This window comes from Homo sapiens, chromosome 1 (genome assembly GCF_000001405.40).
Source record: "Homo sapiens chromosome 1, GRCh38.p14 Primary Assembly".
Taxonomy (NCBI): domain Eukaryota; kingdom Metazoa; phylum Chordata; class Mammalia; order Primates; family Hominidae; genus Homo; species Homo sapiens.
The window spans coordinates 192,283,700-192,427,878 of record NC_000001.11 but is presented as its reverse complement, the minus strand read 5'-3'; the positions used below and the strand labels follow the sequence as shown (position 1 = coordinate 192,427,878).

Sequence of the window (144,179 nt, the reverse complement as noted above, 5' to 3'; positions counted from 1 at the left end):
AATTTGTTGAGTCTTATTTTGTAGCCTAACATATGGTCTACACTGGAGAATATTCCATGTGCTGATAAGATGATTGTGTATTCCACAGATGTTGGATAAAATGTTCCATAGATGTCTGTTAGACCCATTTGGCCTAAAGTGCAATTTAAATCCAATATTTCTTTGTTAATTTTCTATCTTGATGAGCTGTCTAATTCTGAGACTGGGGTGTTGAAGTCCCCAAATATTATTGTATCAGAGCCTATTTCTCCCATTAGCTCTAATATTTGTTACATATACATATACTAATATATACTTATATTACTTATATATAACTTATATATACTTATATTACTAATATATACTTATGTTATATACTATATACTAGTATACTTACATATACTAATATATGTATATGTAACAAATATATTTGTATATTTTGTGTGGGCACCAGTGTTGAATGTATATATTTAGAATTGTTATATCTTCTTGCTGAATTGATCACTTTAATATTATGTAATGATATTCCTTGTTACTTTTTACTGTTTGACTTAAAAACTGTTTTATCTAGGTATAGCTACTTTTGTATATACATATAGCTGTTTCTGCATATACTTCTATATTTCTGTGTATGTGTCTTTACAGGTAAAGGAAGTTTTGTGTAGGCAGCATATAATTGGTTGGTATTTTTTTCTCTTTTCAGCCAGTCTATCTTTTAAGTTGAAAATTTAATCAGTTTACATTCAAGGTTATTATAGATAGGTGAGAACTTATTCTTGTCACTTTGTTAATTGTTTTCTTGTTGTTTTTAAAAAATCCTTCGATAGACAATAACAGAAAAAATGGAACAATCATTGTGGTTTGATCATTTTGTAGTATTGACATTTGAGTCTTTTCCTGATTTGTGTATTTGTTCTACCACTGAGATTTATATTTTTGTGTGTTATCAGGATGGTGGATATTTACCTTTCCTTTTCAGGTGTAGTACTTCCTTAAATATTTCTTGTAGGGCTGGTTGAGAGGTGATGAATTCCCTCAGTTTTTGCTTGTCTGGGAAAGACTTTATTTCTCCTTCATGTATGAAGGATAGCTTTTCTGGGTGTAGTGTTCTTGGCTGGCAGTTTTTTGTCTTTCAGCACATTGACTATATCATCCATTCTCTTGTGGCCTGTAAAATTTCTCCTGAGACATCTGCCATTGGTCTAATGAGACTTCCATCATAAGTGACCAGATGCTTTTCTCTTGCAGTTTTTAGAATTATCTCTCATTTCTGAGTTTTTACAGTTTACTTTTATGTGGAGAATAATGTTTTGGGCTGTATCTATCTTTTGGGTAGCTGTGAAGAAGACCTTTTTGGGTTGCATTTATTTGGAAATTGATGAGCTTCCTGTATCTGGATGTCTAAAACTTTTGCTAGAGTTGGGAAGTTTTCAGCTAGTTTTTAAAAATATTTTTTAACTTTGGGCTTCTCTTCACATTTTGGAACACCCCAAATTCAAATATTTGGTTTCTTAACATGTCCCATATGTCACTTATGCTTTGTTTGTTCTTTTTTATTCTTTATTCTTTAATTCTTTCTTCTGCTTGATATAGTCTATTGTTGAAGCTGTCAAATAAATTTTTAAAAATTTCATTTATTGAATTATTTAATTTGAGAATTCCTGTAACGGTTCTTTTTTTTTTTTTTTCTTTTTTTTCCTGAGATAGGGTCTCTCTCTGTTGCCCCAGCTGGAGTGGAGTGGCGCAATCTTGGCCCACTGCAACCTCTGCCTCCTGGGTTCAAGCAATTCTCCTGCCTCAGACTCCCAAGTAGCTGGGATTACAGGCATGCACGACCAGGCTCAGCTAATTTTTGTATTTTTAGTAGAGACAAAGTTTCACCATGTTGGCCAGGATGGTCTAAAACCCCTGACCTCAGGTGATCCACCCACCTTGGGCTCCCAAAGTGCTAGGATTACAAGCATGATCCACCATGCCTGGCCTGTTTGGTTCTTTATTATGATATCTGCCTCTTGGGTGAATTTCTCATTTATACCCTCAATTTTTTTTTTTTTATTTCTTTGCATTATTTATCTCTGTCCTCTTGTATCTCACCAAACTTCTTTAATATCATTATCTTGAATTCTTTTTGTGGCATTTTAAATATTTCTTTTCCATTGTAATCTGTTGCTGGAGAATTATTGTGTTCCTTCAGAGGTGTTTTGCCTTTTTATGTTTCTTGTGTCCTTTATTGATACCTGCACATTTGGTGTAACAACTGCTTCTTCCTATTATTTGAATTGGCTTTCATAAGGGAAGGTTTTTCCTGAAGATGTATCTATGATATTGGTTGGGTAGAGCATTTTAGCTTTGATTCTGTCTGTGTGCAGAATTGTAGTCTTTGTATGATTTCTTCAGCTGCAAACAGCATTAGTGGTATCTGTTATTTTCTCAGTGGATTTTGCTATGGTTGTTAGTGGAGGCTGTGGTGAGGTTTTCCTTGGGACAAGGATGCCAGGTGGTTCAGTCTTTGGGTCTCAGTGGTGGCAGTGGCAGGCTGAGTGTTCCTGTCTTTGTGCTGTTGCACAGCATATGCATGTAGCAGTATTAATGATTCCAAGCTGGCCAATTCTTGGGCCTTCAGGTAGCTTGCTTAGGAACTGTCAGTGGCAGTGGTAGGCCAAGTAGATGGTCAGGTTTTCAGGCCCCTGGGCAGTATGTGAGATGTGATCAATAGCCATAGCAGTGGAGGGAAAACCCTTTGGCTCCTAGATGGCACATGCTTACGTTAACATTGGCTGCAACAGTCTGGGTAGGCCAGTCCCTAGTGGTGCATGGATGTGAGTACTGGCTGTGATAATAGTGGTCATCAAGGTGGGTCCATCCCTAGGTACCCGGGAGGAGTGCACAGATGCCAATAGTGGTGGACAGGGCAGGTTAATCCCCAGGCCCCTGGGTGGTGTGCTCAGGCACTGAGGATGTTGGTGCCAGAAGTGGCAGACCTGTCTTCAGGATCCCCATTGGTGCATACAAGTGCAGGCTGTGTTTGGTAGAGTGAGGTGATTCTCAAATGTCCTGGTAGAGTGTTCAGGTGGCAGTAGCATCAGCGTGTGATCAGGGAGAGCCCATCCTCAGGACACATGCAAGTGTATTGTGGTCCTGCTGCTGGGGGGTTGACAGCATTCATGTTAGTGGCAGTAGCGACAGGTAGTAGTGGCAGTATCATACTTTGGGGAGCATGCACTTTAGCTCCCAGCAGCAGCATCAGTGACTGTGGGCATGGAGAGCCTGTCCTAAGGGTGAGTGCAAGTGCACTTCAGCCCTCCTGTTGGTGAAGATGGGTTGCTGTCAGTGGCAGTGGCCACAGGCAGGCAGGTTTCAAGCTCTGGGGAGCACATATTTTGACTCCATTCATTCTGGGGGCAGCCTCATGGTTTGCCGCGCTATCTATTCTCTGTGTGTGTTAAAGTGCTGGGGACCCCATTGCTCTGCTGGGTCCAATAGGCCTTGCTCCACTACAATCCTCCAGGTATATATGACTGGATGTCAGTGGGGCTTCAGGGGCATAGAGATTCAGAGGCTATTGGGCTCTGGGGCAGGATGCAGTCTGGTGGGGGCCGGGTTCTCAAATTGGCACTGTGCTGCAGCTGCTTAGGACTTGGGGTGTGTATGGGACCCAGTTTGAACTCCTTTCCTGGAGGAATGTTATTGTGCGGTCTCCAGGAAGCTCCTTATAGTAGCCTCATGACCCACAACGGTTGAGGGCAGTAGTCCATGGTGGGAATGTGGACCACTGGGGATTACTTACCTAGCCTTTCTCCATGCTGGAGAAACTCTCTGGGTTCCCAGCCCATCCCAGCTGAGCTGACTGCCTTGCTTCTCTCTCCTTTTGTGCCTCAGGTATTTCCTGTCATTTTTTCATTAAATTCCCAGTGATCTCTTAGATGCTTTATTCAATGTGTGAGTATTTATTTACTATTGTGGTTCTTTGTAGAGGAGGCAGGTCCTGAATGCCTCTAGTCAGCCATCTTGAAGTGCCTTCTCATATTCAACTTACGTTTGTCTATTGTAACTCAATACAAATAGGGTTTAAAAAATCACCTCCACCAACACCTTGATTGCAGCCTTGTGAGACCTAGGTGGAGGATCCAGAAAATATGGTCATTGAACTTCTAATCCGTGGAAACTGTGAAATAAGAGGTTTGTGTTGTTTTGAGCCACTATATTTGTGGCAACAGAAAACTAAAATATCAGTAAATTATTCCTTCAGTAAAATATCAGTAAATTATCACTCTGTTTTAATTCTCTGCATAATACTTATATCCATAAATATTTTATTTATCTACATATTACTTTTTATTTGTTTCTCATTACCAGAATGGAAGCAACATGAAGACAGTTATCTTGACTTTATTATGTAAAGTTTTATTTCCTTTATGTAGATCAGTGTTGACTGACATGAATAAATGCGGAAAAAAAAAAAAGGGAAAATGCTACTCGTATCCTTCTCTGTACTTACACCTTTCCCAGAGTTTACCTCTACTGATATTCTGGTATGTACCTCCCATTTCTAATTTTATTTATTCATGTATACATACAAAAATATATACTTAAAACATTTTATGAGATTTTTCTTTATGTCTTGATCATTGACTTTCCATTTAACACCAAAATATTTAGAAATATTTCGTGTCTTAGAAATATTCCAGATATTCCATGTCACCTCACATCAGCTTAATTCTGTCTTTTAATTATGGGGTAACACTGCATAGTATGGATGCACCATAACTTACTTAACATTTCATTACAACAGGTAGTTTTTATTTTTTTAAACAAAATCACTGTTTTAAAACAGTTACACGATTTCTCTTTACATATATTTTCATGTAAATATATCCATATTTGTGTATAGTAGATCCTAGAAATGGAATTTCTAGAGTAAAGGTTGTGTGCATTTTATTTTAATCAGTTTTTCTTACCTGAACTGTTTCAATAATTTATTAAGAGATCATGCCATCTTCACATCTTCCCCACTCCTCTATTCCACAGACATTTTAGTGTTACACTAACATATCTCTGACCATGCAATCAATAACCTTTCTAAAACTTTCAGTGTTTTCTTATAGTCTACCTAATAACATCCCAACTCCTTGGTTTGGCATTCATCGCTGCTACCTTAATTTCCTAACCTTCCAGCCTCGTATTTAACTCTCTACCTCACATGTTTTGTTAGTGAGCAAATGGGAAAATTTATTCTCCAAACATTCCTGGCGATTTGTCTTCTACGTATCTCATTCTTATTCTTCCCTCCTGTAGAATTCGATTCTTTTCTTACTCGCTATTGCCCCTGCCCTGCCAAGCAGCTCAAGTGCTGTCTTTTCTAATGAAAGATTTCTTGGATTTTCTAGTCTTTGATAATGCTTTTATATCTGTAAATTTCTCATCTGTTTATGAACATTTTACAAATATAACCCATAATCCTCAAAACAACCCCTTGAAATAGCTATTAGTTTGCAGACAAGCAAACTGAGGTTGGATAATTTAAATCAGTGGTCTCCAACCTTTTTGGCAGCAGGGACTGGTTTTGTGGGGGAACCCTGGTTTCAATCATTTACCTAAAGCCACACTTTTAATTTTTAGTGACAGGACTGTAATGCCAACCTTCTAATTCTAACTCCAGCGCATAGTCCACTGTACAATGGCTGCCTCTCCTTTCTTCTGAATCCCTGTAATTCCGCACTTGTACCAGTCTAGTCTTTGGGGCTTATTCAATTCTATTATACATTTTAAACATTGTTCTTCTTATGCCATGGTTCTTTCTGTACTGTAAGCTCCTTGAAGTCAGGCAACTTCTCTTAATTTAACTTAAAAAATTTCCCACAACGTCTTAATTTCTCAGTTATGCTTCACTGGTGAGTGAAGAGGATTCAATTACATATTCATTGTATTTAATGGGAAAAGTCATATTTATGTAGAAAATATAATGAGTCTAGTTAAGGCAAGCTCCTTTCAGGGTCGTGAGCTCAGCTTTACATATGGCCAGCATCTGTGATGCACAGTGTAACCTAGCACTGTCCTTCATGTCCAGGGTCTATGTTCATTAAGTTCTCAGGTACTTATGCATGTGGCTTAACCACTGTTTCTACCAACCAGTTTACAAGTGTCATATGTATTCCATTTCTAAATAATGCCTAATTATCAGTAATCAATCTAAGGAACTCAGTAGAGTTCTTAGCCATGCTGAGACTTTGCATCACTTCCAGCAGATTGAAGGTCAAATTCTCTCTCCATTCCCGTGCCAGAGGTTTTTCTTGGGACAAGCTAGGGCTAGGTCATTCCTGGCTGCCTGGGTTTCTCCTTCTGTTTTAAATGAGAACCAACAACTATCTTGTTTACAAATAAATCTGTGAAACCACCCATGCGTACTCAGGGACAGAACCACTGATGAAAATGAAAACTGAAGATGATGTTTATATATTTGCTTGCATACATATTTTAAATATTGATTTTCTTCATTCTCTTAAGAATTCTTGACACCTAAAATGTAATTAATTCTCCCTCAGTACCATGCTATCAGGATGAATAATCTGATAAGAAAACTGATTCTAAGTAAAATTAAGTAATCAGCTAATTACTGCTTACATCTAGACCAATATGTTTTCTGTCTTTCCAGTCCCCAGTGCTCTGCTTGATAATTAGATGAAATACATTGCTGGAGACCAAGACCAGGTTTCAAAGGTCAGGGCATATTAAAAATTGTCAGACATGTCCCTCTTTTTATCTAAAGGCAACATATGATTTTAAGCCTTCCTCCTGGTGATTTTAATTATTTTATTTTAAGTACAGAAGTAGTTTTGCAAAAATCAAAAAAAGTTTAATAATAGTGAAAATGTCCATTGGTCCACTTTTATTTCCATGAATATGTCTTTCCAGGTGTGTATGTGTGTGTGTGCAGATGTTTAAAATACACTCATGCTAACTCACTATTTTGCAAATTATTACTATTTTTCATGCCAGAATATATAATGGATCCTTTCTGTGTTAATACATAGCCTCCATCTTCCAGATGCCTCAGGCTTCAGGCTGACTTTTTTGCAAAACTTCCTCAGCAAGACTTGCCTTGTTTATATTTATTATATGTTCTTGTCCAACCATCTGGGAAGAGTGTGGACAAAGGTGAAGCAGTGCATGTGGCGATATCTGCTTTACCTGCAGCTCCCTGGTGAAGCATCACGCATTGTCCTTTGACCCATGTTGTATGAGTGCAAAATGATATTTCCTTGTGATAGACTTATCACCTTAATATTAGAACATAAGCTGGAAAACAAACTAGAGCATTTTTCTTTTTAATTAACGATCACTGAGTCATACCAGCCTCTGAATGCTTCTCTGGTGATTTGAAAGAAAACCTCATTAGCTTGTCTCTGTATTTTCATTTTATAACAATAACTAGTGGTTTTTTACCAGCTTATATATTTTTAAAGCCACATATATAAATATAATCAAATTAATTAGAACATTTAACAAATCTTCTGGGTTGATGCTCATTTAACATATTCAAGTATTCTTCTTGTTTTTTTTTTTTTTTTTTGAGGTGGAGTCTCGCTCTGTCACCCAGGCTGGAGTGCAGTGGCATGATCTTGGCTCACTGCAACCTCAGCCTACTGGGTTCAAGTAATTCTCCTGCCTCAGCCTCCCAAGTAGCTGGGACTACAGGCGTGCACCACCATGCCTGGCTAGTTTTTTGTATTTTTAGTAGAGATGGGGTTTCACCATGCTGACCAGGCTGGTCTTGAACTCCTGACCTCGTGATCCTCCCGCCTTGGCCTCCCAAAGTGCTGGGATTACAGGTGTGAGCCACTGCACCTGGCCCATAAATAATATTAAAATTTCCTCTCCACTTGACTAATCAAGATGTGAAGATTTTTCTTTTCCTTCATATCTCCCTACCTACATATGTATATACACATAGATACTTATGTACATAAGTCATTGCTTCTTCAAATTAAATAAAATTTTCTCATGACAGCCTCCTTAAGGTGTAGAATAGAGAGAAAATAATAACATATTCTAGTATGGGTTGAGAGAAATAAAAATGTCTTATAATTCAAATACATATTTCAAATTAAATGGGAAAAGGTCTTTCTGATGTGTTCATTTTCATTTATGTTTTGTCAATTTACCTTTTCTGAAATACAATTTTATATATCCAGGATATAACTTTGTTATAACATTTTTTTGAAGGTCCCTCATGGCTAGTTTTGGAAGATGCTCTGCCTTTCTAAGAAGGAACAGAAATACCTCCCAGATGCAGAACTCATTCATACCCTGAGAAAAGGGAATAAAAAAATTCTCTACGTCTGTTACATTTCACATTGAATACTGCTCAGCTTCAAACCTGAACAACCAATATGATTTCTCTAGAAATATTTAATTCCTCTTGTTATCCAAGTTAGTGAGTCTGGTTAGAATAAATGTTTCTTCTCAAATTGGATAATGGCTTATATCTTTGGGATCCACAAAGACGAAGCCATTTCTCCCAGAAGGTCACACAATAAATATTATATATCTTAACATTCATATTTGAAGGTATTTTATTATTCATGTGTCTGTTTTGATGATTAGTTCTGATTTTCAACTTTCCTTTTCAAAAGCTTGCAAGAAAATACTTGTCCTTGAGCTTGGGGATCAGCAAATATTTTCTGTAAAAGGCCAGATATTAAATATTTTAGGCTTTGTGGACCAGGTGGTTTCTGCTGCTAGCACTTAACTCTGCTTCTGTGGTGGGAAGTAGCTGTAGACAATAAGTAAACAAATGGGCATGACTGTGTTCCAATAAAACTTTATTTACAAACACAGGTGGTTGGTCAGATTTGGTCCACAGGTCTTAGTTTCCTGATACCTGCTTTAGCTCAGTGTTATTTATAGCACCTGGTTCATGGAATGTCTATTACCAGTCTAGAATGTGATAAGGAGCTTTTTCCAGAATGTAAATCTGTATAGTGTTTCTTTCATTGAGGAAGTCTTGCAATATATGTGAAAATGTGAAAAATATGACAGTTGAACTAAATACTTCTTCATGACTATGTAGGTTGATTTATATTCTGCCTCAAGCTCCTTGTGTCTCCATGTACTGCGAAAAGATTTTTTTGGCCAGCACTGGTCCCTGGAGGACACTGAGTAGCACTGCTCAAGCTTATTTTTCTGTATATCCATCTCTGAAAATGTTGCAATTCATGATTAAGTTAAATTTAAACTTTTTCTTCCCCAAATAGAGAATAATTCTTCTACTACTTATTTTGTTGCTGTGGTTGGAACTATAGCTCTGCTGAAGGGCAGAAACAGGAGTTGTGCCAGCCATCCCTTCTTTAGCAGCTGTGGAAGCGCTGTGTCTCCATTTCCTTCATTGAGCTGATATTCATGCTGTATTTGTCTTTAAGGACAACAAATGTTGAATCTTTAACTTTTATAGTAAATTGCTCATTAAAGGAGATAGTTATTGAGAGATAATTTTAACTTTTTATGTCAAATAATAGCAAAAAGGATATTTAGAGAAAACTTATGCACATTTGCCAATTGCTCTGTTTATTTATATCAAAACCAGAATTAAAGATGTTATGATACGTTGCCATTATAAGCACATGTGAAAAGTGTTTCCCTTCACAGTCTAGGTAATTTGGGGGAGTGCTGATCAGTGGATGCATAATATTTGAACAAATATGCAATTCAATACCTACAATTTAAAACTGCTTCTGTGAATGTATTTCCAGCATTCCCAGTCTTCCCAAAACAGTAACAGCCATGAAGATGAGGTTTTCAGTGCATGAAATTAGGAGATGATATTCTTTCTTTCTTCAGTTCTTATCTATATGTGATAGAATTTCCAACGTCTGAAAGCCTGAACCAACTGGTGTTTTTCTGTGCTGCGTAATCTTTCTTAATCATTTAAGCTTAAAATGGCTATACACACTGGCCATTTGGTTTGGAATTGTCTCCATTTTTTTAACCTATCAAATGACAATTTAAAGTAACTATATTGCTTAACATGTCAAATGTGTAACCATTTTGAATTTTTTTACAATTATAATTAATGAATAATTTGTGGGATGTGATGATTTCCTACTGAAAACAAATAATTTTATGACATATACTGCATTTTTTGTTTATGCTTTTAAAGAACTTAGCAATATTCAAAATATGTAGGATTTCTTCTTTGAGCAATACAACACCTTTCCTTGTCACACAAATCACTCAGAGTATATTGCAAGTCTTGGCTTCATGTGGATTTCAGAGATGTGAGAGAAAGTATCACAAAAGATAAAGCATGGTTTGGTAGAACCATATATTCATTCCTTCATTAAGCATTTATTGGGCCATTATTCAGTGTTCAGAATTTCTGCTTAAAGCACTTGAAAATAACAATTGAGTTTGATAGGACTTCATAAATGTGCTTTATAATTTATATTTAGGTTTTCATAGCTTTTATCAATTTAGTCACATACAAGCAGAGATGTTTGATCATATTCTATTTCCTGGCTTCAACGTTTCAAGCCTCTCCAGGGCAGAAATGAAAGATTATGAGTGTGCTACATTTCTATAGCTCTTTCATTTCTACCCCAACCCTAGCTTACTTTCATGTCTACAATAAAAATTTTGATCCAGATCGGATTTATGTGAACATTAGTTTTTTCAGATTGACCTACCTTGTGACTGAATTTTGCAATGAAACCTTATCAGGTTGTTATACACCATTGCAACTGGGCACCTTAAAATTAGATGGAAGAAACAGAATATGTTACCAAAGGATGGGCTGACTGGGTAAAAAGTGGGTTTTACGTTGTTTCATATTTTTTGAGCATATAAACCACTTTAAAAGTTTGCAAGTCTATAAAGCATTAGCTCTAGATATTTCAAATGTGTTCAGGTTAGAAAGTGCAGTGAAAAATATAAAACATCATGTGAAGGAAATTCTGATATGCTATTATATTAAGGAAAGTAGATGGAAGTTCAGGAACATGTTGGAAAGAAATCAAGATAACTAGATTTTCTTGTTTTAACTTCCCTACCAACTGGTTGTTACATGAAGGATAAGTGATCTTTGTGTCATGGATGTCTACAGACGTATTATCAGAATTTGTCATCAGTTAGTGTTGTCACTCCAAACTGTTTCTCAATTTTGAAGAAAGTCAAAGAAACAGTGTTTTACTCAGTTCATCCAAAATAAATAAATGTGCAATATCTGTAGGGGAAATTTGGAAGTGAAAATAGCTCACACAGTCTCCATAACTCTATTGAAAAGTGGTATGCATATTGACTAAAATAGCTGGGTTGCTTGGGTTGAAATTTAAACTCAGCCATTTACCGAGTGACATTGATGAGGCTTCATCAACTCCCCATGCTTTAATATCCTCCTCTGTAGTTTTAAGGACACTGACTTCATACTTTTGTTGTATTTAATAAATGTAAGTGCGTGGCAGAGTTTCCGGAACAAAGTAGGCACACAATAAATGTTACTTCTCATTATTTATCAATGCAATCATTAGCATCACTGTAGTTACATTTGAACTCATTTTGGAGTGAACCCTGGAGTCCAGGGTTCTAGATTGAACAACACTGCTCTAAACTCATAAACTTACAGAACTGAATTTTAATTTAGAAATATAATTTAAATCAATAAAACAGGATTTATAAAATAATATTCTCCTTGTTTATTAAAGTTATAAACTTTTAGGCATTTTACACATGTGGTTAATTAAAAACTGTTTGCCCCATTTTATTTTTATTTTTATTTTTTTATTTTATTATTATTATACTTTAAGTTTTAGGGTACATGTGCACAACGTGCATGTTTGTTACATATGTATACATGTGCCATGTTGGTGTGCTGCACCCATTAACTCGTCATTTAGCATTAGGTATATCTCCTAATGCTATCCCTCCCACCTCCTCCCACCCCACAACAGTCCCCGGTGTGTGATGTTCCCCTTCCTGTGTCCATGTGTTCTCATTGACTTTCTACACTGAGTTGACAAAGAAAAGTTAGGGTATGAGCCTTATTTGCTGAGGAATACACAGAAGACGACTTTCTATCCAAGGCTGACCACAGACTGAAAGCTAAATTGTTCTTTTGATATTGATATTATTTTATCCAAAAGTCACTTTTATTCTTAATTTCTAGCAGTGCTGTTTTGCTTCTCTTTCCTCTTCTTCTTCCTCTTGTTCTTCTTATACTGACAGATATAAGTTAAATTTTGCTGTGCTACAGACAAGGATGGTACATTTGGACTATGTATCTAAGTGCATGGAAGAGTAGAGACGTTTCTGAATTATTTATAGTCATCCATACTATATAAAATACTCTGAGTAAATAGGATTATGTATAAAAGAGTGCATAATCTATTATGATGTTTTATAATATATTAAAATTATTCTAAATTATAGACTGCACCATGTGATATACTTCCACAAAATATAATTCTAGTAACAAACACATTTAGTTTATTGTTTCACTTGTGAATGTTGGTTTTACCTGGGAAATTCTGCTTTAAAAGTAAAACAGGTCTTACCTAGTGAAGCGTCTTATCTAAATGTTGTTTGAAACCCTTTGTGTTCTATAATAACATGACATAAAACAATGTGAATTTAAACAGCTGTTTGGCTTTTCTGCGTTTAGTTTTGAACCATGTAGACATGTGTTATCAAGCTTCAAAAGTTTACTTGACATTATCATATAATAGCATATCATTGGCATGAAATGTTTTATATATAAATCGCATCATTTTACATTTTATTTAAATGTGTAGGTTTGCCAAGGGCCACACTGTCACTTCCTTTTACTAAAATAGAGTGCCTTAAAAATTGCTGTCACAATTACACTCTTCAAGGTCCTATAGAAAGCTCTGGATTTCAAAAAGTTAAATTCTGACACTTTCTTCCAGTGATAAAAAAAAAACCAGTCTCTCTTAAGCAAGGCATATTTATAGGATATCATAGAAATTCAAATTTTTTAATTGAAAAATTATGATTATAGAAAATATTATTATAACTATTTTTAATTAATGCTTATTGTATTTTTTAAATTATACTTTAAGTTCTGGATTATATGTGCAGGATGTGCAGGTGTGTTACATAGGTATACACGTGCCATGGTGGTTTGCTGCACCCACCAACCGGTCATCTACATTAGGTATTTCTCCTAATGCTATCCCTCCCCTAGCCCCCCACCCCCTGACAGGCCCCAGTGTGTGATGTTCCCCTCCCTGTGTCCATGTGTCCTCATTGTTCAACTCCCACTTGTGAGTGAGAATATGTGGTGTCTGGTTTTCTGTTCTTGTGTTAGTTTGCTGAGAATGATGGTTTCCAGTGTCATCCATGTCCCTGCAAAGGATATGAACTCATCCTTTTTATGGCTGCATAGTATTCCTTGGTGTATATGTGCCACATTTTCTTAATCCAGTCTATCATTGATGGACATTGCCTAGTGGAGGTTCTAAATTTCATCTTTAAGAACTTTGTACTTTTTCTTCTTTACACATTTATAGAATTTTTTTAGCTTTCTGACATTGTTGATAAGGAAAAATACCAAAATAAACATAAAAAATGAATTACTAAATAGTTATCAGTTGAGAAATACTTAATTTTAATAGCAAAAATATATATATAATATATATATTTTTATTATACTTTAAGTTCTAGGGTACATGTGCACAATGTGCAGGTTTGTTACATATGTATACATGTGCCATGTTGGTGTGCTGCACCCATTAACTCGTCATTTACATTAGGTATATCTCCTAATGCTATCCCTCCCCCCTCCCACCACCCCACAACAAGCCCCAGTATGTGATGTTCCCCACCCTGTGTCCAAGTGTTCTCATTGTTCAGTTCCCACCTATGAGTGAGAACATGCGGTGTTTGGTTTTCTGTCCTTGCGATACTTTGCTCAGAATGATGGTTTCCAGCTTCATCCATGTCCCTACAAAGGACATGAACTCATCCTTTTTTATGGCTGCATAGTAGTCCATGGTGTATATGTGCCACATTTTCTTAATCCAGTCTATCATTGTTGGACATTTGGGTTGGTTCCAAGTCTTTGCTATTATGAGTAGTGCTGCAGTAAACATATGTGTACATGTGTCTTTATAGCAGCATGATTTATATTCCTTTGGATATATACCCAGTAATGGGATGGCTGGGTCAAATGGTATTTCTAGTTCTAGATCCCTGAGGAATCGCCACACTGTCTTCCACAATGGTTGAACTAGTTTACAGTCCCACCAACAGTGTAAAAGTGTTCCTATTTCTCCACATCCTCTCCAGCACCTGTTTTTTCCTGACCTTTAAATGATCGCCATTCTAACTGGTGTGAGATGGTATCTCATTGTGGTTTTGATTTGCATTTCTCTGATGGCCAGTGATGATGAGCATTTTTTCACGTGTCTGTTGGCTGCATAAATGTCTTCTTTTGAGAAGTGTCTGTTCATATCCTTCACCCACTTGTTAATGGGTTTTTTTTTTTCTTGTAAATTTGTTTGAGTTCTTTGCAGATTCTGGATATTAGCCCTTTGTCAGATGAGTAGATTGCAAAAATTTTCTCCCGTTCTGTAGGTTGCCTGTTCACTCTGATGGTAGTTTCTTTTGCTGTGCAGAAGCTCTTTTTGCTTAGATCCCATTTGTCAATTTTGGCTTTTATTGCCATTGCTTTTGGTGTTTTAGACATGAAGTCCTTGCCCATGCCTATGTCCTGAATGGTATTGCCTAGGTTTTCTTGTAGGGTTTTTATGGTTTTAGGTTTATCATTTAAGTCTTTAATCCATCTTGAATTAATTTTTGTATAAGGTGTAAGGAAAGGAACCAGTTTCAGCTTTCTACATATGGCTAGCCAGTTTTTGCAGTACCATTTGTTAAACAGGGAATCCTTTCCCCATTTCTTGTTTTTGTCAGGTTTGCCAAAGATCAGATAGTTGTAGATGTGTGGTATTATTTCTGAGGGCTCTGTTCTGTTCCATTGGTCTGTATCTCTGTTTTGGTACCAGTACCATGCTGTTTTGGTTACTGTAGCCTTGTAGTATAGTTTGAAGTCAGGTAACGTGATGCCTCCAGCTTTGCTCTTTTGGCTCATCACATCAAAAAGCATATCCACCATGATCAAGTGGGCTTCATCCCTGGGATGCAAGGCTGGTTCAACGTACCCAAATCAATAAACGTAATCCAGCATATAAACAGAACCAAAGACAAAAACCATATGATTATCTCAATAGATGCAGAAAAGGCCTTTGACAAAATTCAACAGCTCTTCATGCTAAAAACTCTCAATAAATTAGGTATTGATGGGACGTATCTCAAAATAATTAGAGCTATTTAATGACAAACCCACAGCCAATATCATACTGAATGGGCAAAAACTGGAAGCATTCCCTTTGAAAACTGGCACAAGACAAGGATGCCCTCTCTCACCACTCCTATTCAACATAGTGTTGGAAGTTCTGGCCAGGGCAATCAGGCAGGAGAAAGAAATAAAGGGTATTCAATTAGGAAAAGAGGAAGTCACATTGTCCCTGTTTGCAGATGACATGATTGTATATCTAGAAAACCCCATCGTCTCAGCCCAAAATCTCTTTAAGCTGATAAGCAATTTCAGCAAAGTCTCAGGATACAAAATCATTGTGCAAAAATCACAAGCATTCTTATACACCAATAACAGACAAACAGAGAGCCAAATCGTGAGTGAACTCCCATTCACAATTGCTTCAAAGAGAATAAAATACCTAGGAATCCAACTTACAAGGGATGCGAAGGACCTCTTCAAGGAGAACTACAAACCACTGCTCAATGAAATAAAAGAGGATACAAACAAATGGAAGAACATTCCATGCTCATGGATAGGAAGAATCAGTATCGTGAAAATTGCCATAATGCCCAAGGTAATTTATAGATTCATTGCTATCCCCATCAAGCTACCAATGACTTTCTTCACAGAATTGGAAAAAACTACTTTAAAGTTCATATGGAACCCAAAAAGAGCCCGCATTGCCAAGTCAATACTTAGCAAAAATATTTTATTCTTACATTTATGGCATGCAATTTATTTCATAATAGATTTATTTGGAAAACTCAGAATGTTTCTTTCTTTATTCTATGATAGTGTTTTTTCATTTACTTATAGTTTGTTTCAGTTAAGGTCGAAGAAAATAGAAATCATATCATAATGTAAATAGCAAATTGGTGTAGATTATATAGGGAGTTTCCATACTGAAATTTATGAGAACTTTAGAATTTTAGATTTATTGGGTTTTGATCAATGAATGTGATTTTTTTATTTATAAAATGATCGTTTATGCCATATTTAGAAATATATTTGTACCTGTGAGTTTTCCTGTATTTGAATCATGTCAGAAACACTTACATAGAAACTCCTTTATAAGAGTTCAACAAACCAGATTCTCACAATTGATTGTTATTGTAATTGAATATTTCACTTAATTTTTCTGTACATATTCTTGACAAGATGGTGCAGAGATGTAATAATTCATATTTGTTTTTTAAACAATACTGGAAAATATATGGTAACAGGAATTTGTCAATTTCTTCATCGTATTATTTATAAACAACACATTTATAATTATTTGAAATCTGTCTAAAATAGCTAAATATTCACTTAGTTTAAGTCTCAGGGAGAAAAGAGTAATAAAAGTGAGACTCTAATATATTTTAAAGATAATGTGGTGATAGTGCCATAATAAACACCTGAAATAAAAGTACTGGTTCATATTTTGTATATTGGATTATGTATTTTAATGTTCTTGTTATCCTTACTCTTCCCCTCACCATTCAAACATCAGTAAGGGTGTTTTATGTCCACTGCCTCAAGCATACAATATTCAAAAGCACTCCTACTTTTAATTGTAAGAATAAAGGGTGTTTGCAGGAGAAAAGTGTTTATTGAATTTTGTAATCTTATTTACAAACATCAACAGCCCTAATGTGAGTGACTCAGAGCATAGGGTTTATACCAATCATAGGGAATTGGTAATGAATCTCAATAACACAAAGCACTGGATTGTCAAAGCAGACTCAAACTAGTAAGAAGTCTTACCCAATAACAAGTGTTGCTATCATGCTGAGAAGATGTAATCATGAGGTGTAGGTAAAACATGGAGAGATCTAGGACCTTCAATACAGTTACCCAGTTTGTTTCTTGTCAGTCAGAATGTGCTCTGGGTTGGCTTACTATGTGAGGCCTCTGTGTGATATTTGTGGCTGCATAAATGGCACAGGAGAGAACCATTTTTCTATGACACACTGTCATAGCAAATTATTTCAGATGGTTGTATAGCTTATGTGACATCTTCTAGAGAGCCATATGCTATAAATTCATAGGTTCCTCGTTCACTTAGTACAAACAATCTTAGACAAACTATGTATATTCTGCCAAAATCTTTTCATACATAAGAACTCTCTAGATAGATAATAGGGAGTCTCCCCATCTGCCTTGTCCGGCCTCAAGGAAGTTTATGTATCACAGAACTTGTACTTAATTATTTTCTTTCTGGGAGAAATTCATGAAGATACATTCAGCTACAGGGCAGAAAAGAGACTGGAGGAAAGGTGCATTCAGTTAACGGCTATTGGGTCTTTGGAAATAAATCCAGTGTTTGCCATATCTTTCAGCTTTGTCCAGGGAAAATGTATGACTGCAGATATCACATAAGTTTGTAGGTATCTCAGTGCTGAATATACCATGGAATAATTTTCCCACGGCACAGCCAGCAAGGTAACAAGAGTCTCTTGGAATATCAGAATCATGAATTATCAATGGTTGCATGAAGGACTTAGTGGACCTGCTTGAGGGTAGTATCATAGCTTTGCACACCCAAGCATGTTGATGAAGGGATTTTAAAAGTTAGTGTATTTACAATGAAAATGGGAAAGCAGATGTGAAGACCAGTGATCTAGAAGAGGTCTCACCATAGGAAGAAGAGGTATATTGAATGTGGACCTGTCAGCTGGATGTCATGGCAGATCAGAGACATCAGTAGCAGATGCAATAGAGGTAAAGGATGATACCTAGACGAGGAAAGATCAGCTGGCCTTGATGATGGCCAATGATGGCAGCATACATTACATGGACAAGACATCCTTGACTCAGTGCCAGGAAAACATGTGAGGCCACTTAGAATTTATATTATTTCAGGGATAGGAGAAGAAGGAGAGAGAGAGAGAGGAAACTTGGTTTGACTCATGTTTATCTTGGAAGAGGCTATATTACCTTGAGTTGGTAAGATAAATTCTTTTAGTTAAAAACGAATGTTGTAAACCAAATTGCATTCAGTTTTAGAAGTAAAAATTACATTTTTTGAAAGACTGAATTCATGACTGTGACATTCAAACATGCTGTTCACCCTTTGCATGCGTTTCATCCTTTGCCGAAGAACAAGTAAGTAATAGAGGGAAACTGAGTAAGAAAACACCTCTGCTCTTATCAGTTGTGTTACCTTGATTATGTTGCTTAATCTCACTGACTTGTAGTTTTCTTATAAAGAATAAGTATTCATACAGTTTCTCTAAAGAATAAATGTGATACTGGTGAAAATACCTAGTGTGTGGCCTGGCACATGTAGATTTCCAATAAGTGCTTGGAAAAGCATAATCTGAAGCAATTTAATGGAGTAATATTACTTCTTACCCTTTCATATGCTATTTAGCTGTTGCTTCCACACTGATGCAAACCTTCTGTGACCCATTGAGATTTTTAAGTCATCATTTTAGTTCTTCTGTTTCTGGAGTCGAAACATTCCACCATTCAAACACAAATGAATTTGCACACCTCAGTGGACATCTTTTGAAAAGGAAGACACTGGTTGACTTTTGACTGCTGCTTTAAAAAAATGCCCTGAGGAATGTCCTAAGTTTTCAATGGTTATTAGAAGTGGAAGTTTCAGTTTTGAATTAGGGAGAAAACATACCAAGTACCCCAAAGTCTCTTTGTATTAGGGTAGTCCTAGATGTAAGCAATGAACGCTTGCAGGTGCTGATCTGAAATAAGCCTTGCTATTCTAGAAGTAATCCTCTATAGCATTCATCCTTATTTTTAAAACTCTGATACTTAATTATCTGAATTTATTGTGAGATTTTTATAGACTCATTATAATTTACATGAAAAGGTGAAGGCATTTGTGATTTTTTATTTATTATTCATGTATTCATTTTATTTTATATTGTCAGTGGTTGCACTGATATTACAGGGATGTGTGCATTTTCAAGAGGCTCTGCTCACTGCAAATGTAATAAATAATACCTGCAAGCTATTTGGGAACTCTTATTCTCCCATGTGATCCAGAATGTACGGGTATAAAAGATGCAACATTTCCTCAGGACATTTTTTTAAAGCAGCAATCAAAAGTCAACCAGTGTCTTCCTTTCCAAAAGATGTCCACTGAGGTTTGCAAATTCATTTGTGTTTGAATGGTGGAATGATAGGCATGAAACTAATTACAGACCAAAGGATACCCTGCCATTCTGTCTTCTTCTGGGTACAGCACACTCTAGGAGTTTTCTGACACAGAAGCTTGAGGGGGAACATATGGCTGAGATACTCATTCTTCAATAAGTCAATACAAAACGAAGCCCAACATTTTGCCCCTAGTTTTTTGAATTTTAACAAAAAGCCTGAAGAAACAAGAGGAAGTTAAAAATATTCTACACAGAACTTTTAGAAGTGATCATGGCGGCAATCTTTAATAAAGTAATAAATATCTTGCTTGGCTTAATATTTTTAAATAAGTAATTTGGACTTTAAATTTCACAACAGCATGTAAATTATTTGGAATTTATAATTATAATAAAATCAAATGTGATTGGTAAAATAATGATATGAAGAAGCAATCTGTCATTTTCTTCCCAGGACCCATGTTCTCTTTTAGCTAAAATGAAGACCTGGTATTAAAAGATCTGTAATTTCCATTGCTGCTCACACATTTTCTGAAACTACTTCATCATTTTTTTGTTGTTGTTGATTTTACTTCTGACTTTCTCAGCACTTAACATAGATGTATGATAGCTTTATCTTTTATAACCATGCTTTTGAGACTATACTCTTGTGACACTGTGGATTAAAATGAGACTCGTTTGGAGAAAAATACTGTAAGAAAATGGACATTATATAAATAGAAAATTAAAAACAAAGTATCATCACTTGGAACCTGGAACTCCAGGTGTTCAGTGAGAAACAGCGTATCTCCTATATGACATTAGGAACTTGTTAGGAAGTCAGTGACAAATTTTGCTCTTTCTTACATTTTTATGACATTATTGAAGTCAGCAGAAACTTAATATAAGTAATAGGGTTAGAATATGACCTTTGCAATAGGTGTCGTTGTTATCTGTAGCCCCGTTCTTGTATCAGTCTCAAAGAGTGTTTTGTCAAATTCAATTTCAAATCAGAAGCTAGTTGCTTTTGCACCTGTGGGCTGAAACAAGCAGAAACAGAGGGATTTCTGTGCAGGATGCATTTTCTGGCCTAGAGCCAGTAATTACAGAGGCTGTGTTGGAGGAAGCTGAAATGCTTAGATGAAAAAATCTGAATGCTTAGATGAAAACTCCTCATAAAAGGAATGCAAGGAACATTTTCATCTAAGAAAACAGTCGAATTTTGAATTAAAAACAATTGGGAGATGGTTATGTAGTAGTTTAAAGTCATCCTAGGTGTTGTGTTATATATTATTGACGCTGGAATCAGTCATGTTGTGAAAGAGTAATACTTAAATTTGATTATATTACTCTTTTCTTTAGAAATCTAGAGATGAGAGAGATAATCTTCATTATGTTGATAACTGACATAAACTGGAATTAGAAATGAGAATACAGTTAAAATTTTTGTGGAAAGAATAGAACATATCTACATCCACAATGACCTGGGATATATTAACATTTTCCACCCACAGTAGATAGAGCCTCTCTTAAAAAATGTTTTTTATTTGGATCAGTGTGGCCAGTTCACAAGAAGTTTTCAAGTCTATCTAACATAATCAAAATAGATAAATAAACAAAACTGGTTTTCATCTATCAGAGAAATTTAAAGAAATTCAAGATGAAACCTAAAGTTTTATGAGATAAAATGTGTTGTTTATATGTAAAATGCTTAATGACATATTTTAAGTTTGATTATTAATTTAATTCAACATAAGAAGGGATTTAGTCTCAAGTTAATAAGCTGTAAACATTTATAAACAGAAGGAAAAAATGCTAAATATTTAACAATATGACAAATAAAAAAATTATGGGATTGTTTTTACCCTTCCAATAGCAAATCATGCTAGTTTAGGTTATATAAGTGAAAAACTCACTTTATATAATCTATTTGAATTCCTTAAAAGTATCTTTGGGATTCTACAAAGAACTAGAGTCCAAATTATTATATGTGTAAAACATAGATAGTTATTTTCTCAGGAAAATGGCTTAGAAGACAAAGGGCAAGGACATACTTACTTTGTATTAAGGAGACATGCCATCATTTGCATCAGTTTAAAATGGTGTCAGGTTAGTTTTATGTTTGGTAAATGGTAAAACACTATAGATTTTTTAAGCAGTTAAATATTTAATAGCTATTGACGTTAGCTCCAGAAAAGCACTGTTGATTCAGAGATGGTATTCTAAGATACTAGTACACAGTGATGCAGCAGCCAAAAGAGCTAGTGTAATTTTTGAAAACAAAGCAATAAATAGTTTACTCAGAATTTTCTTAAGGCTATACAATGCATAGAGACAGGTATAAACTTTCAGGCTCAAAATGCTGAAAATTAGAAAAACTGGATAGAAATAAAATCTAGATACATAAATTCCTTAATGTCATGAATGAAGTAAATAACTTTTTTTACAAAAAATTATCAAATGCTAGAAAAATGCACATATTTAAAATGTTATCAATAAAAAATGAACTTTTACTTGATATAGTCAACAGAATTTCATAAATCTAAAGGTTAATAGTCATAGAGAATACAGTTTAACAAAAGGAGTTAATGATTTTTGCCTTTAATCAAAGAGCCGTATATAACTTATTACAGAAGCCGTGACTAGTTGTCAAGGAGAACATCATATCCTTCCACAGTGTGGCTCTTAAGGCCCCAGAATGCAAATAAATATAAAATTCACTAGGGGCCTACATATGATAGCTTTTGTTTGGATCATTTGAAAAAGTTTCTTCAATAAATAAAATTAAGTTCAATAGAATACATTTTTATAATACATGTAGGGAGAAATCATTGAAATAAATATTGGGCAAAAATGATTAGTTTTGTTAAGTATTGAAAAAAATCCACTAAAATATTAGTGTTTATAATAAGCTAAATAGTCTCAATAGCAGAATATTGTTAAAATTATTCATTGTATTTATGCATTTTAATATTTCTATATACAATTGGACAAATTTATATACCTTTATTTATTATACATGGATATTATCTATAACTATATGCTTTAGTTTTCAGAAAACTTCAAACATTGTTACCAAATCCATTCATATATGAACATGAACACCTGACTTTTGATTAGAAAGTTGTTATGGTTTGTCTGTGACCCTTTAAGATCCAAGGAGTGATGTAGAGTCATGCATTAGCTCTCTCTTTCCCTCTGCTTTTAGAAAATGAATTATTTAGTAGCAACTTTGTGTATGTCATTAAGATTAAATCTCTGTCAAAACTGTCCTGCAGGAATTCTAAATGGTCTGGGAAAATAGCTTTGGCATTAACAACATTGCTAGCTTTTTACATTAAAAATGTTGCTTTTTTCTGACATACTACTTTGTGTATTTATGTGGGGAGGGTGTGTGTGTGTGTGTGTGTGTGTGTGTGTGTGTGTTTGGAGGGCAAAATAAAAATTAACTTAAAAGTGGGTAGACATATATTATTCCATTAGAGATATGACATCATTTTTTTGCACATGCAAGTATTAAAAGTTTTGGAGTGCCAGAGGATGAATGGGTATGATTTGTTAAAGTTGGATATATTGATAGATGATATATTTTTCTATTACATAAATTTAAATGAAGAAATGCTAAACTATGAAGTACTAAAGCCAGTAATATAGTTGTTTAAAATACCATAGGAATGGAATAAAACATATGATGAATTGGGATGTTATTTTTCTATTTCAATTTACAAAATTAGTTTAAAATAATTCTTTAATATATATCAGATGTTGAATATGATTATGGCTGAAAGACAACTACTTTTATCATGGATGCCCTGTGCTCACACACAATAAAAAGTCTTACACCCATAGCTGCTAGTAAGTTTTATTTTCTTCCAGATTTGTTGTTTCCATTCTTTAGCTCATGAAAAGAAAGAGAAAGTCTAAAAGTTACTATTCTGAATTTCTACTTGAGAATTTTTTTGTCATGATGAGAAAAGCCTTTTGATCTTCATATTCTCACAGTTATGATTACACAATGTTTTCTTCTGCATTCTACTTAGTCAACCATAATAGTAGCATACTTAGTCTTATTCAAGAAAACTGTAAAAATGTTAAATTATTTGCAAGCATTGCAGCTTTATTTAATTAAAATCTCACTTTACTCTTAGAATATTATAAGGAAATGTGAGGTGAAGGCAGTTTATAGAAATTTGGCATACTAAATATTATCAGGGAGCGGGATTTAATTCTTGATCTCATATCGCGATAAACTCACATTGACTGGGTTTCCATACTTTATTAATTACTATTCTCATGAAACAGTTTTTGTTCGGACAGAGATGTTAACCTGTGTATTAGTTATGGCATCATACCTGTTTGTGTGTCTCATTGGTGCATAATCTTTCAATTAGTTAAAATTTAGTGTATATAATTTCTTCAAATGGTCATTGTAAAATAAATAGAAGCCCACAGTGTGAGGATATTTGGATTGTGTAGATACTGTGAAGGCTTTCTATCTGAAAAGAAACTCTGTTCTGATAGTCTTATACAAACAAACCAAAGCTCATTTAATTTGTAAAATAATAGACAAGTGATAAAATTTATAATAGTAGTAGAAGTTATAATAATAGTTATCAAAATATCTTATATTTTATTAATAGTTTAATATAAATATGTATATGTATGTCTTTAGAGATATGAAGAATTTCATGATAATTAGGTCAATGTTTATTGATGACCCAGGTGTTCAGAAGGGGAGAGGAACCCAAGAACTGGTGAGCTGCACTGAACACTGCCATGAAGTTAATTTCCACTCTTAACTCTGATAGTACTGGTCTAATTTTGTTTTCTCAGTCACATTTTTATTTACCCAATGTTAAAGGGGGAAATTTTCACCCTGAATTTTTCGAGAGAGTATGTAGCCTAAGAATCAGGCTCTATAGCAGATGGGTCAAAAAAAACCAGAGGTCCCTCTGAAGGGAAAAGAAACAGACAAACAAAGAACAAACAAACAAACAAAACCAACAAACAAAACACGTGTGTGGTTGAAGTAACGGAATGAGGGATTCTGAAGGATAGGAAGCTGTAGAGTAGTTTATTATTTCTTAGGAAGAACTGTTAGGTTATGATGAAGTCGAGGGTGTGGTCATGGAAAAGGGTGAATAAGTAGAAAGGAAGTGAAGTTGTCTGGAAACAAGTAACCAAGATGATGAGAGATGTTGAAGAGCTGTAGACGTGAACACTATAGGGACCTAAGATGATGTCACGATTGAAAGAAGAAAGGACATAAGGAACAAGGATTTGAGTCTTAAGAGCCTCGAATGCCATGCTCAAGCAAGAATTATATTCAATGTCTCTCTTTGTTCTAGCTGAACACCGACTGCATTAGATACCAACCCTGACTATTTAAGTCTGTAATTTTAATGAAATATACCAATTCTTCCTCTTAAAAAAAGAATTGGACTCTATAATATTGAAAATAATATTTACATAAAAGGAAGAAAGCAAAATAATTTAAGTTATTTATTGAGGTCAAAATGAAGTGATATATTAAAGTTGCAACATAAAATGTTAATTATTTTCTTAAAAGCCTCAGTTACATTTCATGAAAAAGACATTGTAAAAATGAGAGCCTACATCAGGATTTTCCAAGTTAAAAAAAGCAACCTTAAGACAAAAGCACCTTAGAGGCTTCACTATGGAGAGAGGGATAATTCCTATAATGTCAACATGGAATTTAGACTGTAATTGCTTTGCACTTCAAACTATGTGAACAAGTCTGATAAGGAGAGGGAAGTATATCCTATAGTTTTTTCTTGATGTGATAACAATGTGTAAATGTTTTTACTGTGCTTCATTTTTTTCTGTTTAGATAAAATTAAAAAAAACAAAATTAATAAGGTTTAAAGTGGTATAGGAACATAGTTTTTTAGTTCAAATAAGAAATTCTGAGTTAATAATCTGATCCATTTTCTTACCCTCAGGTGACAAGTTAAAATAAAACCCCAAAGCCTATTCTATTTTTAGATTCTTTAAGACTATTTTGGAATTAATGTAATTTGGGGGTTACTTTTTACTCATGATTATGAAAAAAATCTAGTAAGTTCACCCTTATCAAGTAAAATCAGGCAAGAGAGCCTGGTGAAATCCTGTTTTTACAATTATCATACATTAAGTAATTATGGTTTGGGACATAATTCTTTTCAATATTCATACCTCTTTAGAACTTGTAATGCTCAGTGCTTGCTTTGAAGTTAAGAAAACTCTGGGTTCAGTTAAGATGCCTAAAAAGTACTGTGAGAGTGTTAAATCAGAACAAAATTGGTGATAAAAGGGAAAATAATAATAGGAAATATTCATTTTGTTTTGAAAGGTGCCCAGACAGTCATGTCAGGACAGCTAATATGCAATTGGTTTTGTATTCATGCTGTTCAATTACATGTGGGATCATGAAGAATTCCCACTGGCTCTGCTACATTTCTTTCCTATTACTGTTCTTATTTTAGAACTTTGGTTTCACTTTTAAAAAATGCATGAAATGCCCGCCTCAGAGCAAACTATCACACCCCATGTGTCTTCTATTGAAATAGCTGCAATTTACAGCATCTATAGATAAAGAGGTCAATTTGTTTTATATAATGTGCTATTATTCAGGAAATACCCTTGATTTTTAGATTCAGAACTTGAGGTTTCAAATATTTGCTGTTCACCTAATAGTGTACCCTGGATATATAACTGTCACCTGTTCCTGGAGTCGCTGCTGCCTTCTGGGTCCCCTGCTCATCATCTCTTGTATTCTCTTTCGCCCATCTTCTCCCCGGAATGTCAGTCCTGTCACTCCTGCATGCCACTCTTAACTACCAAGTGGATTGGAGAGAATGCCTTCCTTGTTAATGTGGAGATTCACACACTTTATAGAGAGATGCTAAATATAGATTAACACCTACATTATGCTTTCTTGTTGATATAGCAGAAGAATTAAAAATTCACAAGAGAAAATTTTCAAGAGAGAAACAAAATATGAACACTAGGCACTTGTCTGAAATGTTTTGTGTCTGGAATATTTCATATTTGCAATTTTGTTCTCTCTTCTCAGGGATCTCTTGTCACTGAGATGAGTATTCTATATAAATGTTTTGTTTGAGTTAGCTAATATAATTATTTATTTACTAATTCTTATTTTATGAAAATTTCAAAGTGACATAAGTAATTAGCACAACAAATGTGAAGCGTGCAGGTAGAGTGCACGACATATTAACTGTCTTAGCTGAAATTCTAGATCTTTCTGTGTAGCTGAAATTCTAGACCTTTCTGTGTCTTAAGTTTGTTTGTTTAATGCTAATGTATTGGTAACTACTAAAAAGCCTAACTAGTAATTGTTAAATAGTTAGTAACTGGATTTGTTCATATACATTGATCACATTCTCTGAATGTTAAAAATTCCTACAGCTAAAGGAAAAATCCAAGTAGCTATTCCACTATTATCCCATGGAAGGTGGGATGAACCCCAATACCAAATTTGGTCTGGATGTTAAGACTAATGACACCACACACACACTATGAAGGTATGTAGAGCTGTGCTACTTTCCTAAGGAGGATTTCTGGTGAAGGCAGCACAGGCTCCAAAGCTGGCCTGAGAGAAGGGACAGGCCAGGATTTTTTATTTTTATTGTACTTTGAGGGTAGGCGAGGTGAAGTTTCCCAGGTTAAGTGGGGCCTTACATAGTTGGAACTTTCTACTGTCACTAAAGGAGGGAACCCACCTGGCTTTCTTATGATCTGCCCAGATAACGGAGCAAGAGAAAAAATGGAAGAGATGGGATCTAAAGCTGTCTGAGGTCAAACACCAAAAATGGAGTCAAACTCTAAAATGACCTTTCTAAAACCAGTCCCTTGATAATGTCTCTTACCTCTGCCTGCACTGTCATCTTTAATTCTCTACCACCTTAGGCTGCTTTATTTATTGATTTTCATGGTGCAGGTCAAACCGACCAACATACAAGTGAGCCTTGGTTCATTATTTGCCTCTTCCAGCTGAAACTGTAGTCTCCCCAAAGCAAAGGTTATGCCTGTTAGTTTACTGTTGTATCCTCAGCATCCGGATACTGCGGGAAGAAAAATAGGCACATGATAATTTTTTGAAAATGTCTATCATGTTTACTAGACTATAAGCCCCATGAAGGCAAGACTATGCCAGTTTCAGCCATGGTTGATTTCAGTGACTCAGAGAGATGCTTCACACCTCAGTAAATATTGGTGGAAAGAATTCATTCTTTCAGTTACTTTAATACAGCACTTTGGCATGGCTCTCCTGTATCTTTTACTTTCAATGGAGACTAAGCTATCTTTAGTGAAATCTTGTCTCATTTAAGTTCCAAAATACAGCAAGGACATGTTAACTGAATCTTGTTAATTTTTAATTAAATCCTGTTGATTTGTTGAAAAGTTTGGGTAGAGCAGCAACTTTATCAAAAAAGTAAAAATTGGGAACTCACTTCCAATGATGAAGTGATGCTAAAATTATAAACAATTTAGGGGTATGTAAACAGGACTATTCTTTTGTTCACAGAAAGCAACAGGAAATGTCTTAATTCCTGAAAAACTAGGTGAATTTTCAATTTAAAATCAATTATATAAACTACAGGACAGCACAATCGAAGTCAGGGAAAATCTAATAAATAACCTTCTGATAGAATATGTGTGCTTATAAATAAACCCAAATCCCCTCAACATAAATGAATAAATGTATAGGTGGATAGATAGATAGAGAGATAGACAGAGAGATAAAAACAAGTAAATTAGATATTGCCATGCTTCTCAGTGTAAGCCACATGAGAATACAAAAGTTATTGCCTTAGGACTAAACAATAGTTTTTTGATTCATTAAATGTTCTGAGACTTAGGCTAGTTAATTTTAGTTCTTCTAAAACGTTCAGTTCACTCTGATTTAGTAACTGTTATTACAAAAGTGTCTAATATTCTGCAACTGTGCAATTATTTGGCTGACAAACTCCAAGATTGACTGCAATGCTGTCCCAGCCTCGAAAAAGTGGCTTAGCTCATACTCCTTCCTGGTGTCCAAACCTTAGGTTTGCTTTCATCTGCCTGCTTTTTACTAGCAAAGGAAGGTGGAGCGCTACAGCTTTTCCAGAGTAGTCTGTTGCTCAGCAACCGGGCTTGTCCTCTTAGGAAACAGGTCAGGAAAAAGGAAGAGAGATGAGGGGGTTATTAAATGTTTGTCTGCCATCTCTGATAAGGCAGATATCCTCTGAATGGAAATTGTTACAGACATATCTCCAACTCACCGGGAAACAAATTAATCTCATTAGGCAAGGGGTTAATATCTATTTGCTAGAAATACTGTTTCACCATCACCTGGTGGGAAATTTTAGTAGCTGTCAATATTATAGCATGGTAAGATAAACAGCATTATATTTGGTAAGGTCCAGAATTTTAGTATAGTATGACTATCATCTCAAGGTCAAAGAAAAATCATTCTGGAATGATAAGAAAGAATGTTTCATTTTATATAGTAGACATTATTTAGTCATTCAGGACACTTTAAATATAACAAAATCTAGGTTCTTTTTAATGACAAAAACTTACTGAAACATCTTCTATTTCTTACTTAAAAATACTGATTGATAGTATTTCTCAGGAAATATTCTAAATACAAAACTGCATTGCAGAATCATGAATACCTCTAATTACAATTTTTGAGATAGGAAAATGCTTCTTTTAAATAAAATTTTCTTTTGTATTGTTAGGACTCTGAAAACAATACCCCAAAGTATGATGCTTTGGCCTGATGAGGACTTTGAGCTGAAGGACATTGGAAGGGCCTCAGAAGTGAAGTCTCTTCCTGATTCTTTCTTGCCTTTCTTTCCCCTGCTCCCCTTCCTTCCCCAAGGAAGGCCATAGAAACTGGAAATATTACTCTCTCCTTCCTCCATCTTTCTGTGTAGGAGCTGGTCATAAAGAAATTATCTGACCTACCTTGTTTGCTGGTAGATTATAAGACCCTCATTCCAGAAGGGTCTTGCCTTATACCCGGGAGCAAGAAATGCCACACAAAGAGGCCAAGAAGAATCTGAACAGAAGGCTTTGCTGGGTTTTCTGCCTCAGTCTATTCCTTTAGCTCATACCCTTTTGTACAATCATATTTGCACAGTCCATTCTTCATCAAACCTAAGAGTAAAAATACACATTTTTCCTTCAGTCTTTGGGTCTTCATTTCAGAAGGCTTCTGCTTCGAGAAAACATTTTGAATAAATACATTTGTTATTCTTTTCTCTTGTTAATCCATCTTTTCTTACAGGAGTGTCAGCTGTGACCCCTATGATGGGTAAGGAAAGGTATCACACCTTTCTGCCCCTACAACACAACATATTCCATGATGTGAGCTTGTGTTAACTACATAGCATTTGGCAGATTTATAACCCTAAGGAATTAAAAATAAGAACAACATATGGGAAAGTAGAGACTGTGGAAAAAGGAAACTATGATTCTTTAAAAGCCCTCTCTTGATACTTCTCTTAAATCAAATTTTCTTTATGTGTACACACATACACACATCTCAGCTGGCATAATTATACACAATAAAAATCAACATTTATTTCCTATATTACTTGACTGGCACACTGTTTAAAGGAGACAATATGTTACTTCAGTTATTTTTCAGTTAAGTTCTTTTTAGTGCTGTTAGGAAAGTAGAGCTTATCAGTTTTAAGCTCAGGGTCAGAAATGAATATAAAGTTTTAGTCAAGCAAGATGAAGAAGCTCTTGAGATATGCTATATAATGTTGTAATATAGTCAAGAATAATGTATTCTACACTTAAACATTTAGGAAGGTAGATCTTATGTTGAGTTACGATAATAAAATAACAAAATAAAATAAAATGTAGGGGATAGTTAATGGAAGGTGGAGTTTCCTCACAGGGAATAGCAAAGAGTCTACCCAGGACACTGTGGGTATTTATAAATATGTCTTGATATCTCTGCCAGAATCTAAAACTAGGTCTATGCATCTCTTTGTTTACAATTCATTTATTCATTCATTTACTATTCAGCTTTTAAAAGGCTAACAAGAAATATGAATAAATTAATTTAGCAATGATTTACTGCCTTTAATCTTGTTTTCTCAGTACACAATCTATTGGCTTTGAGATTTGAAGACAGCTAAGCAATTTAAAACCAATAGAAAAATATGGAGTGAGATTCAGCCCTTTCATATTCATGATGAACTCAATATATTACAAATCCAAAAATCAACCTCCATTTTACTTTGTATTCTATAAAATGGGGTTTTAACATCATCTTACATCTTTAATGAAGTATTGGAGTGCTATATGAGATCTTACTTTTGAAATATTTTAGATCTTAGTTATAGCTAGTTATGTTATAATTAAAAATAATATTGTTCCATGACCAAAAGTTAATAATTTTACTCTTTAGGTATCACTGTATAATACACTCACATTTATATTTACATATATATTTTATGTATTTTGTAGTTTAGCTTAAGTAGTTATGATTTTTAATAATGGAAAATTTTTATCACAAACACATATTATGTGTGTTTATATCTATCTATCTGTCTGTCTATCTATCTATCTATCTGCCATGACCCTGTGGATTTAGCTCAACAGGTTATAATTGTTATACTTTTGGTTAATATCTCTATCTCTATATTTATATTTAGAACTGGAACATTTCCAGTCACGTCATTTTTACTCCTACTTTTTAGGTCTCGTACTTGCAGTAAAACCCCTGAGAATCAGAGAGCAGAGGCATTCTATCCACTTCCAAGACCATTATATGAACCCCTGTATTATTGCTTAACTTTTATCACTAAAATATAGAGGCCACATTCTACATGAGGGATGACATTCCTCATAATTCCCAAAATTTAAGACTGATTTTCCATAGGTATTTATATTTTAACATGATCTGGTTGAATTTAGCTGGGGAACAAAAATGGCAAGAATATGTTATATTATTTAGGCACAATGGACTTTTTAAAAAAATAAAAAAAAACAAGGCAAAGTCAGCTAACTTTTGCAGCGATTTTGAACCTATGGAATCTCTTGCTTTATAAGTTTGTTCACAACTGTAATAGACTAGCAGTGTATCAAACAATTTGCATTTAAACGTGATAATAAGGAAAAAGAGATTCTTTAAAATATAAAGCTCAGATCAAGAATAAATTGTACATGCAAATGTGCTGATTTATATGCAGAGGATGAATTCTAACAGTGGGGCAAGTAAAGAAATTAAGGCTAACGCTTTTCCTGAGTGCCCAGTAATGTTGAATTACAATAGAATACCTATAGAAATGAGTGTGACATCCAAGTGGTTACCAAATGAATATGTTATGCTCTGTGATGGTTCACTGAATTCTAAACGAGTTCAGAATGATGACATACCAAGAGGTGCTGAAGTACTTCAGACACACTCAGTCAAATGTGTGTGTGGTTAAATAAAAGTCCACGGAATGTTCCTTACATAAAATTAGTTTTTCCTATTCAGAGGGAAATTAGAGCAATTTATTTTTTCCTTATAGTCTCATCACAAGTAGAAGTTTAATAAACTCACTTTTGTTTTTAGAGAAACTTGCAATTTGAAAGTTACTTTGCAATGCTTTGGAACCATAATGCACTAAACTTGTGATCTTGCCTTTAGTGTGCCCTACAGCATTAAGTATGCTAACTTCTCTGTTTAATATGAAAATAAGTAGTCACCTGTATAAGTGAACTAATGGCAGGACACTCTCTGCTACCAACTGGCTTTCTAGGGTACTGGGGAATTGTGACATTTTGATTAGTTATATTATTAGTTTTTTTTTTTTTTTTACCATGTTTATATAGGAAATAGTAAATGCTGTAAAATTATATTACAATAAAATACTTATATTCTAAGTTCCTACTCCTTTTGAAAACACTGAATTTATGTTGATAGAATTAATTTCAAGGAGTAAACTTAGAGTGGTCCCTCTGAAGATGATTTCTCTGGGGTGGGATCTGTCCTCTAAGAGTAGTTCGGAGGAGCAGCTGCCTAGACCAGAGGTTCCCAGCGAGTTATAACTCCTCCTGTTCAATTACTGAAGCAGAAGACAGGGCTGAGTCAGAGAAGAAAGCAGAGAGGAGCCTGGAATGGAATCTATTTCTTGGGGCTCCTGGAGAGAAAGATAAGGACACATTTAGCAGGCAGAAAAGGGCTCTTATGTTCCTCTCATGTCTTTCACCAAGGAATCAAATCCAATAATTCATAAAATATTATGAATTCTGATTCTGCCATTTACATACTATGAAGTCTTAGGTCATATCACCTCTCTAAACTCCAGTTTTTCAAGCTGTAAAATGGGGTGAAGGTTAGATTGTTGGGCAATTGAAGATATAACAAAAACATTTGTAAAGCAAGTGGTTTGGGTATTATTGAACCAATTCATGGTTGTTGTTATTCTTATTCAGTTGGGTCTCCCAAGGATCCAGTGCTCTAGGACTTGGCTTTCCAGACTCACTGCATAGTACAAATGCCTTGAGTTGCTGTTCTTCCCATGGTTGAATCCCTCCAATGATCTTCTATGCCCCCATTTTATCCTACTCCCTATTTCATTTCCATCTGTTAGCCCACTGAGATTCTTTCCATTCTTCCTACAATCAAGTCCTTTGCCTCAGAGTCTTTACACCAGCTGTCTCTTGATCTTCAAATGGTCAAGCCCTTCTTGTGTTCTTTTTTTTATTTTTAAAAAATTATTTTACTTTAGGTTCCAGGATACATGTATAGAATGTGCAGGTTTGTTACATAGGCTGGCAAGGATGTGGAGAAAGAGGAACGCTTTTACACTGTTGGTGGGAATGTAAATTAGTTCAACCATTGTAGAAGACAGCATGGTGACTCCTCAAGCATCTAGAACCAGCAATACCAATTGACCCAGCAATCCCATTACTGGGTATATACTCAAAGGAGTATAAATCATTCTATTATAAAGGGACATGCACAGGGATGTTTATTGCAGCACTATTCACAATAGCAAAGACATGGAACCAATCCAAATGCTCATCAATGATAGACTGGATAAAGAAAATGTGGTACATATACACCATGGAATACTATGCAGCCATAGAAAGGATGAGATTATGTCCTTTGCAGGGACATGGATGAAGCTGCAAATGTTCTTAGTTTAATTATTTTACCCTCTGCTAGGTCTTCCCTGAGTAACCAATCTAATTATAAAATTATGAAAACATTTTCTATCAAATCATCCTATTTTAATTGTCTTCAAGCAATTATCATTTCTTAAAATATTCTTGTTTGCTGCATTGATTGACTCTTTTTCCCTCCAATAGAATGTAAGCTCCATGAAAGCAGGGCCTGGTTGATCTTGTTCACTTCTGTATCTGTTCTACCTGCTATGGTGATGGAACATACAAGATACTCAGTACACATTTGTTGGGATGAATACATTTCTAATGTAAGGTGGCTGTGATGTTAAATTTGCATTGTCTAAGTGTATGGAAAATTCTCTCCTCTGTGCAGACAGTAATCCCTTACCCATTTGAAGTAGGTATTTCGTTTTCTTTAGGATATTCTGAGGACATTTTGCTGTCAACTGGAAACTGAATGCTAATACTCTTCTCCTTTTTCTCCTCCTTCTCTTTCTTTTTCTTCATTTTCTCAGTGACCCATGACCAGATTTACCTTAGTATGTCATGAAACTCAACAGAAATTTCCCCATTCAGTGTTAGTGTAGAATATAAGTAGCTTGAGATTCCAGTCAACAAAGAATAAATTTTAAAATATGATGCTGTGACTTCAGGTTTCTGTGCAGGGCTCTTAACAAAAGTATTGAGCTTCATGTCTGTCCACTGAAGAAGACAGCATCATCGAATAAAAAGAGAAAAATCATTTTCAGCAGACCTTTAATATGACCTCTCTCTTTTTAAAGGGACACATGAAAGCTGTCCAAGTAAATGACACGGTCCCTTCACCAGTCATAGTCTTCAGAATGTGGTAGTGGAAATCTGCCGAAATCCTAAAACTGAATGAGGAGAGCTGTTTACCTGAAACAAGCATTTTATTTTATTCTCTGAATTTCAACTGACTAACTTCCAAGGACAACTGATTCAGATAATCACATATTATTAAATCTTCATATTGAATATAAATTAAAAAGTATCTGGTATTTGCTAATGAGCGAAAGCAATCTCCCCACTCTTTTTCCTTTTAATAAAAAGTTAGAGAGGCGCTGTATGAGTGGTCTGCCCTGAGAGCCTTCTTGCTCTCTCCATTCTGCTCTCAGCCTCCACATGATTCTTAAAGAGTTTCGCCTCCCAATGAATGATAGATACTCTGTTCTTCTTCTCTCCTGTGCTTTCTCTCCCCTGTGATCTTAAAATCCTTTTTCTCTTTGGAATGCTTCTTCCACTGCAGAGTGGAGGGATGTGATAGCTTCCAAAATTATGGAACTAGAACATTTCTGCCATAATCTACCCCTGCTTCTGTTAATAATTTTTTTTTTTTGGTTCTTGTGCTGACAGTTAAACACCTAAGAAACAGAAAGCAGACATGTTCTATCCTCTTCAAGAACTATTTTCTGACCTCTTGTGTTATCTGCTCAGTGCCCATCACTACAATATAGAGATGCCACAATGTATGTGAAGAATGGCGTTCCTCAAGACCCACCTGCTAAATAAATCACACCAAACAAGTTTAACAGTAGTAAGTTAATTTTTTCATTTTTTTAAATTTAAGATTCAAGGGGTACATGTGAAGGTTTATTACCTGGGTATACTGTGTGATGTTGAAGTTTGGGCTTCTACCGATACCATCGTCCAAGTAGTGAACATAACACCTGACAAATAGCTTTTCAACCCTTCATCCCTCTGTCCCTCCCTCCCCACTTTTTGAATTCCCAGTGTTTTTTTCCCCATCTTTGTGTCTGTGTGGACCCAGTGTTTAGTACCCACTTATTAATGAGAATATGTGCTATTTGGTTCTCTGTTTCATTGTTAATTCGCCTAGGACAATGTCCTGGAGCTGCATTCATGTTGGTACAAAGGCCATGATTTTATTCTTTTTGTAGCTGCACAGTATTCTGTGGTGTATGTGTACCACATTTTCTTATCCAATCTACCGTTAATGGGTACCTGAGTTTATTCTGTGTCTTTGCTATTGTGAATAGCGCTCTGATAAACACACAAGTGCATGTGTCCTTTTGGTAGAACTATTTATTTTCCTTTGGGTATATGACCATTAATGATATTGCTGGGTGGAATAGTAATTCTATTTTTAGTTTTCTAAGAATCTCCAAACTGCTTTCTACAGTGGCTGAACTAATTTACAATCCCACCAACAGAATCTAAGTGGTCCTTCTTTTTCTCTGCAAGCTTGCCAACATCTGTTGTTTTTTTTTGTTAATTTTTTATTAATAGCCATCCTGACTCGTGTGAGATGGTATCTCATTGTGGTTTTGATTTGCATTTGTGTTTTTGTATGTTTGTTGGCTGCTTGTATGCCTTCTTTTGAGAAGTTACTGTTCATGTCCTTTGATGGGATTATTTTAAACGGGATAATTTGTGTTTTCTTTTATTTTCTTGTTAACTTCTTTAAGAACTTTATAAATTCTGGACATTAGTCCTTTGTCAGATACATAGTTTGCAAATATTTTCTCCCATTCTGTAGGTTGTCCGTTTACTCTGTTGATTGTTTCTTTTGGTAATATATTCTACTAAAAGAAAAAAAATGAGTTGGGCGTGGTGGCATGTGCCTGTAGTCCCAGCTACTTGGGAGGCTGAGGCAGAAGTTCCTGCTTAATTAGATTCCAATTTTTTTGTTCGTTTTTGTTACATTTGCTTTTGAGGAGTTGGTCATAAATTATTTGCCTAGGCCAATATCTGGAAGAGTATTCCCTAGATTTTCTTCTAGGGCATTATAGTTTGAGGTCTTATATTTAATTCTTTAATCTGTCTAGGGTTCGTTTTTGTATGAGGTGAGAGCTATGGGTCCAGTTTCACTCACTCTCCTTCATACGGTTAGCCAGTTTCCCAGTACCATTTGTTGAATGGTGTTATTTTTGTCAACTTTGTTAAATGGTGTTGTTTATTTTTGTCAACTTTGTTAAAGATCAGTTGGTTGTATGTGTGTCTTTTTTTTTTTTTTTCAGGGGTCTGTATTCTGTTCCGTGTCTATCTATTTTTGTACCGGTGCCATGCTGCTGTGGTTAGTGTACCCTTGTAGTATAGTTTGAAGTTAGATAATGTGATGCCTCTGGCTTTATTCTTTTTACTTAAAATTGCCTTGGCTATTTGGGGTCTTGTTTGATTTTATATGAATGCTAGAATAGTTTAGAAATCAGGAAGAGAACACAGACCAAATCTGGATCCCCAGATCTACTGAAACAAAGGGCAGGGATTTGTTAAGAGCTAGGGTGGAGGAAAGTAAAAGTCATCTGTGTTTGCTAATTGACCTTACCAAGTGGAAAATAAAGTTTTCCTTATCTTTGTGATAGCAGGTAATTTTACAACTTGGAACAAGGTGCCCACCAACGTTAGGCTCCTACCCTCCCATAGAGACTGGGAGGTGAAGGCGCTATCTTCTTTGATGATTACATTTCAAAGGGATGGCTCCCAGGTCCTTGAGAAAGACATTCCTGGGTTGTAAAACTGACAAGAGGCAGCCGGGCATGGTGGCTCACGCCTGTAATCCCAGCGTTTTGGGAGGCTGTAGGCGGGCAAATCATGAGGTCAGGAAATTGAGACCATCTTGGCTAACATGGTGAAACCCCATCTCTACTAAAATACAACAACAACAAAAAAAATTAGTCGGGTGTGGTGTCATGCCCCTGTAGTCCCAGCTACCCGGGAGCCTGAGGCAGGGGAATCACATGAACCCAGGAGGCGGAGGTTGCAGTGAGCCGAGATCCCGCCACTGCACTCCAGCCTGGAGACAGAGCAAGACTCCATTTTAATAATAAATAAATAAATAAATAAATAAATAAATAAATAAATAAACAAACAAACAAACCAGACAAGAGGCTTGTAAAAACATTACCTTCTCAAAGAGGCAGAGAAAGCATTTACAATTACAAGATGTTTTCCAAGTAAATGCTCTAAGAAAAGGGAAGTCAGGGTCTAGAGTCTAAAGTCAAGTAAAGCTGAGGGGAATGTTAAGGCCCTCTTGGTCATCAAACATAAAACTAATTTCCCTTAGGACCACCTAAACTTAGGGGCACTTTACAATGAGAGATTGCTTTTATTTTTCCCATTTGCCTTGCTGACATGTCGTCCTTTTGGCTAGCTTGAAGGTTTGCCTGGCCTAATGGTATATTTATTTTCTCATCTTTGTCTCTAAAATGTCACAGAGTGTGCTTTCCTAAGTTAACAGCACAGTAAGTCATGCAGGCTCTTTGACCATCATCATGGTGTTTTTTTTTATATTAATTTGTATTCCAAAGGTATTGATTTTAATCATTTATTTTCCAGCACCAGCACTACCACTTGATGAATACTTGCATGATATTATTAGAATTTTAAAGAAGATGTAGGTGACTTTATGATAAAGTACTAGCACGGGGTAATCAAAATCAACTGTAGAAGTTCCTATGTGTGTAAATAACAGCTTGAATCACAAGATACTGTAAAACTTTAGAAGTGGAGATTTCTGTTTACCAGCAAAAGTACTTCCTCCATGAGAACCCTACACTTTAACAGACTTTATAATTCATATGCCTGTCAGCCCTGCAATTTTTTTATTATTAACTGAATCATAAAATTATTTCACATTTGTATCATTTCAAACTTTCTCATGAAATTGCTTAACAATATTAATCAATAGCAAATTGTGGGGCCAAACTTTAATTTGCAAATAGCAAATTTGCACCTTAGTTAGCAATGGCTACAATTTTAGCCAGGTAAATTTTCAAAGAACAGATGATCTAATGGCTTAGGGTCAAGTACATGAATGCTTGATAATATGTACTCACAATAGTTTACAACATTTTTATCTGAGTCATCTTTGCAAATATCAATGTGCCAATACTGATGGTACCTGGGCAATAGTTGAGGGGACATTATTGTCTTCATTTACCTGCCAAATGTTCAATCAAGATGCTCATCTTTTAGATGGCTGTGAAATCTTTTCTTTAATGTTCAGTTATTTCCAATTTTATGACCACTATTTTATTTCATAGGACATTTTAATTAAATTATTAAATCACAATAATGAGGTGTGATGTTACATTCTAATATTTAATGAAGATCTGACATGACTTGAATGGTTCTTGTGTTGTTGTTTAATTGATCGATCATGTCTCCTCAGCACAAGAGGTTACAGTTGATATACTTTTTACAATAGCAGTTATAGCAAAGAATGCAGACATTGACTTCATAAAATATATATAAAGAAAATGAACAATGTCTGCTCTGCACCAAGTTTGGTGATAAAACAGTAGAGTTCTGAACTTATGACAACTATATGGAACAATGCTTTTGTCAATCATAAGTATGTTATTTTATTCTTTTAGTTTCAATTAAAAATTTATGAAAGCTATGAAATATATTGGCATTAAGTATATTTCAAACATGAGTAGCAATAAAAGAAGATGAAAAACAGGAAATGTTACCAAATTGTTTAACGTGTAGGAAGTTTTAGATCATGGTGAATATTTAATCTGAGTGCAGCCAAATTTTTTGCCATTAGAAGTAGCTTTATTCATTGTAACTCCCTTTTACAACAAGGTTATCATTTAAAAATAAAGGATTTTATTATCTATCAGAAATACACAAGAATTTGTGGAAGCTCAGGTTAAGGTCAGGGTTAAGGTTAGCTATAGAAGGTGGCACCCCGTATTTTGCTTTTTCCTGGTGATTTGGCATTTAAAAGGACAATTAAGCAATGTCTAAATCTTACTCTTTCATGCGTGAGGTATATATACAATGGGTTTCTCAAATTCAGATATGAAGCTCCCCATCCACCTCCTCCACACCTCTTCCCCTTCCACTCTCTGTGTTCTGGAAATAATATGGAAGAGACTCTGGCTCTTCATGAGAAAATTTTAATTATTATTTTTTACACTATTTCCTTTAAAAAATGTAAGCGCATTCTGAATTATCTGGATAATTATGTTGTAACTGCATATAGTTAGGCCTTTTGGAGCCCATATCTGTTTTATTGTTATTATTATTCATTTTGGACAGTGACTCAACATAAAATTTACCATCTTAACTGTTTTTAAGAATGCATATATGGTGTTAACTATATGCATATTGGTGTGCAACAGATCTCTTGAACTTTTTCATCCTGAAAAACTAAAAATCTATACCCATTGAAAAACTCCCCTCTGATGGTTGATTTTAGGCATCAGTTCTGCTGGATTAAGGGATACCCAGATAGCTGGTAAGGCGTTAATTGTTCTCAATGCTTTGATAGGAACTGAGCTCATCTCTTTTCTGCTGAAAGGCAGGCCCAGGTGATTTGTCTTTTGGTGAGTATGAAGGGCTGCCCCAGGTGTGTCTATGAAGGTGTTTCTGGAGGAGATTGGCAATGGGGAAAATCTGCCCTCAATGTGGGCGGGTACGATCTGTCTGGGGTCCAGGATGGAACAAAAAGGTGGAGAAAGGGCAAATTCTTGCTCTCTTTTCCAGAGCCAGAATGCTCTCTCCTGCTCTTGGATTTCAGAACTCCTGACTCTGTTCTTTAGATTCTGGGACTCACAGCAGTGGCCCACTCAGGCCCTTGAGACTTTGGCTTCGGACTAAGAGACCATTGGAATCTGTAGTTCTGAGGCCTTCAGACTTGACTTGGATTGAGCCACGCTTCTGGCCTCCCCGTTTCTCCGGCTTGCAGACGGCTCATCGTGGGACTTCCCTGTTTCCATAATTGGGTGAGCCAATTCCTCTAATAAATCCCTTTTCATATATCTCTCTCTACATATAACTTATTCATTCTGTCTTTCTGAAGAAGCCTGATTAAAACATCCCCCTTTCCAATTTCCTGCCAGCACTTCCTGGCAAGCACTGTTCTACTTTCTGTTTCTACGAGTTCGAGACTATTTCAGATACTTCATATAAGTAGAATCATACAGTACAGTCATATGCCACATAACTATGTTTTAATCAATGCCACACTCTAATCTTAAGGGACCATGTTTATATATATGCCATATATATATATATATATATATATATATATATATACTCTATGTATTTTTATGTATATGTATGTAAACCATGGTCCCTTAAGATTATAATGGAGCTAAAAATGAATGCCTAGTGATGTCATAGCTGTCATAATTTTACAGTACAATGCATTACTTATATGTTTGCAGTAATGCTGATGTAAATGAACCTACTGCACTGCCAGTCACATAAAATTATAGCACATATAATTAAGTACAGTGAATAATACTGGATAAAATTAATAAATGACTATGTTACTGGCATGTATTTACTACAATATACCTTTAATGTTATTGTAGAATGTACTCCTTCTACATATAAAAAAATTAACTGTAAAACAGTGGCAGACAGGTCCTTCAGGAGGTATTCCATAAAAAAAATTAACTGTAAAACAGTGGCAGACAGGTCCTTCAGTAGATATTCCAGAAGAGGGTACTGTTATCATGGGAGATGACAGCTCCATGCGTCTTATTGCCCCAGAAGACCTTCTAGTGGAGGTGGAAGACAAGGATATGGATGATCTTGACCCTGCATAGGCCTAGGCTAATGCATGTGTTTATGTCTCAGTTTTTAACAAAAAAGTTTAAATAAATAAATTCAAAAATAAAAAAATACTTATAGAATAAAGATACACAGAAAGACAGTGTTTTTGCACTGTTGTAAAATGTATTTGTGTTTTAACGTAAGTGTTATTACAAAGGAGTCAAAAAGTTTTAAAAAATTAAAAAAAGTTTATAAAATCAAAAAGCTACAGTAATCTGTTCTTATTGAAGGAAGAAAACTATTTTAAAATCAATTTAGTGTAACCTAAGTGTACAGTGATTATAAAGTCTACAGAATGTACAGTAATATCCTAGACCTTCACATTCACTCACTGATTCACACAGAGCAGCTTCCAGTCCTGCAAACTTCATTCATGGTAAGTGCCCTACACAGTTGTACCATTTTAAATCTTTCATACTGCATTTTTACTGCACTTGTCTATGTTTAGACACACAAATACTTACCATTGTATTACATTTGCCTACAGTATTCAGTACAGTAACATGTTGTACAGGTTTGTAGCCTAGGAGCAATATGCTGTGTCATTTTGCCTAGATGTGCACTAGGCTGTAGCACTGTGTTAGTGCATTTTCACGCTGCTGATAAAGACATTCCCAAGACTGGGCAATTTAAAAAAGAAAGAGGTTTAATGGACTTACAGTTCCATGTGGCTGGGGAGGCCTCACAATCATGATGGAAAGAGAAAGCTACTTCTCACATGGCAGCAGACAAGAGAAGAGAATTTGTGCAGGGAAACTCCCCTTTTTAAAAACCGTCGGATCTCGTGGGACTTCTTCACTATCATGAGAAAAGCATGGGAAAGACCTGCCCCCACAGTTCAATTACCTCCTACCAGGTACCTCTCACAACATATGGGAATTCAAGATGAGATTTGGGTGGGGATGCCAAACTGTATCAACCACATATAATAAGTTTGTGTAAGTACTTTCACATTGTTTGCACAAAGATTACACTGCCTAATGACACATTTCTCAGAACATATTTCCATTGGTATATGATGCATGACTGTATTTTTTCTTATGTGACTGGCTACCTCACTTCCTATCAGGATTTCTTCTTTTTAAAGGTTGAATAGTATTCTGTTTTATGGATAAACCACATCTTCTCTATCTATTCCTTTGTTGATGGGCATTTAGGTTTCTTTTACTTCTGGGATTTTATAAATATTGCTGCTATAATGCAATGAACATGGGTAACATGTAAATATCTGTTTGAGATCCCTTTTTCAATTGTTTTGGATACCTGCCTAAAAGTGAAATTACTGGATCATATGGCAATGTTATTTTTAAATTTTTGAGAAATCTTCACGCTGTTTTTCATAGGGGCTGCACCATTTTATATTCCCAACAAAAGTGCACAGAGGTTTCAATTTCTCCATGTCCTTAGCAACACTTATTATTTTCTGTTTTGTTTTGTTTTGTTTGACAGTGACCATCCTAACAGTTGTCAGGTTATATCTCATTTTGTTTTGACTCACACTTCTTTAATGTAAGGGAGGTTGAGCATCTTTTCATTTGCTTGTTTGCCCTTTGTATTTTTATTTTGGGAGAAATGTCTATTTTTGTTCTTTGCCCAGTTTTAAATTAGATTTTTTTTTCTGTTGCTGTTGAGTTGTAGGAATTTCTTCCATTTTTAAAGTTGCCTTTTCACTCTGTTGTTTCTTTTGCTGAGCAGAAGATTTTTTGATATACCCACTTGTATTTTTGCTTTTCTTGCCATATACAAGAAATTGCCAAATACAAAGTCTTGAAGTTTTTATCTATTCCGTTTTCTCTTTAGAGTTTTATAATTTCAGGTCTTGTGTTTAGGTCTTTAATGTATTTTGAGTTCACTTTTGTATATGGTGTGAGGTTAGGGTCCAACTTCATTCTTTTGCATGTGGATATCTGGTTTTCTCTACACAATTTGTTAAAGAGGCCGCACCCCTTTTTTCCCCCATCATAGCTTTTGTGTAGCCTTTTCGCCTTTGTTGGAGATCATTCGACCATATGAATCAGTTTATTTCTAGTATCTCTATTTGGTTTTGTGGGTCTATATACCTGTCTTTATATCAGTAGCATACTGTTTTGATTACTATAGTTTTATAATATGTTTTAAAATCAGGAAGTATGAGGCCTCAAGCTTTTCTTTTGTTTCTCAAGATTGTTTTGGTTATTCAGGGTCCTTTGGAATTCCATATGAATTTAATGATTTGTTTTTTATTCCTGCAAAATAATGGCATTGGGATTTTGATAGAGATTTCATTGAACCTGTAGATTACTTCAGATAGTATAAATTTTTTACAAATATTAAGTCTTCTAATCCATGAACATGAAATGGCTTTCCATTTATTTGTGTCTTTAATTTTCGAGGAGCGTTTTTTAGTTTTCTGTGTACAAGTCTTTTGCTTCCTTGGTTAAGCTTATTACTAGGTATTTTATTCTTTTTGATGCTATTATAAATAAAATTATTTCTTAATTTTCTTTTTGAATTGTTTGCTAGTGTATTAAAATCACACTAATTTTTGTGTATCAATTTTACATCTGACAACTTTATTGAATACTTTTATTAGTCCTAACAATTTTCTGTTTGGGGGGGTGGAATTTTTAAAAAATATATAAATAATATAATCTGCAAACAGAAATTTTGCTTCTTCCTTTCTTATTTAGATGACTTTAATTTATTTTTCTTCCCTAATTGTTCTGATTAGGATTTCTAGCACTTGATAAGTAGAAGTGATGAGAGTGGGCATCCTTTCCTTGTTGCTGACCTTAGAGGAAAAGCTTTCAGTTTTCACCATGAGTGTGGTGTTAGGCCCTTGGCTTTTGATACATAGCCTTTACTATGTTGAGGTAATTTCCTTCTGTTTCTTGTTTCATTAGTTTTCTTTTTCTTTTTTAATTATAAAAGGGTGCCGAATTTTGTCAAATGCTTTTTCTTCATCAATTGAGATGGCATGTGATTTTTACATTTCATTCGGCTAAAGTGTTGTATTACATTGATGGATTTTTATATGTTGAAACTTGCTTGCATTCCGGGAATAATTTCCACTTGGTCATGATATATAATCCTGTTAATATGCTGTTGCATTTGGTTTATTAGTATTTTACGGAAGATTTTTTACATCAATATTCATCAGGGATTTTGGTGTGTAGTTTTCCTGTAATATCTTTGTCTGGTTTTGGTACTATGGTATTGCTGGCCTCATAAGATGAGTTCAGAAGTGTTTAATTATCTTCACATTTTTGGAAGAGATTGAAAAGAATTGGTGTTAATTTGCCTTTAAAAGTTTGGAGGAATTCTCCAGTGAAGCCACCTGATCTTCGGATTTTCTTCCTTGGGGGTTTTTTGATTACTAATTCAATTTCATTAATTATAGGTCTTTTCAGACTTTTTATTTCTTCATGATTCACTCTTGGCAGGTTGTACATTTCTAGGAATTTACCCATTTCTTCTATGTTATCCAATTTGTTGGCATAAAATTGTTATTAGTATAATCATAGTAGTCTCCTATGAACTTTTTTATTTCTGTGACACTAGTCCTAATGTCTCTTCTTTCTGTTTTTATTTGAGTCTTTTGTCTTAGATTAGATAAGGGTTTTCTGATTTTATTAATCTTTTCAAAAAAGAATTGGTTTTCCTCTTTCATCAGTGTTTGAAGTCAAGTCAAGTGAGACAGAAAAGAGTCCTTTGGGAAGCCCCTTGAAGAGCCAGAATATTGGACATACATTCCACTTTTCTCCATCCCTCCTAAGGAGGAAACCGTGAGCTGGGTACTTTCTCCCAATCACAGTGGACTTTATCAGCTTCTGTCCACAGTATTACAAGTTCTGTAGTTCTCCCATGAGCCACTAGGCTCTCTTTTGTTGTCAGCGCTCCCTGGGCTTCTAAAGTAAATGAGTTTCCCATTGAGTTGGGCAAGACAGACACCAATCTTTTGGGCAGCTTTCTGAAAAGCCAGAATGTTGGATATACTTTCCATCTTCTCTTTCCCTCCATAGAGAGATGATGAAAGTTGGGATTTTCCTCTCATCCATAAACTGTGCTCTCTTGGGGGACAGGCTGATGCAATTAAAATTAAGTCACTTTTTTTTTACCTACTTCAATGTGATTAGCCTTGGGTTTGGACTTGCCTTGGATATTACGAGGTCTTAATGGGTTTCTGAAGTTCTTAGAAAGGCTTTTCAGACTGTATATTATTGTTAAGTCTTGTTTCTATGGGTTAACAAGGCTCAGGGTTTCCTATTCTGCCATCTTGCTGATTTCACCTTCCCATATCTGGTTTTGTACTTAAGATCAAAATGGTTCCAAAGTAGAAGGTCTACAATCCCTTATCTGAAACCCCTAGGGCCAGATATTTTCCATAGCTTTAGATTTGAGAAAGGTAACATAGTACATACACTGAAAAGTATATAATTTCCCAAGGGAGGATGGGGAATCACTGAAATCAGTAGAAATAAACTTGAATCAAATCAAATTTCTACAATAACATATGTGGCTATTCAAGTAAGTGGGAAATAATGACTATAAATATACTCTTGTTAGATTGTATCAGGATTTTTTTAAATAAAAATCATTTGGATTTCAAATCATTTTGAGGTAAAGAGTGAGGATAAGTAATTGTAAACTAGTAGTGCTTTATTTTCATTGACAAATATGGCAATAATACAGTGTCCTTAATATATAAATGATATGTACATGCAGAGGTGGTGGTAATGATTTAGTGGATGTGGTTATTGATTTATTGCCTCTTAGCTCAAAATTCACCCTTTTTATCTTATTTGTGAAAATGGACCTGAGCTTTTTAGATATTTTTCCTTTGGTAGCTGGCTCTAAAGATTTGCAAATAAAGGGTGTACAGCAACTTCAGTGCCTGGATCATTGAGCACATGGCAGCTAGCAGCTTTCCCTTGATACCACCTTAGGCAGTCCTGTAGCAGAGTGTCTCTGGTCAAATGTCTCTCCATGAGTAGATTTACCTGGCATTACAAAGAATTTGTTTCTGGCAAGTTCTGCTGGTACAGTACTACAGTGATTGCTTTGTCATAAAATGAGCCACTGTTCTAGGTTCTAAATGTCGTTCCTGTGGGAACTCTCAGGAGTTCTGTCTCAACTCTAGAGGTAAGAATAGTTGCACCTTGTATTTGTTAATTTTGGATTTTTAAAGTTCTCTTTACATCTAACTAATAAATATGTTTTTACTCCAATCCAATAGTTAGTAATTCTTTATATTAAATATTTCCTGTCCAAATTGTTCAGTTTCTCGCTCCTGATCAGACTCAGACTGATATAGTAGTCTCTTCATACAAATGTTTAGCCATAGTTCAAATAGAGAAAGCTAGCAGAAAAATAGGAATTATCTATTGGATATACTAAAGTCAAAAGAGATATTACCATAGCTGCCAAAAGCACATTCACATTCTGAATTGTAATTTGACAACAGCAGACTAACTTTTTTTTTAATCATGATAAGTTAGTGATGTTAATTTAAGTTTACCTAATTTTAATATAGTTAAAATTTGGAGGGAGGTTATTTAGTATTATGGGAATTATAAAAAACAGGAATTTATTCAGGTAACATTAAAATGAAAATAATATATCCATATTGGTTATACATTCACATATTTTTCCAATTAAAATAGGTTTTTACCCATTATGAGTTAAATTCTATATCCTTCCAAACTGGTAAGTTGAGGTCCTAGCCCTCTAGGACTTCAGGATGTGAACTTATTTGGAAATAGTATTGTTGCAGATGTAACTAGTTAAGATAAAGTCATAAAAGTGGGAGGCCCCTAATGCAATATGACTTATGTTTTTATGAAAGGAGAGAATTTGGACACAGGCATGCATACGGGGAGAACATCGTGCATACAGGGAGAACATCATGCATATGTGAAGACAGCCATTTACCAGTCGGGGAAAGTAGCCTGGAACAGAGTTTCTCTTCGGAGCACTCAGAGGCAACCCTGTCAATATCTCGATTTCAGACTTCTGGCCTCTAAAACTCTGAGACAATAAATTTCTGTTGTTTAAGCCACCCAATTTGTGACACTTTGTTCCAGCAGCCCTAGAAAACTAATACAATATCTGATGAAGTTATAAAAAATATATAGTTTTATTCTCTTCTGCAACTTTGCTCAATATTCTTAAAGCTTTTATACACAATTAATTACTTAGCTGAAAAAAATTTAATGTATATCTATTTATAAACTTCATTTTCTTTCCTAACTGTTCCAAGAATTTACTTGCAATATTATTTATTGAACTAACTAGAGCTTGAAAGTATCAATTTAAAATAATCTTTATGATGTCACTTTTTTTTTTCTGCCCCCTTTTCTCTGTTTTCATGTTCATGTAATTTTAGAGAATAAAAAACCTTAGGAGCAAATTGACCATCATACAGAAACTGTTAAGGTATAGTATATATAAATGTGATATATAATTAGACTGTAATGACACTTGAATCATAAAGCATGTAAGGTAGAATGCATTGCATTCTTTATAATCATAATTAGTATAGTACTTACATAATATGCCTTTCTCTTTTTGGTCTTTTCCTTTTTTCATGCTTCCTACATGTCAAGGCATTGATGCTTCTTTCTCTATCACTTTTTTTTGGTATTACTCTTATGTAAATATATTTTTCCTGTCTCAATTGACATACATTTTTTTTTCTTGAAAGATGGTAATTATTTAATTACATTTTAGTAATTTTTTTGCCCATCATTTGTGTTCTTAGAGGTAAAGCAAAATGGAAGTCAAGAAATCAGTAATACCACCAGAAAGAAGAAAATTAGCCTCCGGATTCAATCTTTTCCTATAAATCATATTTGTTTGTTTCTATGACTAATGAATGCAGTATGGAAATTATTCACACTTCAGCAGCAACCTGGATAAAAACCCATTTTCAGAATGCTTTGAATAAGAATAAAATTCAGCATTCATTTATTTTAAATGCAAATAGTGGAATCTGAGTAGGATAAGAGTGTCAGAATGGAAGGGCGTGTTTTCAGGCATTGCAGAAAGCTGTCATGGTGACTAGGAGGCATAGCAACTTAATTATAAAAATAAATCTAAAAGAGTGAGTCAGGCACAGGTTTGCGATTTTACTCCTGTCAATGTTAGATGGAGACTATATCCTGAAAATCTCAGTTATCAGGTTCCTGAGAAAAGCATTAGAACAGGATAACAGAAAACCATACTTTTACAAAGATGGAGATATAAAATATATTTATCTGCAGGTTATTTGAGATTCCAGCAACTATTTCTGGAACATTTTCTAAATTACAGTCAAGGAGTAATGTCTTAACTGTGAAACAAAGAAAATAGATAATATGTACTTATTTGTATTATATCACATATCTTGGGTTTTATAATGATAATTTTACACTCATCTTTTCCCACGAGTGTATTTTTCTCTAGCATTTCTCTTGATTATCATAAACTTAAATAAGTAACAAAAACTAGGGCATATATTGAAATTCAGGGCAGAACATTAATTGGAAATCAATCCTAAACAATATGGCATCATTCTAAAGGTACAATATGTCCTCTCTCAGCTTGAGTGTATTAGGGTAAAGTATTACTGAGATTAGTTTGAGAAGTGTGGGGTTGAAACCCTGCTCTGGGCAAAGAAGTCCCTGTAGCCACTGCTGTGAGTTCTGTAGGGGCCAGACCCCAAGGCCCTGGTGTGCAGCAATTAAACTTAATTGGCTAGCTGGACTTCTTTGGGGGATTGTGGAGGAGCCTAATTAGCAGCAAGCAGTTGATTTTCCACCAAGGTGCTCTTTCACTTCCTCCCACATTTAGATATTGAACTGGTTGAAAGTTTAGAGGTGAATTTTCCCTCTAATGGTATGAATTTTGATGTGGAATGATCAGGTAGGAGGTTACTCTCTCCATGATGGAAACATTCATTCTAATTCTGTAACACATATGCAGTTATCTGGCGATTACCTGGAGAGTTTCATGTGTTTAGTTTGTGAAAAGTGGTTTTGTGAGTTGTTTCCCTACTCATGACTCCACCCTTCTAGAGAACAGGACCAAGGAAATAGGCAAGAGAGAGGCTACTTGATATATTTAAGGAACTGGTTACAGACATTTAGTCAAACTTTGATTTTTTTAAATTTAATGTCAACCATGTTTGTAAGCACTTTTAGAGTTTGTGACCAACTTATATATAGTTTACAGGAAGCAAACAGACACTTCCAGCTTCAGTTTGTTGTGTTTTCTGCTTCCAGATTAGACATTACAGGAGTATTTAAAATGTGTTTACTGAATATGAAGCACTGTCAAACTGCTTTGTGAAAGAAATGTTTCATGCCCTGGAGGAGCTTATCACTCATGTAGAAAGAATGTCAAAGAAATAGAATATTTTGGTCAATAGAATTTTAGATGAACATTTTATTTAACATCTGGAAGCAGAAGTTTTCTTCTTTTCCAAGGCATTTCAACACTACATACATTTATCTTTCTAAAAGAAAATTTTGATTTTGTTATTCTGTTGCTCAAACTCAACTCCTTCAAAGCTTGCTCCTTACCCTGTACACAGAATGTTAGATGTTTTTTGGAAAGCTTTATCTGAACCCTCCATCCCTGCCTAAGAACTTGATATATTCTTCCTTGAACCTTGCCCTTGTCTTTTCATAGCAAATGTGTCCTGGCCTTGTTTAATTTTCTCTGTTACTTAACTGTACTTTCCAAAGAAGCAGATATCCTACCTATCCTATGCATTTTTGTATTCCTAGAAACAAACTCACTGTGTGCCTCATCAAGTATTTAAAAAAGATTTCTGGAGTATATGTATATTAATACCTCTAACTGGTAGCACATCAGCAGGCAACAAAGCAAAACCAAAAAGAAAAGTTCTATTTCTCTTTTGTGTGGACACCTACAATCTTGATTTGTTATGTGTAGCTTGTAGAGGGGAGTGGTAGAATATCTAGGCACACCATATCTCCACATTCAGATTCAGCCATAGTAATAAGGAGATCAATGAATGCCAACAGATAAAACTAAATCATTTATTTAAATGTGGAGCTGGCTGGGCATCTCTCCTTTCTTTCCCCATATCTTTGCTTCCAAAGGTATGGAGGAAAGAAAGGAGAGATCACTATGAGTTTCCCCCATTCCTTTTCATGCCCTATCACTCTGTCTGGTAGGTTTTTAGGACCAGTTAAAGCATAACTTTTCCCTCATGTTTCATTTGAGGCTCTTCTATTCCAAACAAACACATAGGCACACACACCCAATCTTTCTCTCTTAAACTTCCCACTCCCCCACTTCATCAATACACATACCCACAGGGCTCTCTATCAGTGAATCCCTGTAATAATTTCCCTATAACGTGATCAGTGAAAGTAATACATTATTTAATCCATTGAAATAAGTTTCTACCTCTTATTTACTTTTCTATCCTTCACAGTTAGGAAACAACCTAACGGTTAGTTATTTCCTAGACTGCTTAATGGTTGAAAGGACCATTTAGATGATTGAGTAAATGGATGAGTGGATGGATGGATACATGTAGAGACTGGAGCAGTAACTCTTTTTTTCATTCATTGTCTGTCAACTTGGATTATTCTCACATTCAAACAACATATTAGGTAGGTGAGAGTAAAAACTCTGCAGGAAGAAAATAATAGCAAAATAAGCAGCAAAATAAAATACACAAAAAAACTTATTGCAAGTACTCATCCTCAATCTTAGATGTTATACATCAACGTATCAATTTACTTAAGACATTTTTGTATTTTGTGGAGATTTTTGTTGGTGTTAGAGTACAGATAGTATAAATTTTAAAATTTTAACACCAAAAAATAAAACTAATTTTAATCTGTTTTGATTATAGTTTTTCTTAAAACTTCTTACTGAAGTATATTTAGTGCATGCATAAATTATATCTGTGTACTGGATAGATCAGCAAATTGATAGGCAGCTGTCTTGTGCCACTTACAGAGGAAAAGGTATTTAATTATTTTCAAAATTTGTATAATACTAGAATTTTGTATCATCCTCAATATACACAAAATGATTTAAACAAAGGGAATTATGGCTTTGTTATACCACAGCAAACGGCTCTCAGGAATACAGCAACACAGTAAATTAAGCTGACTTTGAAGTGGGCAACCTTGCTCATCTGCAATGTTGCATAACTACGATATGGAACCACAAGTAGTGTGATACAACTAAAACTATGTATGGTAAATTTAGGATTTACAATGATGACTTCTTGTTAGAAGACAGCAAACAGTAGATTTGAGAGCAGTAAAGTTTCAGTTGAGTCATCACACTCCTGACACTTATTTTAAATGCAATCTGTTTAGCCCAAAGTATTACCAACTTTAGAAAATACACGCCTCTTTCCCAGGGCATTTCTCTTAACCATTTGTAGGCAGTCTGTTGAAGAGCTTTCAAAGAGAAAAATCTGATCTCATACAAAATAATGTACTTTAATATCTTTTCATAGAGAGTATCTTCTCTAACAAAAGTTGACTATTACCTTTTCTCTATCGATTATTACCTCCTGCTCTCAGGGAATGGCTTCCTGCAAGGTCAAATGTGCCTCTATAGTAACAATTCACACAACAAAATGTCTGAGGATTCTCTCCATGTTCCTTGAAATAAGACTAGTTATTTTCTACTCTTTGGGTGGTCGTTAGGACACAGTTCTTTACAGGCTTTTCACATCTTTGCCCATTTTGCAAGCAGAGGCACTGACTGCTTTCGTTTTGGTGCAATTTTTCGAGAATATTTGTATAGCGAACAACCTTGGAAGGAGGCATAGTGTCTTTCTCCAGAGCAGAAGATAGGCATGTTTACTGCCCACTATAAAAGATTCAGGTACTCTAAGCTTAGATTTTCTCTTTTGAAATGCAAGCTGCAGAGTTTACAAGTATCACCTGGCCCTCTGAGCATCACCCTGTGGAAACTGGGGCTTGAGGTTGCTGATTCTCTGGTTACTATTATTAGTAATACATATTACTAATAGTAATGTATATTACTATTGCTGTGAACTATAACATCTTTTTTCCAGTTCTAGGAGTCTGTATCTTCTGCTAGTATTCATGAAATCGTAGAAGGCTAACTTGTTAGCTTGAAAATAGGGTAATATATCATTCACAGTAATGAAGAATAGTAAGGTAAGATATATTAAGCACTGAGACGTAGAATTAATTATGCTTTGGTTTTAACACATACTTGTAACATATGTTCACTAACGTCTGAGTTGTTATATGGAAGTTTAGAATACTACTAGGAAGAAATGCTTCATTATAATATAGTATGTGCATTTATTCAGTGTTATAGCAAGGGTAAAATTATATTTACATAATGTATTGCATAGCTCTTGAAAGCCAGTACACTGCCTCTTTTTGTCAAAAAGTTGGTACTTAGAATTCTAAGTTTAACATTTTAATCTTGAGAGGAAAGTAATCTTAAATTAAGCATTTTGCATTAAAAATTTTTCAGATACTTCCTACATAAAGTTCTTCAATTACTTCCTTATATTTCATGTTCCTAAGAAATCATATTTTTCCTAAGCATCTATATGAAATACTCATACTTAATAAAATTTTTTTCAATTCAAATATGATTATATATTAGACGTTAGATCATTTATATATGTTTAATTAGTGCTATATTATTTCAAATTCATGAAATATTAAAAATTATAAGTTTGAGATTATTCTTTTAAAACTATTCTGAGGCTTAATTTGAACAACGATTTTAGATAACTCAAATACAGTTTTATAATGCATGTATTTCATAAAATAAAAAAATTAAATACCTAAAGATTTAAATATCTTATTTCATATTATAGATTTAATAAAGTAATTCAGCATAATCATATTGTTATTATATATTCAGAATTTTGAACTACCTGAGAAACACAAATGCAGTGGGATATAATAGTATTCTTCTTATGCAAATTTAGTACATTTTAATGTTAATTTATAATAGTTAGTGTCTGATAATTATAATGTTAATAGTGAGAAATGTGTTTGAAATTAATGAGTTATGTGTATTTCATAGGTTTTCTTTTTTCAATGCCCTGCCTTTGATAGATTAACCTGGATGTGTTATCAGGGACTAGCTATTTTTATTGTGGGAAAATGAAATTTTACTCTGAAGAATCAGTAGTTTAGTAGATTTTACTCTCAAAAAAATGCATGCATTGTGCTTTTTTCTCCCTTGATTCATCTCTGGTTTTTGTTTCCACTACTCTTTTCATATTTACTTCTTCATTTTCCTTTACTCTTCATTCCAGGTTTCTTTGCTTTTTCCTTTTAGCTTTTTACTCTTAGACATTGACTTCTTAAAGAACAGCTTCTGATTGCAACTACCCAACATCACAGTGAAAAACAATAGCAACTGGACTCCTTACTAAATATCTTTTTTTGTATAATGTAAAAGGAATAAGAAAGTGAAATAAATTCTTTGAAATATAGTTCACCAAAACTGTATGTTTGTGAATGTGCTTGTGTGTGTGCATCAATGTGATTACAAGAAATGACAGAGTAAGCTGTTTAAAGTCAAACTCACGTCCCAGCTATGCAGCTTGCTTTGGGACATTTAGCTACTTAACTCTTTTTTCACTTTGCTTTCTCATTTGTAAATTAACAAATTATCCAAAATTTGGAAATAAAGCAAGGGAAAACTGATTTTTTTTCAGTGTCACAATAAAACATTGTGCCACAGACTCACTCAGGGATTATTTTATTGGCTAGGGTAGGTGGTTGGCGAATTTTAACCCACAGGTGAAATCCAGCCCAAATCCCATGCTTGTTCATTCTTTGAGCTAAAAATAGATTTTGCATTTTAAAGAAGTTGTTAAAAAAGATAAAGAAACAAAGACAAATATGTGACAGAGACTTGAAGTACCTCACAAATATTAAAACATTTACTATCTGAGCCTTTACAGAAAACATTTGTCTACCCCTGCTCTAAAGGAATGAAGCATTGTTTGATTTAACTATGTACTGTTGATCAGGATTCAGACTCAGTGAAAGTAGATGATAACCAGTAGATTAATAAATTACAAATGATTTTTGTCTCCTGGTGAGGCAATGATTTCTGTCTGCTTTAAAAAAAAAAAAAAACAACCCAGCCAGGGACTGTGGCTCACGCCTGTAATCCCAACACTTTGGGAAGCCGAGGCAGGCGGAACACCTGAGGTCAGGAGTTCGAGACCAACCTGATGAAAACCAGTCTCTTCTAAAAGTACAAAATTTAGCTGGGTGTGGTGGCAAGCACCTTTAGGTCCCAGCTACTTGGTACGTTGAGGTAGGAGAATCACTTGAACCCAGGAGGCAGAGGTTGCAGTGAGCTGAGATCTCGCCATTGCACTCCAGCCTGGGAGTCAGAGACTCCATCTAAAAACAAAAAACAAAAAACAAAAACAAAAACAAAACAAACAAACAAAAAAACCCTAAAAGACATAATGGTATTACTCTTTAAGACATTAACCATTTTCATATATCACTTTTTAATAATATTTCAGCATCTTTTTAATTGGCCATAACTTCTTCAGTCTGATTCTCTTTTGAAAAAGCTTTACTATCCTGCTGGTTTCCTCATTAATTAAGAAAATAATCTTTTTGACATGTCTTTATTTTATATTTGTATCTGAATCATCTTTTTAACTTTTAGATATTTAAACATCAACAATAAATGGGCAGTCTACCACTTTCCTATTTAGCTATCAGCTCTTTCAGGATTTTAATACAACATGGTCTTAGACAGTAAGTGGACTTTATTTGCTCAGTCTAGATGAGCAAATTATTTATCAGTCTAGATGTTCTTTTAGAAGAACTCCAATTAAGAGCCTCTCAGGGTTATTCCATTCTCTCCAGATTTTTCAAAGACCATTTTTTAGACTAGTTTTAGGTTCACAGCAAAATTAACAAGTACAGAGATTTCTTGCATCTGTCCTCACACATGCATAACTTCTGCATTATCGGCATCCCCAACAGAGTAGTATATTTGTTACAATTAATGAACCTATATGGACACATCATTATCATCTAGAGTCTAGATTTTACATTATGATTCTCCATCTTTTTAATGATCATGTTTGTGGAATAGTGAATTCTTATTGCTAGTGCTCATCTGCTGATACCAGTAGAGTTGTAGGTTTATCAACGACAGTCATGTTTCTCTTTTTCCTCAAGCTTCTTTATGCAAATTTTAATTATTGTTGTTTCATGATTTAATTAAACAATATACAATGAGATGAAATCAGTGCAGGGGGAGATTTAATTCAATGAGGTTGAAATTGAATGCTTTGCTATGTCTTTGTTAAAGACATAACAAAGGTGAAATGCTAAATAATTGCCATGCAATTAAGTGTGGGTGAAGCAATACCAAGAGATTGGTGTGTTTGGCTGTGACCAGGCCTCTACTTGGAAGCATCTAATTTTGAAAACACATGTGCTGCATATAAAGCAAAAGTTTGCCTATCAAATGGATAGTTTTGGAAACATAAAATAAGTCATGCTATTTTGCCTCTATTTTTTATTGTTTAAACAATATCAAAATGGAAATATCAATACAGATGAATCTGTACAAATAAAATGGAAACACGGAAGATCTGCTGAATCTTCACAGCTTCTCATATTGACATGAAATTTTTTCCTATTTATCAAAGGATATTTATTTATAGAAAGAAACAATTTTAGAAGCATTTCAAAATAAATGTTTTTTAAATAAAATTTGTTCGCGTTTCATAAATAGGTTCCAGTGATGAATGAGTACATAAATAATTGAATAGACAATGTTGCTGATTGGGGTTAATTAGTTTAAAAGCCCATTCCCAGGGAGATTCTTCTCTCCTTAATCAACGCAAAGATCCAGGGTGCACTTAGTAAGGCATTCGGAAGGCATGGGGGAGAAGGTGTACCTTTTGCTCTAAATAGCTGAACTCTTCTCCTTTCTCAAGTAAAGAATTCAGGCAACTACTGTAAGATTCTGAGTGCTGACTCCACAACTAGACTGGGGTTTCATATGCTTTTTGCATGCTTTGCCCATGCTTTCTCCTTCTCTTCTTTGCATTTGTTTTCACACATCAATTTACAATTTCTCTTTGTGAAGTCTCAATTGACTCTGGTTTAACTAGTCTATGTCTTTACAATTATACATTGATACATAGTGATATGAATTACCAATATTTATATCCATGTACACTATCCTGCAATTAACATTTATGCTGTAGTTTAGTTGTATATTTTATGTGAAAATAGAATTACTTTTCTTCTGTGAAAATACTTTGAACTATGAGCTGTTATCCAAATACTGTCTTTTCAGCTTACTGTACACTTTTGAAAGACTTATAAAAATCTTTTTTTGTCTTTCCACATTGCCTACCTCAGAAGTGTTAATTCAATGAGAAATTCTTACAACTCAACTAGTCAGGCAGTAGTTATTAAATGCTTAGGCATTTATAGTCATAGTCCTTCAAACTTGAGTTAAGAAGTGTCCATTCACATGTCAGGGCTAATGACTGCATTTTAATCGTGGAATAAGAAGTATGTTTTACTTATATTTAGCCTATTTTTTAAAGTTATTGATTTAGAAAATAGATCTTCTGATTTGATTAACGCTGATTTCATTTTATGTTTTTCTGAGGCTTTAATCCTTTTTGAAATGGAGATATTATGAAATGCAACTTATATAGACTTAAAAATAGCCAGGTGATATATGCCATTAACACTTTCAAAAAACAGAAATTTAAATAGAAACAGAGTTCATTAAGTAAATATATGTGTATATTCATATATGCATGTAACCTTAGATTTTTCAACAAAGTTCTAAATTTACTTTAAGCTACTATGTAATAATACTATTTAATTTCCACTGGCTTCTACCACTTAAAAGCCATTTTCCCAGATGCAGTTTCTATATTATTTAGTTTAAAACACAGTTAAGACTCATGGATTGAAATTTCAACCAATCTTTAACCTTCTAGTGTTAGAGTTTATTTACTCTTTTAAAAGACTGCTTCTAGGTTAAAAACAAACAAACGTGCAAAGGAATCTAGAGAATCACTGGACAGCAAACAATACTTTAAAAGAAAATTTTTAGCAGGTCAGTCATAACTCCAACAGTTTAAATCTCCCTCACAGTGTTCTTGGTCTTTCACATTGGATTATGGTATGTTGTCCTAAAAGATTCATATTCAGATATTAAACGTTACTTTGAGTGATTAATAATAAATTTATTTTTTTCTACCAAGTAATAGGCATTTTCTTTGTCTTTTCCTCATAATATGTAAGAAAAAACTGTTATAACTTTGAATTCATGATTATATCTTTGGGGTAAACATGATATATTTGGAAAGTGCAATAAAAACAACAATTTAAAGGTATCATGACCAAAATATTTACTTCTTTAAAGCTAAAACTGACACTATAAAAATAAGATATTTTAACTAAAATCTGTAAGAAGTAAACACAATAATATTTAATATAATTAAAAAAATTTAACTTTTTTCTTATTAGTTTTTAAAAAGAGACAGCTATTTATTATATTTTATCTCTAAGCCATCATCATTTATAACATTAATGATCTAAATATTACAGCTTATTTTCCTAAATGCACATAAGAAATAAAAGTATTAAAACAAATAACTCAAATCATATTCATAAGGAATTAATTGCTTTAAAATCCTTATTTGTGAAAACAAATAAATTAAATTATGTTTTAAGTGAAACTTCCAGGAATAATTAAACAATCATCACCTAAGAAAACAATGTGCATTGAATAAAGCAATTTTTTTCTTAGAAATACTCATAGCTGACTTTATTCTAGATATAACAAAAATCATAAATACTCAATGGCTACCTAATAATCTGATTAAACTTCATTGGACATATATATATATATATATATATATATTTTTTTTTTTTCTTTTCCACATGTCTAGCTCTGTTTTTGCTTCTTAAACAAAAGAAAAAGAAAGGCTAATGTGATTTCTTAAAAAAAAATGCATTTTTAAGTAAATGTTATTTTCCCCACTTTCTGTTATACTTGGAAACACACTAATATATGTTCATTTATTATTAGAATTAATTATACATATTTCAACACACTCTATAAGTAGTATTTATACAGAACATATAAAAATTTCTCCACAATAGCATAGCCTAGGTAAATAAGTTATCACTTAATATTCATTCCTGTTCGTTGCCCATTAAAATGCAGTGGCAAATCTGACAAAACAATAAGAGGAAGCTAGCCTGTGTGACTCTTTATTCATATAATAGTTGATTACTGCTGTGACAACATCCCACCTTTTTCACAGTTATGAAATGAGTTCACTTTAAATTAATTGGCATCACCATGAAATAAATTACCTGGCCATGTGGTTGGGAAGCAAATCAGGCCCACATTTGATATAATTGGGGTGAAACTGTTATATAGGGATTGTGTGAGTGAAAACTAAAGATATAATTTTTACATAGGAAATAAATGTGCAGAGACTAGCGATACTGAGACCAACTTGTCTGGTTTTGTTTTTAAGGAGAATTTTCTGTTTTTAGAATAAATTTCTTAAGTTTTCTAATAATTATTTATTTATGTTAGGCATAGCCTACATGATTGGGAATATTGGCTAATTATCTTCCATATAGACAAAGAAAAGAAAGTTCAATCTAAATTTCAAGTCTAGGATAATGAACCTAAACTTTTCTTGAAATTTCAGGAAAGAAACCTAGACCATTTTCCAAAATTATGGCCCAGAATGCTACTATGGTATAAAAGGCCAGGTTGATACTAAGCTTCGTTAGAAGGGATATTGGAAAAGAAACTGAAAACACTTTTTTTCTCTCCTTTTATTATATCAATATGTGTTTTCATCAACAATATCCTGAGTACAGATAGTTGCTACACCACACAGAATTTTAAAAACTGTAGAGCAAAGTAACCAAAACAATGAAAGTGGGTAGAATGAGTTCTACATATAGACAGACTGAAGAAAAACCCAAGAAATAAAAGCAAATTTGGGAAGGTAAAGTTGGAGACAAGATTATGTTTGTAATGCCCTAAAGATTTTAGATTTTTACAATATAGTATTAGAAAAAAGTTTGATTATATCTTGAGGCAGAAATAGATCCTTTCTGGGCAAATAGAAGAAACTACATATAAACTTAAAAGAATCATTATGGATGGAATTATTAATACTTGAAATACAAATAAATTCAAAAGGATTTTAGATAAATTCGTGGATTATAGCTCCATAATTCATTGTTAAAAAGGTAAGATTAACTTAGAAATATATCATTTTACTTCTTTAGGTCTGACTAGTGGAGGGCAAGCAGAAATTTCATTAAAACACATTCTGTGGAAACTATCAGAAAGCAGAAAGCATTGTGCTTGGAAAAATCTTACAATATGAAGGTCATTTCAATTTAAATATCTTGTAATTGTATTAATGTTTTACTGCTTACCTTAGTTTTTAATGTTAGCACCTCATTTCTTAAAGTTGATAGAAACGTTTTTAGGAAATGGCATTAAACAATCATTGAATATTTAAACACATTTTCAGGAATGTTAATGTTGTTATTCATTTCTTGCAAATTAATTTTTTTTTACTTAAAATTTCATCCATAAAATTACTCATCGATAACTGATGAAATAAAATAACATATGGCATGAAAGAGAGCACGTGTGTAAGATGTACATCTGATATTTTATTAAAAATCCTGACTGATAAGTGTTCAAAAACCTGCAATTGTTTTCTTTTCTTTTATTTAATCAGAATACCTAGAATTGTCACTTAGGGCGGGAGTGAGTTGAGGAGGTAGGTATTGTTATTGAGGGTCTTTGGCTGGGATCCTATTAGAGGTCATTTAACATCCAATTTTCAACAAGACATTTTGACACCAGCCGTATTTTTTTAGGTACTATCAAGCACCTACTGTTTCTAGGTAGTGAAAGTTTAATTTGTGTCTTCTTTCACATCATTAGAGAAAACTTGAGAGGCAATCATTAAATATAAAGTCTTGCTCTATGGTAACGAGAAAGAAGTTGCAAACTGACTGTAAAGAGAAAATTGAAATACCTGATGAAAGGGATTGTGTCTGGGTATTTGAGGATTAGTTGGAGTTTAGATTCCAGACCTCAGAACAGTTCTTAATTGGAGAGAGGACTACACTGTTCTGTCAGAGTAGGGAGCCCACGTGGGAAAAGCACTGCTCTGACCAGCTTGGTCACTTACTAGCCTTGTGATCTGAGGAAATAACTGAGATTTTTTTCTTTTCATATCTAAAAGTGGGAATGTGATTTTAATTTCCAAGATTCCTTTTATCTTCAAAAGTCTATTTTTTCTCCGAGAATAATTTGAAGTTTCCCATTTAAATAGAGACTAAATTAAGGTTGGAATCTCTACAATATATGTTAAAAAGTGTAGCTATTTTCCACTAAGTGCACCTTAAGGCACATTGAATGCTTCACAACCAATTTCTATTTATGCCTTCTTTTAAAGAATTTGCAAATGTACAGGGAATATTCCATTTGAATATGTTTAAATGTTTATTTCTCATGATGAAGGGAAGACAAAATTTTGTCTATCAAATGAGTAGTTTGTGAAAACATAAAATAAGCCATGCTATTTTTCCTCCATTTTTTAATGTTCAAACAATCTAAAAGCAGAAATATCAATGCAGATAAATAAATCTGTGCAAAGAAAATGGAAACGTGGGAGATCTGTTGAATCTTTACAGCTTCTCATATTGAAATGAAATTATTCGTATTTATCACAGGATATTTACATATAGAATGAAACAATTTTAGGAACATCTCAAAATAAATGCATTTAAAAATTGTTTGGGTTTTATAAACAAGTATCAGTGCTGAAGGAGTGAATAGATACTTCCCCACAATTGAGTAGATAATGTTGCAAATTCTTAAATTTTATGACTTGCTATATACTTCATCTTATAAGGATTTATCTATGCTCCTTAGTCTTCCACTTTCTTTTATATTTCTGTTAACATAAGAAAATCAGTATTCCCCACCCTTGAGGCCTTTTCATACATAACTCATCACATTTTATATGTGATGCCATTGAATTGAGCCAAGTGATATATTTTGAAAAACTTTGGTCCATGGTGCATTCAAGACATACATATAAATGTGTATACATTCCTGTGATTTAAAAAATATAATTTGAGAGGCGTAGCAGTTTTCATAACCACATTATTAGAAATAGTTGGAAAGAAATGGCAGAAAAAAAACAGTTAAATATATTAAATGAAAGCTTGTATTTTGGTTCAGAAATTCTCTTTTTACAAAAGTGAGATTTTTTTGAATAAAGCAATGGTATTTAAAATTGTGTATATGATGCTCAAAAGTCTTTCATTCTGCCACGTGAAGATATGTATAATTCCTTACATTATAATATAATAAGAATATTCAGTTTTGGTTTAAGACTATATTGTATCTCTATAAACTTTCTTTGTACTCCCCCAGTAGGAGATTAAATAGCTGGTAAAGCAAATACATTCTAAACAACTGAGTTAGAAATTCAGGCTTGTTGTATAAAACGTTATTCATCTGTTTGGGTAAAAAATGTTTTCTAAATCCTAAAAACAAAACAAAAGACAATGCATCATGCTTGTATATTTAAAATATTGTAGCCCTGAAGTATAGTGATTAGTTAACTTTTACCTTCCTCACAAAAAAGGGAGCCATTTTTTATGATTTGGAACCTGTTGGCTATTTACCAGTTTTTTATAAATCTCTGACTTCAGAAATCGAGGGAAAGAATCCTTGGCCATGAGACAATAGATTAATTTCTGAGCCTCATCAAAGCATTTGAGTGTTGGTTCAGCAATATTCTTTGAGATGAGGTCTCTGGTACCGAAGTCAATGTTAATCTGTGGAAAATAAGGTTGCATATCATTGAATTAGTTTAATCAAAGAATGTATAGTTTATACATATATATTATTTAAAATTCTTTCTAAACACAAAGCAAATCTGATGCAAAACAGCAGAAAGTTCATGTATTCATTTTCTAGAATGCAGAATACATGCTTGGTTTAATTATTTTTCTTCCATGCTTGAGAGGGGTAGCATTGACAGGAAACAGTGGTAAAACCTTATTTTGAGATTTATTTTAAAGAAGGCAAAGTGAAAAAGCAAGCAAGATATTTTATGACTTTACATTTTTTTCACCTACCTTTTCTTTTCTAACACTTTGAACTGAGTACTTAAAATGTAATTTTCCTAGGCAGAACTGTTTCTAGAATTTATTAGGTTTGAATATACCAACTCATTCCCATTCTCCATATTTTCCTTTGTTCCTCACAACACTGCTTTTCTTTCTAATTTGTGTTTCTTTTTATTTGATAAATGGATCAAATAACATCCCCTCTTTAGTGATTCTCATCTCTCCCACAGAACATATATCTACATATAATCTCCCTGTTTCTTTATCATTACCACATATAGGCATTTCCAGCGAGTTCTAATGGAGATCTATTATATTGAAACACACCATTCACCTGCAAATATGTAAAATGCTCCAAACCTTCTTGTGGAGATACTAAGATCCTCACATATTCCAGGATATATTTTGAGAAGCAGAAAAGTTTATATCCAAATTATGTAACTTAAACTGAAAATAGTCATGAAGTTCAAAGAGCTTTTTTTTTTTTTTTGAGACGCACTTTTGCTCTTGTCGCCCAGGCTGGAGTGCAATGGCACAATCTAGGCTCACTGCAACCTTTGCCTTCCAAATTCAAGCGATTCTCCTGCCTTAGCCTCCCTAGTAGCTGGGATTACAGGTGTGCTCCACCATGCCTGGCTAATTTTTGTATTATTAGTAGTAGAGACGGGGTTTCACCATGTTGGCCAGGCTGGTCTTGAACTCCTGACCTCAGATGACCTGCCTGCCTCGGCCTCCCACAGTGCTGGGATTATAGGGATGAGCCACCGTACCTGGCCTCAAAAGAGATTTTAATCTTAAAATTAAAAGCTCACCATAGGCGGGTTCTGTATCTGTCTTATTCATCATTCTATTTTCTAGCACTTAGCAGAATACCTACCACATAATAGTAAATCAATAAATATTTGTTAAATGGAATTTAAATGTCCCTTGGAAAAATGCAGGAGATGGTAAAAATGTTAGAATTTTGGAGTATGGAACTATAAATGACAATTTATGGTGCACTAAATTGAGGTTAAACAATAGGCACAGACACCTGCAATCAAATTCCTCCTCAGCTACTTACTTGCTGTTTGCATGAGTGAAGCAGTTTCTATAATTTCCTTTAATTTTCAATTTCCATAGTGTGAAAGAGAATAGTAATAGCACCTATCTTAAAATGTTTTCAGGATTAAATGACACAAGAATACCAAACTATTTTAATATTATTATTCTAGGAAGAAAAGAATAAAAAAAGTAATTTGAAAAGAATCATCAAAAGGCCACTATTTGCTCATAGATCTTTCCTTTCCTTTGGGACTTCAGCTACTCATGATCCCAGAATATACTTCCACTTTTCTTCCTTTGATTACCTTCTTGAGTCCCTCATCAAAGTTCCAGAACAAGTGCCAAAATAATCTTAAAGGCCTGAAAATCTGGAATCAGTTGTCCATTTATTATACCAGAAGATGGTGCAGGGCAGTGGAAACACTTGGGGATCCTTTTCAAGTCTGTCCTCTAACACTTACAGCTTTGGTGACCTTGGGTGAGTTAGCTTAATATTTCTGAGTTTCTGCTTCTTCAGTGTTAAGCTGCTGATAGTTTTTGACCCAGTGATATAAGAATTAAAGCAGGATGATCCATATATTTATTATTTCACAAAAAATTTTGAGTGTCTGTTATGTACAAGATGCTGCTGTATTTGGGGAAACAAAACCAACAACTAAATAAATGTTTTAGATGTAAAGTTGAAAGATAAGAAGAAGATGGTGCTCTAAGAATCTGGGGAAAAACACTTAGGGCAGAAAAAATAAGCAAATAAACACAGAGTCCCTAATGCAAGAAAAAAATTATTAGGTTCTAAAGAGCCACTACACCTTGAGAGCCAGAGTGTAGGGTGTAAGCAAGGAATTTTTGTTATAATATTGTAAAAGGAGATCCAGGCCAGGTCTTGTAGAGTTTATGTGCTGTGTTCAGGACTTATTTTCCTGCTAGAAGCAATAGAAAGATACTGAAAGGTTTTGTGCAGTTAAGTGGCACGATAACTTATATAATGAACATATACAGTGTTTGCCTCATAGTGGGAATCAATAGTGGCTATTATCAAGATTTGTAGTGGTTTTTAAACATCTACTATAGTCTGTTTCATAAACTTATCTGGTGTTGTGGGAATATGAGAATATATGCAGCCTGTTTCTTCAATTAACTATATTGTTAAGTCTTTAACAGCATCATCTGTGATTTGTTTAACTTTATATTTCCCCTAGTGGTTAAGCAGAGGAACCTAACCTGTTTAGACACTCATCAAGGGAGTTTTTTGCTGACAGCATGGCCAAAGTGTGCCTGCCAAACAGTGCTAGCTTATTATTATTATTGTTGTTGTTGTAACTGAACACCTATAATAATTCCTCTTTTCCTACTTAAAAAGTCCAAAGCCATGATTTTGGCATTCATGGCCTTTACAATGTAATACCTACTTACACATTTCTTCTCTTTTATGTGTGCCCTGTATTCCCATCAAGCTAGACAATTCCACTTACATTTCTTGTATATTTTTACTTTTAAACATTTCTCATAATATCTCAATCAAACTGAAAGTCACTCCTTTTATCCTAAGTCTTTCACAAGTCTTTTTGTCTTTAAATTTAACTAACACCTAGCATTGAAGTTTATGTGTGGATTTTTTTTCTTTCTGATCTGTTAAGGGATTTTGCATTGCTAAGATGATATTTACATTTTGAACATCCTTTAGTATGCCTTGCACACTGTAAGAACTCAATAAATACATGTATAAGCAGTGAAAAAATGGTTCTATACTTGTTCAAAATCATGTTTAAATTTTAGAGAGAACTCTTCAATTTCAACATAATAATGCTAATTAATATTATTACTGAAATATATTAACCTTGTACTTCTGACTTATGCTCGTCATTTTTCTGATTTGCCTATTTTCCTACCAAGGAACTGCCAGCATCAGCAATTGGTAGCTAAGTGATGAGCAGGTTTACTGTTCTCAGGAGATGATCAGTAGTCTTATAAAGCTGTGTCTTGGCAATTCAGCTTAATGTCAGTGACAAAACATCACACCTCCATGTTCGTGTAAATGTAATTATATTTCTTAAAGTTGTTCAAGCTAGAAACATAGGAATTGTCTCTGACACCTGTTTTTTCTCTGATCACTTATGTTGTGTGTTTGTGCGTGTGCACATGCACATATGCGTGTAAATTCTTTTTTTTATTTTCTAATTTCACAATGGTCTTTTTCATTCTCACTCTTATTTTTCCAGCTTAGGGCTTTATAACCAACATTTTCCCTAAGTTATGGAATTTGTCATTTATCTGATACCTCTTTTTACAGTATCTTTCCCTTCTGAACACAATAAATAATATTACTAAATCAGTTTTACCAAAATATAACTTTTATCACATAAAAATTCAGCTGAAAACCCATTATTTTCTATAACATAAAAGTTAAACATCTCAGTGTGGCATTTGAGATTCTTCACACCCTGACTTTAATATGTTATTTTGAAATCAACTTCTACTTTTTCCTATTGATATGCATAAACTGGACTACTCTCTGTTCCCAAAGTGAATATTTTACCTAAAACTTTTGTTTACACTGTTTCACCATCTAAAATTCCTTTTGCCCTCATAATTATATCCTGTACAGTTTGTCTTCCACCTTTATCATTTACCTTAAGTTGAATATCCTCTGAGAAGCCTTCCTTGTTCACAGAAAGAAAGTCACTATAATTTCCTTTTTATTATATTCAATTTTGGTTTAAAAATCTCCAGAAAATTGGCCGGGCATGGTGGCTCATGCCTGTAATTCCAGCTCTTTGGGAGGCTAAGGTGGGTGGATCACCTGAAGCGAGGAGTTAAAGACCAGCCAGATCCAACATGGTGGAACCCCATCTATACTAAAAATATAAAAATTAGCCAGGCGTGGTGGTGGGTATCTGTAATCCCAGCTACTCAGGAGGCTGAGGCAGGAGAATTGCTTGAACCCAGGAGTTGGAGGTTGCAGTCAGCCGTGATCATGCCACTGCACTCCAGCCTAGGCGACAGAGCGAGACTCCGTCAAAAAAAAGGAAAATAAAATTCCGGAATTGATTTTTTAAACAGATTTGAATGCAAAAGCTTCTGATAATGTTAAGTATTCAATGTGATTATCAGAGAAAGATTTGTCACTACAGATGGATTCAATAGTTCGTGAAGTGGAATTAAGCTGTCTTTAATTTACTATCTTCTCTCTATTTCTTTTACTAATTTTTTATTCTCCACAGGTCTTTGAAAAATATAAGCAGAGCATATATATATTCTCCAAGTTCTGCCTCAAGTCTTTTCTTTCTAGACTTTTTCCTTAGTGATTTTGTCTTCTTCCATGGCAAAGTATTTTGAACAATAACATCAACTCTAAAATAATCATAAGGATATTTCAAGATGATTATTTTAACTGTAAATAATATGTTATTTTAATTAAACATTAGTACTGATGTGCTAAGTCTTCATATGTCTACTTTATGCTAAATATCACACAACCATATAAGATGGATAATATTATCCTCTTTTGGTGGCGGAGGGGAGAGTCTTAACATATTTTGGAAAGCTATCTACTTTATTTTTAGTAATTTTTTCAATTTATTTATTTAGAGTATTTATGGAGTAGGTGCTTAGGAACTGTGCTAGGATTTGAAGATAAAAGATGATTAAGGTAAAAAGTCAATCAAGAAATCAGATTTTGAAAAAGTAACCCAAAAGAAAAAAATTGCGTCCCTAAGGAAAAGCTTTCTGAAGGAAATGAAATTTTAAGCTGGTTTTTCAAGTAGTATTATGACTATGAAATATTAAAAAGGAGACTTGCACATGGAATGGTAAACTGGAGGAAGCCCTGTGGGTTTTGAGAAGAAAGATAAATCACAAAAGGCATAAAGGTGCCAAATCATGTAGGACATTGTAGATCTTGTTAAGGACTTCTTTACTTATTCTGAGGCCAACGAGGAGAATTTTAAGTCAGGGACTAATGTAACCACATGTTTGAAAAAGCATCGCTGGCTCCCATGTGGTGTAATAGCTGGCTGTGGGTGAAAGAAAGAAAAATTAGGATACCACACCAGGAGATCAGGAGGACAATTGATGGTGAATTAGGTTTGGTAACATCACAGAGAATAAAGGGAAGTGCATAGATTTCAAAGCTATTCAGAAAGTAGAATGAATGGGACTTGTGATTGAATAGTTATGAGCTAGGGCAAGGGAGAACATCTTTTTAAGAATAGCTGGATATTAGAAATAGTCTAAAGAAAGAGATGACAGAAAATGCTGATGGATTGAATATAGGGTATATGAGAAAGAGAAGAACCAAGAGATGACTACAAATTATTTAGCCAGAATAGTGGAAGAACAGAGTAGTTATTAACAGAGATAGAGAGAACTTGGGTTGGAGAAAGCTTTGGGCAGGAAATCAGGACTCAGATTTAAATTTGTTAAGTTTGAGATTCCCTTTAAAAGCCATAGAACTAGAAGAGATCATCAGGAGAGTGAGTGGAAGCAGAAAATAGATGAGGAGTGTCTCTTCTCATTATAATACATTTTGGATTATGAGTAGGAACAGGAAAAGAAATGGTGAAAGGGCAATCAGTAGGGGAGAAAGAAATCCAGTCCTAGAAGCCAATTTAAGATATTTCCATTAAGAGGGAGTCATATGTTTTGTTAAATGCCCCTAGAAGTCAATTCTGGTGATGTATGGAACTATGCTATCAAGAGTGCCTTATCTTTCCTTTTCAACTCCCTTGAAATTTTAGTAAGATAGATATATATATCTTACTAAATAATGTATATAACTTACTATGTGTATATATATATATAGAGAGAGAGAGAGAAAGTTACATATAGAGTTATATATAACTGTCTCTCTATATATAACTCTGAAATATTAAAGAGGAGACTTGCACATGGAATGGTAAACAGGAATATATATATATATATATATATACACACACACACATATAAACATATATATACATACACATAGATACATATTTCTTCCTTTAATAGAGTCACTCCTTGGGACATGTCTGTGAACTGCACTCCCAACTTGGCACTCCTCTCAAATGTGATTTTTGTTTGTATTCTACCAGAAGATACTTGGATACAGTTCTATCTCTAAAAGTAAGACAGATGAAATATTGAGTTTGAAGTATACTGAAGGTGGGACTCCATCAGGAGGTGACACTCTAGAAACTCATACTTGCCATTTGCATGTTGAAGGCACTCCTGAGTTGCTTGGAAGCTACAGAGAAGCTTAGACTTCGCTGAGCATCTCCAACTATGAACTGCAGAGTGTGGGCTGAACATTATATCAATTAACCAAAAAAAACAGTGCCACATGTATTTTATTTACTGACATAAATAGCTACTTGTATTGTTTGTATGGATACCCTTTGGTTTCAGTGACTTTCAATATTATGTTTGTGAAACATAATATTTTATTTGCTTATTTTTCAAAAGGTCATAAATTATCTTAGATTTCTGAAACCACTACACTGCCAATCTTGGAAAACAAGACACAGGATTGTGGTTCTTAGAAAATGACAGCTGAGATGTCATCACAACCATTTAGAGGCTTTTAAATCCTGTCAGTTTTGAAAAGGTCTTGACACAACTGACATTGACAACAATCCATTGCATTAAAATGACTGCTTTATGAATGATGTTTCAGGTAGTTGTGTAAAACAATTTTATTATGAAGACCCAGGATATTTTAATATGCATGTGATTTTTGTTAACTGAAAGCGATGCAAACCAAATTTATTTTCTCTACACCAGCAGTCTTAAATTCTTTTGGCTTTCAATAAATTACTTTAGCAGAAAGAATACATTTTAAAGTGTACCTGTTGGCTCTCTTGTGACCGTAATCTGTGCTTTATGTATTTTTACATAATTTGAATGAAAAGTTTTCAACTGTGCTCTCACATTCAAATTAGATAGCCTTTCCTCATTTAGAATGTATAGTGTAGCAGGAGACTGTCATTATGCAAAGGGTGTGTGCATGCATAAGTAAAACGCCTTACAAAAATGGAGCCGGCAGCATCTTAGACCTCATTCACAGCTGAGCTTAAAAATTACTATTCAAATTAAGGCCATCTATAATCATATTTTTGGTTACCTAATTCTTTTAATCACCACTAACACCTCAAGTATTACTTCATTTTGGCATCATTAAAAGCAAATGAATATCCTAAAATATATTCTCAAAGGTGGCTATTAAAGTTGAATACAACAAAGTTTGTAACATCTAGAAGGAATTCATCCCTGCATAAGACTGTATCCTTTTGTTGTCATTGGCTTTGGAGGCAGAAATACAAGGTGGGAGGTAAGATTAACACCTTAAATTGGGAAAGAGAAATGAGAGAAATATAATTCAAAACCATCCTGATTAATTAGACAAGTAGTCAAAGCAAAGATAGAACTGAATAGAAACCAGATGCTTCTCCGATTTCTGTGGTGATAAAGGAGATGACACATATGAAATCATAACGTGTACGGATGGCTAAAAATAGATATACAAAAGCTACAGCTACACTGGAGCAGCCGAAATGGAATCAGATTGACCTGTTTCCATCACCAATCCCAACATGCTAAACTAAGATCATTTTAAGTGGCACAGAGACACAGAAGTGTAAAGAACACCTGAGCCTTTTGTTTTTGAGTTGAAATGCAGAAATTATTTTTTGAAGCACAGAATGATTCTGCAGATTATTAGAAGAAATACTTCTGACACTTTTTTCCTTCTAATGTCATATTTGAATCTAGGCTTCATAGTCTAAGAAGTTACACAAATTAGAGAGAATATGAGAAGAGAAATAAAACTGTTGATAGGAAGATATATTGTATGTGACTAGATAATTTTATGCTTCTGCTTTTATCATAAACATCAAGTATCCCAGGCTATGTCATAAACACTTCAAATTAGTGGTAGATCTAGGGGAAGAAATTTGAAGCTTAAAAGTATGGGCTGAAGACCTCCCTCTCCATGGATCTTAATGACTGCAGGGCTCATCATTTTATCTCTAAGCCTCAGTTTTTCACCTTAAAATGTGAATGAATGTAATACTTCCCTAAGAGAGTGAACGTGATGACCAAATGAGATAATCCATGTAAAATCTCTGTACAGATATTATAGTTTCTTTAGCTCTCCTTTTCTCTTTCTCTCTCCCTCCCTCTTTCTGTGTCTCCCTTTCTTCTTTTGAAGGAGAGCTCTTTAAGAAGGAATGAATAAAAATGTGGAAATCATTGGGATCCAGAAGGTGCAGTTAACCTCAATTTATACTTGAACACACACAATACTAGGCTTCTTTCACTGCTGGACCAGTCTTCTAGGCACTGGCTAGTCCTTTGCTTGGCTCTTCTTCCTCTTCCTCTCCTATCCTTCTCTCTTCCCATCTTGTCTTGTTTCCCTCTATAGTCAAATTTCTGGTCAAAGCTTACCAGTTACTTCTTCGAAATACATTCCCTGATCCTCTAGACTTGGATTTTCCTGTTGCAAACTACCATCTCACCTTATATTTCCTTGTTAGGACACTCATGGAAGTTTATTATAATTATTATTTTTTATCTGGTGTCTTTCTACCAGAGTATGGGGAAGGATCTACTCAGGGACCATGACTGTCTTTTTCTTAGTTGCACCAGCATAATGCTTAGCAGATAGTAAGTATTCAAGTATTGATTAATGAACAAAAACCTAGAAAATTAACAAATAAGCAAGCACATTGTATCCAGAGATGATTCTGTAGTTGGGGGAGCACTGTTGGCTAACAGTCACTAGTAGGGCAGAAATAAGCTACTCAAAATAACATCAACATATAGAGGAAGTGGTATTTAAAAATGCAAAGAAAAAATACGAATATAAAATGCAGATTACAAATTGGCATCACAGTAATAGGATAAAATGCTTCTAGATGCCTATTTTCATGGGCTTTTCTCTGTCAACAACTCATATATCTGTTTCTTCCCCCAAGACTCAGTTTAAAACTATCCTTATTTATAATGAAGGTCTTATCTCAATATGCTGCTGTCTTACTGGTATTTAATCATCATATCCTTCCAGGTAGCATAAAAATAATTTCATCTTTGTTTTGCACTTAATCATTTGTTGCTTTGCCATTTTCTCTAGTTCTATACACTTTATTTTTTAACCCAACTGTATTGAAAAGTTCTTTAGAGTCAAACTAAAGTTTCTATTTATTTTCTTACATTTCGTTATGGAGAGCTGCCTAACACAGCAACACATTGTGTTATACTTACGTGTTTATTATCTGTTTTCCTGCCTAAACTGAGCTGCTCTTCCATGGAGGGATTTTATCTTACAAGGATGTGACTAGGCACAGAATAAAAAACATTTATTGATGTGAAAGATAATGTGACTCAATAAGCAACATTGTGCTGAATCACAAATAAAAGTAAGAAGCCAAACACAAATATTAAAAAATGTCCTGCACGGACCCGTGAAGATGTACTCTCGTTTATGACTATAATTTCTTCTTTGTTTTATGAGATACAGTGTCCTCACATTTGGTAGATACATTTAAGAATTAAACATTTTCTGCTGTTTTTTGACTTAAAAAACTACCAATGTGTTTTTTCCTGGATTGTTGACAGTGTGAAATTGAATTTATATAATTTTTAAATGTTACACCATGATATGATTTGATACTATAATTCTAATTTCATAGAATGACAATCAACATTAAAAATTTCTCTTTAATGACATATTTTCATCCTCTATGACTTTCTTTTCAATATAGAGGAATGATGACATAAATATAATATATATTTTAAATATGTTAATTTCTTAGCTGAATATGAAAATATTATTATTTTTCAAATATTATTTTCTCAAAGTTAAGTAATATTTTCTTGAAAATTCAATAATCTGAAATTAGCAATCCAAGCTGAAGCAAAAATAAGTACAAGTTTAAGAATTTTTTTGTTTGCCACTCCCACATTATTAGTATGTACAAAGTAGAGATACTTTAAAAATATCTATTTCTCTAATAATTTTCTTATTTTCAAGTCACTTAGTCAAAATACTTGGGTCATGATTTTTTTTTTCTGCTATATTTTCTCCTGAAGCCATCTAGGTAAAATTTACTCAATGAGCAACTGTTTTTATTTGGACCTGGCAATTTGCAAACCCATTTTTATAATAAGTGTTCACGTTTCCACTTCTCTCAAGTCTTAACATTGCTTATCTACATATGTTCTTAGAAATAAGCTAAGGGTTGTTTCAATAGTTAGTTTCAATAGCACTTATCGTGACTTGTTTAAAGAAAGAAAGGAATTACCATTCCTTAAAAACCGTTCTGCATGATGTAAACCCTAGACACACTATCTCATGTATCATTCTCGTTTTTCCTATGTAAATGTATCATTATACTTTTTCAGATGAGGAAACTGAGGCAGAGAGATAAATAGCTTATGACAGAATTACACAAGTGAGGGATCAGGATTTGAACCCAGGTCTAGATAGCTCCAAACTTTAGTTTTTCTGCTACATCATACTAACACCCTGTTAATTTGGGAACCAGAGAGAATGTAACACTTTAAAGGAGAGGACATAAAATCCAGCTGAAATTATCATCTCTCATAGAGACCTGAAAGTTCAATATATAGTCTTTCCTATTAGAGTAGGAAACTGATACCCATTAGTAATGTCAATTTATAGTCAGGGATAATTTAGTAAGTTTCATATAGTTTAATTGTAAATTGTCCAATTGCATCAGCAAATAATTATTAAGCCATGTTAGCAATGAAATAGGTGAAATAAAGATATAAAACTTTGAAAAGAAAGTAAATGGGATATAATAGGCATATGAGTAATATGACCTTGTTGTTCTTTATTTTACCAAGGAAACTGGTTATAATTTAGATTCTTTATAAGAGTCTGTTATATAACTACAGAGTAATATAGAATATAGAAAAACTGAGAATATCCTCATATAAATCTCATTCTTGATTTAATTTTCCACTTGTGCAAATCATATTTTCCAACCATCTCAAATATGTCACCGAGTCTTGTCAAGTCTGCCTACTGAGTATATCTAGAATACATTCCATCATTTCTTTATCTCCACTGCTGCCTACCTATCCAACCTCATCCCCAAGTCCTCTACTCACATTAGCAATATCAATATGCCTGCAATTTCTGGAAAATGCTAGGGAGCTTTATACAATGGTGCTCTCAGTGCTGGAATAGTGTTTCTTCATTCATTCTTTTCATAAAATATGACTCATTTTTCATGTGTGAACCACACCGCAAATCTAACTTTAACTCTCCAGGTAGATTAAATCACTCTTTCCTACCGTGCTAATAATGAACTTTAAATGAAGCTTTATTATTATATCACCTATTGTGTATTTGACTAGTTTTATTATGTGTCAGTCTCTTCTTTCACTCGGTAATTTCACTGTGGGAACAGATACTCAAAAAATCAGTTTAATGAATAAACATACTAATAGTATAACTATAACACATAACTGATGAACTATAGAGAAATACCTTGAAGATTGCAATCGGTGTAATATATAACAAGCAAACTTCCTTTAGTAATTTGAATAGGAAACAACTAATAGAAAATGATAGGAAACAGAATAAGTATTTCATATATATATGTATATATAAACATGGGGTATACATATTTATACTTGCGTATTTTCAGTTAATTTGGTAATATCTAATAGCATTTTTAGAGACACTTCAAGGAAAGACTATAATTTATTACTTGGAAAGCAGCCATCAATTTAATTATATTTTGTTTTATCAAAATTAATTAGATGTACAATCTATAAAAAGCTGTGAAGTTTTATATCCCAAAATAATAGCTACACTATTTAGTTAAATTATTACAGTATAAATTAATTTTGGAAGAAAAGGTTAGGAAAATAAATAAAACTATTTTATCAAAATTGATGGTTTATTATGTATTATAACCTTAAATTCAGCTATAATTAAAAGATGACATTTTGTGTTAGAAGATTTTTCACACACAATGTTTCAAAATATTATCCTAAAGCAACTACTATTAATTAGATGAATTCATAAAGGAGGAAAAAATATGACTTTCAGACCAATATAACATTAAGTAGGATATCTTTAGGGTTAATTTCAAAGCAAAATGACACATCAATCAACCTTACAAATCTTACATGCAACATTTTCAATTTTCCAGAATTATTTATTGATTCTTAGATGATGACTTGGAAATAAATGTTGAAATAGCTCTACAGGAGTTAAAGTGCTTTTTCCATCCCCATGAATTCCAGGCCATGCTTCAGTGGTTCACGTGACTATTAATGCTATACTAGACTAATATATGCTGCAGTAATTAATGTCTATCTAAAACTTGAACTATTAGTAATATGGTAACTAACTTTATGTCTCATATTTTCTGAAAGTGTTTGCATTTCATCTAGTCTATCTTTTTTTCCTATAAGTACAACCATCCTCTCATACCATGAATCCTCGTTTTGGATCAGAATACATAGTAACTGTCACTTATAAAGATGTCAGCATTTCACCTCTGTATGAAAGATGATTGGTAATAGTAGTTGGTTTGGTACTAGTAGTTTAATGGAGCTTCCTGTTTGTAGGTTACTTATACATTAACGCTCTTTGTTTATGTAATATATTCAGCAAGAAATCCAAAGCAGTTTACAAATGTAAATTGCTTAAACTTTACAGTTAAAATTTTAAAATGATTTGAAGATGATTATGGTTTTGGCTCTGGAAATTAAATCAACTACAAATGAGATATTCCACATATAAAACACGTTTGGAGCGCTATTAACAGAGTCATTGCAGGTTTCTCCCCAAGGCTCTTTCTAGTTTCCTGATCTTTAAGCAGCACAGGTGAGTCCTGATCACTTGATACAGAGCCCCACATCTTTGGCTCAATTTTACCATCAAAGAAATAAAGGCAAGCAACATATTAATTTGTTTAAATTAATCCCCACACATTACTTTGTTTTTAAATATTCAAGAATGCTATCCATATTGACTTTGTCTAATTCCTAGTTTAGCAAAATAAAAACAAGAAACTACACTGGAAATTCAACAGCATTTTGAAGTAGGATTTATATTGGGTTGATTTTAGCACTGTTTGAGATATTAGACGTTATTTTTCAAGGGCCTGAGTATTGTTGCAAAGAGACAGAAATATTAGTCATACCTAGCCCATAATAAGTGTTGAAAAATACTTACTGAATCAATGAAAAAAAAGAGAGTCATCTTAAGGAATTTCTCTTGGAATCTACTGACATTTTCTATTTAAACACATACTGAGAATTTGATTATCTTTTAGATGGATTTAAGGTCTTCTAATTGGGAGCAGATCTGCTACAGGATGACTCTTCACTGTTCTGAAGTAGTTCACTCACCTCTTTAGGTGCATCAGCTTCAATGAATTCAGAATAAATCATCTTGGCTTTGGAAGCAATTTTGTCTGCATTTTTCGTTTTCTTAAAGTCTTCACAGGCAAGCCAGAACTCAACATTTTCTTCACTAAACTCTGATTTTAGAAATATTCGAAAAGCATCTAGACCAGCTATAAAATATATGAGAAAAAGTTTTGTATAATAGCATACAGAGTAGTAATATGACCAAAATGAGTACATTGTATAATATGAGCATTTACTGGATATTCAGTGGCAAATATTGATCATTGCATCTAAATGTAATGTATGTTTTAGTTGCTAACTCTAGAAAACTTTATTTTCAATCAGTAATTGTTAACATATATAGAGCATATATATAACATATATAACACATATATAGCACATATATGTTATATGTGCTATATATGTGTTATATATATTATATATGTTATATATTATATGTGTTATATATGCTATATAGCATATATATTATATGTGTTATATATGCTATATATAGCATATATAGCATATATATTATATGTGTTATATATGTTATATATATAGCATATATATTTCTACAATTAGCTTCATTAACAAAGAAAACCTGTACTTTTTTCTTTCTGTATTTGAGAAATCTAGAAGTTATGTTTAGGAGATCTTGATGGTAGTTACTTCACAGGAAGCCCCACGGATTTTGCTTTTAAGATTCATTGCACTACGCTCAGGTCAAATTAATTATGTTATACTCAATTCAGGGTAAGAATATCTTTGTTGCTATAAGTTGGTGCAGAAACAAAGTCTGATGCTAAAGTGTTAAATTGTATTGGTTTGGGCTTAAAGCAAAGAAGGAAGAGCTAGCATTTATTAGTTTTGGATAAATATATAGGCCAACTCGATCTCAAAACCAAGAAAGTAACTGGCAACATATTTGATGTGAATGCTTCTCCCCTTTATGTGGCGATAAGCAACTTTAATTCCATAAGGCAAATACAAATACATAGGGTTTTTCTCCGATGTTGCCTTAAGGAAAACATTGATGCTTCCCATTCTCCCTTGTAGTACCTGTTTATAGTGTTTTCCTCCTCCTCCCAGGTATTATCCTTAGCATGTACTTCTCCAGAAACTCTAGATCCGAAACTGCAATGGACTCACTTATTCACAGGCATGTTTACTTTCACTTGATCATGATATGCTCTTTTAAATGTAATAACAACACACAGGGCTTGCAGTCGGTGATTTCTATGAGTCTCACTTCTTTCCCTTATCTTACTTTCAGTCAAATTTACACTTATATCCCTTGCTCCTAAAGATATTTGATATTGTGACCACTTGTTTAGACCTTTCCTTCTCTATTTTCCTCATCAAAATGGGCCAGGAAACATTTTTCTTTGGCATACCCAGAGCTTATGTGAGAAGGTAAGTGCCTCTAGTTAGACAACAGGTCAGAAAGATCATTATCACATTCCCACTGTGGACAAAACTAAACCAATACATTTAGGTCATGTTATTCAGTGTCACAGTTTGCACCCTTTCGCTGGCTGTCTCTATTTTTGAGAATGTATATCTCTGAGGAGTAAAACATGCCAGCACTTTTTCCACTCAGAGAAATTTGCCTTCCAGAACGTTGGTGGTTTTCTCCTCCACCTGCCAGGGAGGCCCCCTTTGCATGTGCTCCAAGCAGCTGCTCCTTTCCTGCAGGCGGAGAGAGTTAATCCTTCAAGTTCCAAAGTACAGGAGGAATAAGTTTATGGAAAAGCAGGGGATAGGCAAAATTGGCTACAGAAATAGAAAACAATAAGAGAAAAGTGAATGAAAAGAGGTTTAAGTCTGTTGTTTATGGGCTGCTGCCTGCAGAATGCAAAAGTGAAGTTTATAGAAATAAAATAGAAAAGGACTTCCTGGAGCAGAATTAAAGTGTCTAAAAACACTGGATTAAAATAGATTTAACAGATTTTTTTAAAGTTATTTGAAATAAGTTTGCAATAACAAGTCATTGCAAAAGGTTATCAGGTACCAATTAAAATTCTTGGTTGAAATACTGGAGAGTGTGGATGCAGTTAATATATGAGCACTATATAAAAATTCAATTAACTTCACGTTCCTTGCTCAAGAAGTTTCTGTAACACCAATTTAGGTTATAAAAATCCCCTTAGTAACACTCAATTAAAATTTTTCTTGAATTCAGTTCAAACAATGATGAAATTTCAGAGATCTAAACAGAATTTATGCTAAGATGTATTTTTATAGAGAGAATAAAGTGTTCTTTAATAATACAGAAAGAATATTGTAGATTCATGCCTGGCAATATTTTATAGTGTATCATCAAGGCATATGGAGCTTCTCCCTAGGAGGATTTTCTAAATGCATCCCAGAGAGATGGGAAGTTAGAGATCAAGATACAATCATTATTTTCCCTTGCTCTCCACTTTTAATGATGGGCTACTCTCAACTAAAAATTAGTATCTTTCCTCCTCCTGTAGGTTGGTTTAGAACCCAATGGAACAAAATAAACAGCTTAAAAAACTAAACCTGGGGCTACTTATCTATATCTTGAACATGATATTTTGTTGATTTACTCTCCTATACATACAATTTGAATGTTCAAAAGATGCCAAATGATTTTAAAGTAATATGCTACATAAAATTAAACTTATTATCTGAGGGCACTCTCCATAGAATGGAATGCTTACTGGTTAGCATCAACAAAGGGCGTTAAGTGGAATATGTCAGCATTATGGGGTGAAAACTAGGCTAATGCCTATGCTTAGTACATGCAAAGTATGTCTGCAAATCAACAAAAACAACTAGGTAATTTGACAAGTCCTTTAGCTGTTTAAAACATTAAAAAGCATTCATACTATTGCCATTTCTCTGGTATTATGAAAAGCAAACCAAACAACTGTTCGGATGTATATGACTTTTCTATTTCATGTGGGCATGAAATATAAAATCCCAGAGGGTATGCAGAGGAATGAGTTTGCCTTCATCTCACCCTTCCTGCCTCTCCTCTATAGTACTGTTGTATGGACTTCCACCACTCTGGATTCTTCTGAGTCACAACACACAGAGAGATAATTCAGTAAGCCTTTTAGCAAACTTGATCTGTCCCATTGCTTATACACTTAAGGAGAAAGGAAATACACCATTTAACACTTAATAAACAGCAATTCCATATTCACATCTCTTTAATATATGCCCTTAGGTGGATTCTGGAAGTTACGTGGATCCTTTGATGTTTATACTTTCTAATTATTTCTAATTATTTCTAAATTAGTCATTTAGAAATAATATGTTTATAGTATCTAAATTCATCTAAGTCATTCTAACTTTATACATAAATAAGCAGCTGTGAATTCAGCTCTATTGTGTTTTATATTTTTCTAATATTCTAATTTTTATTCTTTATGAATTTAAAATAAAATGCCATTTGATTTATACAAATAATATTATAAACATTTTCTCTCTGTGTTTCACAGTGTCATTTTTCCTCTTTCAGATGAGATAGAATTGCAGATTATTTATAACACAAACAGAAGTTATACCTTTGTAAATGATTATTTTATATGTAAGTTGTGTTAACTAAGATATTTTATTAAAGACTAGGATGTTTTATTTATAATTGGCCAAAATTGCCTTACTGAACCATTCTATCAATTATAAATACATATTCACACATATACATATTAATACACACATATACATTTAAATATGTTTTCATATTCACTGAAAGTGAGAATAACACAGTTGATATAAAGTACTTTAAAATATTTTTTATTTTGACCAACAGTACATGTGAAACAAGTGATTTATTTAAATTTTCAAAATTTTCAACAGTTTGTATGTTTCTTTCAACTTGTACCAAAGGCAGTCGTGATCAAATTATAGTGGGCCAGCTGGGCGCAGTGGCTTATGCCTGTAATCCTAGCACTTTGGGAGGTCAAGGCAGGCAGATCATCTGGGGTCAGAAGTTCGAGACCAGCCTGGCTAATGTGGCGAACACCTGTCTCTACTAAAAATACACATATTAGCTTGGTGTCGTGGCATGCTCCCGTAGTCCCAGCTCCTCGGGAGGCTGAGGCAGGAGAATCCCTTGAACCCGGGAGGCAGAGGTTGCAGTGAGCAGAGATCACACCACTACACTCTACACTCCAGTCTGGGTGGTAAAGCAAGACTCCGTCTCAAAAAAAAAAAAAATACATATATATATGTATGTGTATGTGTGTATACACACACACACACACACAGCGAGCCTAGGGCTGGCACAGTGGCTCACACCTGAATTGAATCCCAGCACTTTGGGATGCTGAGGTGGGTGGATCACCTGAGGTCAGGAGTTTGATACCAGCCTGGCCAACATGGTGAAACCCTGTCTCTACTAAAAATACAAAAATTAGCCGGGTATGGTGGTGCATGTCTGTAATCTCAGCTACTCAGGAGGCTGAGTCAGGAAAATTGCTTGAACCCAGAAGGTGGAGTTTGCAGTGAGCTGAGATCATGCCACTGCACTCCAGCCTGATAGAGAGAGAGAGTGAGACTCTGTATTAAAATAAAAAATAATAAAAAATGTTAAAGTGAGTCTAAGGCAATGGAAAATTTCACTTGCTAGATTGAATTTCCCTTTTGTTTTAATGTACAGAGTTAACCTATAAACTTATTTTAGCCCCAACCTGATTCTATTTAGATTTTGGATTTTTATGAATTTATGATTATTAATAATTTTATACTTCATTGATTAAACTCATACTTTATGATATGTTACCAACTTTCAGAATTTAATAATTTATATTTAATTATTGTATTTTAAGCCTATTATTAGTTAAATCTTACCTTGGTTGGCTAAAAGCGTGTCCATATTTTCAGACCATGTCATTGTTTCCGCAGTTGGTGACCTGTAGAAACAGCATCTAACCTTGACAATAGCATTGTGATCTTTTTCTTCTTTAACCAATAGTAATATTCGAGTTACATGTATTTTGAGTTACATCATTCAAATGAACTTCATGCTGTTAATCAAACAGCCAAATGTCAAAAAATTATACAATGCTATTTACAGTAGTTAGCTATAGTGACATAAAGTGGGATGTAATTTGACATCAGCAAATTATTTATTAATCTAGCTGACAGTCTTAAGAATATTTGAGGCTTCTTAAATTCTAATAAAGGCATAAAAGATATCGGTTCTGTGGATCAATGGTGAATTTCTTTTCAACTATGAGTATATTATTTGTTAATTTATGTGACATTACTCTAGCCAAAAAGTTATGATAGCAATGGTGATGAATAAACTATTTTCTAAATTTTTATAGTGTAAAGATTATGTCATAATTATGCATCTCAAAAGAGTTCAAAAAAGTTTTAAGAATTTCTAGCATGTGATGAACTTGAAAACATTTTGTTCGTAATATTTCAAAACGTCTTTACCTACTCTGAGGCAGCCTTTATTTCTCTTTAGACTGGTATACTTCTAGTTCTGAGCTGATTTATTTAAATCTAGGAATCTGTCAAGACAGAGTAATATCTTTTCCAAAGCAGTCAAAAATTTATAGACTTAAGTCTTCTGAAGAAGGTTACTTTTGGGGATGTGATGTAGAAATCATAAATCAGGTTTAAGATATAAACTTTCTGAGATGCAAATATATCATACATTACTCCTCTTAATAAACAAAGATCCTGATGAAATAAGCCCCTATTCATAGAAAGCATCTGCTGCCCAGAAATAAAACCACGTTGGATTATGTAGCTGTGATGTGCAAATGACTTAGTTATGGAAAGAGAGGGTCCAATTTAAAGTTTGTATTGAAATTACCAATAATAAAATAGAGAAAAACTCATATATCGCAATTCTTATAAAACTTTTGTATTTGCACGGCAAGATAACTAATCTTAAACATACTAGTGTGAAGTGATTCCTATGCTTTTGTATTACTTCCTGTAATTTGCTGCAGTTTTTATAGTTTTTGCTAGGATTGATTGTACTTCCTCTACTGATGCAGTTGTAGTTGCATCTTCAGTTAATAATGGTCATCCTCATTAAGGACACATAGAGAGGACACTGTAGCTAAGAATTCATTTTACTATTTTCCATTACTCACATTTCCAATCTAAAATTTCCTTCTCCTGTTGTAGGCAGCTGACTTTCCTTTCTTCCTTGACTTACTAAATCTTGGGGACACAGATTACCTGTGAAACCATTTGGAAATGGTGTTTTTTTTCATTCAAATAGACACAAAAATTGAGTTGTTCAGTTTCTGTCTTTCATAAATGGAGGTTGAGACACAATGCTAGATTTAATTTTACATTGAAGATATTTTGTGTACTCTATAACCTGTTACTCAAATAAGCTTATGTTATATTTCATATAACTCAAATATTAGAACTTGTAGGAATTCTAAAGTTATACGATCATTTAAAATACACATGCTTAAAAATATTCCTGTTTGTATACTAAAATTTGGCTGCTAGCAGGGTATTCAAATTAAAGCTACTTAGACCTGTGGAACATATGCTAATGAATAGGATAGAGAGGAACCTGGCCATGCAGAATGCCCATTTTGAATGAGGAACAGGCAGCCAGGAAAAACTGAAAAATAAAATCTAGACAAATTCATTCAAAGATGAACATTTATATTCCCATTAGTATGTAAGTCATCTGATGACAGGACTAAATGTTATTTTCTAGCACCAAGAACAGTGTGCCTGGTCTATGAAATATTGAACATATTAACAAATAAATAATGGATGACCAAACCCCAAATATTGACACATATTAAAGCCTTCAATGGAAGAGGGTAAATGGCCTTCAAGATGCTGATAAATTACAGTGATAAAAAGTATTGAAAAGTGTAGCTAAATTGTATTAGCTTCAAAGGCATAGAGTGTTCTGGGAAAGAGAAGATGAAAAATAATGTGAAAACGTCACTGAATCATCATGGACCTCATTCTCAACTCTGAGGTATGTGAGGTTGGAGAGAATAGCTGACATCCATTCTAGAAGGCAGTGTCCTTTAAGGACAGACAGGTTTTACTTAATCCAAAAGCAAAAAGGCATATTTCTTGAAATCTTTTTGGATATAAAGGAGTATTTATAGAATGAAGGTGTTTACATAAATAATAGCTATTTGTATCATCTTCATTAATGTAGAGAAACAGTAAGAGAAAGAAAGCAAAGTGTGGGAGATGGTGTAGAACCAAGGATAAAAGAAAAATTCCTAATGTTTTGAATTACAGAGGGATGCTAAAATGTTACAGATATTTTATAGATAAAGACATGGAATACTATGGATAATAGAATTAGTTATATGGGTATATCCTAGTATTAATCAAGGTCCACAAAATGCTGACATTGTTTTTAGGAGAAAAAAATTGCCCATCGGCTCTGAAGGAGTACCTCTGCTGGTGTGTAGCAATGCCTGGAATACCCTCAGCTCATTCCTTTATAGCCTATTTCTTATCCAGAAGGTTAAATTTTGACTATCTGAGATGTTGAAAGAGTTGGAGGTAACATAGCATTTACTTTTCAGAAATTAGGTGAAGTGTAACTATTTTAAGGAGTAATGCTTGTTTGTTGCCAGTTAAATTTGTAAATTTTGGAGTTTCTTGTAATTCTGTGAAAGAGCAAATTGATGGTATCTATGAATAAACTGAAATACAATATTTATAATAGCACTAAAATGCACAACTATGTATTGGATGTTTACAATGCATACCACATTGTGCTACGCATATCATAGACTTCATTTAATCTTGAAAATAACAGTCTGTTTTATTCCAATATTACCAAAGAGTAAAGAGGGTCAGAGATACAAATAAGTAGTGCAATATTCCACAGACAGTAATGGCCAGAGTTAGAATTGAAACACAAGTTTGTCTGCTTTAACCCAAGTTATTTCATACTTCTTAAATGGATGAGTTAATACATATATATTTGTACTTTATTCATGTTTTGGAACATTTATAATAACTACCTAAAAAGTGTTTTTTTCCTGCAATAGAGATTTATCATATTTCATAGAAATACTATAATTCCTCTAAATAATAGTTAAAATTGTGGTAACTGGCTGCTCAACTGAAAGCTTACACGAAACAGAATTTAAGAATTCATGAACAATATTATTCATGAATTCTTAAAGCTTGTACACTATCAAATAAAAATAGGGCATTTCTTATGGTAGATGGGAGTAAGAAATATCATCTTCTGTTTTTAAAAAATGTAACTATATAAATGTTAAGAAAGAAATCTATTGAATAAAAGTTGGAGAAAAAAGAGGATGGTTGATTTTAAACTCTACTGACTTGGTTGACTTTTACTTGATATGTGCTATCTGAAAAAATGGACAATGGCCACTCCCTCATTTCTTTTTTTCTTCCTTTTATTGAATTTTAACAGCAGTTTTGTCTGGCTCTTTTCATTTCTGTGTTTATTTCCTGTAAAATTGTGATGCATAATCAGAGTAAGTTTTTGTTTGTGTATGATTTGCCATGAAAAGTCACTGTGTATCTGAAGCCAAAATTACACTTAGTATTTCATGCGGTTTTGGCTGATTTCCTTTCTATTTTCTTCATTAAGCAAGTGCCATCAAGGCCAGCAGTACCCATATTATATGTCCAGAGAAGAGCCAGGCCAGATGGGAACTGCGTGAAAGCAACCAGTTATCTTGCTAATTATGCCAGCTAGAACCAGTTGTATTGCATTAAAAAATGTGGAATCCAACAACTTAGCTGTTCACACTCAATTAGCAGTGTGCTGGAGAATGGAAAACTCAAGCAAGGAGTCCATGTGCTCCAGGAAGTGACAGCTGCTTCCTTACCCAGCATTTAATATCCATGTAAAATTTTTTCAATAAACGTTGTGATAATTTTTGCAAGAATCATGTATATGTTATGTCTCTAATTCATCTCATAATTTAAAAAAAACATAAAGTTCAGTGGTCTATCTCCACTTTATAACCTTTCTTTAGCCCACATGAAGAATAAAGTGCAAAAGTAAGCCACAAATTCTTGACATGTTTTCAAAAAGAAGAAATCAGTAGAGAAAGGAGAAAAAATCAGGAAGACAACAATTAGCGTATTTATCATAAATGAAGGAAATAAAACATCGAGACTAAAAGAAGACTCAAGTGTTTCATTTGTACATCTTCTGAGATAAAAATAGCTGGAAACGGCAACTCACTTCACTGGCATTTTTCGTTCCACTGTCTGTCACAGATGATGCCGAGTTTCTCTTTCTGACTGATCTTCAAGCTGAAGGTAATGTGACAGCAGGAACATTACAATTAGTATGCGAATACCTATCCCCTGGGTTACAAATTGGCATTCTTTAAATTCTGCTATTCTCAGCTTTTTTATTTTTGTTATTAACTTTTCATTGGTCAAAACACTTAAACTTCTAAGTAATAAATAACTCTTTGAATAAATGTGACATTTCTCTGAGTCTGTGGCATAATTGAAATAAATTCCATCTGAAAGTTTTTTCTGAAGTTCATATTCATCTGTTTGCAAGACAACTATTGTTCACAGGAGGTTAAACCAATATATAATGATATACATATTATAAATATACATATTTATAATTAATATTCACCTTTAAGTCTTTAATCTGCCTAAGAGATCATTTTGTTTTCCTTTGTTCTTTGATTTTCAGAGAATCTGAGGAGGGCTCTACCTTTAGTATACTTATCTTAAACAACTATATATGTTTAACTATTTAAGCAATTTTATTCATGAACTAAAATGTTCTAATATAAGACATTGCAGTTTTCTTTGAAATTTATGCAGTTTTTATTGCTTAATAACATACATTTCTCTCTTTTAACCATGGATCTCAAGTCATTTTATGCCAATATTTCTTTATGCAATATGATGTTTAATGTAATAAGGCTAATATATTTATCAAAACAAAGACCATATATTGGCAATTTTAATTATAGTTAAAGTTTTATAACTTCATGCTTTGTCAAGCTTTTATCTCAATGTAATACAGTTCTTTGGTAGTAAAATTCAACTGGTATGTGTTTATGACCCTCAATGTCAATTAAAAACTCTTGAAAGATTGACAATTTTTCAGGTGGGAGAAAGAAAGCAGTCAAAAGAAGGTAAAAAATGTTCTTCTCCTTGACTTACCGTGGAAATGCCCTAGTTGATCTATAGAAATGGTTAGTATCAGTGGCCCTGGACTAATGAAACTGAGAGAAGTAGAAGAAATGACCTAAAAAGTCGGTGTATCATTAAGAAGGGAAATCATCAATCAGCACGATCCCTTTTGTTAATTCAAGCACCATTAAGTAATGTTCTTAGGATAAGCAAAAACTGAATCATTAAACATATTTTCACTTTTTGTTTTGCTCAGGGGGGATAATGAAGTATTAATTTTATAATATATGCTTGAAAATAGTACAGTTTGGAAAATACACTGTCAAAATTTAAAGACCCTCTTGGTTAAAAAAAAAAAAAAAGAACCATGCAAAGTCTTTAAGAAATAGGAGCCAGGAATAGGCTTATTTTACATTAAAATGTTAAAACAAAAATTTAAATTTCTATTTTGAGTTTAGTGCAATTGCAAGCATGCTTTTTCTCATAAATCCTTCCACAAACCACAATTATTGTTTAATGTGCACTTTCCATTCCTTTCAATCTTCATTGTTTAGAAAAAACTAATAATTGGATTTTATTTATCAAAATGAAGCCTCATAATACAATGAGCAGGTGAGGAAATAAGCTTTCTTATTAGGCTGAATGATGCTTTATAGCATTCAATGTATCTTGACAAAGGATTGCCATATAGATACTGTTGGGACATCTAAATACCGTCAGCTTTTGGTCCAGTGGGTTTAGGCTCCATTATCAGAACTTATGCACAGTGTAATAAGCTAAGTATACAACCCTCCCTGAAAAGATGTCTGTGTCCTAATGCCTGGAACATGTAAATATATTACTTTATGTGACAAAAGAGAAGCTGATTATCCTAGATTATCCTGGGGGATGGGGTGTAATTATAAGGGACCTTTTAAGAGGGGAGAAAGGAGGGTTAACGTCTAGTAGTAGGATATTTCAGGATGAAAACAAGATGTTGGAGTGATGTGAGAAAGGGGTTAAGAGCCAAGGAACGTAGGTGGCCTCTAGAAGCTGAAAAAGGCAGGGAAAGAGATAGTCTCCTCAAAGACTCCAGAAGCATGCAGCCCTGCCAATATCTTGATTTTGACCCAGTGAGACTGATTTTGGACTTCTGGTCCTGATATGGTTTGCCTGTGTCCCTACCCAAATTTCATCTTGAATTGTAGCTCCCATAATTCTCACGTATTGTGGGAGGTACCTGGAGGGAGATAATTGAATCATGTGGGCGGTTTCCCCCATACTGTTCTTGTAGTAGTGAATAAGTCTCATGAGATCTAATAATTTCATACGGAGTTTCCCCTTTTGGTTGCCTCTTTCTCTTGTCTGCCGCCATGTAAGATGTGCCTTTCAACAGCTGTGATTGTGAGGCCTCCCCAGCCACGTGGAACTGTGAGTCCATTAAACCTCTTTTTCTTTATAAATTACCTAGTCTCAGGTATGTCTTTATAAGCAGCATGAGAACAGACTAATACATGTCCCCTGGACTCTGAGATAATAAATGTATATTGTTTAAGCAAGTAAGTTGGTGGCAGTTTTTTACAACAGCAATAGAAAATGAATACATCTAGGGAACTCCTCTCTTTAAAACCCTCCTTAAGAGAAGGAAGGTAAGTAATAAAATAGGCATAAATTTTGAGACAAGAGTAACAAGTTCATATGCAAATGTGGATTCTTCATCCTGGACAATAACCTTGACCTTTCTGAGTCTCTTTGCTACTGATAGTATTGATAATACCTATCTCACAAAGTTATTTTGTGAAATTGAAAGAAAATATAGCAAGCCAACACATCTTACATAGGTTTATTTATATATGCTTATTTATTTTGTTTCCTTTCTCCTCATTTGACATTCACAGAAACATGGTGAAGATAATAATATGGGAGATCTTATGGACAATACTGTCATGCAATCAATGGGAATTTCTGTGGAAAGATATGAGATTTATTCTGCAATATTTTTAAATACTTGTACAAGAAATCATAGGTGCTGGAGGAATATAAAACTTTAATCAGACAGTATAAAATTGGTCATTCTGGAGAATTAACATGATGAGAGTATGTGTGGAATAATTGGAAGACTGAGAGGCAGATGGGAAAGTTAAAGATCATGTTTAACTCCATAATATATAACAATTATGTACATACATATATAATATAAATATATGTTTTATTTGTCAATTACAAAATTAATTAATTTAAAAAGTAAAGGGGATTTAGCAGAATCATAGAAGGTATTTCTTTTCAGTTTATGGGTTCATGACACAAATTATACTCATAAACCACTTTAGAGCTATAATATTTTTGGGAACTGGACTCTGCAGTCAACTTTCTAGTTTAAAAAGTAACATAGTTTTTTCTCCTTGAAATTGCAAAACAAAGTTTAAGAAAATTTTTTTAAAAAGTATAGTATGCTGGTCCAAACACGAGAGAACAAGGGTGGCTACAGATGGATGGAACAGTAAACATCATTGGTATTACGTCTGTGCAGAGGAGATGGGGTTAAGAGGGTCAAAGGAACAGATTTCAAATCTGGTAGCTTGAAAGAATGGTGATTCCACTCATGATCATGGCAATCCATTAAAAAAACAGGGTTAGGAAAATCAATACATAAAAAAAAGGTTTAGAGATATGTAGAACATTTAGATATGGTTTCCTTAACTTTCCTGTCATAGTAATTTCATAGGCATATTCAAAGACAATATAGAGCATTTAAATCTACATGAGACCCCACTATTAACCTAAGAAACTACTGCTGTTTATACTTCATCATTAAAGGTAGGATAAAAAAATTAATAAGAACTTAATTCTGGTACTTGCATAATTTAAGCAAAAGTATCATATTTTATCTTGATGCAAGTGCTAAACAATGTTCTTTTTTTTTAAAAAAAAATGCCGATTTGATTGTATGACATCCAAGTAAGAATGTCATAAAAGATTTGTGGGAAAAACACCATAACAGTTAAAATAATTGAGGATTTTAACCAATAATAGTTAAAATACTTCAGAAATACGTGTCAGAAACTTTCTGAGCATTATCTCCTTGGTTATTATTCTATGAGATAGTCAATATTTTTATTCATATTTTAAATATGAGGAAACTAAGACTCAAAGAGGCTAAATATCTTGCTTAGGGTTGCATAACTAGAAAGGGGAAGGGCTAAAGCAAGACTGAGTGGGGGCAACTTGGTATTTAGGTGGTAGTGATAGTTAAATCTGTTAGATTTAGTTTAACAGGTGAAATGACAGAGAAAAATGGAGCTGAGAACTGAGGGCTTAAATGTTCATGTATTCAATAAGTATTTAAATACTTTAGTGACTACTGAATGTAGAGTAACACTTATATTTTAGGAACAGAAAAGGAAAATGAGCTAGGGAAGATTTAATGCAATAAGCCAGAGAAAAGTTAAGGCTACAGTGTGGCATGGAATTTCCTTTAAAAACACTGTTCACAGACTTTTGGAAAGAAGAAAGAATGATCAAAAGGTCAGGTGACAAAGAGAGGTTAAGGAGAATGAGGAGCAATAAAATACTGTGAAATTTGTTAAGATGGTCTCTTGCACAGGTCACAGCAAAGGAGATCAACAAGAATCAGATTAGATGAGCACGACAGTTCACCACAAAATCGCACTGATCGTTATTTGCCCATATTATGTTTCTATTCAAATTATAATAGGAAAGGAAAGATTAATTATTTTTTTACAATTGTCTTCTTAGATTTATATAATAGGGTTATATAAGTGGTTTATTTTAGGACTAAATAATTTGAAAGTTAATTTTCTTTTCATAAACAAATGGGAAGAGAAAATTATATTTTCTTGATTCTGCTTTGCCTCAAGTTACTGCTATATGAGGTTCAATTTATAAAGCAATGAGCCTGAGTTGTGTATGGTTCATCAATTATTTCTGAGAGCGGTTCTAATGGAGAAGTTAGAAATGTTTTGAGCAATGGCAATACCACTGAAATGTGTCTGATCTCCCAAAGTGGCTGCTTGGAAATATAACGCTCATTTGGATGTATAGTTCTTAGTATGCTTGTTGACAAATTTGTTGCATTACTTGCTAGTCACACTTCATGATTGTTATGTCTTAAATGTATTTTCTTTGTGTTTTCTTAGAACATGTACTATCATTGATAGTCAAAGAAATATCTGCCTTAGTAAAATAAAATATTTAGAAGTTCAAGATTTCTGATGTAAGTAAAAATGTCTTTTCTTATGTTTTAAAAGTAAATAACATTTTTTCACTTTAGTGAATTCATATACCTCAATGAATTAATTAAAATAGTATGATAGATATAAAAGTATTGTATACATTTAAAAGTCAGCTTTTGGGAGGTAGAGAATGTTTAAATCCACATTGTAATCTCATAGTCATCATCATATTTGTTATCATTTGATCTGTTGCAATTTTCTTTTACTGTAGCTGAATATTTTTAGAACACAAAGATAAATAATCACTTAATTGACCCCTCCCCCTGTGTTTTACATTTCTGTGTTGCCATCGTGTATACACAGCATCCGTTAAACTATTCTCCTGAGCTAACCTTTCCTGTCTTTGCTGACTGGTGAAGACCTCAGTATTCAATGCAAAAATATGCAAGGCAGAGTAGCAGTCATGGGAGATATTAATAAAGCTAAGTAATATAATTTTAAAAAGAGTATTTTAACTGAAATCTATGTACACAATATTTTTTATTTAATAAAAAATAAAAAAGTTATTTTTTTATTAACTTTTTAATAAAAAATTTGATAAGAAATTAGCTCAATGGAATACCACAGTCTGGGTAGTAAAATTCTATTAGGTAATATCACAGTCTGGGTAGTGGAATGTTGACATACTGAGAGGAATGATTCCTTGTAAATTCTAGCATTTCAAAAACGTACAATATTTGAGATGGTACTAAGATTCTCTTAATATTTCGGGGCACTGATGCCTAATAAAAAATGGAAGTAACACAAATTTAAGCTATATGTGTCTATTACATCCAAATACATTTTAAGTATAGCATACAAGATCGTTGACTATTTTATAAGGGAATGGCTCAACATCTTTTATAATATATTACTAGAATAAATTATCAAAGCCATGATATAAATTAAAGTTTATTTAATTATGTTATTGCAACTATATCCACATTTCAACTATGAATAACTTCTACCATCCTATTTATAAACTATTCTGAATAGAAAAGGAAAAAGACAAACAAAATTCTCACCCAGCCAATCACTATTTTTTCCCTCAACTCATAACAAGATTATTTTTATTTATTTTCTTCATGACCAGGTATCTCCCCCGGCATGGTCAGTTTGCTTTCATATCATTTTTTTTTAACCCTTAACTTGTAAACTTCATTTTTTTTTAATGGAGAAGGAAAAATGGCAATTAAAAACTATCCACTCTTTCTTGCAAGTATTATAAAATACCTGGCTTGATTCTTAGGGATATTCAACCATTCATTTTTTTGACAGGTTAAATGGGTTTCTCTTAATATGTAGATTATTGCTGAAATAACTCTCTTTTTAACAGTATAAAGAAGGCAGGAAGTCATCTAATATGCGCACTGCCAGGCATCAGACAGTAACCAGGTCTTGCATTGAATTTATCATTCTTTGACTACTTGAGCCTTTTATTTTATTTTATTTATTTATTTTTTAGATGGGGTTTCAGTCTTGTTGCCCATGCTGAGTGCAATAGCACGATCTCAGCTCACTGCAACCTGCGCCTCCTTGGTTCAAGCGATTCTCCGGCCTCAGCCTTCCAACTAGCTGAGATTACAGGCATCCACCAGAGTGCTCAGCTAATTTTTGTATTTTTATTAGAGATGGGGTTTCACCATGTTGGCTAGGCTGGTCTCGATCTCCTGACCTCAGGTGATCCACCCTCCTCGGTCTCTCAAAGAGCTGGGATTGCAGGCGTGAGCCACTGTGCCCGGCCTGAGCCTTTTGATCTTCTGATTAGTGGTGCTTTAGGCTTGACTTATAGACTGGCTACAGGAAATTCAGAAATGTCATACATATATTAATTTTCAATTAACTGATTTTTAGATAATATGCTTTACACGGAAGAGCATTACGCAAGTTGTTAATCTGGATGCTATTACAACAAATATACTTTGTTCAACAGCAACTAAAAAATTTTTTTGTTGTTGATTTCCCAATGATTACCTAGAAGTCCAAAATGCTAGCCTGGTAGTATATAAACTGTTTTTCTAAAACACAGGTGTTTGTGTTTTTGTTTTCCCTCTCAGACACACTGACTGCCTGGTATTCCCTGAAAGTCCCACTGTTTCATAACTACTTCTGTTCATGAAATTTCTTCTACTTGGAATTCTCTACCCAGTTTTTGTCTTCTGTAATTTCTCAAGGCATAGCTTAAAAATTATACCCTCTTAGAAGCCTTTGGTGTTCTCCAAAGAACCAACCTATCAATAACCTTCCGTTGGTAGCATTGCGATGCTGCTGATTACATATTTTCTACTGCAATATCCAATGTTCCAGTCTTTTTTCTTATCTAAGGTAGAGACACAGTCTTGTACATCTCACAACACATGGTATAGTGCCTAGCACTATATGAATGTCCAGTGAGTATTTGCAAAAAGAATAAATGAAATGGATAGGTAGAAAAACAATACGTAAAACTAAGGAACACACTCAAAAAATGAGTAACCAAAAATGAGGAAGAGGTTCTTAAGTAAATTATTAGTGACAATGATCTCTATTAGTAAGCTGCTATCATGTGCAACACACTGCATACTAGCTTTAAAGAGAGTATCTAATTTCATTCTTATAAAAATTCTAAGATCCTCATTATATATGTGAGAAAATAAGCTCAGAGAATCATTTCCTTCTTCCCAAAAGTTACTTAGTTTAAGTGGTGGAGAAAGGATTCAAACAGGTTTAACTGATTCCAAAATCCATGTTCTTTCACGATTTAAAATTTCAAATTATGTTCATCCTTTGCTGCAACAAAAGAATAAAAGTAGCAAGCTTCATCCTGATGACCCATGAAATGATTTTTTTTAGGGAAGCTAAGCTCTGTGAGAATAATACAATGAACAGGTTTATTCGGGATCATACCTTAATACTGTTATTTGTAGGTCCAGATATGGTGATAAATATTTAATTAGAAGAGTATATGAAATACATGTTAAAAAGAGGATTTGTGCAAACTCATTAGGCAGGCTTTCAAGCTTTGTAATGACATAAGTGACAAGTGGATTATGGTTTATTTTAAAAGACGTGTCAACCCAATCTTGTTGGGGGAAGGGAAAGAAAGTGGAGAAAGAGAAAAAGAGAGATGGAACACATATTCTTTTGCAAATTTAACAAATGATTTCACATGCTTCATGCTGTTTATTCTGTGGGATTGTTCTCTTAGTAGTTAAATATACATACTCATAAATACCACATATTTCCTACTGTCTGTTTAAACTTTTGCAACTCATTCTTTATTTCCAATAGCTCTTTTCTCTTCAGCATCTGTGTTTTTCTGTGTTTTTTGTGTCCCAAGTTTCTTACATATATTACAACACAATTCAGAGGCCTCTTTTTTATTTTATCAAGTTTTTAAGCTAGAAATAGAAACAATGTCCAGTGACCTTCCATGATATAACTTTAAAAGTATATTGTACTCATTGTCCTATGAAAAGATCTAATTCTTCCTGAAATAGAATTCAGTATAGAATCCCAATATAGAATATAATTCAATTCTAAAACAAAAATGGAAGAATGTTAGTAGAAAATACTTCATAAACTGTATTTGATCTTGACTGTAATAGCATATAACTATTTATTATCTCTTCTTTAAAGGTGATAACCTAAAGTGAGCATTAAGATTTTTTACTCATGGTTACATGACAAGTACGCTCTTTAAATTAATAACTGCTGGATGGGGAATTGAAGCTCAGGTCTCTTTAAGTCCAAATATACTTTCTACTACACTTATGTTGAAAAGTTCACTGTCGAGAAACGTAGCCTAGATTAGCAAAGGCATGCAGACCCAAAGACAATGCTATATATACATCTTTTTATAATTATGATGTTTTTAGAGAGCCATATGTTAAAGTAAACTTTTTCCAAAGGATTAATAATTTTGAATTATATTTTAAGTCATAAACATGTTTTTACTTTTTTCAGCTTTTTATTTTGACATAATTATATATTCACAGGCAGATATAAAGACAGAACAGACAGGTTTCAGATCCTTTGCACAGTCTATCCCAGTGGTTGGCATGGTTTGCATCTTATATAATTATAGTGCAGTAACAAACCAGTAGTTGACACTGGGGTATATGTGTTTGCCCTTTGTCATTTTGTCACATTTGTAGATTTACATAACCACCAATGAAGTCAAGACACAGAACTATTCCATTACATCAAAGATCTCCCTTATGTTATGCCCTTATAGTACCTTCTCTGCATCATCCCTAACCCCTGGAAACCACTCATCTCTTTTTTTTTTTTTTTTTTTTTTTTTTTTGTCATTTTGAGAATATTATAAAAATACGATCATACCTTACATGACCTTTTGAGATGGGCTCTTTCCAATCAGCATAGTGTTCTTGTGATTAATCCACATCATTTCGCATGTGACTAGCCCTTGCCTTTTTATTGCTGAGTAGTATGTCATAGTATGTGTGTATCACTGTTAATTTAATCATTCACTACTTAAGGACACTTCTTATTTAGGGGTTTTGATCTATGACACATAGAGCTGCTATGAATAGTGTAGGTGTTTGTATAGACATACATTTTATTTATCTGGATTAAATGTGTAGGATTACAATTGATGGGTCCTATGGTAAGTGTGTGTGTGTGTGTGTGTGTGTGTGTGTGTGTATTTAAGAAACTGCCAAATTATTTTCAGAGACAATCACTTTATATGCTACCTGCAGTGTATGAGAGGTGCACTGTTTCTGCATCCTAATGAGATTTTTGTTTTGTCATTAAAGACATTTTTATCTGTTCTATTACCTAGATCGGCAGTGATAACTCATCTTGGTCTTAATTTTAATTCCCTAACAGCTCGTGATGTTGACCCTTTTTTTCATGTGATATTTGCCATCTATGTGTTCTCTTCAATGAAATGCCTCTTGTATTTTACCTTTTTTCTAATTGTTAGTTGTTATTTTTTTTTAACAGTTGAGGTTTTTTTTTATTTAAAAAAATTTTTTTGAGACTTTTGGATAGGAGGAGAGTATCTTGCTCTGTCACCCAGGCTGGAATGCAGTGGCATGACTGTAGCTCACTGACTGCAGCTTTGAACTGCTGGGCTCAATCCATCTTCCTGCCTCAGCCGCCGGAGTAGCTAGGACTACAGGTGTGAGGCACAGGCGCCATGTCTGGCTAAACTGTTGAGTTTTGAGAATTCTTTATGTATAGTAGATATGAACTCCTTATTAGATATGCAGCTTGCAAATATTACTTCCTAGTATGTGGTTTGCCTTTTCATTCTCTTAGCAGGCTTTTTCACAGAACAAAGGTTTTTAATTTTGGTAAAGTTCAATTTATTGTTGTTTCTTTTATGAATTGTGCTCTTGATGTCATGTCTAATGACTCTTCCCCAGGTCCTAGATCCCAAATACTTTCTCCTGTTATATTCTAACCATTTTAGAGTTACATTTAAATCTATGATTCATTTAAAACTAATTTTTTAAGTATAAGGTGTGAAGTTTCGAACAAGGTTGACTTTTTTGCCTATTGATATTCAATTGACAGTTTGGCAGGGATTAAATTTTAGGCTGAAAAACATTTCCCTTTATAAATTTGATGGTATTGCTCCATTGTCTTTTTCTATCCAATCTTACTGATTACTGATCCCATATAATTCTCATTTCTTTGCATTTTTATTACTGGTTTTATGAGATATTTTGATTCTGTTCCTTTGCATGGTTCTTTTTTCATTTACTGAGTTGATTTATCTTTTAAATATGGAGCTTTATGTTCAGCTCTTGGAATTCTTCTTTCATTATTTTAAAAATAATTTTCTCTTTTCAAGTCTGTTTTCTTTTTCTGTACCTTAAGCTTATCAGTTAGATTATGAACATCCTGAATTTTACTTCTTTATTAGTAATTTTTACCATGGTAAGCCCTCAGTCTAAGATTCTACTTCATTTTCCCTGTTGTATTTTTTTTACATCAAATAATTTCCCCAAAATTAAAAAGGATTTCTTTTTATTTAAGACCGTTCTCTAAATATCTTCATTGTTGTGGATATATGCAATGTTCATTCATTTAATATTACTTTTAAATGGTCTCAAAGGAAAAGAGATAAATACATTTTCAATCTTTTAACAAAAGTAGAGACCCTTGTGTCTAAATTTTAAAAAAATATTTAAAGTAGTAAATGTTTCAAAATGTTTTATTATTTTTCTAACTCATGATTTTCATAATCTTCTAGTATTTTATCAAATACCTGTACCTTAATTTTTAAGTTACTCTCATTGTGCCACTCAATAGGTTTTTAAATATGTCAAATTTTTTGAATAATATGTTTTAAAGTCAATTTAAATTATACACAGTCTTTATTTATTTATTTATTTATTTATTTATTTATTTATTTAGAGACGGAGTCTTGCTCTGTCACCAGGCTGGAGTGCAGTGGCACGATCTGGGCTCACTGCAACCTCCGCCTCCCATGTTCAATCGATTCCCCTGCCTCAGCCTCCCAAGTAGCTGGGACTACAGGCGCCTGCCACCACGCTAATTTTTTGTCTTTTAGTAGAGACGGGATTTCACCATGTTGGCCAGGTTGGTCTCGATCTCCTGACCTCATGATCTGCCTGCCTAGGCCTCCCAAAGTGCTGGGATTATAGGCGTGAGCCACCACACCCAGCCACAGTCATATTTATTTAAAATAGATTTTTTTTTAAAATCAGATCACTTACAACTTTTTGATCCAGAAACGAGGGAGAAAATAAATTCCACAAAATTTGCGTGGCTGCATACAGCCGGACATTAACAAGAATGTAGAGCTATTATTTATTCAGGGATTCATATGTTCCATTATAGTCTTTCTTAAAGTAGTCTAGTTGAGTAGAGCCATAACATATACATCAACCATAGGTTTCAGTTACTACCACATACACAAGCACTGATACAATCTACTACATCATAATCACCTAATTAATTACAAAATACATCTCAGTGCCACATTCCCAACTATTGCACAGATACACATGGTTACCCCTCAGCTCATCAAATTCAAAGTGTTTAAAACTGAATTCATTTTCAATTGTCTATCATTCAATCCTTATTTTTTGTTTTGACTTAACTATACTTGTAGTCACTGAAATTAAAAGCTTCAGAGTTATCATTAACATAACTTCACATGAAGATAATGACTTGTCAGGTCTCATTTAGATATCGCTCACATTTATCTATAACTCTCCAACTCCAGCAACATTCCGTTTGTCCATGCCCTCACTTCTTAGTGATTAATGCGTCTCTTAACTAATTGTACTGTCTCCAGATTGTTCTCCTTCCAATCCATCCTACATATCTTAGAAGAGTCTTACTGAAAAACATAAGATCTCATTTTGTTTTTTTGCCCTAGAATCTTACATGCCTCTGTCATTTACCAAATTTTGTGTAAACCTTTTAAGATGACTTTCAATGTCTGCCAAAATCTGGCTTCAACCTGATTTTCTAGATTTTATTTCGAAGTTTATTGGGTCAAAGTAGCTTCTACTTTAGGAAAATTCTTTCCCCACACCACACTTTTCTTGAATTCTGAACCATTTCATACATCTGTCCATATTTCAAACTCCCTCTGGAATTGATTTAACCTCACCGTCTTTAGTTGTCTAAATTCTACCCATGGATTTCAAAGCTTTGCTTGCATGATTTCCCATCTCTGATCCACAGAACTGGAAATGATCTGTTGCTCCTCTGAACTTTCGTAACACCTATTATATGCTTTATCACTTTCTATCTTGTGTACTTCTAGTGTGTGACCATATCTTATCTCTCCTTTTAGACTTCTTATTCCATAAGGATAAGTTAAATATTTATTCAGCTTTAAATTCTTCTCAACACCTATTACCTCATATATAACAATACCAGTTGATATATAATATTAATAACAATGTTGGACGTAGAAATATAAAATGTTTAAAAATTTATATTTTTCTTCTTCCCTCAACCTTTAGGGAGCTCTTCACCACATGATTTTAGCTTACTATAAACAAGTATAAAAGATGAAATTTATCACTGAATTAGAATACTTCTGTTTAAATCAATAAGCTCATATACCTAATCCTACTTATAATATGGAAAAGGCAAAGAATATCTATTCTGTGTGTGTAGGTTTTTGGGGTTTGGAGCATGATTCAATTTTTTTTTTACTTTTCCCTGCCTATGCTGACCCCCTTTTCTCATCTGTACTATTGCCTGAGGCAGTAAGATTATAGCACAAAGATTTGACTACAGTTTTATATTAATTGCATGACACACCTCATTTGAGAAACATCTCTCTTCTTCATAGAATCTATGAAACTGCCTTAGTACTTTAATTCCTTTGTTACAGATATTCTTTTAAGTTAGAGTAATAGGTCGTTATATGTTTTTATTTTTCTTATGTAAGTCACAATTTACATAGATGCCCCTTTTCTCTTAATAATAAGCAGAGAAATTAAAAGACACTTGCATATTCTTTTCAAAATAGAATCAGAAATAGTCAAATCAGAATCAGAAATAGAAAAAAAATGTAGCTTTGGTAGGCAGAAGTCCTGGTTAATCTCAGAGAAATGGCCTAGGGAAGCAAAATTAACAATGAAATGAAGTATACCTCTGCTCATAATGAAGCTGACATATATCCAAGGAAAAAATGAATAGGTAGTTGAATTTTATGCTCATACTAGTGGGATCAGTTCTGTATATGTTAGATACTCAATATCACTGAATTCACTGAGGTGTTATCAATTTATTTCCAGTTAAACCTGACAATATTGGCCACTAAAATCTACGTAATATCTGTTAATATTAAATTTGTGATTTATTGTATCGAAAAACTTATAACCCACATCATTATGAGTGATATTAACTTCCCTGATTGTCTTCTTGTCATTTAAAAAGAAAAAAAATTCTCATGGGATTGTAAAGTTGATCTATGAGAAATAATTTTAAATTGTATAACATTTTAAAGGAGTAAGTTAATTGAATTTAATCATATTTACCATGTGAATGTATGAGACTTCAATATCAAGCTTTAATATTTCTATACCAATAAATATGATTCTTGTACATAACAGCTATCACCTGCAAATTATTTGTTGATTTCTTTAACCAATCCTCTATTAAACTTAAGGGTTATTTCTCCTTATCCACTATTGTATTACTGTGACGAACATCCTAGTGTACACATATTTTATACATATATAGTTATATCAATGTAAATTCTTAGAAATGAGATTGCTAGATCAAATTTTAAGCAGAATGTGTATTTTGATAATTATTTCCAATCTTCCCATTAGACACACTTTACCTATTTGCTTTTGCAAGTCCTATTTCTCTAAACTTTTTCAACAATGAGTTTTTATCATTAAAAATAAAAGTCTTTGCCATTTTGATTAAAGAAAGTAATATAATGGCCTAGCATAGTTGATGGCCTGTTTTATTAAGATTCTTATCTGAAGCTTGGAAACATTTAACTTAGAAAAACATAATGAACCATAGAGACAAATTATTAATTCAATTACTAAATTATTAATTCAACTACTAAGCACTTACTCTATAAATAATAAAATCAACTAATTTTAGGTAACCATCTGTGTTTAATTTTTATCTCTAATTCTTATACCTCCTATCCTGTAAATTGAGGTGATATATTTTACATATGAAATTAGTATTAATTCTAATAGTCTTGTATCATACGTCTGTCCCTGGCCGCCCTCGGAGCCATGCCCAGCCTGGCATGCATATGTGGTGATTAAGAATACAGTTAAAGGATCAATCACGTGTGTCCATGACAGAGATGCACGCGGCCCTGTATGCCTTCTTTTTTAAAGTTGAGAATATGGTATTCATTTTGCCTATGGGATATTGTTCACATTGCCAATTACATGGATTTTACTCCTCAAAGTAAAGACAACCTTATTGGTTTCCACTTTGATCAGACAATATGACTTAAATATCAGCATTTCATGAGACATTATAAATCTTCAGTTGCTATATGTCAGAGTCTTTATTTTTTGCCATGTTAATTCATTTCTCGTGTCATCATTTCATGCATATAACAGGGGATATAACAGGCTTTCTATATTTACTAAATGCTCGGTTTATTACTTAATAGAACTTTGCTTTCCAGATGGCAAATTCTTGTAAGACTGTTTTTTGTGGCCTCCAGTGGTGGCTCACACCTGTAATCCCAGCACTTTGGAAGGCTGAGGTGGGTGGATCACGTGAGGTCAGGAGTTCAAGACCAGCCTGGCCAACATGGTGAAACCCTGTCTCTACTAAAAATACAAAAATTAGCCGGGTGTGGTGGCACATGCCTGTAATCCCAGCTACTCGGGAGGCTGAGGCAGAAGAATCGCTTGAATTTAGGAGGTGAAGGTTGCAGTGAGCTGAGATCATGACATTGCACTCCAGCCTGGGCAACAAGAGTGAACCTCCGTCTCAAAAATAAATAAATAAAAAAATTAAAAAAAAAGAATGTTTTAAAATGCAATAATTTTAAATCTCATAGACTTTTGAGATTTAGCATTATTACTAGATTTTTACTTTCTGGATTTCTTGTATTTATATGATCTGTGTATTTTATAATCTACTCGTTGCTAGAATATTTTGTTGTCACTTCTTTTTTCTGATGCTTTTTCGGAGGCTACTGTCATTTTCCTGAACTCTGCACATTTTATACTGCACTTATTTTCTTTTTTTTCATTGCTCTTTGCCACCTGGTAATACCCATATCCACCTCTTTATTAAGGTCACATGCTGTTTGGGTGACTTGTATAGCTTCTTAGGTCAGTTAAATGTTTAACAATTTCTCTATTATTCGATGCACATTGAAAGAGTTTATGTGCTTCTACACATTCTATTATTATTTTTGAAGGAAATGGCTGACTTCTCTAGGACTCATCGAAAAACCATTTTATTAGAACATAAAGTGGATTTTTCTACCATCCTTGACAATACTCTAAAACAGGATAAAAGAGCCCTAGAACTTTGTGTGTGTTAGAACTTTTTGGAGAGCTCTTTTAACTTTACTATCTATAATATTAGAATTATGCAGATCTGTACATTAATTTATTGGCATTCTTCACCTGCTGTGAACAAGTGGTTAGTACAATTTATGTCCTTCTTGACTTAAATGATAGGCACATAAAGATGCTACTTCCAAAGTTTGGGAAGAATATTGTGTTTGAAAACAGTTGTGTATATTATAAATACAAACTGAGTTAATACATATTGCATGTGAAATACTTTTGTTTCAACAGGACTCTATCATTGTGTGCATTTCCATATTCTAAAACTGAGAAAATTGTATTTCACTTTGCCTATTCAATTTCTTGAATTTTATTCATCAAAATAAAGACAACTTGCTTGGCTTTCATGTTGATTAAGCAATATGACAAACATAATGAGTACACACATAAGTACTTTTCAATTTATAGAATTATTTCCTTATGTCATTCCAAGTTGTTAAAAATAATTTTGAGGTAAATATTATTAACCATATTTTTTAGGTGTGGAATTTATCTTACTTAAGTCATAAAATTAGCAAGCTGTAGAGTTAAAATTTGAACACATTTTGTTTAGCCGTTTTAAGAGAGTCTAATTTGGCTTCTTTCTTTCTCTATCCAGTTCAATAACACTGGATACAACACCATTGTTTATATCATAATGGCTTAATGTATTTTAAAATAACTTTTATATCATTAAGTGGTATAACATAAAAAGAAACATCATTATTTTAAAGTCATGTCAAACCTTTTTACAAATCTAGTGCCACAAAGGCTACCTAGATTTGTTAGTCCATAGAGACAACAGTCATTCCATATTCCTTATATTTAAGTTGTAATATTTGCAGGATCCATAGCTTTCAAGTATCCATTATGAGTCGCAGAAGAGCCATATTTTATCTTAATAATGTAAATAATTAAAATCATTCCTATAGAATACAACTTCTGTTTTTCAAGTTAACATATACAGATCCATATTCTTTCTGCAGGATCTGTCTCCAGTTAATCAAATAAAAATTTTATTAGTATCACAAGATGATTTAAAACTAGAAAAACTCACAAACTGCATCTGACAAAGGTCTAATGCCCAGAATCTATAAGGAACTTAAACAATTCAACAAGCAAAAAACAACCCAATTACAAATTGGGCAAAGGACATGAACAGAGACTGCTCAAAAGAGGACATACATACAGCAAACAAGCATATAAAAAGTGCTCAACATCACTAATCAGAGACATGCAAATCAAACCACTATGAGATGCCATCTCACACCAGTCAGAATGGCTATTATTAAAAGTCAAAAAATAACAGATGTTGGCAAAGTGGCAGAGAAAAGGGAACACTTATACACTGGTGGGAATGTAAATTAGTTCAGCCTCTGTGCCATGCAGTTTGGAGATTTCTCAAAGAACTTAAAACAGAACTACCATTTGACCCAGCAGTCCCATGACTGGATATTTACCCAAAGGAATATATATATTGTTCTACCGAAAAGACACATGCACTCATATATTCATCACATTAGTAAAGATGGGTACTCAACCAAGATGTCCATCAACTGGGTAAAGATAATATGCTACATATATACCATAGAAAACTCCACAGCTATAAAACAAAAACCAAATCATGTCCTTTGCAGCAATGTGGATGCAGCTGGAGGTCATTATCATAAGCAAATTAATTCAGAGACGGAAAGCCAAATACCTCCTGTTCTTAGTTATAAGTGGGAGCTAAACATTGTGTCCATGTGAACACAGATGGGAAAAATAGACACTACCTATTGGGTACTATGCTCACTACGTGAGTGATGAAATCACTTGTACACCAAACCCAAGCATAATGTAATAACCTAAAATAAAAGTTGAAAAACAAAACTAAAATAAGATATTCAAGCCAGATCATCCTTATTCCCAAGGATAGTGGAAATTAAAAACGGAGAGAAGAGGCCAAGATTTAACTCTGTTATCACCAAAAGGATTTTTGTAGCTTATAGAGTCTCACCTTTCCAGCCTTCTCTTAGACTCATCAATTTCCTATTTTTCAATTAAGCTTCTGAATGATTACCATGTTACTAAGACATTTGTTGGCCTGGGATGGACTTTGTAGGCTTACCTTTGATGAGATTCAATATAAAATTTTTTAACATCGAAGTTAGGATAAGTAGTGTTTAATAAATATGAATAAAGCAAATGTAATTTTTTCTATGGATGGAGGTTTTTGAATGCCAAAATTTTATAATTATGTGTGTGTGTGTTTTATAATTATGTGTGTGTGTGAATGCCAAAATTTTATAATTATGTGTGTGTGTGTGCACGCACACACATACACACATTCCTCTGTGAATATTTTTGGTGTTTTATGTGCAGATTTCCAAGTGCAACATAATCATTATTTCAGTTTTTTCCAATGTGAAATTCACATTGAAATGAAATACTCTTCTTAAGGGAACAAGAAGTCATATGCTTGATACTCAGTTCAATTCTACAACTACTGCTATATGAAATTGTTAAGTGCAACTGCTAATGCCTTATCTTGCTGTGAAGCAGATCTCTTTCAATAGAGAAATCTAAACAAGGAAAAATTATATGTTAATGTAGATCAGTAATCAAACTGAAGAGAAAACTTGCCTAATGAGAAAATTGTTTAAATATCTTGTAGAATTTGTCATTCTAGAGCTTTACTAACTTTGTTTCAACCAAAATATAACTAAAGATATTGTTAGTAAAAAGACCCATTGATCCTTTAATATTTAAAGAAAACTCTTTATGCTGTTTTTATGAAGTTATGACTGTAGAGAAATAAACATGTGTCTGTGGAAACAGTTAATAATGATTACATGTGTATTATTTCTTTCTATATGTAGCTATATATTTGCTTTTCTCTATTAACTGTGGTATTTCTTAGGGATGAACAATGAAACATGATGTAAACATTTACATGAGGCAAAATTAGTTTTTTAACAATCAGGTTTTTTTTCCTTACAAACAACTTTTTTTGAATACATTTCTTAGCATAATACTTGAATCTGTCTAAGGAATAGCCTGATTTATAATCTCTGGGCTGTGTATTTATATGATTTGGAACTTTAGTTTTTATTCATTTCTGAACCTATGCATTCTACTTGGATCATCTTAATAACTTTTTAAGTAATCTTCAGGAAATTTATCCACATCACTTTCAGGCTGATGGTTGTCCAGTCTTCACCTGCAGTTCAACCCTTCTTCTGAGCTTATTATCATTTCCATTGCCACTTAAAATCTCCATAAGCGTCTAAGCATCTATATGCTCATCATCTTTGCCCTCTATCCACATGTCTCCTTCTATAACTTTTTTTCCCAGTCAATTTTTCAATCATCTACTCAGTGACAAGCAAACCTGGGAGTCATTTTTCATTCTTCCCTCACTCTTGCCATTATCTATTTTCTTCATGTTATATACTTTCTTCATATTTCCTGATTTATTCATTTCAGTTTCTCTTTACTTTCACTAGTCTATCACAACTTTTGCCTAACGTGCCTGCAACAGAGCCGTAAGTGCTCACCTGGCAACTTCTCTTTCCTTTCTAAAGGCCATACTCCATAATGCAACAGGATTCATCTCTCTGAAAAGCAAATCTGAGATTATGTAGTTGCCTGAGCAGATGCCATGCAAATAAATGGAATTTCCTTCACAGCCAACCTTTATGCAAAGGCAGAAAGAGGCAACTGCGTTTGTGGGGTAAAACAAGGAGTGACTACACTTTCTTCATCTCAAACTTCTCTTGTTGCAAAACTAACACTGTATCTGCAATTTCCATCTTCCTCATCCTTTGTGTCAATACAATGAAGTCTCTTTTAAAAACACAACACTTATTTTTTAAATAAACTATTTTGGAATAGTTTTAGTCTTACAGACAAGTTGCAAAGATGATATAAAATCCAGATAGATGCTTCATCCATCCCCGCCCCCTTAATATTTTACATCATCATGACAGGTTTTTAAAAACAGAAGTCAACAGTGGTATATTACTGATATTTAAACTCTGAAATTTATTCAGATTTCATCTGGTTTCCCACTGATTTCCTCTTTCTACTTCAGAATCCAATCCAGAGTATCAGGGAATTTAAATAATGCTTATTTTGACAGAGTAAACTTTTTGCAGTTATTAGAATCTTAGTTTAAGACAGTTTAAGACACCCTTTTAGAAGGGTGAACAAATAGGACAATAGGCAGTGAAATCTGGGGAGATGGTGTTGAGTTGTTTGAGTGGTGTGCTCTAGCGTGGGATCCTGGCTGGAAGTGTCTGGCGTTAGTGGAAGAACTTGGGAAACCAGGTAATGTCATGAGGAGATTTGATTTAGAAGATACAAATTAAGGGGATTGTTAGAACACAAAATGGGTTATTAGAAACAAACATTTCAGTTGTATGTTTGAGAATGTTTATTGATTACATAGAAATGGATAAAATCGTGAGTCCAGCCTCAGAATGGGAAAACAATTGTGGAAGTAAATGAAAGCTTATGTGCCATTCATTAGAACTGTGAATTTGTAAATTTCTTCCTAAGAGAGCCTTCCTGTGGCATTTGATGGGCCTGTTGGTCTGGGAGTGTGAAAAAATATTCTGAGGTTTGGAACAATTAATTTGATTGATTAGATTGATCCTTTCCATGATAGGATTTTTTTTTCTGCTGACACAAAATTTATAATGAACTTTAGATATTTGAATGTCATGCTTCTATATTCAAATGAATCTTCTCAGGTTCTAAAGGAACTGAGTATACCTTTCTTGTGAAGTCATGTACATTCCTGAGGGGAAAGACTGGGTAGTTGTCAATTTCCCTGGAAGTTATCAGCTGCAGTCCCCTGCAAGGGGCAGGATATTAGATTAGCCGTTCCACTTGTAATTTCCTGGGAACATATTGTGTGTTTAAAAGATATTATAAGAAAAATCTGCATCAAATTACTTTTTAAAAATGAGACTTGCAGAAGATTTACTTGCTATAATCTCTGTGTGTGTGTTGGGGAAAATTGTGGGTGTGTGTTTGTGTTTTTAGCTGTTTTTTATTTTTTAGTCAAAGTTTTCAATTCTAATATAAGGACCTACTCAAAATGAAAGATTTATTTCAAGTATTAAAAATAAAAACAGACTCAAATATCATATTCTCTTCAGATCAGGGCTCTTTTTAATACATCAAAGAGTGAGTATGTCAGATTCATGAGAAAATAATTTGATTTATACTAATTGTACATGCATATGGTACATCTTTTAACTTATGCTCATATTATAAATATACAAATGATTAATATAAGAGTAAAAATGGCATTAAAATAAAATCAATAAGAATTAGCTCCTTTTTATGAAGTGTCAATAACTTTTTAATTTATTTACTTTTGTAGTGTTTGGTACCTAAAGTTATAATCAGAAAACAGCAAGGATCAGGATGATTTTATATTAGAGTTAGATTTCATCAATATGCCTGGGGATTAGAAAATCCCTGAGTTATAAAACTTTCCACCAGTTCCAATGAAAATTCAGCCCTAATGTCAAATCATTTTAAGTTTATTAGGCACTTATCATAACACTAATTATAAATTAGATCATTTTATATTCTTGAGATTGAGAAAAGTAATTAAATTGGTGGTTTCATTAGTTGATGGACAGTTTTAAAGAGTATTTCTTCTCGAAAATCAAGGTGTATTATTCTTTCTGTTTCTAAAGAAGTGCTTACTAGAAAAAATGGGGTCGAATAGAAATCTAAATCTAACAGAAAAGGGTAATTTTGTCATGAATATTGACTTAATTTTATTAATAGCTTTTAATATACATATTTTAGAGACATGAAGTCTTAGCTTTAGAATTTAAATATTAGGATATTTCTTCATTAAACTGAAAATTCAAATTCAAAATAGATATTCAATTAGATGAATTAAAAATATAGAGTCATGGTAATATTACCTGTTATACAGTCAATCCTTTAAAAATATGCTAATTGCAAGGTTTATAAATGATATGGGGAGTCAAAGTTTTGTAAATCCTTAAGCATTATAATTAGTGTTTAGAATCTTTTTTTGTTGTTGCTGCCAGACATAAAAATGTACAAATGTTTAACTTAAGGTCAGCCAAGCTGAAAAAATATAAAAATATTTTTAGTCAGTTAGCTAATTCTAAATTTGCTTTGTTTCTTCTCATGTTATTTCTTATTCTCTTTTTTTCTGAAACTGCTAATGTAGCAGTAGGAAGTTAAATTAATAATATAGTAAATCATAAAAGTCATGTTCAAGCAAGGTTTTAGCTTTATCACTGGTAGCCCTGCTTTAGATTGAATGTATTTTCTTACCAGGAAATTCTGGAGAGGTTATTACAACACATCCTCACACATACACATACACATACACATACACATACACATACACATACATATACACATACACATACACATACACATTCCTTTACATTTTACATGGTCTGTGCTAGAGGATTAGCATTTATTGAGTTTCTACTGTATGAGGTGCTCTGATTCTCAACCTCCCATGCCACATTTGTGATGTTGAACATCTGTGTGCATGTATTCTTGCAAAATGTGTGTTGCAATTTTTATGCAAATATTTTAATTTAAACAAATGTCATTGTGTGATATATTTCATTTTGCTTCTTTTTAACTTTTAAGTTCAGGGGTACAAGTGCAGGTATGTTAGATAGTTGAACTTATGTCATGGGGGTTTGTTGAACAGATTATTTCACCCAGATATTAAGCCTAGTACCCATTAGCTATTTTTCCTGACCCTCTTCCTCCTCCCACCCTCGATTCTCTGAAAGCCCCAGTGTGTGTTGTTACCCTTCTATTTCTTAATGTCTTTCATCTGGTATTGCGGTTTTAAAAAGATCTATCTGTATTGCTGTGTGACCTTTGCTTCTAATTGCTATAAAATACTTCACTGTGTGGATCCATCATCTTTTCCCTTTACCCAAAGGCTTCTGACTTCCAGCAACCACAGGTAAAACACAATTGAGTATCCTTCTTCAGCTCCCCTTTGTCACCATTTTTAGATGAAGAAACAGAGGCATGGAGAGTTGAATAATCTTATCAGAATTGCACAGCTGGGATTAGAACCAGTCTAATGGCAGGCACATAGAGGAAAGAGAACCATCAGTTATTAAACATCTACTATGTATCACACATTGTAGCAGAAGTTCTATGTCAAAAAATCAATTTTATCCACTTAGGTGCCTTATGTAGTAGCTAAAATGACTCAAAAAATCAGAAAAGTAGCCTGAATAATCACAATTGATAACTGGCAGATTCAGAAGTTTACTTAATACTGGTCATCCCTTAAAGCTCATCTTGTTTTTTTAATTAACCAGTGTCTCATTTCAATGAATGTATTATTTTTAAAAAATATGGAGGTAAGGTTGCTTGATTACTCAGGTATTTCTCTCATTTTGGAAAATTGCATACATAGCCTTAGCAAAGAGCATGTAAAATTCTTTCCAAATATCAATTTTTATTTGCTTGTTTGTTTTCTTATTTTTGGATAACCTATAGCAGCAGAAGAAAATTATATATATGTACACACATACATATAGATTGGAGGATTAATTTTCCTAGAAAACAAACATTTTGAAACAACTGATATAAAAAAAAGTTGGAAGGGATTCTCATGTTAAAAGCTCATTGGATTATTTTTTGGATTTTTAGAGAAAGGGTTCTGTTCTCTCACCCAGTCTGTAGCGCAGTGGTGCAATCATAGCTCACTGCAGCCTTGAACTCCTGAACTCAAGTGACACTTCCCTCCTCAGCCTCCCAAGTAGCTAGGATTACAAGTGTGGACCACCACACCACACCAGGCTAATTTTTAAATTATTTTTATAGAGATGGGGGTGCAGAGGGGACCTTGCTAATTTTCCCGGACTGGTCTTGAATTTCTAGCCTCAAGCAATCCTCCCATTCTGGCCTCCCCAAGTGCTAGAACTACAGGCATGAGCCACTCTACCCACTCTTGAACTCTTAAAATGGATTTTATTCTGCCCTTCTTTTTGTTTATTGATTTACAGATAGACACCGTGACTACATAAAATTATTCCCATCTTTCATTTATATCTAAGTAAAAATTACCAGCTGGTTTTTATGGTGACAATGACATGGATCAGCAATAGTTCTTGGAAGTGTTATTTTTCAAAAAATTGTTGAATAGAAAGGGTTTTTTATTCTTTCAATAAACTTTTTTTCCTCCAAGCTTGAGCAATGATGAGTATGAAGATTAATCAATATCATTTTAAGTACTAGAATGGCTCCTGAATGATAAAACCCATCAATAAAGACAGACTAAGCCAAAATTAAGAAGTAAATGATATCTGACCTAGGAATTTCTCCTTTAGATACGACATTCTCCCTGTTCTTCTGCTGGAAGATAAATCTTGGGCGAGGACAACATCGCATAAAGGCCTGAACAGAGAGTTTAGCTCAGCGTAAAACTTCTGGCAGATTTTGCTGTTCTGGGAGGGATAGAGTCTAGCCCCAAGGAGGGGGAATGTTAGAGGCAGTCTGATGGGGTGAGATCCTGTGATGTCCTTCAAATCAAACCAGAGGAGATTGCTTTACTTCTTTCCCAATTGCACAGAGGCAATTAGCAGAAGTAATTAATAGTGTTACTTCGAGAATGCTGTGGCTGCTTGATTTATTTTCAAATCAAATAGAAAATTATAGTGTCCCCTTAACAAATTCACAGGTGTACTTGACATTTCTAAGTTTAATGACTAGGTTTTTTTTAGATAATGCAATATTTTGACATTGTCTAAAAATAACAGGATATTGATTTCTTAAAAAGGCAATTATACGATGAATATATTAATATTTACTAATATTTTAGACTATAATACATTTTAGAAAGCAGGAGAAAGAGTTGCCAGCATTTGGTGTCATAAGTTTTAGGGCATGGTACAAACCACTAATATGTTATACATATACTATAATACATGTACTAGTAAATGCCAAAACAAAGTAACAACCATTTCATCTTGAGTTGTGAATGCACATGTTGACTAAAAATTTTATGAAATTACAAACTAAAATTATATAAACTAATTTTAAAGAACTTAATATAAGTTATAAGTTAATAAGACTTTACTTAGAGTGACATGAAGATGCATTTTTCAAAATTATTTTAAAAATAAAATTTGAAGAATAGTGAAAGTACTAACTGAAATATATCTTTAAAACTGTAAACATTGTTGAAGTAGTGCTTTTATCCTATCAAGTTCTACTCAAGTCATTTAACCATATATAAGTAAAGACATAAAAATAGTAATATTATATTTAATGTGCTTTTCTATGCTGTATGTAACATCTTTCTCACATTTTCTTTATTTATATAATTCATTACTTTCAGGTATGGTAATTGGCCACCTGCTGTGTGTCCTTGAGAAAGATGTTATTATTACTTGTTCTAGTTGCTTTTCCAAAAGGATATAAGAAAAGTATGAGATAGATTTTTTTTTTTTACATTTCTTCTAGCTTTAAAATTCTATGGGTTCTATAATCCTATCTCTTGTCTTTTTCTCTCCCCTCCCGTGGAGTCTGATATCCTTTGTTCATCTTTTTTACAAATTTGAAGCAGACTAGTTGGCAAAGTGTCAGTTCTTTGACAATCTGTGATAATATATTATTTTCTGCAAATGTTACCAAATGAATAGCTAGTAAAATTTTTTCTTTTTATGATTCCAAACTCGCTGAGTTTGATGAAAAGAATCTAATAGTTGGCATTTTTATCTCTAAATGTCATCAGTTTAATCTTTGTAACAAGTTCATTTATATAATAAACCTTAAATCTCTTTATACTCACACAAATGCAATGCAGGGGAAATCACTGTCCTTGCTCTCTTGATTCCTTCTTTGTTGACAGGATAGATGAGAAAATCTGTGCTTCTTTCAGATGAATTGTTTTCCAAGTGGTAACTTTTCTATATTAACATACTCTCTACCATATGTTTTTCTTTTCTACACAATCTTCATATAACCACATTATTTTTGAGGTTAAGTTTAATATCTAAACACCATTGAATCCATTCCATAATCAAGATATTTAGATTGTAGTTAGTTTTAATTTGAAGAATTTTGGTGGTGTTTCTATTAAATACATAATAAATGTAACAGTAACTCCGACTATCTGAGTCTCTTTTTTTAATGACCTGGTACCTATTTGTGTCAGTGTCCTAAAATCTTCACATTGTGAAGTCACATACATGTGGTATGGAAATTATTTTTTCAGTCAAAAATATGTAAATCTTTACTTTGCAATTGTACTCTGATAAAGTAGCTCAGTTTGAGGGAAAAAAATAAAACAAGCCTTTGTTTTTCTTCTGAAGGCAGTATTTGCATGGCTTTCATATGGTATACATGTTTGCATAGGAAATTTGTCTTTAGTTTCGCATCTGCCCAGATTATAGCCTTTAGTTTCAATGATTCAAAGCTTATGTGGAAGACACTTAAAATACTTAAAAGCTACATACTATTATTTTATGATTTCAGCTAATCAAGGCGCAACTTTTAATGTATGAACAACATCTTTATCAAGTCAAGCAGATAATGAAGGGAAATTATCAAACTATGCTCTCTTTTTTAAAGTAATGGGCCTAAAATTGGACAGATATACTTGAAGTGGCGAAGGAGGAAAATATTATACAACCACTTCATCTGTCCAGATTATTTGAGCCTTTCCTGTATCAATGAAACATCAGCTGTTGCGGTGAGAGCATTTTAATGCACATCCTATTTTACGATCTAGATGCATTAATGATTAATTTATTGAATATGTTTTGTTTTCTATGCTGTAACACTGGCATATCAAAAACTTCAATAGATTGTCACATTTTAACTCTGGACCTTTGGGTTTTAGTGCAAATAATTAACTCTTTACTACTCACATAGCCTCAAATGTGTTTAAGTATTATTACAGGGAGAAATATATTGCTTTACTAAGTAGTTTTACTTGATATTTTACTAAACTCCGTTAAATATATGCTATGTATGTAGTATTTGAAATGTGATACATCTATAAAGGAAAATATTTAGCATAATTGTTAGCTTTACCCAAACAATTTTGAAAGTTAGGTTATTTATTTTCTTTTTGTCTCAGTGTGTATACTTAATGTCCCTCTTGTGCTACACACAATGACTGAAGAAATGTAAGCTTCATGAGAAGAAACATTCACATAGAAATCTTGATCAATTTCTCAGAATTAATAAATCAAAGGGAAATGCTGATACTGTGTAATAAATTTGGCCATATGTAACAGACTAGCTTTCACTAATACAGATCTGTGCCTTCTAATGATGTTACAGTCAATAATGAACCACATAGATGATGATGATCCTGTAAGATTATAGTCCTTTCCAATCTTACTATGCCTTTTCTATGTTTAGATATACAAGTACTTGCCTACAGTATTCAGGACAGTAGCATGGTGTACAGGCTTACAGCCTAGGAGCAATAGGCTATGCCACTTAGGTTTGTAAGTTCATTCTATGATGTTCATACATTGAAATCACCTAATGACATATTTATCAGAATGTATCCCTTTTGTTAATTGATACATGACTGTATAAGTATGCCATTTCATTAAGCAAAACAAAACAAAAACAAAATGGGGCACTAGATAGCTCAGGGAAAAAAATAGAAAACAAATCCTCTATAGAATAATAGCTCTTACCTCTTAAGTTCTCTGTAATGATTTTGATTTCATTTTGAAATGCATATTGAACGTAATGAATTATTTTAATTCTGATTAGAGGTAATGACTTACTTTTAAGTCTGATTTATTTTTAACCTATGAGTAGTGGTAGTCTCATCCAAGTAAACAAATTTTATACTACTTTTTTAACTCTCAATTTACGGTAATTGTTTAGAGAAAATGTTTAGAGAAATGACAAATGGGGATGTGCTTTGGCTACTTTAGTCAAAGTCTGAGTTCAGCTACACACTATGTACATTCTTGTGCAAGATAACCTTTAAAAACCTTTATTTTTCTACCAGTAATATATAGAAAATAGGATTGAGTTCTTATACCTATTATAGTAAGAATTAAGTGAGGTACCATCTAAGCATTTATCAAAGTGATCACTACATGGTAAACATTAACACATGTTAGCTATTACTGCTAAGGAAACTATTTTAATACTTAAATTTCATATGACCATAAAAATAAAATTTAGAAGATGATTTTTAATCATTATTGAAAAAAGAAAATACATTTAAAATACACAATCACTTCTCAGCCTTTTGGCTAAGGTCAAGTGTAAAAGGGACACAAATGTAGTTTAGAGCAAATTTAAGTGACGTAGTTAAAAAAAGGAGGTAATCACAGTATGATAATCAAGTCAGATTATTTCACTATTACAAAGAAAAAGTGAAGTTACAGAGAGAAGTAGTAAGACCTTAGTAACCTAAAGCCTACTAGCTGGCCTGTGGCAAAGTTTTGAAATAGAAATGGTGAATTCTGAGCACAGGGTTAGAAAGAAAGGTCACCTGAGTGATAGAATTATGCATATTTTCTACAGATGCAGGATTCTAAAAATGTGATTTACAGAGTTTATAGGAAAGGCAGTCAAGGAAGAAAGAACTAAAGATACAGATTGAGGTTTCAACTGAATCATAGTTTAAGCAGGGCTATGGGTGTTGTGAGAGAAATTTTAAGGATGAATGTGGTAATATATGTGAAACACTCTCTGTTCCCTGGAAGAAAGGTTCTATAAAAACGTAACATATTGCTGATTCTTAGAATGAATGGTGAAGGTTGAAAGATTTTCAGATGTAGGGAAAGGGCACATTCACAATCCAGTGAGAGGCAAAAGATATTGGAAATGGAAGGTCAGAAACAAGAAACGAAAAATAAAATTTGAATGCTTCTTACAAGACTACACACACATGCACATATACACTACAGTTTTAAACAATTATTTGCATTGGAAATACTCTGTAAACTAAGTTTATTGATTTCTAAGATAGCTTCACTTAGAATTGAATAATTTAAGCACATAAAGTTAAAGTGAATATAGTGGTTGGGGTGAGGAAAGAATGAATTTGGATTGTCTAAGGAAACAATATCATAAAAGAAAAGGTATAATAAAAACAGTAAAGAGATAGATTTTTGAATAAAAATTATTTTGCCAAGAAGTTCAAGAAAATGTTTTGAAGGATAGAATTTAGAACTGTTCTAAGAAGTTCTGTATATGGTAGATAAAGCAATAGCTTGCCAGAAGATATATGGCCAATTTTAGATATATAAAAAGAGTTGGAGGAAATACAAGGAAATTAGAGTGTGCCACCCAGAGTGTCTCATGTGGAGCTGCTGATTGCATGTCCGGATTTCATAACTGATGCAGAGGTAGCTATCAGTTAACTTAGCCAACAGACACTTTTGAAATAAATCAAGCATCCAAATTACAAACAGTATTGAAATATGTTATTGAAGGTCTATACCTCCTTAGTGATTTAAATCTGGATATATTATTGATGCTCTAATTAGAATGTCATATCATATTTTTTCTAAGTAGTCTTATCAATTAGAATTTTATAGTTAAATGGGGATCTAATAATTAATGTCTTATGACTTGAGGAAGAGGCTTTGGAAAACATATTTATCAAATGCTCATGGGAAACAATTCAATACTATAGTGTTACAATAAATTCAAATCGTGTGTTTTGTAATGTATCTGAAATATACTTGAAAAGATAATGGACTTTTCCATTTGTAACACCCATGGCCCTAAAAATCTTATGAAAGAGTAATTCAGTGTCTTTGAGTTCAGAATGTTACAAGATTCTTTTATTATATTAACTTATCACATATGTAAGTGCAAAAAAGTAAAGAATAATCTCAGGCTTTCCCATTATGGTTTATCTTTACTTGCAGAGAGGACATAATTTTGGCTTTGTTAACAGTCTTTTTCTTTTCCCCTTCTTTTTCTTTCATTTCCCCCTTCCATTCACTTATCAAACCTATTTGATTCTACTTTCAAAATATAATCATGTCTTTACGCACTCACCTCTATCTTCATTATATTGATTCAAGTCTAAACTGCCTCTTCCCTGGATTACTACAGTTGTCTCTGAGCTACCTCTGTGCTTTTTGGGTTTTAATCCTGCAGTGTATTCTCAGTGTGGCCAATTGGGGGGTACTTTTAAAATGCAAGTCAGATCATATCACTCCTCAACTCACACCTTCCCCTGGCTTTACATCTTGCTCAGAGTTAAAGCCGTGTCAGCTGGGCACGGGCTCACACCGGTAATCCCAGCACTTTGGGAGGCCGAGGCGGGTGGATCACTTGAGGTCAGGAGTTTGAGACCAGCCTGGCCAACATGGTGAAACCCTTTCTCTACTAAAAATGCAAAAAAAAATTAGCCGAGTGTAGTGGCGGGCACCTGTAATCCCAGCCACCAGCTACTGAGGCAGGACAATTGCTTGAACCTGTGAGGTGGAGGTTGCAGTGACCCGAGATCATGCCACTGCACTCCAGCCTGGGCAGCAGAGTGAGACTCCATCTAAAAAAAAAAAACAAAAAACAAAAAACAAAAAACAACATGTCCTGGAGTGGCCTGAGCATCCCTACAGAATATGTCCCCATCCACCTCGCTGATACGGTTTCCCATTACACAACTATTTGCTTGCTCCACTCTTGTCACATTGGTCTACTTGCTGCCTTCCTACCTGTCCAAGCACCCTTATTCCTAAGCATCTTTACACTTGCTTTTCCTTCTTTCTGAGTGTTCCTTCCCCAGTTAGCTATTCCCATGGCTTACTACTGCACCTGATTTACTTAAATGTCAAATGAAGGCTTCTCTGACCAGTACACTTAACATGGCTAACACACTGCAGCTTCTCCTTCCTAATTGTTTCTTCCCCCTTCCCTAGTTTATTTTATCCATAACATATAATAGCACTTATTACCAACTGGTATACTATACCATTTATTTTGTTTTTCTGTTTATTTTCTCTCTTACTACTTGACTACTTGAATGGAAAACTCCAGGTAAGCTTAGATTTTTGTTTGTATTGTTTACTTTTGTATCATAGCACCTAAAACAGTTTACAGCATGTAGAGATTCTTAAAAATATTTATTAAATGTATAAATGAAATATGTTACCCCCAGAAGCTGGCTAATGTAATGGCACCTTGATAATGCATTATTGTCTAGAAGTATTAAAATACTGGAGAGAGGTCACTAAATAAAAAGTCAAGGAAGCAGTACTCAGTGGGAGAGGGAAGTTAGGGAGAAAGGATGGCATAGGGGAATGAAAAGCCTGTGGATATTCATGAAAAAATGAAACTATGCCTGTATCAAAATATCTCATGTATTCTATAAATATATACATCTACTATGTTCCCACAAAAAATCAAAAAAAAAAAACTTATCTGCTTTCATAAGTTAACCAAACCCTGCCTGCCTACTTTTGCCAATAGATGTCAGTGGTTGACCATATGAGTGAAATTATTGCAGATACACTTATTTTATGCCACTCTTAAAAGGCTAGTCTTTAAGGAGTGTCTCATTTCTTAAATGATCCTTTTTATTATTTTACCTTGAGAAGTAACATATATTATGACATGATAGAGTTGACAAGACGAAATGTTAATAGATTCCCTAATATACTGAAACTATTGAAATTTAAGGGCTATAAGAAGTATTCAAATTAAAATGACTTTTTTAAATGGTTGCTTTGTTTATACAGATTTATGTATATTCCTCCAACCATGCAATTTTCAAAGTGCAAAAGAAATTGTTCGTACATACAGTGTTTTATTCACATTCATGCTTGCTATGGAGATTTTTATCCAGGTTTCAATCAATTTAGTTTAATCCAGTACAATTCCCAGGCAGTTTGAAAAGAGTTTTATTTTTTAAATTATAAATGGTAATTGAGTAGTCATCATCTTATATCTTTTAAGAATGATTGTGAACATTGATTTTAACGTAAATATTCTCGTTCCAAAGTCCTAAGTACCTCCAATGAAATACAATCGTTTTCCATTTTTTGTTCTACTACTTAATAATTTTTATCAATGTTTAATTCCTTAATTGTATCTTTCAGAATTAAAATTAATGTTAAAAATAAACAATATATGTTATATTTACATGGATTTATAGTTTCAAAAATACCTGCCAACAGGTGTTTAAAAATTTCAAGAATGATATCATGTTTCTCTTCTTTGGTCAGTGGGAAATTCAGAGGCCTCTGAGGTATTTAAAAATTCTCCTGATCATGATTATTTTTTCTAGAAAATTGCTGTTACTATGTTGGACAAAATAATGAGGCAAAATATTTTGATAAGGGTTTTATTGAACAGAACTAAAATGTGTGCCATCATTTATTGATTAATTCAACATATATTTATTGAGCTCCTACTAGAGATCATTAATTTAAGATATCTTCTTTTTTTTTTTTACTATGGCTATCTGTTGCCATGTAAAGAAGGTTTTTTTTTCTCTTTTTCTATGTATAAAGTAATTGAAAAAAATAAATTCAACTGGGTGTGGTGATCCCAGCACTTTGGGAGGCCAAGGTGGGAGGATTGCATTGACCCAGGAGTTTGAGACTAGCCTGGGCAACAAAGTGAAATACCATCTCTACAACAATTTAAAAATTACTCCAGTGTGGTGGCAAGCACCTGTAGTCCCAGCTACTCAGGAGGCTGTAGTGGAAGTTTCACTCGAGCCTGAGAGACTGAGCTTGCAATGAGCCGAGGTCATGTCACTGCACTCCAGCCTGGGCAACAGAGAAAGATTCTGTCTCAAATAAATAAATAAATAAATAAAATAAAACTAATTGGGTGAAAGGACATACAAGACACAGAGTTGGAGAAAATATTTGCAATACTTAATCTGACCGAAGTTGTGCATGCAGCATATATAGGGAATATATTAAATAGTCAGTAAACATATGAAAAAATGCTCACCAATATTGGTCATTAGAGAAATAAAAATGAAATCACTATATACCCACAATAATGTCTAAAATTTAAAAACAAGACTGTGGAGCAACAGGAACCCTCACACAGATTTGATGGAAGTGTGCATTGTTACAACCATCTTGCAAAACTGGTTGGAAGTATCTTTTAAAGCTGAACATCTGCAAACCTTATGACCCGGTAATTTCTTTCCTAGGTATCTATCCAGAACAATTGCATATACACATGTATAAAAAAAGATATGCATCAGAATTTCATCTACAGTGTTATTTGTAAAAACACTATACTAGAAACAATCCAAATGTGAATTTATGAAAGAAAGAATTAATACATTGTAGAATAGTCATACAAAGAATACAGCAATGAAAAAGAATGACCTCTTGCTACATGCAACAACATGAATGCATTACAGATTATATTGAGGCTGGGTGCGGTGGCTGATGCCTGTAAACCCAGCACCTTGGGATGCCAACGTGGGAGGATTGCTTGAGGCCAGGAGTTCGACACCAGTCTGGTCAGTATGATGAAACACTGTCTCTCCAAAAAAAAAAAAAGAAAGAAAGAAAATAAAAGCCAGGCCGTGGTGGTGCGCACCTGTAGTCCCAGGTACTCCAGAGGCTGAGGCAGGAGAATTGCTTGAACCCACGAGGTACAGGTTGCAATGAGTCATGATGGCACCTGTTGTGGGAAGTCAGGGACCCCGAAAGGAGGGACTGGCTGGAGCTGTGGCAGAGGAAGATAAACTGTGAAGATTTCATGGACATTTATCACTTCCCAAATAATACTCTTATAATTTCTTATGCCTATCTTATTTTTTTATTTTTTATTTTTAAGATGGAGTCTCGCTCTTTTGCCCAGGCCAGAGTGCAGTGGCACTATCTCGGCTCACTGCAAGCTCGGCCTCCTGGGTTCCTCAGCCTCCCAAGTAGCTGGGACTACAGGCACCCACCACTGTGCCTGGCTGATTTTTTTGTATTTTTAGTAGAGATGGGATTTCACTGTGTTAGCCAGGGTGGTCTCGATCTCCTGACCTCGTGATCTGCCCGCCTTGGCCTCCCAAAGCACTGGGATTACAGGCATGAGCCACCACCCCCGGCCATGCCTGTCTTATTTTAATCTCTTAATCCTGTTATCTTTGTAAGCTGAGGATGTAGGTCACCTCAGGACCACTGTGATAATTGTATCTAACTGTACAAATTGATTGTAAAACGTGTGTTTGAACAATATGAAATCAGTGCACCTTGAAAAAGAACAGAATAACAGCGATTTTAGGGAACAAGGAAAGACAACCATAAGGTCTGACTGCCTGTGGGGTCGGGCAGAATAGAGCCATATTTTTCTCCTTGCAGAAAGCCTATAAACAGACATGCAAGTAGGGAAGATATCAATAAATTCTTTTCCTAGCAAAGAATATTAATAATTAAGACCCTGGGAAAGGAATTGCATTCCTAGGGGGAGGTCTATAAATGGCTGCTCTGGGAGTGTCTGTCTTATGCGGTTGAGATAAGGACTGAAATACACCCTGGTCTCCTGCAGTACCCTCAGGCTTATTAGGGTGAGGAAAAAACCACTTCCTGGTAAATTTGAGGTCAGAGAGGTTCTCTGCTCTTGAACCCTGTTTTCTGTTGTTTAAGATGTTTATCAAGACAATACATGCACAGCTGAACATAGACCCTTATCAGGAGTTTTTGATTTTCCCCTTTACCTTGTGATCTTTGCTTTGCCCTTTTCCTTGTGATCTTTATTGGCCTCAGAAGCATGTGATCTTTGTTCTCCTTTTTGCCCTTTGAAGCATGTGATCTTTGTGACCTACTCCCTGGTTCATACACCCCCTCCCCTTTTGAAGTCCTTAATAAATCCTGCTGGTTTTGTGGCTTAGGTGGGCATCACTGTCCTACCGATAAGTGATGTCACCCCTGGTGGCCCAGCTGTAAAATTCCTCTCTTTGTACTCTTTCTTTTTATTTCATGGACCAGCCAACACTTAGGGAAAATAGCAAGAACCTATGTTGAAATATTGGGGGCAGGTTTCCCTGATAGGCACCACTTCACTGCAGCCTGAGCGACAGCAACACACTGTGTCAAAATACATATACAAAAAGAAACTAAACAAGTAAATATTATAATTTAATTTTATTTATATAAAGTTCAAAAGCAGTCAAAACTAGTCTATGGAGGCAGAAACAGCAATACCTTTAGGAGAGGTATTGACTGAAGGAGTTCATGAGGGAGGCTTCTAGAAAGATGGTAATTTTCTCTTCCTTGATCTGGATGGTTTTACACAGGAATGTGTACTTTATAAAATTATTGCAATTTGCCTACCTTTCTGTATATGTGCTACACTTCAGTAAATATTTAGTTGGAAATCGAACTGATTACTCTTTTCATAATTGTTAACAGAATAACACTAATACATTTTCTATCACTTCATAAACACTTGACTATTCCAAGTAAAAGATTCCTTGAGACTCTTTGCAAGGTAGGCAGAAGGCTTTCCTCATTCACTCATTTACATTTTTAACCAGTGTCTATATCATATTATGTGGGTGAAAGAACAGGACTGTGGTGATGAAGGCAGAAGTGAGATTATTCTATTCGAGATGCTGCACTAAACACAGCCATTTAAAGCACAAAACTAAGCTCTAAAATTTTTGAAAGAACATTATGAGAGAAACACAATGGAATACAGGTTTGTTTGTTTCTTTTTAGTTTATTTTGTTTTTTACCTGATATAATAAGGCATATTAGAATACAGATCAAACTTTTTAGTAGCTCTTAATTCTGAGAGAATCTTACTCTATTTTTTTCTCTTTTTCAAAAAATGTAAGGGTCATTAAAACAATATAATGCCTGTGTTTGTACCATATACATTTACATGTACCCTGTACCATATACATATACAACCAAACAAATCAAATCAAGAATCATATTTCCTATGTGTTTAAATGCTTCCTGGTGATAATTCTTTATATTCAGTTTCTTGTAGATATCTGAATCCTATCATGAAAAACAACTGAAATAGCCAAATTCCCTGAAAGTAATATTTCTCTAGTCGAAAATATATCACTCCCTCTGTCTTGTCAACAATATATTGTAAAAAAGTATTACTTAATACCACAAATACTTACTGATTGCTTATATTTTGTGTAACAAGTGCACAACATAGCATTAAATAATAATAGAAACTTCCTTATGAGGAAAACACTTTAAAGTGAGATTCTTATTGTCCTTTTTTCCTTGTTTATTTTGCTCTAATATGACATTCACTTAATGACACACACGGCTACATGGACTACATTCAGTTCATCTTCTCCCAGTTTTTATTTTTTTAATATATCATTTGTTTAAGTTATGTGGCTAAAATAATGGGAGGAAAATAAGTACACAATTTAAGCTTAGCCAAAAATCACATCTTCTCTTTTTCATTTGTTTTTCAAACTTGAATGAATGTAAATCATTTCTTTCACCTGTAGTCTGCAGACCTTCAGGAAATGAGCTTCAGGCTGTTTCTTCTCAGCTATGATCACCTGGGAGGAGCTTGAATATTTCTGATAAGGCTTTCTCATCGTTGTTGATAACACCATAGCTAAATATATGTAGAATTTATGTGTTATAGATACTGAAAAATTTAAGTGCTCCTTTCAAAATTTTCAATATTATAGTCTGGAAACATTATATTATCTAGAGGAATATCCTGGGTTGATGACTACACAGAAGAGAAAAGGTGAATACTGAAAAATCTTTTCAGACTTGAAGTTGTTATTGGGATTGGGATCTGAGGGACTGAACTTATATACATTCTCTTAGTTTTCTGCACTTGAAAGCTGAAAATACAATTATAATGGTGTTAGATTTTGTTCATGATGACGTATAATGACATAAGTGCAAGAAACATGATTATATATATAGTACATATACATATATGTGTATATACAAATTGTACACATAAAGTTTATGTGCAATTGTATATGTATAATATACATACATTTTACATATACAAACTAGATAAATAGATATACATTTGATACTTGAACAATGCAGGTGTTAGGAGTGCTGATCAATTGCTTAGTCAAAAATTCATATATAACTCTGACTCCCCAAAGCTTTAACTAATACCCTACTGTTGACTGAAAGCCTTACCGATAACATAAACAGTTGATTAACACACATTTTCTATGTTGCATGTACTATATAATGTATTATTATAATAAATAACAGAAAATGTTATTAAAATCATAAGGAAGATAAATTATATTTTAAGAAGAGAAAATATATATTAAGTGGAAGTGAATAGTCATAAAAGTCTTCACCCTCATGGTTGTCATGTTGAGTAGGCTGAGTAGGAGGACAAAGAGAACAGGTTGCTTTTGCTGTCTCAGGGGTGGCAGAGATGGAACAGGTAGAGAAGGTAGGAAGGTAGGAGAAGCAGGCACATTCAGTGTAACTTTTATTGAAAAAAATCTAAGTATAAGTGGATCCATGCAGTTCAAACTCATTTTACTCAAGAATTAACTGCATATATATCATGTATGTATACTATACATACATAAGCTTCTTGTCTACTATACACATTTGTGAATATTTATATAGAAATAGAAGTAAAAATTGTTAGGAAAACTAATATTTTACTTGAAAATTTTATTTTCTTTTTCTCTGGGTTTGTGTGATGTTTCTCTTGAGGTTTCTTACAACATAAAGGAAAAAAATAACTGTTTAAAGCAGAAATATTTCCCTTATATTTAGCCAGGGGCAACCTCCTGAAAATTGATAAACTTGAATTTTGACAGAAGGAAAGTGAAGATAATTTAAAGGTCAAGAACCTGTCTTAGAAAATATTTCTGGAGCTCTCTGAAATTTGAGTTGATGAGTTTCTCATAGGCAAAGGCAATTGAAAGACCAAATTTAAACATCACTCTTTCAAAAAAATAAAATTTAGAGACAGGATCTCTCTTTGTCACCTAGGCTGGAGTGCAGTGGTAAAAACATAGCTCACTGCAACCTCGGACTCTTAGGCTCAAGCAATCCTCCCACCTCATCTCCTGCGTAGCTAGGACTACAGGTTCATGCCACCGTGCTTGGATAATTTTAATTTTTTTTTTATAGAGACAGAGTCTCACTATGTTGCCCAGGCTGGTCTTGAATTTTTGGCCTGAAGTGATCATACCACCTTGGCCTCCCAATGAGAAAAAATACTCTTAAAGCTAGTGAAGGCAGAAGTTATAAAATAATAAGTAGGTTAAAAGTATTACTCTTCAGTTTTGAAAACTGAAGATTTCTCAAAGAACGTAAAACAACTACTCTTGGACCCAGCAATCCCATTACTGGGCATATACCCAAAGGAAAATAAGTTCTTCTACCAAAAAGACACACGCCCTCTTATGTTCATTGCAGTACCATTCACAATAGCAAAGACATGGAATCAACCTACATAACCATAAATAGTGAACTGGATGAAGAAAATATGGTACATACACACCATGGAATATTACACAGGCAAATAAAGAACAAAACCACGTCCTTTGCAGCAACATGGATGTAGCAGAAAGCCATTATACCAAGCAAATTAATGTAGACACACAAAACACTGCATGTTCTCAATTACAGGTGATAACTAAACATTGGGTACACATGGGCATAAAGATGGGAACAATAGGCACCACAGACTTCTAGTAGGGGGACGAAGAGAGGAGAATAAAAGTTGAAAACTACCTATTGGGGTCTATGATCACTACCAGGGTGACGGGATCAATCATACTCCAAACTTCAGCATCACTTAATATACCCACGTAACAAACCTGCACATATACTCCCTGATTGTAAAACAAAAGCAGTATTTTTTAAAGTACTGCTTTTTTATCATAGGCTACCTTCTATAGGAAATTCCCACCACCTTCGGGGGGTGAGAATTTCACTAGAATTGGTATTAAAATACATAAGTTCAAAATTTCATTCTGCTATTTATAGCTGAATGATGTTGAAGACGACAATTATTTTTGGATCTCAGTTTATCCACTGAAATGGCTGAGTTAGGAAGAAAGATTTGGAACCTTCTTTATAGTTCCAAAGTAATGCTATACATTCCAACAAATGTGAATATCAGCAATTCAAAATAAACAAATGCTTTCTTTCTATAGAGTGTTCTAATTATCACTGCTAAAAAAAAAACAAAACACATGAAAAAGCAATATAAATCCCACACAAAACCACTCTACTCTGCTCATGAAGAACTCGCAGTCTAAAGGGGCAGACCATAAGAAATCTAGCAAGAATGCAAGTGAATTCAAAAATTAAGCTTGAATATATATAGTTACCTTTCATACTTTTCTCTCACTTGCAAAAACATATACGAAATACAGCTTTATCATTTAATTCCAGTGAAAACTTGGGCAAGCTGAATTTTTGTTCCCTCAATTGTTAAATAGGAAAAATAATTTGTCTAATTTGTCAAGATTTGGTGACATATGTGAAGCTCCTAAAATTGCGTTCAAAGCCTCTGTATCTGCACATTGTTCAAAATTGCTAGTTCCCTGCCTTATCTAACCTTACTATTTTAAATAAATTATAGTCTGTTTATTAAAAGAGGACAATAAAGAGGTCAAAGATAATAATGCAGGATCATGGGAGACATAAGAACAATAATATAGGATTCTTAATTTTGTCACAGAAAACTGTCCCATACTTCTGGATTTTTGACTCAGTATCTCATAGCTATCTGGAAATGCATGCCACTGTTCACAAGGAATGATATTCAGGAATTTCTCAGAAGTAATTCTGAGATCCCAGGAAAATGAGTCAGAGCATAATACTAATGGACTGTGAGCCACATATATTATAATTATTTCTAAAGAATGGTGACTTTATATTTTGTTTTAAAGAGGTTGAATATATATTAATGACAGCAACAACAAAAATATGACTTCGAGGTACAAAACTTTTGTCCTTGAACTTCACTGGAGAACTTCAGTATTTCAAATAAAATGTGTGATCATGTATATATTTCCACTAAAGGATAGATTCTTAGAGATTTCCAGATAATGTCAATTCAGTTGAGTTAATATCATTGCTTAACACTTATAGAAGTAGTATCTTTCTAATAGATCATTAAGAGATTATTAAATTAGAGAAAGAGAAAATTAAAAAAAAGATTTGACTTTCCAATTACATTATTTAGCTTACATCCATTTTGCCTGATTGTAACAGTATTAATGATACAGGCGATTACCCAAAGGCACTGTGATTTACACACTTATAATCTTTAGCTGTAGCTTTAAAAAATAAAGTCTTGGTTCATTAAAATAAAGACAGATTCTTGGTTCATTAAACCCAATGTTTATCTCTGACTCTGGTACAAATGAAATAATTTTGAAAGTTAGTATTCTTTCTAAGTCAGCCATAGCATCCTCAAAAAGCTGACTAATTTCTCCCAAATATCTTAATGTTCCTCTAATACAGTCTGTTACAATCATATTATCCATTATTGTGTAGAGATTATAATAGAAACTATTTTTTTCTCAGTTTGGAAATAAAATTTACCATCAATTTTCTCTCCTTCATGTAAAGCACTTCTTTTATCTTTTCAATTTTTATCCCTTTTTAGATTTTAAGGTGCATCTCTTTTTCTTGCACTTTAATTATTTAGTTTAAGATGTTTTATTTTGAGGGTAAAATTCTATTTCTCCTTGCTCATGGTATTATAATTTTTTTTAGCCAGAAGACCACACTGCACTAATATATTCAGAGAGTATGTCACAGTGAGTTCTATTTCTTTTTACCTAGTAAAAATCAATAGCCTTGGAGTCCATCATTATATTACTATTAATTGGATAGTTTTTCTCTCAAATTCCCAATGCATTTATTTTTACCATCTAAAGAGCTTTGCTCTGTATTCCTATAGATCAGTTTGTTTTTGAGATGTCAATTTGTGTAGCAGAATCTGCAAATTACGGCAACCACTATCCCATTCTTTCCTTTGCTAATGGAATCCCTGAGTTTTAGCTAAGCAGATTTCCCAGCTATTCTTGCAACTAGGTGCAATCATGTGACCAGGATTTTGCCAAGAATAACAAATTGAAGTGATGGTCATTAATTCTAGATTGTAATTTTATGAGAAAATTGCTTGCCCTCCAGTTTCTCTCTTCTTATTGTCTGTACTGTGGATGGGACAAGGATGAGGAACAAGCGAAAGGCTAACTGGATTCCGTGATGACATGGCAAAGCAAAATACTGGACTGGTATGTGAGAGTAAGTGAACTTCTGAGTTGGCTGAGCCATTAAATTTTGGAATATCTTTGTAAGTGTAGCTTAGCCTAATAACTGATTAATACATCAAAATTCCATTGGAAACTCTTCTAGATAACGTGTAAGTGCCACAGGTACCCATATTCTTGATAATTTTCTTTTTTTAAAATTATACTTTAAGTTCTAGGCTACATGTGCACAATGAGCAGGTTTGTTACATATGTATACATGTGCCATGTTGGTGTGCTGCATCTTCACATTTATGTTTATTCTTTTCATCTCCCTCTAAAAGTAGTTAATAACCACTCACTGAAAGACAACAGAGGGCACACTACTGAAATATGTCTTATGGGATCACTTAATTCCATTTTGGAAGAAGGTATTTAAACAAATAAACTAAACCGCTCTAATGTTTTAAGAAGATCTACATACCCCAAATTTTTAATTTTGCTGCTGTTCCATAGGGGTTCTTTAATCTAGAGTATGAAAGAATAATGAAAATGAGATCAATTAACAAAATGCAAACAAGTAAAAAATGACATAATATTTTTACATATAAAATTTTGAAAGATGTAATAATGTTAGTCTGAGGAGGGAAGGGGCTTGAAATAATTTTAACTTTTGTCTGGAAAGAAGAAACATTAATATTTTCAAATTAAACATTGGAAGATGTGCAACAGTATCAAAAACTAAAGCCCATGTGTGGAAACTGACATCCTTTATCACAGTTTATTTTCACACATTTGAACACTAATTTATTTCAATTCTGTGCCCTAGTATAACATCACATCCTGCAGTTCTCTTTTTTGTACCCTAAGGTGTGGTCCTATGAAAGTATTTTAGTTTCAAAAATACACTATCTTGCTTTCTCCCTTCAGATTTTTCAGATGCTGTGCCTTCAAACTGCAACAATTTTTTCTGCCATGGTTTTAATTACCAACTTTTCATTATCATTCAGTCTATATAAGCCTTCCTGACCATTTTTCATGTCTTTTCCTGTTTTCCTGTTCTCCCAAAGTCTGGAATTATGTTAATCTCACATGTGCCAAAGATTTAGCTAGAGTAACTGTTTATTTATTATGTTAGAATATTATGACAATTAGTTCTATTTAAAAAAGCTATTATGTATATTTATATTTAAATCATATCATAAATTAGATGTTATGTTGTATTTGTGAGCACAGTCTGGGTAGATGGATGCTTTTATTCCTAACATAATATGATTTTATTTCTGCCACAATCAAAATATAAATGATAACTTATTGGGATTACTTTCCTTCTTTCTTCCTTCCATTTTTTCTTCTAGACTGTGTCCCCCGTGAAGCCAACATCTTCATTGTTCAGTACTCTATCTTCAAATATGTAGAATTAACAAAAGACTGAATGCAAAAAAATACATATGTTATTTGCTGTAATGAAGATTTGCAAGGAAATCGCTTTGATTGTATTAATTCAATTATGATGTAATGGATGATTATTTAGGAAAGTTTAACCATGCTTTATTTGCTATCTATGTAGAACATGGTCCATTTTGGGCACTGTGGAGGATTTAAAATTGAATCTGCAAAATTACTATCCTCAGTTGTTTTCTAATTCTGTGGAGGTTAAGAAGTGTAAAAGAACTACATTAGGCTGGGCATAGTGGCTCTCATCTGTAGTACCAGCAACTTTGGGAGGCTGAGCTGGGAGGATTGCTTGAGGCCAGGAGTTCAAGATCAGGATGGGCAATATAGTGAGACCTTGTCTCTACAAACAATTTAAAATAAAGCCAGGTACAGTGGCATGCCCCTGTAGTCCTAGTTACTTGGGAGGCTGCAGAGAGAGGATCACTTCAGCCCAGGAGTTTCAGGTTGCAATGAGCTCTAATCATCCCACCGCACTTCAGCCTAGGTGTCATAGTGAGACCCTGTCTCAAAACAAAACAAACAACAGCAACAACAACAACAACACACACACACACACACACACACACTCCACAAAACTTAACTGCAAAAAGAAGGCTGAAAGTGGTATATTTCATAATCAAGTCACTGTGGGAGTTCAGAGGAAGAATTTGAGTTGGGTCTTAAAACACAGTAGTAAATTGGCTAAGAGAGGAAGGTCACAAGAATACGAACAGTGAATCCTATGAGCAAATATATGGAATTTTACAACTCTGGAGAAATTCTGAAAGTTAGGTTGTCCAGTTGCTCCTTATATGTAAGCCTGCAATTGTACATTTTTCCTTGAGCAATGGAAAATTGATCAAGGTTTTGGAACAGAGATATGACTTGAGGATAGCTGTATTTCATAAAAATATGGTAGCTGTATACAAAATGGATCAGATATGATATAGACATGGCAGAAAGCAAGTGAAGATGCCTATCAAAGTAGCCTATGGGGAAATCTGAATTAGAATAGTGGGTTTAGGAATAAGGCAATTAGTAGATACAGAAATGTAATGCAGAAAAGTTAGCATATTACTTGTGGGCAAGGAAAAGAGGGAGTCACAGATGAGTCTGACATTTTAAACATTTATTGCTTAGAAAAGTAATTTATATAAGAACATGATTCTCCAATATAAGAATGAATATAGTACAGACTATGAGGTATGAAAAATTGAAAATTGAAAATGTGTCTTCGTGGGGATACAAAAGAAATATAAAGACATTTGTAGATATAGAAAAACTTTAGAAAGAACAAAAATAACATGAGAAGATATTTCTAGAAAATATCTTAGATGGTTTACTTTTCCAGGTTATGAGAACAACATCAGTCCTTGACAAGGTTGTGAAATTAGCTGATAATGCCTTTATTTTGTCACTTGCCCTTTCTTGGACCAGATATTTAGTATGGGATTCATGTTGAAGAGGCTTAGAAAGGTTGCCCCTATTCTCTGGCCTCTGTTCTCTCACCTCTGTGCCGTTGATAGTCTCTGATCTGTCTATATCAATTCTTCAAGATCCCTTTCTCAATATTTCAAGATAAAATGAGGTAACCAATTGAGCCAACTTGCATTAATGTTAATAGTAGAAGACTGGGTATTTTCTTTTCTCCTTCCATAAAATATTTCTATTTAGCCATTTGGGTTCTATAATTCTGCCTTTATTGTTAATTCATCATAAGGACTACATCATAGTAGTTTTAGAACAGATAAATTAAATACATATACAAGAAAGGGATATTGGGTGGTTGTGTTTTAGTACCTCAATCCTCTAATTTCGACTATGTTTCTTTGCTGTTTACCAAGGGGTAGGCTCTTTGGGCTGGATTAAAAAGATTGAAATTACTGAATTTATTTAATCTGTAAATTTGTTGCATGCATTTGATCAAAATATTGAGTGACATTATACACAGAAAACAATACAATGTGTCTCTCATATGGCATTTGGGAGGCTTCATGCCTGTTTACTCATAATTAAAATAGCAATAATATACTCACACTACTTAGCTTCTGAAGTTGTTATATGATACTAATGAAAATAGTAAGTGTGGTTTGTGAATTATAGAGTGCTATAAAATGTATAGTATTATTGTTTGCTGTTATATATACTTAGAATATAGTTATACATGAAAATTCTGGCATTTTTTTTCTGGTATGACCTTTAATATGCTCAATTTCAGAATCTCACTCTTTGTTTACTGATGACTACTGAAGGTGTGACTGAATGATATTAATTCCCAAATCCCACCCTACAAACTAGCTGTTTGATGAGGTATCTTTATTATCATAAAACAAAAAGTAATAGGAGTGCAAAAAAGCAAATCAAAGACCAAAAATTCCATGTGGTATAACATACAGCTGCCATTTAACTGAAAAATCCCAAAATACAGATGCTAATTGGACTCTATATGAATTATTAAAATAAAGGTAATGAATATTCAGATATGTTGCAATCAGTAGTTCAGTAAACTATTGTTGAGAGAACTTCTAAATCCTAAATGAGTAAAAACATAGAAGCTTAAAATTATGTCAAAACATTCCAAAATTCTTTTCTATCTCACTACTAACTCTACAAATAATTTAATACGTTTGTATATTTCTTCATGTTTGTGTATGAGTGTGTGTGTGTGTGTTTTGTTCTGAGGTATTTTGTTCTGCGGTAAATCTCTAGTCAAAAAATAAATGACATAAATTACGTGTAATTTATTACACTAGACTCAGATTTTGTATACTCTTATTGTTTTATAGACTTTCATAGCCAAAGAAATATTTATCTCCTCACATGGTATCTCTAGGCATTGTGATTAATAGTCTAGAAATCAAACAGCGTAGGTATATAGCAAGGCCTATACTAGGGTAAAGGGAGTGAGGTGCTCTCAGATATAAATGTGCACATTAAGCCCCTCAGTAATCAAGATAGATAATGTTTAAATGTGATATTTAAAAAATTAAAATTAGTGCAAAAATCAATGATGAATAAAATTTCACATCTTATGTAAAAACAGGATGAGAATGACTAAATTTTACTTTTGTTTCAGGCTGTATCATGGCTCAGCACAGCAACATTGTACAGATATTTTCTAATGTCTAAGGCTATACATTATAATATTATCTTTTCAAAATTGGTTCCAAGGTCAATACTCAGAGAGAGTACACATTTATTCTCTAAACTGATATTACTAGCAAACTAATGCAGGAACAGAAAACCAAAGATTTTATGTTTTCACTTATAAGTGGGAGCTAAATGATGAGAACACATGGACACAGAGGGGAACAACAGACACTGGGCCTACTTGAAGATAGAGGATGGGAGGAGGGAGAGGATCAGAAAATAACTATTGGGTGCTAGGATTAATACCTGGGTGACAAAATAATCTGTACAACAAATCTCCATGACATGAGTTTACCTATATAACAAATCTGTTCATCTATCCCTGAACCTAAAATTTAAATAAATAAATAAAAATTATATACAGACGTATAATAGTATCTTTGGTATCTTGGTGAGTTTTGTATGTGAAATGGGGTCAGTAAGAGAAGCTTTCCAATCAGCTAAGCTGCATATTTTTCACCACTGGAAGTAACAATAATATATATATATATATATATATATATATATACACACACACACACACACACACACACATATACACACACACATATATATATATGCACTGTTGATGGAGCCCAAATTATTTTTTATGACTTAAAACATAACATATATTTTGAAATAAATATAATTTTAGAAATATGTTTTTTGTACAAACATAACAATCAAGAGATTTTTCTAATGTATAGGTATAAAAATGATAGGAAAATATTGGTACCACACAAAGAATGTGGACCTAATAGTCAAAGATATGTATGTACTCATAATGATAATTAAAAAAATATAGTTGATTCTCAGTTGGCCTTTATTTGGCTCAAGTTTGGAAATGAATATCAATAATTTATGTTTTGTATCATTCCATGAAATGTCATCATCAAAATATCAGAATTCCCCCACCAATTATTATTTAGTAATTATATTTACATAGGTCATTTTTTTTTCTCAGGAATTCAGGTATGAGTTTGCTTTCTGCCACATGAGAGAAATTTGAAGAAGAAATGCAGCTTAGCTACAAGCAGTGAAGGGGGTGATATGGAATCTGAATTTGGAGTCACAGAAATCTGGGTGTGAAGAAAACTTTCTAGTTGTGTGAATAGAAAAGTTTCTTACATTGTGTAAGGTTGATATCAGGTTTTACATCTTTATTTTCTCTAAATTAATTTATATTTACTAATATGTACCTCAATCCACTAGGCTATTAAACAGTTTAATATCATTCATATTTAAGTTCTGTCAACATATTCCTACATTCACCACTAGTGGAGGTAATCAGGAGGCCTTAAATAACATCACTGGACGAAAGGCTAAATCCTCCAATAATTTGAATATTAATAAATTTAGGATCTTACACAAGAAAACAATAGGTTGGTAGTTTGACATTCTGTAGAATATTGACCTTAAAGAATATTTGCTGTGGTGATGAGAGGTGAGGGTTAGAGTAAAAGGAAAGGAGGGTATTATGAGATGGCGGTGGTGGCAGCAGGAAATGGGTAAGCTACAGACTATCTTAACAGTAAAAAAAGATATATTAAAATTAAAATTTTAAGTAAAGAGAAACCACTGTTTGAAAGATACCACTAAAGGGTTTTCACAAAGACCAAAATTGGCAGCATGCTATATTATTTGATTTTTGTTTTCCACTTGGCCATGAGCGGAAAAAGGAGAAAAAAAAATTCTATGACAAGTTGTGCAGAAGTTGAAGGTTTCTTATTGTAGAAAGAAACCAAAGTCTAACTTAAAGTTGTTTTTTAATGTGCAATTGTGTCATTTTGTCATTTTACTTTGCGCAATGTAAAATGCTATACTAAAGCCTATTGCTGTTTTATTGTCTAATTAGCAGGTTATAACGAAGCTTATTGGAGAACCAAACTATTCAGTAATTGATTATCGGAAGATACACGCAATTAATTGAAAAGTCTTTTCTGTTTGTTCCCTACCCTGACCCTGGAAAAGTATTTCCTGTCTCAAAATTTTATTAAGAAGTATGTGACATTTCTATAGATGTTGAGATCAGGAAATATTCATTACATATACTTAACTACTTTAATCATTTTAAAACCATTTTCTTATGGTCAAGTATGCAGAATTGGATTATAAAGGCAAGATTTCGGCCTTACCCGTATCTTACGGTGATTTCCTTGAATTTCAGTTAGGAGGCATAAATATTTCAAGTCCTTTCAATAAAGAAGCAGCAAAAGAATCAACTATGATAGACAAGATTCTAAAACAAAATCTGACCGTACTACTTTTAACTTAGAATCTTTTAGTGGGTTTTCATTTTCCAGGAGACAATGCCTGTATCTTTTTTCTGGTCCGCTGTGACCAATCTTCAATTTCTTCCTCTTGCAACTTACTCTCCCATTGTGCTCCTTCTCCCACCTAATACACGAATTGTAATGACCTACTTATTCATGACAATCTGTTTCCTTGTACATTTTGGTATGGCTCTGTGTGAGAATCCTAAAAAGTCTGGCTTGAATTTGCACACATTGAGAGAAAATTTGCATTTGTGTCTGTCAGAGATTCTAGGGTCTAGTGAATCAATTTGACAGTGTACATTTGAACTGCTGACCCTTGGTAGGTTAGACCTGTGGCTCAAATCCTCAGGAACTTTTTCCACTCACACTATTTTATTTATTTTTTTCCTGCATCAGTGTCTTTTCTAGCCCACCCTTTCACTGAGTGAGGAGACTTCAATTGTCTCATATTTATTTAGAGATCTAATTTCTATTTCACACCAAAATCTTTGTCTCCTGTTATTGAACTGACCTTAAAATAATTAGCCTCCTGTGGCTGGGTGCAGTGGCTCACGCCTGTAACCCCAGCATTTTGGGAGGCTGAGGCAGGCAGATCACTTGAAGTCAGGAGTTCGAGACCAGCCTGTCCAACATGAAGAAACTCCGTCTCCACTAAAAATACAAAATTATCCGGGCGTGGTGGTGGTGCATGCCTGTAATCCCAGGTACTCGGGAGGCTGAGGCAGGAGAATCACTTGAACTCGGGAGGCAGAGGTTGTAGTGAGCGGACATCACGCCATTGCACTTCAGCCTGGGCAACAAGAGTGAAAATCCATCCCTCCCCCTGCCAAAAAAAAAAAAAAAAAAAAAAAATTAGCCGCCCAGTTTCCAAGATTGGCAAAGCTTCATGTACCTTGGAGTTCTCACCTGCCCATCTTTTTTTCCAAGCTCAGTTATTCATTGAAAAGAATATTTGTTATATTTGGCCAGAAGCTATGTGTCTTCAAAAAAGCAATTTTGTCATTTTTGTCTTCAGAATATATTGTCTGGCATATTTCCAAGATTGAAAACCACAAACTTATACAAGAGAATTAAAGGTGAATAACTCTTCTTCCAGCAATTCAATATATTCTAGATTGACGCCACTTTTATATGTAAAAAATGTTTAGTGCATGTTACTTAAAAGTGTTTTGTAAAAAAACTTGAATTTGTGATGCTCTAGTTCAGCCCTGTCCAGTAGAATTTTCTACAATGATAAAAATGCTCTATATATCTATGCCGTTCAATATGGTAACCATTTGCCATATGTGACTATTGAGTATTTGAAATGTGGCTAGCATGCCTCAATTTTTAAAGCTCAATTAATTTCAATTTCAATAGTTACATGTGGCTGCTGCTACTGTATTGGACAGGGCAGTGGGTGAGAGAAATGGTTTTAATTTTACCGTATGTAGCAGAGTAAGAAAAAAAAAGCAGGCCGGGCGCGGTGGCTCAAGCCTGTAATCCCAGCACTTTGGGAGGCCGAGGCGGGTGGATCACGAGGTCAGGAGATCGAGACCATCCTGGCTAACAAGGTGAAACCCCATCTCTACTACAAATCCAAAAAAATTAGCCGGGCGTGGTGGCGGGCGTCTGTAGTCCCAGCTACTCAGGAGGCTGAGGCAGGAGAATGGCGTGAACCCGGCCGGCGGAGCTTGCAGTGAGACGAGATCGCGCCACTGCACGCCAGCCTGGGCTACAGAGCGAGACTCCGTCTCAAAAAAAAAAAAAAAAAAAAAAGGAAAAAAACCGGAATGAAAACACTAGAACTATGGAGCTGTAGTGGGGTGAGAAGATTTAAATAAACTGGCACAATTGGTAAAATGAAAAATTGACAACAGAGCTGCTTCCAGTGGTTTTCAAAGGTTAATGTGGTCTGAAACCTAAGTGTCCATCAACAGATGAATGGATAAAGAAAATGTGGCACTAATGCACAATGGAGTACTCTTCAGCCATAAAAAAGAGATTCTTTCATTTGCAACAACATGGACAGAACTGGGGGTCATTATGTTAAGTGAAATCAGCCAGGTTCAGAAAGACAAACGTTACATGTTCCGGCTTACTTGTGGGGTCTAAAAATCAAGACAAATGAATTCATGGAGATAGAGAATAGAAGAATGACTACCAGGGGCTGGGAAGGGTGGTGGCAGAGGCAGGGAAGGTGGGGATGGTTAATTGGTACAAAAAATAGACATAAAGAATAAAACCTAGTATTTGATAGCAGAACAAGGGGACTACAGTCAATAATAATTTATTTGTACATTTTAAGATAACTGAAAGGATAATTGGATTGTTGTAACACAAAGGATATGTGCTTGAGGGGATGGATGCCCAATTTTCTATGATAATATTGTGCATTGCATGGCTGTACCCCAATATATCATATACCCCATGAATATATCCACCCACTATGTACCCACAAAAATTAAAAAGAGTTTTAAAATGTTAACATGGTCAGAATCACCTGGAGGACTTACAAGTCCTCACACCCAGAGTTTCTGATTCAGTAGGTTTGGGCGGGGTCCAAGAGTCTGTGTGTTCAAAAAGTTCTTAGGTGATGCTGATATTGCTGGTCTGAACAAAGCACTTTGGAAACTATCAGTCTGATTTTGTCATACAGTTGCTAGTTCAGACATGGAAGTCACTCAGAGAGCTATGGCCTGAGCCCCACCATCCTATTTCTCATGGAAAACTCTGGCTTCTAAGCAAGGTGATTGTGTGATTTCTCCAGGAAGTGATACAAAAATCAGTTGGAAATGCAGATCTTTTCATTATTTTAAACAAAGGTGACCATGTAAACATTTTTACCTACATATTTATATACTTATAATATAATTAATGTATAAAATCAGTAAACTATTATCTAACAAATTTTGGTATTTTTTTCATGGCAGTGAAAATATGTTCAATGTAGCAAATACTGTGGTTAGCTATCTACCCAACCCATGTTTCTTTCTAACAGAGCCTTGATTTTCTAAAAAAAAAAAAAAAAACAAAAAAATTCTACTTCTTATATGACAAAGTTAACTCATCTGTAGTTTCAAGATTAGATCTTAAATTTTGAAAATTGCTTAAGACTTTAAATGAATTATGGTAATCTCATTCTCCTTACCAGTGGACATCTATCCCAAGCAGTGAGGAAAAGTTTATTTCATTCTAAGACAGAAGCACAAGAGTAAATGCTATTTTTCTGTTTCTGGATTTGCTGCGTTTGGTTGTGAAACAAATGTAACTACTACATTCCATCATCTTCCTACAAGAAGTTCTTAAACTATCCCCAAGCAGAGCACAGACACTAGGGAATATCAGAGAAAGAGAAACGAGAGCATTGAGGCCTGGGGCTCATCCCACCCCTTGACTTATTTTTACATGAAATAAAACTCCAACATTTCTTATAGTTTAAGTCAGTTTTGGTTGATGTGTTCTGCCATTTAAGGCAGAAAACTGCCTAACAGCTACCTTCAGGGTGTGAGGATCAGGATTTTTCAAATCACAAAGATAATGTAGAAATTGCAGAATTATTTTTTTGTTTTAGGTGACTGTGCTGATATGCTACATCTAATTATTTCCCACTACGGCTTGTCTTTAGAGCAAAATGGCAACAGACATGACCTACTTCCTTTTTCTCCCCCTAATCAGATCAAATAACAAAGTAGAATAAATGGCAATAGAAACAATAACATTGCCATAACCTCTGGTTATATTTTTCAAACAGAAGAAAGACTTCCAGTATGTCCTTTGGCATGATATAACACTAACCTTTAAAATATCCTTTTCCTTTCCTTTGACATTCTATAGACCAGCCAAAAGCAAATGTGACTTGATGACATGTAATTGCCAGTGGGTGATTGGGGAATGGCAACATTGCCATTGATTAACTTGTCTCTAGTTTATAAGTAGCAGCATTTACTTTTAGATGGCAGATAAGTCATGTAATAAGCATGAGCTATTATAAGTATGAAACAATCACAGCTGAAAATAGTCTGTTTCTCAAATTTCTCAGATGAGTTATACATATCCATAATATTTATTATCGCTTAAGATTAAATTTTATATAAATTGCACACTTCTCAAAATTAAGCCTTAATTTATAAGATTGGGTGGTAAACAAAGGATGGAAAGAAAATAACATATAAAATATTTAATGGTATAATTTATTTAAAATTGCTAGGCGAATAAAAATATTCACCAGATACAATTGAATATTTGTGAAGAAAAACATTCTATTTTTTTTGGAATTCTTTCATTTTTAGGATTTTTTTAAGATTATCCACTTCTGTCAATGTTATTAGTTGTTCTTTTCTTTCCTGTTTAGTGAAGATGCGCAGAACAGATAATTTCCCATTTCCAGTTATGTTCCTCTCTTTAGCCTTTGAGTTTGGAATTTTTTAAGGCTCAGTCCTGGGTCCTTTTTCACTATGTACTTTCTCAAATTTGGAAACCCTTGGCTACAATTTCAATCTATACAATAAGGTCAACCGAATTTCCATATCTCCTGTGCTCTAAACATGTTTATTAATCTGCCTAGTTGAATATTTCATAAACATTTTAAATTTAAAATGTTCAAAACTTAACTCATGCCATCCCTCTTCAAACCAAGGACTCATTTTAGTGATTGGTACAAAAATTCACCCACTTAACCAAGGAGATATTTAGTTATCATCATTGATCCTCATATTTCCTACTTCCCATTCCAATTCATTTTGAAATGCTTGAGATTTTAAAAATAGTTTCATTGATACAATTCACATACCATTTAATTCATTTAAAGTGCATAATTTAATGTTTTTTAGTATTCTCAAAAGGTATACAGCCATCTCCACAATGTAATTTTAGAACAGTTTTGTCTCCTGGCAAAAGAGACCGTTTACCTGTTAGCAGTCATCGTCACTGTTCTCTCTCCCAACACTACGCAACCACTATTCTACTTTCTTCCTCTATATTTCTTCCCATTCCAGACATTTAATGCAAATGTAGTCATGCAATATGTGGTCTTTGTGACTTTTTAATTTTTTTTTTTTTTTTGAGACAGAGTCTCATTCTGTCACCCAGGCTAGAGTGCAATGGTGCAATTTCGGCTCACTGCAACCTCCACCTCCTGGTTCAAGCGATTCTCCTACCTCAGCCTCTCAAGTGGCTGGGACTACAGGCATGCGTCACGACACCCAGCCAATTTTTGTATTTTTAGCAGAGACAGGGTTTCACCATGTTGGTCAGGCTGATCTCGAACTCCTGACCTCAGGTGATCCACCCTCCTCGGCTTCCCAAAGTGCTAGGATTACAGGCGTGAGCCACCGCTCCCCAGCAACTTTTAAATTTTCAATTGATAGATATATCAATTAGTTGTAAATATTTTGGGGTACATGTGATATTTTGATACATGTATACAATGTGTAATGATTGAATCAGAGTAATTGGAATATATATCACTCATTTATCTTTTCTTTAAATTGGGAGCATTACGGTTCTTCTAGCTATTTTGAAATATATGTTATCGTTAACGATAGTTTCCCTATAGTGAAATATGTAAGTTATTGTTAAGGATAGCTTCCCTATTGTACTATCAAATACTAGAAACTATTCCTTCAATCAAACTGTATTTTGTACCTATTAACCAACTCCTATTCATTCCCACCCTCCCCCTTCCCTTCCCAGCCTCTGGTAACCAACATTCTCTTTTCCACCTCAATGAGATCAACCTTTTTAGCTCCCACCTACAAGTGAGGACATAGGCTATTTGTCTTTCTGTTCCTGACTTATTTCACTTAACATAATGATCTCTGATTCCATCCATGTTGCCACAAGTGGGAGGATTTCATCGTTTTATGGATGAATAATATTCCACTGTGTATTTTCTTTATCCATTAATTTGTTGATGGACACTTAAGTTGATCCCATATTTTGTCTGTTGTGAATAGTACAGCAATAAACTTACTGATTTCTTTGCTTTAGGATACATAGCCAGCTGTGGGATTACTGGATGGCATGGTAGCACTATTTTTAGTTTTTTGAAGACCCTCCATACTGATTTCCATAATGGCTTTACAGCTTTACACTCCTATCAACAATGTACAAGGATTCCTCTATCTTCATATCCTTGCCAACATTTGTTTTTTGTCTTTTTGACAAGAGCTGTTCTAACTGGATTGAGGTGATAGTTCATTGTGATTTTGACTTTCATTTTCCTGATTATTAATGAGATTGAGCATTTTTTTCATATACTTGTTGGCCATTTGTATGTCTTTTGATAAATGCCTATTTAATTCCTTTACCCATTTTTAAATCAGATTGTTATTTTTTTGCTATTGAGTTGTTTCAGTTCCTTCTATATTCTGGATATTAATTCCTGGTCAGATGCATAGTTTACAAATATTGTCTCCTATTCCACATGTTTTCTCTTCACTTGTTAATTTTTATTTCCTTTGCAGTGCAGAAGCTTTTTAGTTTGATGTAACCCTATTTGCCTATTTTTGCTTTGGTTGCCTGTGCTTTCGAGGTCTTACTAAAAATTACTTTCCCAGATGAGTGTCCTGTAGCATTTCTCCAATATTTTCTTCTAGTAATTTCATAGTTTCAGATATTACATTTAAGTGTCTAATCCATTTTTAGCTGATTTTTATATAGATGGAATGATAAAGATCTAGTTTCATTCTTCTGCATGTGGCTTTCTAGTTTTTCCAGCACAGTTTATTACAGAGTCTGTCTTTTCTCCAGTGCATGTACTAGGCATCTTTGTTGAAATGAATTAGTTGTAAGTGCCCTGGATTTATTTCTAGGTTTTCTCTGTTCCATTTATCTATATGTCTGATTTTATGCCAGCACCATACTGTTTTGATTACTATAGCTTTGTAGTGTAATTGGAAATAAGGTAATTTGATTCCTCCAGCTTTGTTCTTTTTACTCAGGATTGTGCTTTTATTAAGCACATTTTCAAAGTTCAGCCATGTTGTAACATATATCATTACTTCACCTCTATTTATTGCCAAAAATATTCCATTGAAGGGATATGCCACATTTTATTTATCTTTCAGTTGATAGCCATTTGAGCTGTTTCTTGTTTTGGAATAGTATTAATAAGACTTGCATGAGTATTCATATATAAGTTTTTATTTGGAATATTTGTTTATTTCTCTTGGATATATAGTGATAGAATTTTTAGATCAAAAGGTATCTCTATATTTGACATTTTGAGGAACTACCAAGCTATTCTCCAAAGTCACTGTACCATTTTACATTTCCACTAGAAATGTATGAGAGAGTTGCTATTTCTACACATTCCTGGCAACATTTACTATTATAGGTCTTGTTTATTTCAGTTATCCCAATGGGTATGATGTTAGGATTTCACGGTATGGACTTGCAGTTCTCTGATGGCTAATGATGCTGTGTATCTTTTCATATGCTTCTTGGTAATTTGTATATCTTCTTTGGAAACTTATGTTCAGATCCTTTGTCCTTTTAAACATTAGGCTATTTATCATTTTATTAATTAGTTATAAGAAGTTTTTGTATATTGTGGATAAAATTCCATTATAAAATGGATAATCTGCAAAGATTACTTCTCATTCTGTACATCTTCTTGATTGAATCATTATGACACAGAAGTTTTACATTTTGCTGAAGTCCAATTTTGTAATTTGTTGTCACTTGTGTTTTGGTGTCATGCATAAGAAACCCCTGTCTTGTGCAAGTCACAAATATTTGCTCTTATATAGTATTTTCTCCTAAAGTTTTCATAATTTTAGTTTATTTAGCTCTATGATCCATTACGAGGCATTTTTATGTGTGTGGTTTAAGCTAGGAGTTCAATTATATTATTTTGCCTATGGCTAGTCTGTTGTCTCAGCACCATTTATTAAATGGCTATTTTTTATCCATTATATTATCCTGGCACTTTTGTTGAAAATCAACTGAATACAATGATTTTATTTCTAGGCTATAAATCCTATTCCTTTTATTGCTGTATCTATCCTTATGCAAGTACCTCAGTGTCTTGATTACTGTAGTTTTGTAGTAAGTTTTGAAATCAGGACATATGAGTGTTCCAACTTGGTTCTTTTTCAATAATGTTCTGGCCTTTTTGAGTCCCCTGAATTTCCACATCAAATTTACAATCAGCTTATCAATTTCCTTAAAAAGCCAGCTGGGATTTCGATAGGGATTACATTGAATCTGTGGATTAAGTTGAAAAATATTGCTATCTTAACAATTTTATCTCTTCTGATCTATAAACGTGGGCATATAGTCCTAAAATTTGTGTAAAATCACAAAAGATCTGTAATAGCCAAAGCAATCCTGAGCAAAAAGAGCAAAAATGAATCAATTTCGCTCGAAGATAAAGGCATCAGAATACCTGACTTCAAAATGTATGACAAAGCATAGTAACTAAAACAGCGTGGTACTGGCATAAAAACATAACTTTCCAAACTTGCCAATTTTTAGGTCAAAGTGTTTGTTCTTTTCCTTTTTAGTTGAAAAAAATATATAAATGTATATATACACATATATGTGTATATGTATATATGTGTATATATGTATATATATGTGTATGTGTGTGTGTGTATATATATATATGTATATATATATTTGAGATCTTAACCCTGACTCAAATGCATAGTCTGCAAATATGTTCACCTGTTCTATATGTCATCTCTTCATTCTGTTGATTGTTTCCTTTGCTATGCAGAAGCTTTTTAGTTTGATGTATTTCCATTTGTGTATTTTTGCTTTTGTTGCCTGTGCTTTGTAAGCCTTATCAAAATGGCCTTTGCCTAGACCAATGCCATGAAGCATTCCCCACCCCATTTTTTGTTTCTAGTAATTTTATGATTTCAGTCTTACATTTAAGTCCTTAATCCATTCCATGTTGATTATTGTATATGGTGAGAGATAGGGGTTTAGTTTTATTCTTATGCATGTCAATATTGAGCTCTTTCCACATTATTTATCAGCCTGTTTTTTCCATTTTAAAAATCCTTTTATTTTCAGTTGATGTGTAATAATTATCCATATTTATGGGATACAGAATAAATCAGGGTAATTAGCACATCAATCACCTCAAACATTTGTCCTTTCTCCAACATGTGTTCTTTGTGCCTTAGTCAAAAATCAGTTGACTGTAAATGTATGGATTTAATTCTGAGTTTTCCATTCTGTTCTATTCGTGTATGTATCTATTTTTATGCCAGCACCATGCTGTTTTAGTTACTATAGCTTTGTAGTATGTTTTGAAGTTCAGTAGTGTGATGCCTTCATCTTTGCTCTTTTTATCCAAGATTGCTTTGGCTATTCAGGGTCTTTTCATACAAATTTTAAAATTATCATTATATTTCTGTGATGAATGCCATTGATATTTGATAGGGATTGAATTGCATCTGTAGATCACATTGAGTAGTATGGACATTTTAAGAATATTAATGCTTTCCATTCTTAAACGTGCAATATCTTTCCATTTATTTGTGTCCTCTCCCATTTATGTCACTAATGTTGTATAGTTTTCACTGTAGAGATCTTTCACCTTCTTGGTTAAATTTACTCCTACGTATTCTATTATTTTTGTAGTGATTATAAGTGGGATTGTTTTCTTCATTTATTTTTCAGATAAGTTGCTTTTAGCATTGTCTTAGTCCATTTAGTGTTGCTGTAACAGAAATACCTGAGGTTGGATCTTTATAAAGAAAAGAGATTTATTTAACTCACAGTTTTGTAGGCAGAGAAGTACAAGAAGCATGGCACCAGCATCTGCTCAACTTCCTATGAGGGCTTTCTGTGCTGTCTTATAACGTGGTAGACAAGGACAAAGGGGAAGTGAGCACTCTTGTGCGGTGAGCAGGTACATGCCAACCTACCCCAAAAGGCTGAGGGAACTGAGAGGTTAAAGAAAGGAAGACAAATGCAGTTTGTCAAAAAGAAACATTTAATAGGACTTAGAACAAAAGCCATGTCTCAGGTGTCTGTGAGATGGTGGGTCCCTGCATCTGCCCTCCAGAAAGCTTTCTTTGTATAGCAAGCTTTTGGGGTAAAAACTGTTTTACCCTTAAAGAGATGAAGCTGTTCATATTTCCAGATTTTCTTGCCAATTCTCACGACCACTGGGGAGGTTAGATAAGTATTTTTATAAGAGTCATCTATGCTACCGGCATTGTTTAAGATCTTACTGCAGAACACTTTCGCATGTGGGGGTCTAACATCAGTCATAATGGCATTTTTGCTTCAAGATGGCATCACTTTTGCCATGAAATAGGATATTTCCTACAGGCACATGCTAAAAGGACAACCCTCAGGGGTGTCCTGGCTTTATAACAGCCTACTCTTACAGTAAGTAATTTAGTTTTGCAAGGGTAAAAACTCACTCACTTTCATGAGCATGGCATGAGCCACCCATGAGGGTGCAGCCCTGAGGCCAGGTAATTTGTAAAGAAGAGGGATTTATTTTGCTTACAGTTTCTGCAGGCTGGGAAGTTCCAAATTGGGCAGCTACATCAGGTGATGGCCTCATGCTGCTTCAACTCATAGTAGAAAGTGGAAAGGGAGTGAAAATGTGGATAGAGATCACAGGACAAGAATGGAATCAACGGGGAAAAAAAAGAGGAAACCAGAGACTTAATTACCTGCTCTCCTGGGAAGAAATGTATTCCTACAAGAGAATGTATTCCTACAAGAGCAAAAACTCGCTCACTCTTGTGGGAAGACATTAATTTATTCATGAGGGATACACCTTCACGACTAAAACATCTCCCACTGGGCCCAACCTCCCAATTCCACCACATTGGGGATCAAATTTCAACGTAGGTTTTGGTGAGAACAAACCACAGCAAATTACCACCCTTTATTCTACGTTACCTCCTCCAGTTCTGTAATCCTTGGCCACAGTGATATTTTCCAAGTGAGTTTTAATCATGTCATTTCTACTGAAAATCCCCCAAAACATCTCACTGTTTACACAACAGAGAACAAAATTATGTTAATGTTCTGAGTCCTACATTGTTTGGCCTTGTCTTCAACTCCAGGATGACAGGACCACAGAATACCGCTGTTCTTACTTTGATCTCCAGTCACACTTGCCTCTTGTTGGTTCCTGAGTCATACTATCCTCCCTCCTTTGGCAGGCCCTGAACAGATGTTGCCCTCTGCCAGAATGTTCTCCCCTTCACTCTCACCTGGATAACTCCACACTACCCCTCAGATCTTGGAGAAGCTCCCTGTGACTTCTGTGTTAGGCCAATTTCCTTACTTTT

The 144,179-nt window shown here is 33.9% G+C and overlaps 1 protein-coding gene and 2 long non-coding RNA genes across 3 annotated transcripts; 2 read left to right on the top strand and 1 right to left on the bottom strand.

Moving 5' to 3' along the window:
• Window positions 1-40,073: 40,073 nt before the first annotated feature.
• LOC124904472 (uncharacterized) lies at window positions 40,074-47,122 on the top strand. The gene is made up of 2 exons (XR_007066774.1): window positions 40,074-40,247; window positions 46,910-47,122. It is a non-coding gene; the product is annotated as an uncharacterized LOC124904472 (long non-coding RNA).
• Window positions 47,123-47,447: 325 nt separating this feature from the next.
• On the top strand, window positions 47,448-84,520 carry LOC124904473 (uncharacterized). The gene is made up of 2 exons (XR_007066775.1): window positions 47,448-47,499; window positions 84,229-84,520. It is a non-coding gene; the product is annotated as an uncharacterized LOC124904473 (long non-coding RNA).
• RGS21 (regulator of G protein signaling 21) lies at window positions 60,594-110,887 on the bottom strand. Its single transcript, NM_001039152.3, has 5 exons — window positions 110,774-110,887; window positions 84,832-84,902; window positions 80,490-80,566; window positions 75,666-75,832; window positions 60,594-61,958 (listed from the first exon to the last, which is right to left on the bottom strand). Exons 2-5 carry the CDS (start codon window positions 84,840-84,842, stop codon window positions 61,755-61,757), a joined length of 459 nt encoding a protein of 152 aa, NP_001034241.1. The 5' UTR covers window positions 84,843-84,902; window positions 110,774-110,887; the 3' UTR covers window positions 60,594-61,754.
• Between the last annotated feature and the right edge of the window lie 33,292 nt (window positions 110,888-144,179).

What these genes read in the sequence shown, in the direction of transcription:
- RGS21 (NM_001039152.3), bottom strand. An exon ending in CACGCTTTTAGCCAACCAAG is followed by an intron (nt 75,833 to 80,489) that starts GTAAGATTTAAC and finishes TATATTTTATAG; the next exon opens with CTGGTCTAGATGCTTTTCGA. An exon ending in AAGCTGATGCACCTAAAGAG is followed by an intron (nt 61,959 to 75,665) that starts GTGAGTGAACTA and finishes TATTTTCCACAG; the next exon opens with ATTAACATTGACTTCGGTAC.